Source organism: Eleutherodactylus coqui, unplaced genomic scaffold, assembly GCF_035609145.1.
Source record: "Eleutherodactylus coqui strain aEleCoq1 unplaced genomic scaffold, aEleCoq1.hap1 HAP1_SCAFFOLD_158, whole genome shotgun sequence".
Classification (NCBI taxonomy): domain Eukaryota; kingdom Metazoa; phylum Chordata; class Amphibia; order Anura; family Eleutherodactylidae; genus Eleutherodactylus; species Eleutherodactylus coqui.
The window spans coordinates 82-144,260 of record NW_027102022.1 but is presented as its reverse complement, the minus strand read 5'-3'; the positions used below and the strand labels follow the sequence as shown (position 1 = coordinate 144,260).

At 58.7% G+C, this 144,179-nt stretch overlaps 1 protein-coding gene across 1 annotated transcript; it reads right to left on the bottom strand.

Annotated features, from left to right (window-relative positions):
* Positions 1-54,446: 54,446 nt before the first annotated feature.
* On the bottom strand, positions 54,447-142,386 carry NEURL4 (neuralized E3 ubiquitin protein ligase 4). Its single transcript, XM_066588684.1, has 27 exons — positions 141,963-142,386; positions 141,598-141,872; positions 140,935-141,046; positions 140,695-140,783; positions 129,254-129,326; positions 126,873-127,128; positions 126,612-126,793; positions 126,453-126,538; positions 123,115-123,277; positions 79,469-79,664; positions 79,314-79,390; positions 79,003-79,081; positions 78,739-78,914; positions 77,752-77,880; positions 68,253-68,398; positions 65,397-65,612; positions 64,822-64,920; positions 58,666-58,806; positions 58,418-58,582; positions 56,496-56,654; positions 56,244-56,423; positions 56,079-56,172; positions 55,729-55,833; positions 55,517-55,661; positions 55,337-55,446; positions 55,101-55,260; positions 54,447-54,903 (listed from the first exon to the last, which is right to left on the bottom strand). The coding sequence occupies exons 2-27, from the start codon at positions 141,634-141,636 to the stop codon at positions 54,699-54,701; spliced, it is 3,582 nt and encodes a 1,193-aa protein (XP_066444781.1). The 5' UTR covers positions 141,637-141,872; positions 141,963-142,386; the 3' UTR covers positions 54,447-54,698.
* Positions 142,387-144,179: the final 1,793 nt, after the last annotated feature.

Here is a 144,179-nt window from a genome sequence, read left to right as displayed (position 1 = left end):
TGCCCGTGTTCTCTTACTAGCTCTCGCAGTATGGACACCCGTGTCACGGCGCCCGCGGACGTGGCATCGTGTGGGGATCAGAGCTGCCCGTGTTCTCTTACTAGCTCTCGCAGTATGTACGGCCGTGTCACGGCGCCCGCGGACGTGGCATCGTGTGGGGATCAGAGCTGCCCGTGTTCTCTTACTAGCTCTCGCAGTATGGACGGCCGTGTCATGGCGCCCGCGGACGTGTCACCGTGTGATGATAATAGCTGCCCGTGTTCTCTTACTAGCTCTCGCAGTATGGACGGCCGTGTCATGGCGCCCGCAGACGTGTCAACATGTGGTGATCAGAGCTGCCCGTCTTCTCTTACTAGCTCTCGCAGTATGGACGGCCGTGTCACGGCGCCCGCTGACGTGTTATCGTGCAGTGATGAGAGCTGCCCGTGTTCTCTTACTAGCTCTCGCAGTATGTACGGCCGTGCCACGGCGCCCGCGGACGTGTCATCATGTGGGGATCAGAGCTGCCCGTATCCTTTTACTAGCTCTCGCAGTATGTACGGCCGTGTCACGGCGCCCGCGGACGTGGCATCTTGTGGGGATCAGAGCTGCCCGTGTCCTCTTACTAGCTCTCGCAGTATGTACGGCCGTGTCACGGCGCCCGCGGACGTGTCATCGTGCGGGGATCAGAGCTGCCCGTGTTCTCTTACTAGCTCTTGCAGTATGGACGGCCGTGTCATGGCGCCCGCGGACGTGTCATCGTGTGGGGATCAGAGCTGCCCGTGTCACGGCGCCCGCGGACGTGGCATCGTGTGGTGATCAGAGCTGCCCGTGTTCTCTTACTAGCTCTCGCAGTATGGACGGCCATGTCATGGCGCCCGCGGACGTGGCATCGTGTGGGGATCAGAGCTGCCCGTATTCTCTTACTAGCTCTCGCTGTATGGACGGCCGTGTCACGGCGCCCGCGGACGTGTCATCGTGTGGGGATCAGAGCTGCCCGTGTTCTCTTACTAGCTCTCGCAGTATGGACGCCCCTGTCACGGCGCCTGCGGACGTGTCATCGTGTGGGGATCAGCGCTGCCCGTGTTCTCTTACTAGCTCTCACAGTATGTACGGCCGTGTCATGGCGCCCGCGGACTTGTCATCGTGTGGGGATCAGAGCTGCCCGTATTCTCTTACTAGCTCTCGCTGTATGGACGGCCGTGTCACGGCGCCCGCGGACGTGTCATCGTGTGGGGATCAGAGCTGCCCGTGTTCTCTTACTAGCTCTCGCAGTATGGACACCCGTGTCACGCCGCCCGCGGACGTGGCATCGTGCGGTGATCAGAGCTGCCCGTGTTCTCTTACTAGCTCTTGCAGTATGTACGGCCGTGTCATGGCGCCCGCGGACTTGTCATCGTGTGGGGATCAGAGCTGCCCGTATTCTCTTACTAGCTCTCGCTGTATGGACGGCCGTGTCACGGCGCCCGCGGACGTGTCATCGTGTGGGGATCAGAGCTGCCCGTGTTCTCTTACTAGCTCTCGCAGTATGGACACCCGTGTCACGCCGCCCGCGGACGTGGCATCGTGCGGTGATCAGAGCTGCCCGTGTTCTCTTACTAGCTCTCGCAGCATGGACAGCCATGTCAAGGCGCCCGCGGACATGTCATCGTGTGGGGATCAGAGCTGCCCGTGTTCTCTTACTAGCAATCGCAGTATGGACGCCCCTGTCACGGCGCCCGCGGACGTGTAATCGAGCAGGGATCAGAGCTGCCCGTGTTCTCTTACTAGCTCTTGCAGTATGTACGGCCGTGTCACGGCGCCTGCGGACGTGGCATCGTGCGGTGATCAGAGCTGCCCGTGTTCTCTTACTAGCTCTCGCAGTATGGACACCCGTGTCACGGCGCCTGCGGACGTGGCATCTTGCGGTGATCAGAGCTGCCCGTGTTCTCTTACTAGCTCTCGCAGTATGGACGCCCGTGTTACAGCGCCCGCGGACGTGGCATCTTGCGCTGATCAGAGCTGCCCGTGTTCTCTTACTAGCTCTCGCAGTATGGACGGCCGTGTCACGGCGCCCGCAGACGTGTCATCATGTGGGGATCAGAGCTGCCCGTGTCCTCTTACTAGCTCTCGCAGTATGGACGGCCGTGTCACGGCGCCTGCGGACGTGTCATCGTGCGGTGAACGGAGCTGCCCATGTTCTCTTACTAGCTCTCGCAGTATGGACGCCCATGTCATGCGGTCCGCGGACGTGGCATCGTGCGGTGATCAGAGCTGCCCGTGTTCTCTTACTAGCTCTCGCAGTATGGACGGCCGTATCACGGCCCCCCCAGACGTGGCATCGTGCGGGGATCAGAGCTGCCCGTGTTCTCTTACTAGCTCTCGCAGTATGGACGCCCGCGAATGTGGCATCGTGTGGGGATCAGAGCTGCCCGTGTTCTCTTACTAGCTCTCGCAGTATGGACGCCCGCGGACATGTCAACGTGTGGTGATCAGAGCTGCCCGTCTTCTCTTACTAGCTCTCGCAGTATGGACGGCCGTGCCACGGTGCCCGCGGACGTGTCATCGTGTGGGGATCAGAGCTGCCCATGTTCTCTTACTAGCTCTCGCAGTATGGACACCCGTGTCACGGCGCCCGCGGACGTGTCACCGTGTGATGATCATAGCTGCCCGTGTTCTCTTACTAGCTCTCGTAGTATGGACGCCCGCGGACGTGGCATCGTGTGGGGATCAGAGCTGCCCGTGTTCTCTTACTAGCTCTCGCAGTGTGGACGGCCGTGTCACGGCGCCCGCAGATGGGGCATCGTGTGGGGATCAGAGCTGCCCGTGTTCTCTTACTAGCTCTCGCAGTATGGACGCCCGTGTTACGGCGCCCGCGGACGTGTCATCGTGTGGGGATCAGAGCTGCCCGTGTTCTCTTACTAGCTCTCGCAGTATGGACGGCCGTGTCACGGCGCCCTCGGACGTCTCACCGTGTGAGGATCATAGCTGCCTGTGTTCTCTTACTAGCTCTCGCAGTATGGACGCCCGCGCACGTGTCAACGTGTGGTGATCAGAGCTGCCCGTCTTCCTCTTACTAGCTCTCGCAGAATGGACGGCTGTGTCACGGCGCCCGCGGACATGTCATCGTGCGGGGATCAGAGCTGCCCGTGTTAATAGCTCTCGCAGTATGGACGCCCGTGTCACGGCGCCCGCGGACGTGTCATCGCGTGGTGATCAGAGCTGCCCGTCTTCTCTTCCTAGCTCTCGCAGTATGGACGGCCGTGTCACGGTGCCCGCGGACGTGGCATCGTGTGGGGATCAGAGCTGCCCGTCTTCTCTTACTAGCTCTCGCAGTATGGACGGCCGTGTCACGGCGCCCGCGGACGTGTCATCGTGCGGGGATCAGAGCTGCCCGTGTTCTCTTACTAGCTCTCGCAGTATGGACGGCCGTGTCACGGCGCCTGCGGACGTGTGACCGTGTGAGGATCATAGCTGCCCGTGTTCTGTTACTAGCTCTCGCAATATGGACGCCCGTGTCACGGCACCTACGGACGTGGCATCGTGTGGGGATCAGAGCTGCCCGTGTTCTCTTACTAGCTCTCGCAGTATGGACACCCGTGTCACGGCGCCCGCGGACGTGGCATCGTGTGGGGATCAGAGCTGCCCGTGTTCTCTTACTAGCTCTCGCAGTATGTACGGCCGTGTCACGGCGCCCGCGGACGTGGCATCGTGTGGGGATCAGAGCTGCCCGTGTTCTCTTACTAGCTCTCGCAGTATGGACGGCCGTGTCATGGCGCCCGCGGACGTGTCACCGTGTGATGATAATAGCTGCCAGTCTTCTCTTACTAGCTCTCGCAGTATGGACGGCCGTGTCATGGCGCCCGCAGACGTGTCAACATGTGGTGATCAGAGCTGCCAGTCTTCTCTTACTAGCTCTCGCAGTATGGACGGCCGTGTCACGGCGCCCGCTGACGTGTTATCGTGCAGTGATGAGAGCTGCCCGTGTTCTCTTACTAGCTCTCGCAGTATGTACGGCCGTGCCACGGCGCCCGCGGACGTGTCATCATGTGGGGATCAGAGCTGCCCGTATCCTTTTACTAGCTCTCGCAGTATGTACGGCCGTGTCACGGCGCCCGCGGACGTGGCATCTTGTGGGGATCAGAGCTGCCCGTGTCCTTTTACTAGCTCTCGCAGTATGTACGGCCGTGTCACGGCGCCCGCGGACGTGTCATCGTGCGGGGATCAGAGCTGCCCGTGTTCTCTTACTAGCTCTTGCAGTATGGACGGCCGTGTCATGGCGCCCGCGGACGTGTCATCGTGTGGGGATCAGAGCTGCCCGTGTCACGGCGCCCGCGGACGTGGCATCGTGTGGTGATCAGAGCTGCCCGTGTTCTCTTACTAGCTCTCTCAGTATGGACGGCCATGTCACGGCGCCCGCGGACGTGGCATCGTGTGGGGATCAGAGCTGCCCGTGTTGTCTTACTAGCTCTCGCAGTATGGACGCCCCTGTCACGGCGCCTGCGGACGTGTCATCGTGTGGGGATCAGCGCTGCCCGTGTTCTCTTACTAGCTCTCACAGTATGTACGGCCGTGTCATGGCGCCCGCGGACTTGTCATCGTGTGGGGATCAGAGCTGCCCGTATTCTCTTACTAGCTCTCGCTGTATGGACGGCCGTGTCACGGCGCCCGCGGACGTGTCATCGTGTGGGGATCAGAGCTGCCCGTGTTCTCTTACTAGCTCTCGCAGTATGGACACCCGTGTCACGCCGCCCGCGGACGTGGCATCGTGCGGTGATCAGAGCTGCCCGTGTTCTCTTACTAGCTCTCGCAGCATGGACAGCCATGTCAAGGCGCCCGCGGACATGTCATCGTGTGGGGATCAGAGCTGCCCGTGTTCTCTTACTAGCTCTCGCAGTATGGACGCCCGTGTCACGGCGCCCGCGGACGTGTAATCGAGCAGGGATCAGAGCTGCCCGTGTTCTCTTACTAGCTCTCGCAGTATGTACGGCCGTGTCACGGCGCCTGCGGACGTGGCATCGTGCGGTGATCAGAGCTGCCCGTGTTCTCTTACTAGCTCTCGCAGTATGGACACCCGTGTCACGGCGCCTGCGGACGTGGCATCTTGCGGTGATCAGAGCTGCCCGTGTTCTCTTACTAGCTCTCGCAGTATGGACGCCCGTGTTACAGCGCCCGCGGACGTGGCATCTTGCGCTGATCAGAGCTGCCCGTGTTCTCTTACTAGCTCTCGCAGTATGGACGGCCGTGTCACGGCGCCCGCAGACGTGTCATCATGTGGGGATCAGAGCTGCCCGTGTCCTCTTTCTAGCTCTCGCAGTATGGACGGCCGTGTCACGGCGCCTGCGGACGTGTCATCGTGCGGTGAACGGAGCTGCCCATGTTCTCTTACTAGCTCTCGCAGTATGGACGCCCGCAGACGTGTCATCGTGCGGTGATCAGAGCTGCCCGTGTTCTCTTACTAGCTCTCGCAGTATGGACGCCCATGTCATGCGGTCCGCGGACGTGGCATCGTGCGGTGATCAGAGCTGCCCGTGTTCTCTTACTAGCTCTCGCAGTATGGACGGCCGTGTCACGGCCCCCCCAGACGTGGCATCGTGCGGGGATCAGAGCTGCCCGTGTTCTCTTACTAGCTCTCGCAGTATGGACGCCCGCGAATGTGGCATCGTGTGGGGATCAGAGCTGCCCGTGTTCTCTTACTAGCTCTCGCAGTATGGACGCCCGCGGACGTGTCAACGTGTGGTGATCAGAGCTGCCCGTCTTCTCTTACTAGCTCTCGCAGTATGGACGGCCGTGTTACGGCGCCCGCAGATGGGGCATCGTGTGGGGATCAGAGCTGCCCGTGTTCTCTTACTAGCTCTCGCAGTATGGACGCCCGTGTTACGGCGCCCGCGGACGTGTCATCGTGTGGGGATCAGAGCTGCCCGTGTTCTCTTACTAGCTCTCGCAGTATGGACGGCCGTGTCACGGCGCCCTCGGACGTCTCACCGTGTGAGGATCATAGCTGCCTGTGTTCTCTTACTAGCTCTCGCAGTATGGACGCCCGCGCACGTGTCAACGTGTGGTGATCAGAGCTGCCCGTCTTCCTCTTACTAGCTCTCGCAGAATGGACGGCTGTGTCACGGCGCCCGCGGACAAGTCATCGTGCGGGGATCAGAGCTGCCCGTGTTTTCTTAATAGCTCTCGCAGTATGGACGCCCGTGTCACGGCGCCCGCGGACGTGGCATCGTGTGGGGATCAGAGCTGCCCGTGTTCTTTTACTAGCTCTCGCAGTATGTACGGCCGTGTCACGGCGCCCGCGGACGTGTCACCGTGTGATGATCATAGCTGCCTGTGTTCACTTACTAGCTCTCGCAGTATGGACGCCAGTGTCACCGCGCCCGCGGACGTGTCATCGTGTGATGATCATAGCTGCCTGTGTTCACTTACTAGCTCTCGCAGTATGGACGGCCGTGTCACGGCGCCCGCGGACGTGGCATCGTGTGGGGATCAGAGCTGCCCGTGTTCTTTTACTAGCTCTCGCAGTATGTACGGCCGTGTCACGGCGCCCGCGGACGTGTCACCGTGTGATGATCATAGCTGCCCGTGTTTTCTTAATAGCTCTCGCAGTATGGACGGCCGTGTCACCGCGGACGTGTCATCGTGCGGGGATCAGAGCTGCCCGTGTTCTCTTACTAGCTCTCGCAGTATGGACGCCCGCGCACGTGTCAACGTGTGGTGATCAGAGCTGCCCGTCTTCCTCTTACTAGCTCTCGCAGTATGGACGGCTGTGTCACGGCGCCCGCGGACATGTCATCGTGCGGGGATCAGAGCTGCCCGTGTTTTCTTAATAGCTCTCGCAGTATGGACGCCCGTGTCACGGCGCCCGCGGACGTGGCATCGTGTGGGGATCAGAGCTGCCCGTGTTCTTTTACTAGCTCTCGCAGTATGTACGGCCGTGTCACGGCGCCCGCGGACGTGTCACCGTGTGATGATCATAGCTGCCTGTGTTCTCTTACTAGCTCTCGCAGTATGGACGGCTGTGTCACGGCGCCTCCGGACGTGGCATTGTGCGGGGGTCAGAGCTGCCCGTGTTCTCTTACTAGCTCTCGCAGTATGGACGCCCGCGGACGTGGCATCGTGCGGGGATCAGAGCTGCCCGTGTTCTCTTACTAGCTCTCACAGTATGTACGGCCGTGTCATGGCGCCCGCGGACGTATCACCGTGTGAGGATCATAGCTGCCCGTCTTCTCTTACTAGCTCTCGCAGTATGGACGGCCGTGTCACGGTGCCCGCGGACGTGGCATCGTGTGGGGATCAGAGCTGCCCGTCTTCTCTTACTAGCTCTCGCAGTATGGACGGCCGTGTCACGGCGCCCGCGGACGTGTCATCGTGCGGGGATCAGAGCTGCCCGTGTTCTCTTACTAGCTCTCACAGTATGTACGGCCGTGTCATGGCGCCCGCGGACGTATCACCGTGTGAGGATCATAGCTGCCCGTGTTCTCTTACTATCTCTCGCAGTATGGCTCCCGTGTCACGGCACCCGCGGACGTGTCATCGTGTGGTGATCAGAGCTGCCCGTCTTCTCTTACTAGCTCTCGCAGTATGGACGGCCGTGTCACGGTGCCCGCGGACGTGGCATCGTGTGGGGATCAGAGCTGCCCGTCTTCTCTTACTAGCTCTCGCAGTATGGACGGCCGTGTCACGGCGCCCGCGGACGTGTCATCGTGCGGGGATCAGAGCTGCCCGTGTTCTCTTACTAGCTCTCGCAGTATGGACGGCCGTGTCACGGCGCCCGCGGACGTGTGACCGTGTGAGGATCATAGCTGCCCGTGTTCTGTTACTAGCTTTCGCAATATGGACGCCCGTGTCACGGCACCTACGAACGTGGCATCGTGTGGGGATCAGAGCTGCCCGTGTTCTCTTACTAGCTCTCGCAGTATGGACCCCCGTGTCACGGCGCCCGCGGACGTGGCATCGTGTGGGGATCAGAGCTGCCCGTGTTCTCTTACTAGCTCTCGCAGTATGTACGGCCGTGTCACGGCGCCCGCGGACGTGGCATCGTGTGGGGATCAGAGCTGCCCGTGTTCTCTTACTAGCTCTCGCAGTATGGACGGCCGTGTCATGGCGCCCGCGGACGTGTCACCGTGTGATGATAATAGCTGCCCGTGTTCTCTTACTAGCTCTCGCAGTATGGACGGCCGTGTCATGGCGCCCGCAGACGTGTCAACATGTGGTGATCAGAGCTGCCCGTCTTCTCTTACTAGCTCTCGCAGTATGGACGGCCGTGTCACGGCGCCCGCTGACGTGTTATCGTGCAGTGATGAGAGCTGCCCGTGTTCTCTTACTAGCTCTCGCAGTATGTACGGCCGTGCCACGGCGCCCGCGGACGTGTCATCATGTGGGGATCAGAGCTGCCCGTATCCTTTTACTAGCTCTCGCAGTATGTACGGCCGTGTCACGGCGCCCGCGGACGTGGCATCTTGTGGGGATCAGAGCTGCCCGTGTCCTCTTACTAGCTCTCGCAGTATGTACGGCCGTGTCACGGCGCCCGCGGACGTGTCATCGTGCGGGGATCAGAGCTGCCCGTGTTCTCTTACTAGCTCTTGCAGTATGGACGGCCGTGTCATGGCGCCCGCGGACGTGTCATCGTGTGGGGATCAGAGCTGCCCGTGTCACGGCGCCCGCGGACGTGGCATCGTGTGGTGATCAGAGCTGCCCGTGTTCTCTTACTAGCTCTCGCAGTATGGACGGCCATGTCATGGCGCCCGCGGACGTGGCATCGTGTGGGGATCAGAGCTGCCCGTATTCTCTTACTAGCTCTCGCTGTATGGACGGCCGTGTCACGGCGCCCGCGGACGTGTCATCGTGTGGGGATCAGAGCTGCCCGTGTTCTCTTACTAGCTCTCGCAGTATGGACGCCCCTGTCACGGCGCCTGCGGACGTGTCATCGTGTGGGGATCAGCGCTGCCCGTGTTCTCTTACTAGCTCTCACAGTATGTACGGCCGTGTCATGGCGCCCGCGGACTTGTCATCGTGTGGGGATCAGAGCTGCCCGTATTCTCTTACTAGCTCTCGCTGTATGGACGGCCGTGTCACGGCGCCCGCGGACGTGTCATCGTGTGGGGATCAGAGCTGCCCGTGTTCTCTTACTAGCTCTCGCAGTATGGACACCCGTGTCACGCCGCCCGCGGACGTGGCATCGTGCGGTGATCAGAGCTGCCCGTGTTCTCTTACTAGCTCTCGCAGCATGGACAGCCATGTCAAGGCGCCCGCGGACATGTCATCGTGTGGGGATCAGAGCTGCCCGTGTTCTCTTACTAGCAATCGCAGTATGGACGCCCCTGTCACGGCGCCCGCGGACGTGGCATCGTGTGGGGATCAGAGCTGCCCGTGTTCTCTTACTAGCTCTCGCAGTATGTACGGCCGTGTCACGGCGCCTGCGGACGTGGCATCGTGCGGTGATCAGAGCTGCCCGTGTTCTCTTACTAGCTCTCGCAGTATGGACACCCGTGTCACGGCGCCTGCGGACGTGGCATCTTGCGGTGATCAGAGCTGCCCGTGTTCTCTTACTAGCTCTCGCAGTATGGACGCCCGTGTTACAGCGCCCGCGGACGTGGCATTTTCCGCTGATCAGAGCTGCCCGTGTTCTCTTACTAGCTCTCGCAGTATGGACGGCCGTGTCACGGCGCCCGCAGACGTGTCATCATGTGGGGATCAGAGCTGCCCGTGTCCTCTTACTAGCTCTCGCAGTATGGACGGCCGTGTCACGGCGCCTGCGGACGTGTCATCGTGCGGTGAACGGAGCTGCCCATGTTCTCTTACTAGCTCTCGCAGTATGGACGCCCATGTCATGCGGTCCGCGGACGTGGCATCGTGCGGTGATCAGAGCTGCCCGTGTTCTCTTGCTAGCTCTCGCAGTATGGACGGCCGTGTCACGGCCCCCCCAGACGTGGCATCGTGCGGGGATCAGAGCTGCCCGTGTTCTCTTACTAGCTCTCGCAGTATGGACGCCCGCGGACATGTCAACGTGTGGTGATCAGAGCTGCCCGTCTTCTCTTACTAGCTCTCGCAGTATGGACGGCCGTGCCACGGTGCCCGCGGACGTGTCATCGTGTGGGGATCAGAGCTGCCCATGTTCTCTTACTAGCTCTCGCAGTATGGACACCCGTGTCACGGCGCCCGCGGACGTGTCACCGTGTGATGATCATAGCTGCCCGTGTTCTCTTACTAGCTCTCGTAGTATGGACGCCCGCGGACGTGGCATCGTGTGGGGATCAGAGCTGCCCGTGTTCTCTTACTAGCTCTCGCAGTGTGGACGGCCGTGTCACGGCGCCCGCAGATGGGGCATCGTGTGGGGATCAGAGCTGCCCGTGTTCTCTTACTAGCTCTCGCAGTATGGACGGCCGTGTCACGGCGCCCTCGGACGTCTCACCGTGTGAGGATCATAGCTGCCTGTGTTCTCTTACTAGCTCTCGCAGTATGGACGCCCGCGCACGTGTCAACGTGTGGTGATCAGAGCTGCCCGTCTTCCTCTTACTAGCTCTCGCAGAATGGACGGCTGTGTCACGGCGCCCGCGGACATGTCATCGTGCGGGGATCAGAGCTGCCCGTGTTTTCTTAATAGCTCTCGCAGTATGGACGCCCGTGTCACGGCGCCCGCGGACGTGTCATCGCGTGGTGATCAGAGCTGCCCGTCTTCTCTTACTAGCTCTCGCAGTATGGACGGCCGTGTCACGGTGCCCGCGGACGTGGCATCGTGTGGAGATCAGAGCTGCCCGTCTTCTCTTACTAGCTCTCGCAGTATGGACGGCCGTGTCACGGCGCCCGCGGACGTGTCATCGTGCGGGGATCAGAGCTGCCCGTGTTCTCTTACTAGCTCTCGCAGTATGGACGGCCGTGTCACGGCGCCTGCGGACGTGTGACCGTGTGAGGATCATAGCTGCCCGTGTTCTGTTACTAGCTCTCGCAATATGGACGACCGTGTCACGGCACCTACGGACGTGGCATCGTGTGGGGATCAGAGCTGCCCGTGTTCTCTTACTAGCTCTCGCAGTATGGACACCCGTGTCACGGCGCCCGCGGACGTGGCATCGTGTGGGGATCAGAGCTGCCCGTGTTCTCTTACTAGCTCTCGCAGTATGTACGGCCGTGTCACGGCGCCCGCGGACGTGGCATCGTGTGGGGATCAGAGCTGCCCGTGTTCTCTTACTAGCTCTCGCAGTATGGACGGCCGTGTCATGGCGCCCGCGGACGTGTCACCGTGTGATGATAATAGCTGCCCGTGTTCTCTTACTAGCTCTCGCAGTATGGACGGCCGTGTCATGGCGCCCGCAGACGTGTCAACATGTGGTGATCAGAGCTGCCAGTCTTCTCTTACTAGCTCTCGCAGTATGGACGGCCGTGTCACGGCGCCCGCTGACGTGTTATCGTGCAGTGATGAGAGCTGCCCGTGTTCTCTTACTAGCTCTCGCAGTATGTACGGCCGTGCCACGGCGCCCGCGGACGTGTCATCATGTGGGGATCAGAGCTGCCCGTATCCTTTTACTAGCTCTCGCAGTATGTACGGCCGTGTCACGGCGCCCGCGGACGTGTCATCGTGCGGGGATCAGAGCTGCCCGTGTTCTCTTACTAGCTCTTGCAGTATGGACGGCCGTGTCATGGCGCCCGCGGACGTTTCATCGTGTGGGGATCAGAGCTGCCCGTGTCACGGCGCCCGCGGACGTGGCATCGTGTGGTGATCAGAGCTGCCCGTGTTCTCTTACTAGCTCTCTCAGTATGGACGGCCATGTCACGGCGCCCGCGGACGTGGCATCGTGTGGGGATCAGAGCTGCCCGTGTTCTCTTACTAGCTCTCACAGTATGTACGGCCGTGTCATGGCGCCCGCGGACTTGTCATCGTGTGGGGATCAGAGCTGCCCGTATTCTCTTACTAGCTCTCGCTGTATGGACGGCCGTGTCACGGCGCCCGCGGACGTGTCATCGTGTGGGGATCAGAGCTGCCCGTGTTCTCTTACTAGCTCTCGCAGTATGGACACCCGTGTCACGCCGCCCGCGGACGTGGCATCGTGCGGTGATCAGAGCTGCCCGTGTTCTCTTACTAGCTCTCGCAGCATGGACAGCCATGTCAAGGCGCCCGCGGACATGTCATCGTGTGGGGATCAGAGCTGCCCGTGTTCTCTTACTAGCTCTCGCAGTATGGACGCCCGTGTCACGGCGCCCGCGGACGTGTAATCGAGCAGGGATCAGAGCTGCCCGTGTTCTCTTACTAGCTCTCGCAGTATGTACGGCCGTGTCACGGCGCCTGCGGACGTGGCATCGTGCGGTGATCAGAGCTGTCTGTGTTCTCTTACTAGCTCTCGCAGTATGGACACCCGTGTCACGGCGCCTGCGGACGTGGCATCTTGCGGTGATCAGAGCTGCCCGTGTTCTCTTACTAGCTCTCGCAGTATGGACGCCCGTGTTACAGCGCCCGCGGACGTGGCATCTTGCGCTGATCAGAGCTGCCCGTGTTCTCTTACTAGCTCTCGCAGTATGGACGGCCGTGTCACGGCGCCCGCAGACGTGTCATCATGTGGGGATCAGAGCTGCCCGTGTCCTCTTACTAGCTCTCGCAGTATGGACGGCCGTGTCACGGCGCCTGCGGACGTGTCATCGTGCGGTGAACGGAGCTGCCCATGTTCTCTTACTAGCTCTCGCAGTATGGACGGCCGTGTCACGGCCCCCCCAGACGTGGCATCGTGCGGGGATCAGAGCTGCCCGTGTTCTCTTACTAGCTCTCGCAGTATGGACGCCCGCGAATGTGGCATCGTGTGGGGATCAGAGCTGCCCGTGTTCTCTTACTAGCTCTCGCAGTATGGACGCCCGCGGACGTGTCAACGTGTGGGGATCAGAGCTGCCCATGTTCTCTTACTAGCTCTCGCAGTATGGACACCCGTGTCACGGCGCCCGCGGACGTGTCACCGTGTGATGATCATAGCTGCCCGTGTTCTCTTACTAGCTCTCGTAGTATGGACGCCCGTGGACGTGGCATCGTGTGGGGATCAGAGCTGCCCGTGTTCTCTTACTAGCTCTCGCAGTATGGACGGCCGTGTCACGGCGCCCGCAGATGGGGCATCGTGTGGGGATCAGAGCTGCCCGTGTTCTCTTACTAGCTCTCGCAGTATGGACGCCCGTGTTACGGCGCCCGCGGACGTGTCATCGTGTGGGGATCAGAGCTGCCCGTGTTCTCTTACTAGCTCTCGCAGTATGGACGGCCGTGTCACGGCGCCCTCGGACGTCTCACCGTGTGAGAATCATAGCTGCCTGTGTTCTCTTACTAGCTCTCGCAGTATGGACGCCCGCGCACGTGTCAACGTGTGGTGATCAGAGCTGCCCGTCTTCCTCTTACTAGCTCTCGCAGAATGGACGGCTGTGTCACGGCGCCCGCGGACATGTCATCGTGCGGGGATCAGAGCTGCCCGTGTTTTCTTAATAGCTCTCGCAGTATGGACGCCCGTGTCACGGCGCCCGCGGACGTGGCATCGTGTGGGGATCAGAGCTGCCCGTGTTCTTTTACTAGCTCTCGCAGTATGTACGGCCGTGTCACGGCGCCCGCGAACGTGTCACCGTGTGATGATCATAGCTGTCTGTGTTCACTTACTAGCTCTCGCAGTATGGACGCCAGTGTCACCGCGCCCGCGGACGTGTCATCGTGTGATGATCATAGCTGCCTGTGTTCACTTACTAGCTCTCGCAGTATGGACGGTCGTGTCACGGCGCCCGCGGACGTGGCATCGTGTGGGGATCAGAGCTGCCCGTGTTCTTTTACTAGCTCTCGCAGTATGTACGGCCGTGTCACCGTGTGATGATCATAGCTGCCCGTGTTTTCTTAATAGCTCTCGCAGTATGGACGGCCGTGTCACCGCGGACGTGTCATCGTGCGGGGATCAGAGCTGCCCGTGTTCTCTTACTAGCTCTCGCAGTATGGACGCCCGCGCACGTGTCAACGTGTGGTGATCAGAGCTGCCCGTCTTCCTCTTACTAGCTCTCGCAGTATGGACGGCTGTGTCACGGCGCCCGCGGACATGTCATCGTGCGGGGATCAGAGCTGCCCGTGTTTTCTTAATAGCTCTCGCAGTATGGACGCCCGTGTCACGGCGCCCGCGGACGTGGCATCGTGTGGGGATCAGAGCTGCCCGTGTTCTTTTACTAGCTCTCGCAGTATGTACGGCCGTGTCACGGCGCCCGCGGACGTGTCACCGTGTGATGATCATAGCTGCCTGTGTTCTCTTACTAGCTCTCGCAGTATGGACGGCTGTGTCACGGCGCCTCCGGACGTGGCATTGTGCGGGGGTCAGAGCTGCCCGTGTTCTCTTACTAGCTCTCGCAGTATGGACGGCCGTGTCATGGCCCCCCCCGGACGTGGCATCGTGCGGGGATCAGAGCTGCCCGTGTTCTCTTACTAGCTCTCGCAGTATGGACGCCCGCGGACGTGGAATCGTGCGGGGATCAGAGCTGCCCGTGTTCTCTTACTAGCTCTCACAGTATGTACGGCCGTGTCATGGCGCCCGCGGACGTATCACCGTGTGAGGATCATAGCTGCCCGTGTTCTCTTACTATCTCTCGCAGTATGGCTCCCGTGTCACGGCACCCGCGGACGTGTCATCGTGTGGTGATCAGAGCTGCCCGTCTTCTCTTACTAGCTCTCGCAGTATGGACGGCCGTGTCACGGTGCCCGCGGACGTGGCATCGTGTGGGGATCAGAGCTGCCCGTCTTCTCTTACTAGCTCTCGCAGTATGGACGGCCGTGTCACGGCGCCCGCGGACGTGTCATCGTGCGGGGATCAGAGCTGCCCGTGTTCTCTTACTAGCTCTCGCAGTATGGACGGCCGTGTCACGGCGCCCGCGGACGTGTGACCGTGTGAGGATCATAGCTGCCCGTGTTCTGTTACTAGCTTTCGCAATATGGACGCCCGTGTCACGGCACCTACGAACGTGGCATCGTGTGGGGATCAGAGCTGCCCGTGTTCTCTTACTAGCTCTCGCAGTATGGACACCCGTGTCACGGCGCCCGCGGACGTGGCATCGTGTGGGGATCAGAGCTGCCCGTGTTCTCTTACTAGCTCTCGCAGTATGTACGGCCGTGTCACGGCGCCCGCGGACGTGGCATCGTGTGGGGATCAGAGCTGCCCGTGTTCTCTTACTAGCTCTCGCAGTATGGACGGCCGTGTCATGGCGCCCGCGGACGTGTCACCGTGTGATGATAATAGCTGCCCGTGTTCTCTTACTAGCTCTCGCAGTATGGACGGCCGTGTCATGGCGCCCGCGGACGTGTCATCATGTGGGGATCAGAGCTGCCCGTATCCTTTTACTAGCTCTCGCAGTATGTACGGCCGTGTCACGGCGCCCGCGGACGTGGCATCTTGTGGGGATCAGAGCTGCCCGTGTCCTCTTACTAGCTCTCGCAGTATGTACGGCCGTGTCACGGCGCCCGCGGACGTGTCATCGTGCGGGGATCAGAGCTGCCCGTGTTCTCTTACTAGCTCTTGCAGTATGGACGGCCGTGTCATGGCGCCCGCGGACGTGTCATCGTGTGGGGATCAGAGCTGCCCGTGTCACGGCGCCCGCGGACGTGGCATCGTGTGGTGATCAGAGCTGCCCGTGTTCTCTTACTAGCTCTCGCAGTATGGACGGCCATGTCATGGCGCCCGCGGACGTGGCATCGTGTGGGGATCAGAGCTGCCCGTATTCTCTTACTAGCTCTCGCTGTATGGACGGCCGTGTCACGGCGCCCGCGGACGTGTCATCGTGTGGGGATCAGAGCTGCCCGTGTTCTCTTACTAGCTCTCGCAGTATGGACGCCCCTGTCACGGCGCCTGCGGACGTGTCATCGTGTGGGGATCAGCGCTGCCCGTGTTCTCTTACTAGCTCTCACAGTATGTACGGCCGTGTCATGGCGCCCGCGGACTTGTCATCGTGTGGGGATCAGAGCTGCCCGTATTCTCTTACTAGCTCTCGCTGTATGGACGGCCGTGTCACGGCGCCCGCGGACGTGTCATCGTGTGGGGATCAGAGCTGCCCGTGTTCTCTTACTAGCTCTCGCAGTATGGACACCCGTGTCACGCCGCCCGCGGACGTGGCATCGTGCGGTGATCAGAGCTGCCCGTGTTCTCTTACTAGCTCTCGCAGCATGGACAGCCATGTCAAGGCGCCCGCGGACATGTCATCGTGTGGGGATCAGAGCTGCCCGTGTTCTCTTACTAGCAATCGCAGTATGGACGCCCCTGTCACGGCGCCCGCGGACGTGTAATCGAGCAGGGATCAGAGCTGCCCGTGTTCTCTTACTAGCTCTCGCAGTATGTACGGCCGTGTCACGGCGCCTGCGGACGTGGCATCGTGCGGTGATCAGAGCTGCCCGTGTTCTCTTACTAGCTCTCGCAGTATGGACACCCGTGTCACGGCGCCTGCGGACGTGGCATCTTGCGGTGATCAGAGCTGCCCGTGTTCTCTTACTAGCTCTCGCAGTATGGACGCCCGTGTTACAGCGCCCGCGGACGTGGCATCTTCCGCTGATCAGAGCTGCCCGTGTTCTCTTACTAGCTCTCGCAGTATGGACGGCCGTGTCACGGCGCCTGCGGACGTGTCATCGTGCGGTGAACGGAGCTGCCCATGTTCTCTTACTAGCTCTCGCAGTATGGACGCCCATGTCATGCGGTCCGCGGACGTGGCATCGTGCGGTGATCAGAGCTGCCCGTGTTCTCTTACTAGCTCTCGCAGTATGGACGCCCGCGAATGTGGCATCGTGTGGGGATCAGAGCTGCCCGTGTTCTCTTACTAGCTCTCGCAGTATGGACGCCCGCGGACATGTCAACGTGTGGTGATCAGAGCTGCCCGTCTTCTGTTACTAGCTCTCGCAGTATGGACGGCCGTGCCACGGTGCCCGCGGACGTGTCATCGTGTGGGGATCAGAGCTGCCCATGTTCTCTTACTAGCTCTCGCAGTATGGACACCCGTGTCACGGCGCCCGCGGACGTGTCACCGTGTGATGATCATAGCTGCCCGTGTTCTCTTACTAGCTCTCGTAGTATGGACGCCCGCGGACGTGGCATCGTGTGGGGATCAGAGCTGCCCGTGTTCTCTTACTAGCTCTCGCAGTGTGGACGGCCGTGTCACGGCGCCCGCAGATGGGGCATCGTGTGGGGATCAGAGCTGCCCGTGTTCTCTTACTAGCTCTCGCAGTATGGACGCCCGTGTTACGGCGCCCGCGGACGTGTCATCGTGTGGGGATCAGAGCTGCCCGTGTTCTCTTACTAGCTCTCGCAGTATGGACGGCCGTGTCACGGCGCCCTCGGACGTCTCACCGTGTGAGGATCATAGCTGCCTGTGTTCTCTTACTAGCTCTCGCAGTATGGACGCCCGCGCACGTGTCAACGTGTGGTGATCAGAGCTGCCCGTCTTCCTCTTACTAGCTCTCGCAGAATGGACGGCTGTGTCACGGCGCCCGCGGACATGTCATCGTGCGGGGATCAGAGCTGCCCGTGTTTTCTTAATAGCTCTCGCAGTATGGACGCCCGTGTCACGGCGCCCGCGGACGTGTCATCGCGTGGTGATCAGAGCTGCCCGTCTTCTCTTACTAGCTCTCGCAGTATGGACGGCCGTGTCACGGTGCCCGCGGACGTGGCATCGTGTGGAGATCAGAGCTGCCCGTCTTCTCTTACTAGCTCTCGCAGTATGGACGGCCGTGTCACGGCGCCCGCGGACGTGTCATCGTGCGGGGATCAGAGCTGCCCGTGTTCTCTTACTAGCTCTCGCAGTATGGACGGCCGTGTCACGGCGCCTGCGGACGTGTGACCGTGTGAGGATCATAGCTGCCCGTGTTCTGTTACTAGCTCTCGCAATATGGACGACCGTGTCACGGCACCTACGGACGTGGCATCGTGTGGGGATCAGAGCTGCCCGTGTTCTCTTACTAGCTCTCGCAGTATGGACACCCGTGTCACGGCGCCCGCGGACGTGGCATCGTGTGGGGATCAGAGCTGCCCGTGTTCTCTTACTAGCTCTCGCAGTATGTACGGCCGTGTCACGGCGCCCGCGGACGTGGCATCGTGTGGGGATCAGAGCTGCCCGTGTTCTCTTACTAGCTCTCGCAGTATGGACGGCCGTGTCATGGCGCCCGCGGACGTGTCACCGTGTGATAATAGCTGCCCGTGTTCTCTTACTAGCTCTCGCAGTATGGACGGCCGTGTCATGGCGCCCGCAGACGTGTCAACATGTGGTGATCAGAGCTGCCAGTCTTCTCTTACTAGCTCTCGCAGTATGGACGGCCGTGTCACGGCGCCCGCTGACGTGTTATCGTGCAGTGATGAGAGCTGCCCGTGTTCTCTTACTAGCTCTCGCAGTATGTACGGCCGTGCCACGGCGCCCGCGGACGTGTCATCATGTGGGGATCAGAGCTGCCCGTATCCTTTTACTAGCTCTCGCAGTATGTACGGCCGTGTCACGGCGCCCGCGGACGTGGCATCTTGTGGGGATCAGAGCTGCCCGTGTCCTCTTACTAGCTCTCGCAGTATGTACGGCCGTGTCACGGCGCCCGCGGACGTGTCATCGTGCGGGGATCAGAGCTGCCCGTGTTCTCTTACTAGCTCTTGCAGTATGGACGGCCGTGTCATGGCGCCCGCGGACGTTTCATCGTGTGGGGATCAGAGCTGCCCGTGTCACGGCGCCCGCGGACGTGGCATCGTGTGGTGATCAGAGCTGCCCGTGTTCTCTTACTAGCTCTCTCAGTATGGACGGCCATGTCACGGCGCCCGCGGACGTGGCATCGTGTGGGGATCAGAGCTGCCCGTGTTGTCTTACTAGCTCTCACAGTATGGACGCCCCTGTCACGGCGCCTGCGGACGTGTCATCGTGTGGGGATCAGCGCTGCCCGTGTTCTCTTACTAGCTCTCACAGTATGTACGGCCGTGTCATGGCGCCCGCGGACTTGTCATCGTGTGGGGATCAGAGCTGCCCGTATTCTCTTACTAGCTCTCGCTGTATGGACGGCCGTCTCACGGCGCCCGCGGACGTGTCATCGTGTGGGGATCAGAGCTGCCCGTGTTCTCTTACTAGCTCTCGCAGTATGGACACCCGTGTCACGCCGCCCGCGGACGTGGCATCGTGCGGTGATCAGAGCTGCCCGTGTTCTCTTACTAGCTCTCGCAGCATGGACAGCCATGTCAAGGCGCCCGCGGACATGTCATCGTGTGGGGATCAGAGCTGCCCGTGTTCTCTTACTAGCTCTCGCAGTATGGACGCCCGTGTCACGGCGCGCGCGGACGTGTCATCGTGTGGGGATCAGAGCTGCCCGTGTTCTCTTACTAGCTCTCGCAGTATGGACGCCCGTGTCATGGCGCCCGCGGACGTGTCATCGTGCGGGGATCAGACCTGCCCGTGTTCTCTTACTAGCTCTCGCAGTATGGACGCCCGTGTCACGGCGCCCACGGACGTGTCATCCTACGGTGATCAGAGCTGCCCGTGTTCTCTTACTAGCGCTCGCAGTATGGACAGCCGTGTCACGGCGCCCGCGGACGTGTCATCGTGCGGGGATCAGAGCTGCCTGTGTTCTCTTACTAGCTCTCGCAGTATGGACGGCCGTGTCACGGCGCCCGCGGACATGGCATCGTGTGGGGATCAGAGCTGCCCGTGTTCTCTTACTAGCTCTCGCAGTATGGACGGCCGTGTCACGGCGCCCGCGGACGTGTCATCGTGTGGGGATCCGAGCTGCCCGTGTTCTCTTACTAGCTCTCGCAGTATGGACGGCCGTGTCATGGCGCCCGCGGACGTGTCACCGTGTGATGATAATAGCTGCCCGTGTTCTCTTACTAGCTCTCGCAGTATGGACGGCCGTGTCATGGCGCCCGCAGACGTGTCAACATGTGGTGATCAGAGCTGCCCGTCTTCTCTTACTAGCTCTCGCAGTATGGACGGCCGTGTCACGGCGCCCGCTGACGTGTTATCGTGCAGTGATGAGAGCTGCCCGTGTTCTCTTACTAGCTCTCGCAGTATGTACGGCCGTGCCACGGCGCCCGCGGACTTGTCATCATGTGGGGATCAGAGCTGCCCGTATCCTTTTACTAGCTCTCGCAGTATGTACGGCCGTGTCACGGCGCCCGCGGACGTGGCATCTTGTGGGGATCAGAGCTGCCCGTGACCTCTTACTAGCTCTCACAGTATGTACGGCCGTGTCACGGCGCCCGCGGACGTGTCATCGTGCGGGGATCAGAGATGCCCGTGTTCTCTTACTACCTCTCGCAGTATGGACGGCCGTGTCACGGCGCCCGCGGACGTGGCATCGTGTGGGGATCAGAGCTGCCCGTGTTCTCTTACTAGCTCTCGCAGTATGTACGGCCGTGTCACGGCGCCCGCGGACGTGGTATCGTGTGGGGATCAGAGCTGCCCGTGTTCTCTTACTAGCTCTCGCAGTATGGACGGCCGTGTCATGGCGCCCGCGGACGTGTCACCGTGTGATGATAATAGCTGCCCGTGTTCTCTTACTAGCTCTCGCAGTATGGACGGCCGTGTCATGGCGCCCGCAGACGTGTCAACATGTGGTGATCAGAGCTGCCCGTCTTCTCTTACTAGCTCTCGCAGTATGGACGGCCGTGTCACGGCGCCCGCTGACGTGTTATCGTGCAGTGATGAGAGCTGCCCGTGTTCTCTTACTAGCTCTCGCAGTATGTACGGCCGTGCCACGGCGCCCGCGGACGTGTCATCATGTGGGGATCAGAGCTGCCCGTATCCTTTTACTAGCTCTCGCAGTATGTACGGCCGTGTCACGGCGCCCGTGGACATGGCATCTTGTGGGGATCAGAGCTGCCCGTGTCCTCTTACTAGCTCTCGCAGTATGTACGGCCGTGACACGGCGCCCGTGGACGTGTCATCGTGCGGGGATCAGAGCTGCCCGTGTTCTCTTACTAGCTCTTGCAGTATGGACGGCCGTGTCATGGCGCCCGCGGACGTGGCATCGTGTGGGGATCAGAGCTGCCCGTGTTCTCTTACTAGCTCTCGCAGTATGGACGGCCATGTCACGGCGCCCGCGGACGTGGCATCGTGTGGGGATCAGAGCTGCCCGTGTTCTCTTACTAGCTCTCGCAGTATGGACACCCGTGTCACGCCGCCCGCGGACGTGGCATCGTGCGGTGATCAGAGCTGCCCGTGTTCTCTTACTAGCTCTCGCAGCATGGACAGCCATGTCAAGGCGCCCGCGGACATGTCATCGTGTGGGGATCAGAGCTGCCCGTGTTCTCTTACTAGCTCTCGCAGTATGGACGCCCGTGTCACGGCGCCCGCGGACGTGTAATCGAGCAGGGATCAGAGCTGCCCGTGTTCTCTTACTAGCTCTCACAGTATGTACGGCCGTGTCATGGCGCCCGCGGACGTATCACCGTGTGAGGATCATAGCTGCCCGTGTTCTCTTACTATCTCTCGCAGTATGGCTCCCGTGTCACGGCACCCGCGGACGTGTCATCGTGTGGTGATCAGAGCTGCCCGTCTTCTCTTACTAGCTCTCGCAGTATGGACGGCCGTGTCACGGTGCCCGCGGACGTGGCATCGTGTGGGGATCAGAGCTGCCCGTCTTCTCTTACTAGCTCTCGCAGTATGGACGGCCGTGTCACGGCGCCCGCGGACGTGTCATCGTGCGGGGATCAGAGCTGCCCGTGTTCTCTTACTAGCTCTCGCAGTATGGACGGCCGTGTCACGGCGCCCGCGGACGTGTGACCGTGTGAGGATCATAGCTGCCCGTGTTCTGTTACTAGCTCTCGCAATATGGACGCCCGTGTCACGGCACCTACGGACGTGGCATCGTGTGGGGATCAGAGCTGCCCGTGTTCTCTTACTAGCTCTCGCAGTATGGACACCCGTGTCACGGCGCCCGCGGACGTGGCATCGTGTGGGGATCAGAGCTGCCCGTGTTCTCTTACTAGCTCTCGCAGTATGTACGGCCGTGTCACGGCGCCCGCGGACGTGGCATCGTGTGGGGATCAGAGCTGCCCGTGTTCTCTTACTAGCTCTCGCAGTATGGACGGCCGTGTCATGGCGCCCGCGGACGTGTCACCGTGTGATGATAATAGCTGCCCGTGTTCTCTTACTAGCTCTCGCAGTATGGACGGCCGTGTCATGGCGCCCGCAGACGTGTCAACATGTGGTGATCAGAGCTGCCCGTCTTCTCTTACTAGCTCTCGCAGTATGGACGGCCGTGTCACGGCGCCCGCTGACGTGTTATCGTGCAGTGATGAGAGCTGCCCGTGTTCTCCTACTAGCTCTCGCAGTATGTACGGCCGTGCCACGGCGCCCGCGGACGTGTCATCATGTGGGGATCAGAGCTGCCCGTATCCTTTTACTAGCTCTCGCAGTATGTACGGCCGTGTCACGGGGCCCGCGGACGTGGCATCTTGTGGGGATCAGAGCTGCCCGTGTCCTCTTACTAGCTCTTGCAGTAAGGACGGCCGTGTCATGGCGCCCGCGGACGTGTCATCGTGTGGGGATCAGAGCTGCCCGTGTCACGGCGCCCGCGGACGTGGCATCGTGTGGTGATCAGAGCTGCCCGTGTTCTCTTACTAGCTCTCGCAGTATGGACGGCCATGTCACGGCGCCCGCGGATGTGGCATCGTGTGGGGATCAGAGCTGCCCGTGTTCTCTTACTAGCTCTCGCAGTATGGACGGCCGTGTCATGGCGCCCGCGGACGTGGCATCGTGTGGTGATCAGAGCTGCCCGTGTTCTCTTACTAGCTCTCGCAGTATGGACGGCCATGTCACGGCGCCCGCGGACGTGGCATCGTGTGGGGATCAGAGCTGCCCGTGTTCTCTTACTAGCTCTCGCAGTATGGACGCCCCTGTCACGGCGCCTGCGGACGTGTCATCGTGTGGGGATCAGCGCTGCCCGTGTTCTCTTACTAGCTCTCACAGTATGTACGGCCGTGTCATGGCGCCCGCGGACTTGTCATCGTGTGGGGATCAGAGCTGCCCGTATTCTCTTACTAGCTCTCGCTGTATGGACGGCCGTGTCACGGCGCCCGCGGACGTGTCATCGTGTGGGGATCAGAGCTGCCCGTGTTCTCTTACTAGCTCTCGCAGTATGGACACCCGTGTCACGCCGCCCGCGGACGTGGCATCGTGCGGTGATCAGAGCTGCCCGTGTTCTCTTACTAGCTCTCGCAGCATGGACAGCCATGTCAAGGCGCCCGCGGACATGTCATCGTGTGGGGATCAGAGCTGCCCGTGTTCTCTTACTAGCTCTCGCAGTATGGACGCCCGTGTCACGGCGCCCGCGGACGTGTAATCGAGCAGGGATCAGAGCTGCCCGTGTTCTCTTACTAGCTCTCACAGTATGTACGGCCGTGTCATGGCGCCCGCGGACGTATCACCGTGTGAGGATCATAGCTGCCCGTGTTCTCTTACTATCTCTCGCAGTATGGCTCCCGTGTCACGGCACCCGCGGACGTGTCATCGTGTGGTGATCAGAGCTGCCCGTGTTCTCTTACTAGCTCTCGCAGCATGGACAGCCATGTCAAGGCGCCCGCGGACATGTCATCGTGTGGGGATCAAAGCTGCCCGTGTTCTCTTACTAGCTCTCGCAGTATGGACGGCCGTGTCACGGCGCCCGCTGACGTGTTATCGTGCAGTGATGAGAGCTGCCCGTGTTCTCTTACTAGCTCTCGCAGTATGTACGGCCGTGCCACGGCGCCCGCGGACGTGTCATCATGTGGGGATCAGAGCTGCCCGTATCCTTTTACTAGCTCTCGCAGTATGTACGGCCGTGTCACGGCGCCCGCGGACGTGGCATCTTGTGGGGATCAGAGCTGCCCGTGTCCTCTTACTAGCTCTCGCAGTATGGACGGCCGTGTCACGGCGCCCGCGGACGTGTCATCGTGCGGGGATCAGAGCTGCCCGTGTTCTCTTACTAGCTCTTGCAGTATGGACGGCCGTGTCATGGCGCCCGCGGACGTGTCATCGTGTGGGGATCAGAGCTGCCCGTGTCACGGCGCCCGCGGACGTGGCATCGTGTGGTGATCAGAGCTGCCCGTGTTCTCTTACTAGCTCTCTCAGTATGGACGGCCATGTCACGGCGCCCGCGGACGTGGCATCGTGTGGGGATCAGCGCTGCCCGTGTTCTCTTACTAGCTCTCACAGTATGTACGGCCGTGTCATGGCGCCCGCGGACTTGTCATCGTGTGGGGATCAGAGCTGCCCGTATTCTCTTACTAGCTCTCGCTATATGGACGGCCGTGTCACGGCGCCCGCGGACGTGTCATCGTGTGGGGATCAGAGCTGCCCGTGTTCTCTTACTAGCTCTCGCAGTATGGACACCCGTGTCACGCCGCCCGCGGACGTGGCATCGTGCGGTGATCAGAGCTGCCCGTGTTCTCTTACTAGCTCTCGCAGCATGGACAGCCATGTCAAGGCGCCCGCGGACATGTCATCGTGTGGGGATCAGAGCTGCCCGTGTTCTCTTACTAGCTCTCGCAGTATGGACGCCCGTGTCACGGCGCCCGCGGACGTGTAATCGAGCAGGGATCAGAGCTGCCCGTGTTCTCTTACTAGCTCTCGCAGTATGTACGGCCGTGTCACGGCGCCTGCGGACGTGGCATCGTGCGGTGATCAGAGCTGCCCGTGTTCTCTTACTAGCTCTCGCAGTATGGACGGCCGTGTCACGGCGCCCGCAGACGTGTCATCATGTGGGGATCAGAGCTGCCCGTGTTCTCTTACTAGCTCTCGCAGTATGGACGGCCGTGTCACGGCGCCTGCGGACGTGGCATCGTGCGGTGATCAGAGCTGCCCGTGTTCTCTTACTAGCTCTCGCAGTATGGACGCCCATGTCATGCGGTCCGCGGACGTGGCATCGTGCGGTGATCAGAGCTGCCCGTGTTCTCTTACTAGCTCTCGCAGTATGGACGGCCGTGTCACGGCCCCCCCAGACGTGGCATCGTGCGGGGATCAGAGCTGCCTGTGTTCTCTTACTAGCTCTCGCAGTATGGACGCCCGCGAATGTGGCATCGTGTGGGGATCAGAGCTGCCCGTGTTCTCTTACTAGCTCTCGCAGTATGGACGCCCGCGGACGTGTCAACGTGTGGTGATCAGAGCTGCCCGTCTTCTCTTACTAGCTCTCGCAGTATGGACGGCCGTGCCACGGTGCCCGCGGACGTGTCATCGTGTGGGGATCATAGCTGCCCGTGTTCTCTTACTAGCTCTCGCAGTATGGACACCCGTGTCACGGCGCCCGCGGACGTGTCACCGTGTGATGATCATAGCTGCCCGTGTTCTCTTACTAGCTCTCGTAGTATGGACGCCCGCGGACGTGGCATCGTGTGGGGATCAGAGCTGCCCGTGTTCTCTTACTAGCTCTCGCAGTATGGACGGCCGTGTCACGGCGCCCGCAGATGGGGCATCGTGTGGGGATCAGAGCTGCCCGTGTTCTCTTACTAGCTCTCGCAGTATGGACGCCCGTGTTACGGCGCCCGCGGACGTGTCATCGTGTGGGGATCAGAGCTGCCCGTGTTCTCTTACTAGCTCTCGCAGTATGGACGGCCGTGTCACGGCGCCCTCGGACGTGTCACCGTGTGATGATCATAGCTGCCTGTGTTCTCTTACTAGCTCTCGTAGTATGGACGCCCGTGGACGTGGCATCGTGTGGGGATCAGAGCTGCCCGTGTTCTCTTACTAGCTCTCGCAGTATGGACGGCCGTGTCACGGCGCCCGCAGATGGGGCATCGTGTGGTGATCAGAGCTGCCCGTGTTCTCTTACTAGCTCTCGCAGTATGGACGGCCGTGTCACGGCGCCCGCGGACGTGGCATCGTGTGGTGATCAGAGCGGCCCGTGTTCTCTTACTAGCTCTCGCAGTATGGACGCCCGTGTCACGGCGCCCGCGGACGTGGCATCGTGTGGGGATCAGAGCTGCCCGTGTTCTTTTACTAGCTCTCGCAGTATGTACGGCCGTGTCACGGCGCCCGCGGACGTGTCACCGTGTGATGATCATAGCTGCCTGTGTTCACTTACTAGCTCTCGCAGTATGGACGCCAGTGTCACCGCGCCCGCGGACGTGTCATCGTGTGATGATCATAGCTGCCTGTGTTCACTTACTAGCTCTCGCAGTATGGACGCCCGTGTCACGGCGCCCGCGGACGTGGCATCGTGTGGGGATCAGAGCTGCCCGTGTTCTTTTACTAGCTCTCGCAGTATGTACGGCCGTGTCACGGCCCCCGCGGACGTGTCACCGTGTGATGATCATAGCTGCCCGTGTTTTCTTAATAGCTCTCGCAGTATGGACGGCCGTGTCACGGCGACCGCGGACGTGTCATCGTGCGGGGATCAGAGCTGCCCGTGTTCTCTTACTAGCTCTCGCAGTATGGACGCCCGCGCACGTGTCAACGTGTGGTGATCAGAGCTGCCCGTCTTCCTCTTACTAGCTCTCGCAGTATGGACGGCTGTGTCACGGCGCCCGCGGACGTGGCATCGTGCGGGGATCAGAGCTGCCCGTGTTTTCTTAATAGCTCTCGCAGTATGGACGCCCGTGTCACGGCGCCCGCGGACGTGGCATCGTGTGGGGATCAGAGCTGCCCGTGTTCTTTTACTAGCTCTCGCAGTATGTACGGCCGTGTCACGGCGCCCGCGGACGTGTCACCGTGTGATGATCATAGCTGCCTGTGTTCACTTACTAGCTCTCGCAGTATGGACGCCCGCGGACGTGTCACCGTGTGATGATCATAGCTGCCCGTGTTTTCTTAATAGCTCTCGCAGTATGGACGGCCGTGTCACGGCGACCGCGGACGTGTCATCGTGCGGGGATCAGAGCTGCCCGTGTTCTCTTACTAGCTCTCGCAGTATGGACGCCCGTGTCACGGCACCCACGGACGTGTCATCCTACGGTGATCAGAGCTGCCCGTGTTCTCTTACTAGCGCTCGCAGTATGGACGGCCGTGTCACGGCGCCCGCGGACATGGCATCGTGTGGGGATCAGAGCTGCCCGTGTTCTCTTACTAGCTCTCGCAGTATGGACGGCCGTGTCACGGCGCCCGCGGACGTGGCATCGTGTGGGGATCAGAGCTGCCCGTGTTCTCTTACTAGCTCTCGCAGTATGTACGGCCGTGTCACGGCGCGCGCGGACGTGTCATCGTGTGGGGATCAGAGCTGCCCGTGTTCTCTTACTAGCTCTCGCAGTATGGACGCCCGTGTCATGGCGCCCGCGGACGTGTCATCGTGCGGGGATCAGAGCTGCCCGTGTTCTCTTACTAGCTCTCGCAGTATGGACGCCCGTGTCACGGCGTCTGCGGACGTGGCATCGTGCGGTGATCAGAGCTGCCCGTGTTCTCTTACTACCTCTCGCAGTATGGACGGCCGTGTCACGGCGCCCGCGGACGTGGCATCGTGTGGGGATCAGAGCTGCCCGTGTTCTCTTACTAGCTCTCGCAGTATGGACGCCCGTGTCACGGCGCCCGCGGACATCGCATCGTGTTGGGATCAGAGCTGCCCGTGTTCTCTTACTAGCTCTCGCAGTATGGACGGCCGTGTCACGGCGCCCGCGGACGTGTCATCGTTTGGTGATCAGAGCTGCCCGTGTTCTCTTACTAGCTCTCGCAGTATGGACGGCCGTGTCACGGCGCCCGCGGACGTGGCATCGTGTGGTGATCAGAGCTGCCCGTGTTCTCTTACTAGCTCTCGCAGTATGGACGCCCTTGTCACGGCGCCCGCGGACGTGTCATCATGTGGTGATCAGAGCTGCCCGTGTTCTCTTACTAGCGCTCGCAGTATGGACGGCCGTGTCACGGCGCCCGCGGACGTGTCATCGTGCGGTGATCAGAGCGGCCCGTGTTCTCTTACTAGCTCTCGCAGTATGGACGGCCGTGTCACGGCGCCCGTGGACGTGGCATCGTGTGGGGATCAGAGCTGCCCGTGTTCTCTTACTAGCTCTCGCAGTGTGGACGGCCATGTCACGGCGCCCGCGGACGTGGCATCGTGTGGGGATCACAGCTGCCCGTGTTCTCTTACTAGCTCTCGCAGTATGGACGCCCGCGGATGTGGCATCGTGTGGGGATCAGAGCTGCCCGTGTTCTCTTACTAGCTCTCGCAGTATGGACGCCCGCGGATGTGGCATCGTGTGGGGATCAGAGCTGCCCGTGTTCTCTTACTAGCTCTCGCAGTATGGACGGCCGTGTCATCGCCCCCCTGGACGTGGCATCGTGCGGTGATCCAAACTGCCTGTGTTCTCTTTCTAGCTGTCGCAGTATGGACGGCCGTGTCACGCCGCCCGCGGACGTGGCATCGTGTGGGGATCAGAGGTGCCCGTGTTCTCTTACTAGCTCTCGCAGTATGGACGGCCGTGTCATGGCCCCCCCGGACGTGGCATCGTGCGGGGATCAAAGCTGCCCGTGTTCTCTTACTAGCTCTCGCAGTATGGACGGCCATGTCACGGCGCCCGCGGACGTGGCATCGTGTGGGGATCAGAGCTGCCCGTGTTCTCTTACTAGCTCTCGCAGTATGGACGCCCGCGGATGTGGCATCATGTGGGGATCAGAGCTGCCCGTGTTCTCTTACTAGCTCTCGCAGTATGGACGCCCGCGGATGTGGCATCGTGTGGGGATCAGAGCTGCCCGTGTTCTCTTACTAGCTCTCGCAGTATGGACGGCCGTGTCATCGCCCCCCTGGACGTGGCATCGTGCGGTGATCCAAACTGCCTGTGTTCTCTTTCTAGCTGTCGCAGTATGGACGGCCGTATCACGCCGCCCGCGGACGTAGCATCGTGTGGGGATCAGAGCTGCCCGTGTTCTCTTACTAGCTCTCGCAGTATGGACGGCCGTGTCATGGCCCCCCCGGACGTGGCATCGTGCGGGGATCAGAGCTGCCCGTGTTCTCTTACTAGCTCTCGCAGTATGGACGGCCATGTCACGGCGCCCGCGGACGTGGCATCGTGCGGGGATCAGAGCTGCCCGTGTTCTCTTACTAGCTCTCGCAGTATGGACGGCCATGTCACGGCGCCCGCGGACGTGGCATCGTGTGGGGATCACAGCTGCCCGTGTTCTCTTACTAGCTCTCGCAGTATGGACGCCCGCGGATGTGGCATCGTGTGGGGATCAGAGCTGCCCGTGTTCTCTTACTAGCTCTCGCAGTATGGACGGCCGTGTCATCGCCCCCCTGGACGTGGCATCGTGCGGTGATCCAAGCTGCCTGTGTTCTCTTTCTAGCTCTCGCAGTATGGACGGCCGTGTCATGGCGCCCGCGGACGTGGCATCGTGTGGGGATCAGAGCTGCCCGTGTTCTCTTACTAGCTCTCGCAGTATGGACGGCCATGTCACGGCGCCCGCAGATGTGTCATCGTGTGGGGATCAGAGCTGCCCGTGTTCTCTTACTAGCTCTCGCAGTATGGACGGCCGTGTCACGGCGCCCGCAGACGTGTCATCGTGTGGGGATCAGAGCTGCCCCGTGTTCTCTTACTAGCTCTCGCAGTATGGACGCCAGTGTCACGCCGCCCACGAACGTGTCATCGTGCAGTGATGAGAGCTGTCCGTGTTCTCTTACTAGCTCTCGCAGTATGGACGGCCGTGTCACGGCGCCCGCGGACGTGGCATCGTGCGGTGATCAGAGCTGCCCGTGTTCTCTTACTAGCTCTCACAGTATGGACACCCGTGTCACGGCGCCCGCGGACGTGGCATCGTGCGGTGATCAGAGCTGCCCGTGTCCTCTTACTAGCTCTCGCAGTATTGACGGCCGTGTTACGGCGCCCGCGGACGTGGCATCTTGTGGGGATCAGAGCTGCCCGTGTTCTCTTACTAGCTCTCGCAGTATGGACGGCCGTGTCACGACGCCCGCGGACTAGGCATCGTGTGGGGATTAGAGCTGCCCGTGTTCTCTTTCTAGCTGTCGCAGTATGGACGGCCGTGTCACGCCGCCCGCGGACGTGGCATCGTGTGGGGATCAGAGCTGCCCGTGTTCACTTACTAGCTCTCGCAGTATGGACGGCCGTGTCATGGCCCCCCCGGACGTGGCATCGTGCGGTGATCAGGGCTGCCCATGTTCTCTTACTAGCTCTCGCAGTATGGACGGCCGTGTCATGGCGTCCGCGGGCGTGGCATCGTGTGGGGATCAGAGCTGCCCGTGTTCTCTTACTAGCTCTCGCAGTATGGACGGCCATGTCACGGCGGACGTGGCATCGTGCGGGGATCAGAGCTGCCCGTGTTCTCTTACTAGCTCTCGCAGTATGGACGCCCGTGTCATGGCGTACGTGGCATCGTGTGGGGATCAGAGCTGCCCGTGTTCTCTTACTAGCTCTCGCAGTATGGACAGCCGTGTTACGGCGCCCGTGGACGTGGCATCTTGTGGGGATCAGAGCTGCCCGTGTTCTCTTACTAGCTCTCGCAGTATGGACGGCCGTGTCACGGCGCCCGCGGACGTGGCATCGTGCGCGGATCAGAGCTGCCCGTGTTCTCTTACTAGCTCTTGCAGTATGGACGGCCGTGTCACGGCGCCCGCGGATAGTGGCATCGTGTGGGGATCAGAGCTGCCCGTGTTCTCTTACTAGCTCTCGCAGTATGGACGGCCGTGTCACGGCGCCCGCGGACGTGGCATCGTGCGGTGATCAGAGCTGCTCGTGTTCTCTTACTAGCTCTCGCAGTATGGACGCCCGTGTCACGGCGGACGTGGCATCGTGCGGTGATCAGAGCTGCCCGTGTTCTCTTACTACCTCTCGCCGTTTGTACGGCCGTGTCAGGGCGCCCGCGGACGTGGCATCGTGTGGGCAACAGAGCTGCCCGTGTTCTCTTACTAGCTCTCGCAGTATGGACGGCCGTGTCGCGGCGCCCGCTGACGTGGCATCGTGCGGTGATCAGAGCTGCCCGTGTTCTCTTACTAGCTCTTGCAGTATGTACGGCCGTGTCACGGCGCCCGCGGACGTGTCATCGTGTAGGGATCAGAGCTGCCCGTGTTCTCTTACTAGCTCTCGCAGTATGGACGGCCGTGTCACGGCGCCCGCGGACGTGTCATCGTGCGGGGATCAGAGCTGCCCGTGTTCTCTTACTAGTTCTCGCAGTATGGACGCCCGTGTTAGGGCGCCCGTGGACGTGTCATCGTGGGGGAATCCGAGCTGCCCGTGTTCTCTAACTAGTTCTCGCAGTATGGACGCCCGTATCACGGCGCCCGTGGACGTGTCATCGTGCGTGGATCAGAGCTGCCCGTGTTCTCTTACTAGCTCTCGCAGTATGGACGGCCATGTCACGGCGCCCGCGGACGTGTCATCGTGCGGTGATCAGAGCTGCCCGTGTTCTCTTACTAGCTCTCGCAGTATGGACGGCCGTGTCACGGCGCCCGCGGACGTGTCATCGTGCGGGGATCAGAGCTGCCCGTGTTCTCTTACTAGCTCTCGCAGTATGGACGCCCGTGTCACGGCGCCTGCGGACGTGGCATCGTGCGGTGATCAGAGCTGCCCGTGTCCTCTTACTAGCTATCGCAGTATGGACGGCCGTGTTACGGTGCCCGCGGACGTGGCATCTTGTGGGGATCAGAGCTGCCCGTGTTCTCTTACTAGCTCTTGCAGTATGGACGGCCGTGTCACGGCGCCCGCGGACGTGTCATCGTGCGGGGATCAGAGCTGCCCGTGTTCTCTTACTAGTTCTCGCAGTATGGACGCCCGTGTTAGGGCGACCGTGGACGTGTCATCGTGGGGGAATCCGAGCTGCCCGTGTTCTCTAACTAGTTCTCGCAGTATGGACGCCCGTATCACGGCGCCCGTGGACGTGTCATCGTGCGTGGATCAGAGCTGCCCGTGTTCTCTTACTAGCTCTCGCAGTATGGACGGCCGTGTCACGGCGCCCGCGGATGTGTCATCGTGCGGGGATCAGAGCTGCCCGTGTTTTCTTACTAGCTCTCGCAGTATGGACGCCCGTGTCACGGCACCTGCGGACGTGGCATCGTGCGGGGATCAGAGCTGCCCGTGTTCTCTTACTAGCTCTCGCAGTATGGACGGCCGTGTCACGGTGCCTGCGGACGTGGCATCGTGTGGGGATCAGAGCTGCCCGTGTTCTCTTACTAGCTCTCGCAGTATGGACGCCCGTGTCACGGTGCCCGCGGACGTGGCTTCGTGCAAGGATCAGAGCTGCCCGTGTTCTCTTACTAGCTCTCGCAGTATGGATGGTCGTGTCTCGGCGCCCGCGGACGTGGCTTCGTGCAAGGATCAGAGCTGCCCGTGTTCTCTTACTAGCTCTCGCAGTATGGACGGTCGTGTCACGGCGCCCGCGGACGTGGCATCATGTGGGGATTAGAGCTGCCCGTCTTCTCTTACTAGCTCTCGCAGTGTGGACGGCCGTATCACGGCGCCTGCGGACGTGTCATCGTGCGGGGATCAGAGCTGCCCATGTTCTCTTACTAGCTCTCGCAGTATGGACGGCCGTGTCACGGCGCCCGCGGACCTGGCATCGTGCGGTGATCAGAGCTGCCCGTGTTCTCTTACTAGCTCTCGCAGTATGGACGCCTGCGGATGTGGCATCGTGTGGGGATCAGAGCTGCCCGTGTTCTCTTACTAGCTGTCGCAGTATGGACGGCCGTGTTAGGGCGACCGTGGACGTGTCATCGTGGGGGAATCCGAGCTGCCCGTGTTCTCTAACTAGTTCTCGCAGTATGGACGCCCGTGTTAGGGCGACCGTGGACGTGTCATCGTGGGGGAATCCGAGCTGCCCGTGTTCTCTAACTAGTTCTCGCAGTATGGACGCCCGTATCACGGCGCCCGTGGACGTGTCATCGTGCGTGGATCAGAGCTGCCCGTGTTCTCTTACTAGCTCTCGCAGTATGGACGGCCGTGTCACGGCGCCCGCGGATGTGTCATCGTGCGGGGATCAGAGCTGCCCGTGTTTTCTTACTAGCTCTCGCAGTATGGACGCCCGTGTCACGGTGCCTGCGGACGTGGCATCGTGTGGGGATCAGAGCTGCCCGTGTTCTCTTACTAGCTCTCGCAGTATGGACGCCCGTGTCACGGTGCCCGCGGACGTGGCATCGTGTGGTGATCAGAGCTGCCCGTGTTCTCTTACTAGCTCTCGCAGTGTGGACGGCCGTATCACGGCGCCTGCGGACGTGTCATCGTGCGGGGATCAGAGCTGCCCATGTTCTCTTACTAGCTCTCGCAGTATGGACGGCCGTGTCACGGCGCCCGCGGAAGTGGCATCATGTGGGGATCAGAGCTGCCCGTGTTCTCATACTAGCTCTCGCAGTATGGACGGCCGTGTCACGGCGCCTGCGGACGTGTCATCGTGCGGGGTTCAGAGCTGCCCATGTTCTCATACTAGCTCTCGCAGTATGGACGGCCGTGTCACGGCGCCCGCGGACGTGCCATCGTGTGGGGATCAGCGCTGCCCGTGTTCTCTTACTAGCTCTCGCAGTATGGATGCCCGTATCACGGCGGACGTGGCATCGTGCGGTGATCAGAGCTGCCCGTGTTCTCTTACTAGCTCTCGCAGTATGGACGGCCGTGTTACAGCGCCCACGGACGTGTCATCGTGCGGGGATGAGAGCTGCCCGTGTTCTCTTACTTGCTCTTGCAGTATGGACGGCCGTGTCACGGCGCCCGCGGATGTGTCATCGTGCGGGGATCAGAGCTGCCCGTGTTCTCTTACTAGCTCTTGCAGTATGGACGGCCGTGTCACGGCGCCCGCGGACGTGTCATTGTTTGGGGATCAGAGCTGCCCGTGTTCTTTTACTAGCTCTCAGAGTATGGACGCCCGTGTCACGGCGCCTGCGGACGTGGCATCGTGCGGTGATCAGAGCTGCCCGTGTTCTCTTACTAGCTCTCGCAGTATGGACGGCCGTGTCACGGTGCCTGCGGACGTGGCATCGTGTGGGGATCAGAGCTGCCCGTGTTCTCTTACTAGCTCTCGCAGTATGGACGCCCGTGTCACAGTGCCCGCGGACGTGGCATCGTGTGGTGATCAGAGCTGCCCGTGTTCTCTTACTAGCTCTCGCAGTATGGATGGTCGTGTCACGGCGCCCGCGGACGTGGCTTCGTGCAAGGATCAGAGCTGCCCGTGTTCTCTTACTAGCTCTCGCAGTATGGACGGTCGTGTCACGGCGCCCGCGGACGTGGCATCATGTGGGGATTAGAGCTGCCCGTCTTCTCTTACTAGCTCTCGCAGTGTGGACGGCCGTATCACGGCGCCTGCGGACGTGTCATCGTGCGGGGATCAGAGCTGCCCATGTTCTCTTACTAGCTCTCGCAGTATGGACGGCCGTGTCACGCCGCCTGCGGACGTGGCATCGTGTGGGGATCAGAGCTGCCCATGTTCTCTTACTAGCTCTCGCAGTATGGACGGCCATGTCACGGCGGACGTGTCATCGTGTGGGGATTAGAGCTGCCCGTGTTCTCTTACTAGCTCTCGCCGTATGGACGGCCGTGTCACGGCGCCCGCGGACGTGGCATCGTGTGGGGATCAGAGCTGCCTGTGTTCTCTTACTAGCGCTCGCAGTATGGACGGCCGTGTCACGGCGCCCGCGGACGTGGCATCATGTGGGGATTAGAGCTGCCCGTCTTCTCTTACTAGCTCTCGCAGTATGGACGGCCGAGTCACGGCGCCTGCGGACGTGTCATCGTGCGGGGATCAGAGCTACCCATGTTCTCTTACTAGCTCTCGCAGTATGGACGGCCGTGTCACGGCGCCCGCGGACGTGGCATCGTGTGGGGATCAGAGCTGCCCGTGTTCTCTTACTAGCTCTCGCAGTATGGACGCCCGTGTCACGGCGGACGTGGCATCGTGCGGTGATTAGAGCTGCCCGTGTTCTCTTACTAGCTCTCGCAGTATGGACGGCCGTGTCACGGCGCCCGCGGACGTGGCATCGTGCGGTGATCAGAGCTGCCCATGTTCTCTTACTAGCTCTCGCAGTATGGACGCCTGTGTCACCGCGCCCGCGGACGTGATATCGTGTGGGGATCAGAGCTGCCCGTGTTCTCTTACTAGCTCTCGCAGTATGGACGGCCGTGTCACGGCGCCCGCGGACGTGACATCGTGCGGTGATCAGAGCTGCCCATGTTCTCTTACTAGCTCTCGCAGTATGGACGCCCGTGTCACGGCGGACGTGGCATCGTGTGGGGATTAGAGCTGCCCGTGTTCTCTTACTAGCTCTCGCAGTATGGACGGCCGTGTCACGGTGCCCGCGGACGTGGCATCGTGTGGGCATCAGAGCTGCCCGTGTTCTCTTACTAGCTCTCGCAGTATGGACGGCCGTGTCACGGCGCCCGCGGACGTGTCATCATGTGGGGATGAGAGCTGCCCATGTTCTCTTACTAGCTCTCCAGTATGGACGCCCGTGTCATGGTTCCCCCGGACGTGGCATCGTGTGGGGATCAGAGCTGCCCGTGTTCTCTTACTAGCTCTCGCAGTATGGACGGCCGTGTCACGGCGCCCGCGAACGTGTCATCGTGTGGGGATCAGAGCTGCCCGTGTTCTTTTACTAGTTCTCGCAGTATGGACGCCCGTGTTACGGCGCCCGCGGACTTATCATCGTGGGGGAATCCAAGCTGCCCGTGTTTTCTTACTAGTTCTCACAGTATGGACGGCCGTGTCACGGCGCCCGCGGACGTGTCATCGTGCGGGGATCAGAGCTGCCCGTGTTCTCTTACTAGCTCTCGCAGTATGTACGGCCGTGTCATGGCGCCGGCGGACGTGGCATCGTGTGGGGTTCAGAGCTGCCCGTGTTCTCTTACTAGCTCTCGCAGTATGGACGGCCGTGTTACAGCGCCCGCGGACGTGTCATCGTGCGGGGATCAGAGCTGTCCGTGTTCTCTTACTAGCTCTTGCAGTATGGACGGCCGTGTCACGGCGCCCGCGGACGTGTCATTGTGTGGGGATCAGAGCTGCCCGTGTTCTCTTACTAGCTCTCGCAGTATGGACGGCCGTGTCACGGCGCCCGCGGACGTGACATCGTGCGGTGATCAGAGCTGCCCGTGTTCTCTTACTAGCTCTCGCAGTATGGACGCCCGTGTCACGGCGCCGGCGGACGTGGCATCGTGTGGGGTTCAGAGCTGCCCGTGTTCTCTTACTAGCTCTCGCAGTATGGACGGCCGTGTTACAGCGCCCGCGGACGTGTCATCGTGCGGGGATCAGAGCTGCCCGTGTTCTCTAACTAGTTCTCGCAGTATGGACGCCCGTATCACGGCGCCCGTGGACGTGTCATCGTGCGGGGATCAGAGCTGCCCGTGTTCTCTTACTAGCTCTCGCAGTATGGACGGCCATGTCACGGCGCCCGCGGACGTGTCATCGTGCGGTGATCAGAGCTGCCCGTGTTCTCTTACTAGCTCTCGCCGTATGTACGGCCGTGTCAGGGCGCCCGCGGACGTTGCATCGTGTGGGCAACAGAGCTGCCCGTGTTCTCTTACTAGCTCTCGCAGTATGGACGCCCGTGTCACGGCGGACGTGGCATCGTGCGGTGATTAGAGCTGCCCGTGTTCTCTTACTAGCTCTCGCAGTATGGACGGCCGTGTCTCGGCGCCTGCGGACGTGTCATCGTGCGGGGATCAGAGCTTCCCATGTTCTCTTACTAGCTCTCGCAGTATGGACGGCCGTGTCACGGCGCCCGCGGACGTGGCATCGTGTGGGGATCAGAGCTGCCCGTGTTCTCTTACTAGCTCTCGCAGTATGGACGCCCGTGTCACGGCGGACGTGGCATCGTGCGGTGATTAGAGCTGCCCGTGTTCTCTTACTAGCTCTCGCAGTATGGACGGCCGTGTCACGGCGCCCGCGGACGTGGCATCGTGCGGTGATCAGAGCTGCCCATGTTCTCTTACTAGCTCTCGCAGTATGGACGCCTCTGTCACCGCGCCCGCGGACGTGATATCGTGTGGGGATCAGAGCTGCCCGTGTTCTCTTACTAGCTCTCGCAGTATGGACGGCCGTGTCACGGCGCCCGCGGACGTGACATCGTGCGGTGATCAGAGCTGCCCGTGTTCTCTTACTAGCTCTCGCAGTATGGACGCCCGTGTCACGGCGGACGTGGCATCGTGTGGGGATTAGAGCTGCCCGTGTTCTCTTACTAGCTCTCGCAGTATGGACGGCCGTGTCACGTTGCCCGCGGACGTGGCATCGTGTGGGCATCAGAGCTGCCCGTGTTCTCTTACTAGCTCTCGCAGTATGGACGGCCGTGTCACGGCGCCCGCGGACGTGTCATCATGTGGGGATGAGAGCTGCCCATGTTCTCTTACTAGCTCTCCAGTATGGACGCCCGTGTCATGGTTCCCCCGGACGTGGCATCGTGTGGGGATCAGAGCTGCCCGTGTTCTCTTACTAGCTCTCGCAGTATGGACGGCCGTGTCACGGCGCCCGCGAACGTGTCATCGTGTGGGGATCAGAGCTGCCCGTGTTCTTTTACTAGTTCTCGCAGTATGGACGCCCGTGTTACGGCGCCCGCGGACTTATCATCGTGGGGGAATCCAAGCTGCCCGTGTATTCTTACTAGTTCTCACAGTATGGACGGCCGTGTCACGGCGCCCGCGGACGTGTCATCGTGCGGGGATCAGAGCTGCCCGTGTTCTCTTACTAGCTCTCGCAGTATGTACGGCCGTGTCATGGCGCCGGCGGACGTGGCATCGTGTGGGGTTCAGAGCTGCCCGTGTTCTCTTACTAGCTCTCGCAGTATGGACGGCCGTGTTACAGCGCCCGCGGACGTGTCATCGTGCGGGGATCAGAGCTGTCCGTGTTCTCTTACTAGCTCTTGCAGTATGGACGGCCGTGTCACGGCGCCCGCGGACGTGTCATTGTGTGGGGATCAGAGCTGCCCGTGTTCTCTTACTAGCTCTCGCAGTATGGACGGCCGTGTCACGGCGCACGCGGACGTGACATCGTGCGGTGATCAGAGCTGCCCGTGTTCTCTTACTAGCTCTCGCAGTATGGACGCCCGTGTCACGGCGCCGGCGGACGTGGCATCGTGTGGGGTTCAGAGCTGCCCGTGTTCTCTTACTAGCTCTCGCAGTATGGACGGCCGTGTTACAGCGCCCGCGGACGTGTCATCGTGCGGGGATCAGAGCTGCCCGTGTTCTCTAACTAGTTCTCGCAGTATGGACGCCCGTATCACGGCGCCCGTGGACGTGTCATCGTGCGGGGATCAGAGCTGCCCGTGTTCTCTTACTAGCTCTCGCAGTATGGACGGCCATGTCACGGCGCCCGCGGACGTGTCATCGTGCGGTGATCAGAGCTGCCCGTGTTCTCTTACTAGCTCTCGCCGTATGTACGGCCGTGTCAGGGCGCCCGCGGACGTTGCATCGTGTGGGCAACAGAGCTGCCCGTGTTCTCTTACTAGCTCTCGCAGTATGGACGCCCGTGTCACGGCGGACGTGGCATCGTGCGGTGATTAGAGCTGCCCGTGTTCTCTTACTAGCTCTCGCAGTATGGACGGCCGTGTCACGGCGCCTGCGGACGTGTCATCGTGCGGGGATCAGAGCTTCCCATGTTCTCTTACTAGCTCTCGCAGTATGGACGGCCGTGTCACGGCGGACGTGGCATCGTGCGGTGATTAGAGCTGCCCGTGTTCTCTTACTAGCTCTCGCAGTATGGACGGCCGTGTCACGGCGGACGTGGCATCGTGCGGTGATTAGAGCTGCCCGTGTTCTCTTACTAGCTCTCGCAGTATGGACGGCCGTGTCACGGCGCCCGCGGACGTGGCATCGTGCGGTGATCAGAGCTGCCCATGTTCTCTTACTAGCTCTCGCAGTATGGACGCCTCTGTCACCGCGCCCGCGGACGTGATATCGTGTGGGGATCAGAGCTGCCCGTGTTCTCTTACTAGCTCTCGCAGTATGGACGGCCGTGTCACGGCGCCCGCGGACGTGACATCGTGCGGTGATCAGAGCTGCCCGTGTTCTCTTACTAGCTCTCGCAGTATGGACGCCCGTGTCACGGCGGACGTGGCATCGTGTGGGGATTAGAGCTGCCCGTGTTCTCTTACTAGCTCTCGCAGTATGGACGGCCGTGTCACGGCGCCCGCGGACGTGGCATCGTGTGGGCATCAGAGCTGCCCGTGTTCTCTTACTAGCTCTCGCAGTATGGACGGCCGTGTCACGGCGCCCGCGTCATCATGTGGGGATGAGAGCTGCCCATGTTCTCTTACTAGCTCTCCAGTATGGACGCCCGTGTCATGGTTCCCCCGGACGTGGCATCGTGTGGGGATCAGAGCTGCCCGTGTTCTCTTACTAGCTCTCGCAGTATGGACGGCCGTGTCACGGCGCCCGCGAACGTGTCATCGTGTGGGGATCAGAGCTGCCTGTGTTCTTTTACTAGTTCTCGCAGTATGGACGCCCGTGTTACGGCGCCCGCGAACTTATCATCGTGGGGGAATCCAAGCTGCCCGTGTTTTCTTACTAGTTCTCACAGTATGGACGGCCGTGTCACGGCGCCCGCGGACGTGTCATCGTGCGGGGATCAGAGCTGCCCGTGTTCTCTTACTAGCTCTCGCAGTATGTACGGCCGTGTCATGGCGCCGGCGGACGTGGCATCGTGTGGGGTTCAGAGCTGCCCGTGTTCTCTTACTAGCTCTCGCAGTATGGACGGCCGTGTTACAGCGCCCGCGGACGTGTCATCGTGCGGGGATCAGAGCTGCCCGTGTTCTCTTACTAGCTCTTGCAGTATGGACGGCCGTGTCACGGCGCCCGCGGATGTGTCATCGTGCGGGGATCAGAGCTGCCCGTGTTCTCTTACTAGCTCTTGCAGTATGGACGGCCGTGTCACGGCGCCCGCGGACGTGTCATTGTGTGGGGATCACAGCTGCCCGTGTTCTCTTACTAGCTCTCGCAGTATGGACGGCCGTGTCACGGCGCCCGCGGATGTGGCATCGTGCAGTGATCACAGCTGCCCGTGTTCTCTTACTAGCTCTCGCAGTATGGACGCCCGCGGATGTGGCATCGTGTGGGGATCAGAGCTGCCCGTGTTCTCTTACTAGCTCTCGCAGTATGGACGGACGTGTCACCGTGCAGTGATGAGAGCTGCCCGTGTTCTCTTACTAGCTCTCGCAGTATGGACGGCCGTGTCACGGCCCCCGCGGACGTGGCATCGTGTGGGGATTAGAGCTGCCCGTGTTCTCTTACTAGCTCTCGCAGTATGGACGGCCATGTCACGGCGCCTGCGGACGTGTCATCGTTCGGGGATCAGAGCTGCCCATGTTCTCTTACTAGCTCTCGCAGTATGGACGCCCGTGTCACGGCGCCCGCGGTTGTGGCATCGTGTGGGGATCAGAGCTGCCCGTGCTCTCTTTCTAGCTCTCGCAGTATGGACGCCCGTGTCACTGCGGACGTGGCATCGTGCGGTGATCAGAGCTGCCCGTCTTCTCTTACTAGCTCTCGCAGTATGGACGGCCGTGTCACGGCGCCCGCGGACGTGTCATCGTGCGGGGATCAGAGCTGCCCGTGCTCTCTTACTAGCTCTCGCAGTATGGATGCCCGTGTCACGGCGCCCGCGGACGTGGCATCTTGTGGGAATCAGAGCTGCCCGTGTTCTCTTACTAGCTCTCGCAGTATGGATGCCTGTGTCACGCCGCCCGCGGACGTGGCATCGTGTGGGGATCAGAGCTGCCCATGTTCTCTTACTAGCTCTCGCAGTATGGACGGCCGTGTCATGGCCTCCCCGGACGTGGCATCATGCGGTGATCAGAGCTGCCCGTGTTCTTTTACTAGCTCTCGCAGTATGGACGGCCGTGTCACGGCGCCCGCGGACGTGGCATCGTGTGGGGATCAGAGCTGCCCGTGTTCTCTTACTAGCTCTCGCAGTATGGACGGCCATGTCACGGCAGACGTGGCATCGTGCGGGGATCAGAGCTGCCCGTGTTCTCTTAATAGCTCTCGCAGTATGGACACCCGTGTTACAGCGCCCGCGGACGTGTCATCATGCGGGGATCTGAGCTGCCCGTGTTCTCTTACTAGCTCTCGCAGTATGGACGCCCGTGTCACGGCGCCTGCGGACGTGTCATCGTGCGGTGATCAGAGCTGCCCGTGTTCTCTTACTAGCTCTCGCAGTATGTACGGCCGTGTCACGGCGCCCGCGGACGTGGCATCGTGTGGTGATCAGAGCTGCCCGTGTTCTCTTACTAGCTCTCGCAGTATGGACGGCCATGTCACGGTGCCTGCGGACGTGGCATCGTGTGGGGATCAGAGCTGCCCGTGTTCTCTTACTAGCTCTCGCAGTATGGACGCCCGTGTCACGGTGCCCGCGGACGTGGCATCGTGTGGTGATCAGAGCTGCCCGTGTTCTCTTACTAGCTCTCGCAGTATGGATGGTCGTGTCACGGCGCCCGCGGACGTGGCTTCGTGCAAGGATCAGAGCTGCCCGTGTTCTCTTACTAGCTCTCGCAGTATGGACGGTCGTGTCACGGCGCCCGCGGACGTGGCATCATGTGGGGATTAGAGCTGCCCGTCTTCTCTTACTAGCTCTCGCAGTGTGGACGGCCGTATCACGGCGCCTGCGGACGTGTCATCGTGCGGGGATCAGAGCTGCCCATGTTCTCATACTAGCTCTCGCAGTATGGACGGCCGTGTCACGGCGCCCGCGGACGTGGCATCGTGTGGGGATCAGAGCTGCCCGTGTTCTCTTACTAGCTCTCGCAGTATGGACGCCAGTTTCACGGCGCCCGCGGACGTGGCATCGTGTGGGGATCAGAGCTGCCCGTGTTCTCTTACTAGTTCTCGCAGTATGGACGCCCGTGTTACGGCGCCCGTGGACGTGTCATCGTGGGGGAATCCGAGCTGCCCGTGTTCTCTAACTGGTTCTCGCAGTATGGACGCCCGTATCTCGGCGCCCGCGGACGTGTCATCGTGCGGTGATCAGAGCTGCCCGTGTTCTCTTAATAGCTCTCGCCGTATGTACGGCCGTGTCAGGGCGCCCGCGGACGTGGCATCGTGTGGGCAACAGAGCTGCCCGTGTTCTCTTACTAGCTCTCGCAGTATGGACGGCCGTGTCACGGCGCCCGCGGACGTGGCATCGTGCGGTGATCACAGCTGCCCGTGTTCTCTTACTAGCTCTCGCAGTATGGACGCCCGTGTCACGGCGCCCGCGGACGTGGCATCGTGCGGTGATCACAGCTGCCCGTGTTCTCTTACTAGCTCTCGCAGTATGGACGCCCGCGGATGTGGCATCGTGCGGTGATCAGAGCTGCCCGTGTTCTCTTACTAGCTCTCGCAGTACGGACGGCCGTGTCACGGCGCCCACGGACGTGTCATCGTGCAGTGATGAGAGCTGCCCGTGTCCTCTTACTAGCTATCGCAGTATGGACGGCCGTGTCACGGCGCCGGAGGACGTGGCATCGTGTGGGGATCAGAGCTGCCCGTGTTCTCTTACTAGCTCTCGCAGTATGGACAGCCGTGTCACGGCGCCCGCGGACGTGTCATCGTGCGGTGATCAGAGCTGCCCGTGTTCTCTTACTAGATCTCGCAGTATGGAGGCCCGTGTGACGGCGCCCGCGGACGTGTCATCGTGTGGGGATCAGAGCTGCCCGTGCTCTCTTACTAGCTCTCGCAGTATGGATGCCCGTGTCACGGTGCCCGCGGACGTGGCATCTTGTGGGGATCAGAGCTGCCCGTGTTCTCTTACTAGCTCTCGCAGTATGGACGGCCGTGTCACGGCGCCCGCGGACGTGGCATCGTGTGGGGATTAGAGCTGCCCGTGTTCTCTTACTAGCTCTCGCAGTATGGACGGCCGTGTCACGCCGCCCGCGGAAGTGGGATCGTGTGGGGATCAGAGCTGCCCGTGTTCTCTTACTGTCTCGCGCAGTATGGACGGCCGTGTCATGGCCCCCCTGGACGTGGCATCGTGCGGTGATCAGAGCTGCCCGTGTTCTCTTACTAGCTCTCGCAGTATGGACGGCCGTGTCATGGCGCCCGCGGACGTGACATCGTACGGTGATCAGAGCTGCCCGTGTTCTCTTACTAGCTCTCGCAGTATGGACGGCCATGTGACGGCGGACGTGGCATCGTGCGGGGATCTGAGCTGCCCGTGTTCTCTTACTAGCTCTCGCAGTATGGACGGCCGTGTCACGGCGCCCGCGGATGTGTCATCGTGCGGGGATCAGAGCTGCCCGTGTTCTCTTACTAGCTCTCGCAGTATGGACGGCCGTGTCACAGCGCCCGCGGACGTGTCATCGTGTGGGGATCAGAGCTGCCCGTGTTCTCTTACTAGCTCTCACAGTATGGATGCCCGTGTCACGCCGCCCGCGGACGTGGCATCGTGCGGTGATCAGAGCTGCCCGTGTTCTCTTACTAGCTCTCGCAGTATGGACGCCCGCGGATGTGGCATCGTGTGGGGATCAGAGCTGCCCGTGTTCTCTTACTAGCTCTCGCAGTATGGACAGCCGTGTCACGGCGCCCACGGACGTGGCATCGTGCGGTGATCAGAGCTGCCCGTGTTCTCTTACTAGCTCTCGCAGTATGGAGGCCCGTGTCACTGCGCCCGCGGACGTGTCATCGTGCGGGGATCAGAGCTGCCCGTGCTCTCTTACTAGCTCTCGCAGTATGGATGCCCGTGTCACGGTGCCCGCGGACGTGGCATCTTGTGGGGATCAGAGCTGCCCGTGTTCTCTTACTAGCTCTCGCAGTATGGATGGCCGTGTCACGGCGCCCGCGGACGTGGCATCATGTGGGGATTAGAGCTGCCCGTGTTCTCTTACTAGCTCTCGCAGTATGGACGGCCGTGTCACGCCGCCAGCGGACGTGGCATCGTGTGGGGATCAGAGCTGCCCATGTTCTCTTACTAGCTCTCGCAGTATGGACGGCCGTGTCATGGCCCCCTCGGACGTGGCATCGTGCGGTGATCAGAGCTGCTCGTGTTCTCTTACTAGCTCTCGCAGTATGGACGGCCATTTCACGGCGGACGTGTCATCGTGCGGTGATCAGAGCTGCCCGTGTTCTCTTACTAGCTCTCGCAGTATGGACTGCCGTGTCGCGGCGCCCGCGGACGTGGCATCGTGCGGTGATCAGAGCTGCCCGTGTTCTCTAACTGGTTCTCGCATTATGGACGCCCGTATCACGGCGCCCGCGGACGTGTCATCGTGCGGTGATCAGAGCTGCCCGTGTTCTCTTACTAGCTCTCGCCGTATGGACGGCCGTGTCACGGCGCCCGCGGACGTGGCATCGTGTGGGGATCAGAGCTGCCTGTGTTCTCTTACTAGCTCTCGCAGTATGGACGGCCGTGTCACGGCGCCCGCGGACGTGGCATCATGTGGGGATTAGAGCTGCCCGTCTTCTCTTACTAGCTCTCGCAGTATGGACTGCCGTGTCACGGCGCCTGCGGACGTGTCATCGTGCGGGGATCAGAGCTGCCCGCGTTCTCTTACTAGCTCTCGCAGTATGGACGCCCGTGTCACGGCGGACGTGGCATCGTGTGGGGATTAGAGCTGCCCGTGTTCTCTTACTAGCTCTCGCAGTATGGACGGCCGTGTCACGGCGCCCGCGGACGTGGCATCGTGTGGGCATCAGAGCTGCCCGTGTTCTCTTACTAGCTCTCGCAGTATGGACGGCCGTGTCACGGCGCCCGCGGACGTGTCATCATGTGGGGATGAGAGCTGCCCATGTTCTCTTACTTTCTCTCCAGTATGGACGCCCGTGTCATGGTTCCCCCGGACGTGGCATCGTGTGGGGATCAGAGCTGCCCGTGTTCTCTTACTAGCTCTCGCAGTATGGACGGCCGTGTCACGGCGCCCGCGAACGTGTCATCGTGTGGGGATCAGAGCTGCCTGTGTTCTTTCACTAGTTCTCGCAGTATGGACGCCCGTGTTACGGCGCCCGCGGACTTATCATCGTGGGGGAATCCAAGCTGCCCGTGTTTTCTTACTAGTTCTCACAGTATGGACGGCCGTGTCACGGCGCCCGCGGACGTGTCATCGTGCGGGGATCAGAGCTGCCCGTGTTCTCTTACTAGCTCTCGCAGTATGTACGGCCGTGTCATGGCGCCGGCGGACGTGGCATCGTGTGGGGTTCAGAGCTGCCCGTGTTCTCTTACTAGCTCTCGCAGTATGGACGGCCGTGTCACGGCGCCCGCGGATGTGTTATCGTGCGGGGATCAGAGCTGCCCGTGTTCTCTTACTAGCTCTTGCAGTATGGACGGCCGTGTCACGGCGCCCGCGGACGTGTCATTGTGTGGGGATCAGAGCTGCCCGTGTTCTTTTACTAGCTCTCAGAGTATGGACGGCCGTGTCACGGCGCCAGCGGACGTGGCATCGTGCGGTGATCAGAGCTGCCCGTGTTCTCTTACTAGCTCTCGCAGTATGGACGGCCGTGTCACGGCGCCTGCGGACGTGGCATCGTGTGGGGATCAGAGCTGCCCGTGTTCTCTTACTAGATCTCGCAGTATGTACGGCCGTGTCATGGCGCCGGCGGACGTGGCATCGTGTGGGGTTCAGAGCTGCCCATGTTCTCTTACTAGCTCTCGCAGTATGAACGCCCGTGTCACCGCGCCCGCGGACGTGATATCGTGTGGGGATCAGAGCTGCCCGTGTTCTCTTACTAGCTCTCGCAGTATGGACGCCCGTGTCACGGCGGACGTGGCATCGTGTGGGGATCAGATCTGCCCGTGTTCTCTTACTAGCTCTCGCAGTATGGACGGCCGTGTCACGGCGCCCGCGAACGTGTCATCGTGTGGGGATCAGAGCTGCCCATGTTCTCTTACTAGCTCTCCAGTATGGACGCCCGTGTCATGGCCCCCCCGGACGTGGCATCGTGTGGGGATCAGATCTGCCCGTGTTCTCTTACTAGCTCTCGCAGTATGGACGGCCATGTCACGGCGCCTGCGGACGTGGCATCGTGTGGGGATCAGAGCTGCCCGTGTTCTCTTACTAGTTCTCGCAGTATGGACGCCCGTGTTAGGGCGCCCGTGGACGTGTCATCGTGGGGGAATCCGAGCTGCCCGAGTTCTCTAACTAGTTCTCGCAGTATGGACGCCCGTATCACGGCGCCCGTGGAAGTGTCATCGTGCGGGGATCAGAGCTGCCCGTGTTCTCTTACTAGCTCTCGCAGTATGGACGGCCATGTCACGGCGCCCGCGGACGTGTCATCGTGCGGTGATCAGAGCTGCCCGTGTACTCTTACTAGCTCTCGCCGTATGTACGGCCGTGTCAGGGCGCCCGCGGACGTTGCATCGTGTGGGCAACAGAGCTGCCCGTGTTTTCTTACTAGCTCTCGCAGTATGTACGGCCGTGTCAGGGCGCCCGCGGACGTGGCATCGTGCGGTGATCAGAGCTGCCCGTGTTCTCTTACTAGCTCTCGCAGTATGGACGCCCGCGGACGTGGCATCGTGCGGTGATCAGAGCTGCCCGTGTCCTCTTACTAGCTCTCGCAGTATGGACGGCCGTGTCACGGCGCCCGCGGACGTGGCATCGTGTGGGGATTAGAGCTGCCCGTGTTCTCTTACTAGCTCTCACAGTATGGATGCCCGTGTCACGCCGCCCGCGGACGTGGCATCGTGCGGTGATCAGAGCTGCCCGTGTTCTCTTACTAGCTCTTGCAGTATGGAGGCCCGTGTCACTGCGCCCGCGGACTTGTCATCGTGCGGGGATCAGAGCTGCCCGTGCTCTCTTACTAGCTCTCGCAGTATGGATGCCCGTGTCACGGTGCCCGCGGACGTGGCATCTTGTGGGGATCAGAGCTGCCCGTGTTCTCTTACTAGCTCTCGCAGTATGGACGGCCGTGTCACGGCGCCCGCGGACGTGGCATCGTGTGGGGATTAGAGCTGCCCGTGTTCTCTTACTAGCTCTCACAGTATGGACGCCCGTGTCACGGCGCACGCCGACGTGGCATCGTGTGGGGATCAGAGCTGCCCGTGTTCTCTTACTAGCTCTCGCAGTATGGACGGCCGTGTCACGGCGCCCGCGGACGTGTCATCGTGTGGGGATCAGAGCTGCCCGTGTTCTCTTACTAGCTCTCGCAGTATGGACGGCCATGTCACGGCGGACGAGTCATCGTGCGGTGATCACAGCTGCCCGTGTTCTCTTACTAGCTCTCGCAGTATGGACGGCCGTGTCACGGCGCCCGCGGATGTGGCATCGTGCAGTGATCACAGCTGCCCGTGTTCTCTTACTAGCTCTCGCAGTATGGACGCCCGCGGATGTGGCATCGTGTGGGGTTCAGAGCTGCCCGTGTTCTCTTACTAGCTCTCGCAGTATGGACGGACGTGTCACCGTGCAGTGATGAGAGCTGCCCGTGTTCTCTTACTAGCTCTCGCAGTATGGACGGCCGTGTCACGGCCCCCGCGGACGTGGCATCGTGTGGGGATTAGAGCTGCCCGTGTTCTCTTACTAGCTCTCGCAGTATGGACGCCCGTGTCACGGCGCCCGCGGTTGTGGCATCGTGTGGGGATCAGAGCTGCCCGTGCTCTCTTTCTAGCTCTCGCAGTATGGACGCCCGTGTCACTGCGGACGTGGCATCGTGCGGTGATCAGAGCTGCCCGTCTTCTCTTACTAGCTCTCGCAGTATGGACGGCCATGTCACGGCGCCTGCGGACGTGGCATCGTGTGGGGATCAGAGCTGCCCGTCTTCTCTTACTAGCTCTCGCAGTATGTACGGCCGTGTCACGGCGCCCGCGGACGTGTCATCGTGCGGTGATCAGAGCTGCCCGTGTACTCTTACTAGCTCTCGCAGTATGGATGCCTGTGTCACGCCGCCCGCGGAAGTGGCATCGTGTGGGGATCAGAGCTGCCCGTGTTCTCTTACTAGCTCTCGCAGTATGGACGGCCGTGTCACGGCGCCCGCGGACGTGTCATCGTGTGGGGATCAGAGCTGCCCGTGTTCTCTTACTAGCTCTCGCAGTATGGATGCCCGTGTCACGGCGCCCGCGGACGTGGCATCTTGTGGGAATCAGAGCTGCCCGTGTTCTCTTACTAGCTCTCGCAGTATGGATGCCTGTGTCACGCCGCCCGCGGACGTGGCATCGTGTGGGGATCAGAGCTGCCCATGTTCTCTTACTAGCTCTCGCAGTATGGACGGCCGTGTCATGGCCTCCCCGGACGTGGCATCATGCGGTGATCAGAGCTGCCCGTGTTCTCTTACTAGCTCTCGCAGTATGGACGGCCATGTCACGGCGGACGTGGCATCGTGTGGGGATCAGAGCTGCCCGTGTTATCTTACTAGCTCTCGCAGTATGGACGGCCGTGTCACGGCGCCCGCGGACGTGGCATCGTGTGGGGATCAGAGCTGCCCGTGTTCTCTTACTAGCTCTCGCAGTATGGACGGCCATGTCACGGCAGACGTGGCATCGTGCGGGGATCAGAGCTGCCCGTGTTCTCTTACTAGCTCTCGCAGTATGGACGGCCATGTCACGGCAGACGTGGCATCGTGCGGGGATCAGAGCTGCCCGTGTTCTCTTACTAGCTCTCGCAGTATGGACGGCCGTGTCACGGCGCCCGCGGACGTGGCATCGTGCGGTGATCAAAGCTGCCTGTGTTCTCTTACTAGCTCTCGCAGTATGGATGGCCGTGTCACGGCCCCCGCGGACTTGGCATCTTGTGGGAATCAGAGCTGCCCGTGTTCTCTTACTAGCTCTCGCAGTATGGATGCCTGTGTCACGCCGCCCGCGGAAGTGGCATCGTGTGGGGATCAGAGCTGCCCGTGTTCTCTTACTAGCTCTCGCAGTATGGACGGCCGTGTCACGGCGCCCGCGGTTGTGGCATCGTGTGGGGATCAGAGCTGCCCGTGCTCTCTTACTAGCTCTCGCAGTATGGACGGCCGTGTCACAGTGCCTGCGGACGTGGCATCGTGCAGTGATGAGAGCTGCCCGTGTTCTCTTACTAGCTCTCGCAGTATGGACGCCCGTGTCACGGCGCCCGCGGACGTGGCATCGTGTGGGGATCAGAGCTGCCCGTGTTCTCTTACTAGCTGTCGCAGTATGGACGGCCGTGGCACGCCGCCCGCGGACGTGGCATCGTGTGGTGATCAGAGCTGTTCGTGTTCTCTTACTAGCTCTCGCAGTATGGACGGCCATGTCACGGCGGACGTGGCATCGTGTGGGGATCAGAGCTGCCCGTGTTCTCTTACTAGCTGTCGCAATATGGACGGCCGTGGCATCGTGTGGTGATCAGAGCTGCCTGTGTTCTCTTACTAGCTCTCGCAGTATGGACGGCCATGTCACGGCGGACGTGGCATCGTGTGGGGATCAGAGCTGCCCGTGTTCTCTTACTAGCTCTCGCAGTATGGACGCCCGTGTCACGGCGCCCGCGGACGTGGCATCGTGTGGGGATCAGAGCTGCCCGTGTTCTCTTACTAGCTCTCGCAGTATGGACGAGGAAAGTAAGTGACCCCCTATGTAACTAATAACACACAGCTGTACCGCCCATCATCCACAGTGCAGGAGGAAAGTAAGTGACCCCCTATGTAATATAACTAATAACACACAGCTATACCGCCCATCATCCACAGTGCAGGAGGAAAGTAAGTGACCCCCTATGTAATGTAACTAATAACACAGCTGTACCGCCCATCATCCACAGTACAGGAGGAAAGTAAGTGGCCCCCTATGTAATATAACTAATAACACACAGCTGTACCGCCCATCATCCACAGTGCAGGAGGAAAGTAAGTGACCCCCTATGTAATGTAACTGATAACACACAGCTGTACCGCCCATCATCCACAGTACAGGAGGAAAGTAAGTGACCCCCTATGTAATGTAACTAATAACACAGCTGTACCGCCCATCATCCACAGTACAGGAGGAAAGTAAGTGACCCCCTATGTAATGTAACTAATAACACACAGCTGTACCGCCCATCATCCACAGTACAGGGGGAAAGTAAGTGACCCCCTATGTAATGTAACTAATAACACAGCTGTACCGCCCATCATCCACAGTACAGGAGGAAAGTAAGTGACCCCCTATGTAATGTAACTAATAACACACAGCTGTACCACCCATCATCCACAGTACAGGAGGAAAGTAAGTGACCCCCTATGTAATGTAACTAAAAACACACAGCTGTACGGCCCATCCCCCACAGTACAGGGGGAAAGTAAGTGACCCCCCTATGTAATGTAACTAATAACACACAGCTGTACTGCCCATCATCCACAGTACAGGGGGAAAGTAAGTGACCCCCTATGTAATGTAACTAATAACACACAGCTATACCGCCCATCATCCACAGTGCAGGAGGAAAGTAAGTGACCCCCTATGTAATGTAACTAATAACACACAGCTGTACCGCCCATCATCCACAGTACAGGAGGAAAGTAAGTGACCCCCTATGTATTGTAACTAATAACATACAGCTGTACTGCCCATCATCCACAGTACAGGAGGAAAGTAAGTGACCCCCTATGTATTGTAACTAATAACACACAGCTGTACCACCCATCATCCACAGTGCAGGAGGAACACACAGCTGTACCACCCATCATCCACAGTGCAGGAGGAAAGTAAGTGACCCCCTATGTAATGTAACTAATAACACAGCTGTACCGCCCATCATCCACAGTACAGGAGGAAAGTAAGTGACCCCTAGGTAATGTAACTAATAACACACAGCTGTACCGCCCATCATCCACAGTACAGGAGGAAAGTAAGTGACCCCCTATGTAATGTAACTGATAACACACAGCTGTACCACCCATCATCCACAGTACAGGAGGAAAGTAAGTGACCCCCTATGTAATGTAACTAATAACACACAGCTGTACCGCCCATCATCCACAGTACAGGAGGAAAGTAAGTGACCCCCTATGTAATGTAACTAATAACACACAGCTGTACCACCCATCATCCACAGTGCAGGAGGAAAGTAAGTGACCCCCTATGTAATGTAACTAATAACACACAGCTGTACCGCCCATCATCCACAGTACAGGAGGAAAGTAAGTGACCCCCCATGTAATGTAACTAATAACACAGCTGTACAGCCCATCATCCACAGTACAGGAGGAAAGTAAGTGACCCCCTATGTAATGTAACTAGTAACACACAGCTGTACCACCCATCATCCACAGTGCAGGAGGAAAGTAAGTGACCCCCTATGTAATGTAACTAATAACACACAGCTGTACCGCCCATCATCCACAGTGCAGGAGGAAAGTAAGTGACCCCTTATGTAATGTAACTAATAACACACAGCTGTACCGCCCATCATCCACAGTACAGGGGGAAAGTAAGTGACCCCCTAGGTAATGTAACTAAGAACACACAGCTGTACTGCCCATCATCCACAGTACAGGAAGAAAGTAAGTGACCCCCTATGTAATGTAACTAATAACACACAGCTGTACCGCCCATCATCCACAGTACAGGAGGAAAGTAAGTGACCCCCTATGTAATGTAACTAATAACACACAGCTGTACCACCCATCATCCACAGTGCAGGAGGAAAGTAAGTGACCCCCTATGTAATGTAACTAATAACACACAGCTGTACCGCCCATCATCCACAGTACAGGAGGAAAGTAAGTGACCCCCTATGTAATGTAACTAATAACACACAGCTGTACCACCCATCATCCACAGTGCAGGAGGAACACACAGCTGTACCACCCATCATCCACAGTGCAGGAGGAAAGTAAGTGACCCCCTATGTAATGTAACTAATAACACAGCTGTACCGCCCATCATCCACAGTACAGGAGGAAAGTAAGTGACCCCTAGGTAATGTAACTAATAACACACAGCTGTACCGCCCATCATCCACAGTACAGGAGGAAAGTAAGTGACCCCCTATGTAATGTAACTGATAACACACAGCTGTACCACCCATCATCCACAGTACAGGAGGAAAGTAAGTGACCCCCTATGTAATGTAACTAATAACACACAGCTGTACCGCCCATCATCCACAGTACAGGAGGAAAGTAAGTGACCCCCTATGTAATGTAACTAATAACACACAGCTGTACCACCCATCATCCACAGTACAGGAGGAAAGTAAGTGACCCCCTATGTAATGTAACTAATAACACACAGCTGTACCACCCATCATCCACAGTGCAGGAGGAACACACAGCTGTACCACCCATCATCCACAGTGCAGGAGGAAAGTAAGTGACCCCCTATGTAATGTAACTAATAACACAGCTGTACCGCCCATCATCCACAGTACAGGAGGAAAGTAAGTGACCCCCTATGTAATGTAACTAATAACACACAGCTGTACCGCCCATCATCCACAGTACAGGAGGAAAGTAAGTGACCCCTAGGTAATGTAACTAATAACACACAGCTGTACCGCCCATCATCCACAGTACAGGAGGAAAGTAAGTGACCCCCTATGTAATGTAACTAATAACACACAGCTGTACCACCCATCATCCACAGTGCAGGAGGAACACACAGCTGTACCACCCATCATCCACAGTGCAGGAGGAAAGTAAGTGACCCCCTATGTAATGTAACTAATAACACAGCTGTACCGCCCATCATCCACAGTACAGGAGGAAAGTAAGTGACCCCTAGGTAATGTAACTAATAACACACAGCTGTACCGCCCATCATCCACAGTACAGGAGGAAAGTAAGTGACCCCCTATGTAATGTAACTGATAACACACAGCTGTACCACCCATCATCCACAGTACAGGAGGAAAGTAAGTGACCCCCTATGTAATGTAACTAATAACACACAGCTGTACCGCCCATCATCCACAGTACAGGAGGAAAGTAAGTGACCCCCTATGTAATGTAACTAATAACACACAGCTGTCCTCCTGCACTGTGGATGATGGGTGGTACAGCTGTGTGTTATTAGTTACATTACATAGGGGGTCACTTACTTTCCTCCTGTACTGTGGATGATGGGCGGTACAGCTGTGTGTTATTAGTTACATTACATAGGGGGTCACTTACTTTCCTCCTGTACTGTGGATGATGGGCGGTACAGCTGTGTGTTATCAGTGACATTACATAGGGGGTCACTTACTTTCCTCCTGTACTGTGGATGATGGGCGGTACAGCTGTGTGTTATTAGTTACATTACCTAGGGGTCACTTACTTTCCTCCTGTACTGTGGATGATGGGCGGTACAGCTGTGTTATTAGTTACATTACATAGGGGGTCACTTACTTTCCTCCTGCACTGTGGATGATGGGTGGTAAAGTAAGTGACCCCCTATGTAATGTAACTAATAACACAGCTGTACCGCCCATCATCCACAGTACAGGAGGAAAGTAAGTGACCCCTAGGTAATGTAACTAATAACACACAGCTGTACCGCCCATCATCCACAGTACAGGAGGAAAGTAAGTGACCCCCTATGTAATGTCACTGATAACACACAGCTGTACCGCCCATCATCCACAGTACAGGAGGAAAGTAAGTGACCCCCTATGTAATGTAACTAATAACACACAGCTGTACCACCCATCATCCAGAGTACAGGAGGAAAGTAAGTGACCCCCTATGTAATGTAACTAATAACACACAGCTGTACCGCCCATCATCCACAGTACAGGAGGAAAGTAATTGACCCCCTATGTAATGTAACTAATAACACACAGCTGTACCGCCCATCATCCACAGTACAGGGGGAAAGTAAGTGACCCCCTATGTAATGTAACTAATAACACACAGCTGTACGTCCCATCATCCACAGTACAGGAGGAAAGTAAGTGACCCCCCATGTAATGTAACTACTAACACACAGCTGTACAGCCCATCATCCACAGTACAGGGGGAAAGTAAGTGACCCCCCATGTAATGTAACTAGTAAGGTTGAGATATCTCTCGCCTGGGGTCTCCGCAGTATTTTCTGGGTGTAATCTCTTCTGGGGATGACTTGTGGTCGGGGAGGGCGTCGGCTTCTGATGGCCCCTCCCCTCAGGTTGGCGGCTGCAGTTATTAGGGGGCGGGGCATGCGGGACATACTCTCTCCTTGGAGGTTACTATGGGGAAATAGACTGCAAGTAATAACTGCCTTCAGAACTTTGTCATGTTGCATTTAATCGGCCCGCCCCTTCGATGGTCAGGTGGGTTAGTGGGTGTGGCTAGCAGCGTATATCATTGGCAGATCTGTCATTAGCTAAGCCAGACCCCCCACTGTACACTGATGAGGGGCGAACACCCCGGGACAGCTGTCTGTACATGGAGGCTGGCTTGTAGAGTCTGACTTTGGCTTGCAGGAATGCTGCCTTCCAGTAGGTGGCGCTGTGGAGGATTATTCCGTCTCCGTGACTCTTGGTTTCAGTCGGAGTGTTAGCAGGAAGCCATGACTTCTGTGACACTGCCCCCTATAGACCCGTCCTCCAGCTGTTCACACCTATCTACACAGATGGATACCGACCACCCCCTTTATAACAACCCCGCCTCTTTATCAGCCCCCTGGCCTCTCACGATTGGCGCCCCCTGTATGGTAATCCCCCCGTGACCCCGGAGGGCGGCATAAAGTCACGTGACAAGTTCTCCGTGGATCAGTCTCCGTGTGAGTCCACATTAGATGGAAGATCCGGCGATCGGAGCGACTACCAGCGAGGCCGGTCATCGGTGCTGGACTAGCCGGGGGCTCACCGCCAACCGTGAGGGGTTCCAAGCATAGGCAGCATGCCCATGCCCACGCCCAGATTCCTCCCCTCCCCCACACACACAATCCACCCGCTCTGTACAAGAAATTTATGTACTAAAAATAATAAAGTTAATGTACAAATAAAGAACAAAACAAAAGACCAGCAGCTTAAATAAAAGGCAAGGGGGCGGGGCCAGGAGCACAGGAGGCGTGGCACCCCGCCAGAATGCTTCATTGGTTCAATAAATTAATGGGGAGGGGGATGTAAACAAGCCGGGAGCAGAGGGAGGGGTCAGAGGGGCGTCCGCAGACTGTGGCACAGATAGTCCCCGCTCTTGTACAGTTCATTCCAGGCGCACCAGCAGAGCCCGCAGGATGGTGGCCCCCTTCTCCTTGGTCAGCCATTCCACTTCAGAGGTGGGAATCCGTGGATCCAGGAAGTCGGAGGTTCCTGCTGACGGAGGGCCCATCTTGTAGGATCCTGGCCGGACGCAGACCTGGAGGGCAACCTGGGCACCAAACGTGCGCTGAGACCGGGGGTCTCTGAACCTGCAACAAGAGGAAGGGTGAGCATAGAGGGAACGGCGTCCCACCACCACCGAGATGGCCTGCGACGGCTGGGGGCAGAGCTCTCCCCACTCCTGGCTGCGGCGAATGGGGATCTCCGTGAACCCCCCCACCCCCCCATGTCCGCCTGTACAAGCCAAGGCTCCAGCCTGACCATCCGGCAATTATACACCACTTACTGGACTTTGGGGCAGGAATCAGGCAGGCCGGCATAACGCAGGGTCGGCGACAAGACCACGCTCTGCACCTCCCGGCTCTGCAGGACGTTGGGCTCAGAGGCAGGGAAGCCGTTCTGCGGGTCGGACTTCATGGGCACAGATGCCAGGATACATGATGAACCTGCGGAGGAAGTGCAGAAGTATTCACACCCTGTAATGAAGAGTAAGTAGACCGCAGCCGCGCTGACATCACACACCTGGGAGGAGCTCTGCCCGGTCCAGCGTCCTGCGCACACTTCCTGCGCTGCTGCCCTGGTAGGCCATGTGCCACTTCTTGTACTGGGTACACGATAACCGCGGGCTCAGCCTGCAAGACATGGCAGCCATGAGCGCCAATCTCCACCTGTATCACCCACCCAATGCAAAGCGGCCAGTACCTGAGGGGGAAGCTGCACCATCCGGTGGGCTCGGCGTATTCACGAGGGGGGTCTCCCCTCTTGCTGTACAGCTCGTCTCCCCGCAGCTTGTGGCACGACTCGCAGTGGCAGACGCACAGCTTGGTATCCTCCATGAAATAGCCGTCTGCGAGACAAGAACTGGTAAGGAGGAGCGCAGCAGCGGGACGGGCGGCGAAGAGGCAGCCACTTACCGGGCAGAAGCAGCAGCTCCTTGAGGCGGAGGCAGAGCGCCAGGTACTCGCAGCTGAGTAGGGCCAGCGGGTCCGGGGGCAACCAGCACAAACTCTCCTTCACACCTAGAAGAAGAAACGTCTCAGCCCAGCGAGCCACAAGCCGCCCATCATCCTGCACCCCCCCGGCCCTCTTAGAGACTCGGCGGTTCACGGACGGCACTAACACTCGTCTCGCTGGCCAGATGCAAGGAGCGCGTGGGGGCCGCAGACCGAATCGTACTCCTTGGGCGCCGCAGAATGTAATATTCTTGGTGGACAGCCCAGTGCACAGGGTCACGTTATTGGAGCCCCCTCTTTCGGTCACTCACCATCCACCATATCCGCCTTCTCTCGCTCTCCAGGAATATGACCCTCGTGAGCATTAGACTCCGCCCCCTGCGCCTCTCCCGTCACTATGGACACCTAGAGAGAAGAGTCGTGCTGTAAGTGGCGGGTGTGACGCCATGACAGTAGCCACATGGTCAGACCCTCACCTGCTCACACTGCCCGTAGAGGTCAACCACAACATAACACAGCTCCGGCAGGTCCTGTGCACCCACCCCCTGGTCCAGACCATTAATGTACAAGTGGAGCCCCCCTGAGGAGTCCAACAGGAGGCCGACACACGTTCCCTCGGGACACAAGTCCAGATTAGGTCCGTAACCTTCACGGATCTACAAGACAGAAGTGGTCATGTGACTGCGGTACAGACAGGACGAGGGTCACACGTTACCCCCTATAGGTACCTTGGCTCCATTGTAAAGAACAGCACTGCGCTGGAAGATCCATGCGCTCCTCTTAATGGCGGCAGCAGTTGCGGGGAAGTTGAGCCTCTCGGGTGAGACGCCAATAACTCCAATGGAAAGCGAGGATGTCCAGCGTGGCGACAGCTGGTCTACTCGGACCTGGAGAAGAAGAAAGAGGATACAGTAGGGGGGCAGACCACACGGCACGCCATAGGAGGCACCGCACCGTACCGACAGTCCAGCAGGGAGATGACCACATAGCATGCCATAGGAGGCCCCGCACCGTACCGATGGACCAGCAGGGGGATGACCACACGGCACGCCATAGGAGGCCCCGCACCGTACCGATGGACCAGCAGGGGGGATGACCACACGGCACGCCATAGGAGGCCCCGCACCGTGCCGATGGACCAGCAGGGGGATGGCCACACGGCACGCCATAGGAGGCCCCGCACCGTACTGTACTGACAGTTCAGCAGGGAGATGACCACACAGCACGCCATAGATGGCCCCGTACCGTACCGATGGACCAGCAGGGGGATGACCACATGGCACGCCATAGGAGGCCCCGCACCGTACCAATGGGCCAGCAGGGAGACGACCACATGGCACGCCATAGGAGGCCCCGCACCGTACCGATGGACCAGCAGGGGGATGACCACACGGCACACCATAGGAGGCCCCACACCGTACTGTACTGACAGTCCAGCAGGGAGATGACCACACGGCACGCCATAGGAGGCCCCGCACTGTACAGACAGTCCAGCAGGGAGACAGCCACACAGCACGCCATAGGTGGCCCTGCACCGTACTGTACTGACAGTCCAGCAGGTAGATGACCAGACGGCACACCATAGGAGGCCCCGCACCGTACCGACAGTCCAGCAGGGAGATGAGCATACGGCACGCCATAGGAGGCCCCGCACCGTACTATACTGACAGTCCAGCAGGGAGATGACCAGACGGCACGCCATAGGAGGCCCCGCACCGTACTGATGGACCAGCAGGGAGATGACCACACGGCACGCCATAGGAGGCCACGTACCATACCGTCCCGATTGACCAGCAGGGAGATGACCACATGGCATTTCATAGGAGGCCCTGCATCGTGTACTGACAGTCCAGCAGGGAGATGACCACACGGCACACCATAGATGGCCCCGCACCGTACCGATGGACCAGCAGGGAGATGACCACACAGCATGTCATAGAAGGCCCCACACCGTACTGTACTGACAGTCCAGCAGGGAGATGACCACACGGCACACCATAGGAGGCCCCGCACCGTACCGACGGTCCAGCAGGGAGATGACCACACGGCACGCCATAGGTGGCCCCGTACCGTACCGATGGACCAGCAGGGAGATGACCACACGGCATGCCAAAGGAGGCCCCGCACTGTACCGATGGACCAGCAGGGAGATGACCCCACGGCACGCCATAGGAGGCCCCGCACCGTACAGAGAGTCCAGCAGGGGGATGACCACACGGCACACCATAGGAGGCCCCGCACCGTACTGTACTGACAGTCCAGCAGGGAGATGACCACACGGCACACCATAGGTGGCCCCGCACCGTACCGATGGGCCAGCAGGGAGATGACCACACGGCACACCATAGGTGGCCCCGCACTGTACTGACAGTCCAGCAGGGAGATGACCACACGGCACACCATAGGTGGCCCCGCACCGTACCGATGGACCAGCAGGGAGATGACCACACGGCACACCATAGGTGGCCCCGCACCGTACCGATGGACCAGCAGGGAGATGACCACACGGCACGCCATAGGAGGCCCCGCACCGTACAGCCAGTCCAGCAGAGAGATGACCACACGGCACACCATAGGTGGCCCCGCACCGTACCGATGGACCAGCAGGGAGATGACCACACAGCATGTCATAGAAGGCCCCACACCGTACCTGGAATAGGAAGAGCCGCGGTAACGGCTGAGCCAGCACCACGATGCCCTGGTTATAGCTGCACACGCGTGTTGCTGATCTGTTTCCGTGTGAAAGTTGTATGTTCTTCCCATGATTACCCATGAAGTGCAAAGAGTGCGGCTGGAGGGAAGGCAGAGGGTCGCCCTGAAACAGAGGAGGTCAGCACTAGTGTCACCCTGTAGTGGGAGGGGCAGGCTCGGAGGTGGGAGGGGCCAGGAGGTACTCACATTCTGCTCCGTATCATCTTCCTCTTCGCTCTCAGAATTTACAGATGGCGGTTTGGTGGCGTCAGATTCTTCTAGAACCGAGGAGCTTACAACGGACAGAGCAGCGACGGAGCCGTGAAGATCCACGATGGCATAAACTCCCTGAGGGGAAAGAAAAGCAAGAGTTAATGTGTGTCCCAGTCTTTGCTATGGCCGACATCACCGGACGGTAAACTACTCTCCGCTATGTCCTACATTTCATCACCACACAAGACGACCAAGTCTAATGTACCATCGAAGAGTCACCAAACTGTACCCCCGCCCCCCCATCCCCCGTTCCCACACATCCAACCAAAGCCAGTATGGATATACTCATCTTGCTCCACTATTCCATCAGACTTCTGGTGGACCCTCACTCACAGAGAGCAGTACTGGGGGCACCAAGGACACAACATGCGCCCGCACATCATTAGTGGTCAGCCTCTAACACACGATGAGAACGGCCAACTCCTGGTGTCCAGCGGATCTTCTCACGCATCAATGCTTTCTAGGACTATTTCCCTACCACTTGAGTATGCCTCCCTGCTCTTCATACCCTGCAGCTCAGAGGTTAGGGTGTGGGGATTAGAGAACTCTGCACCTCCTCACCAGAGGTCCACCTCCGCCTCATCCTCCGCCTCCTCACCAGAGGGCTGCCCCCCCAGCCTCCACCGCCTCACCAGAAGGCTCTCCCCCCCGCAGCCTCCGCCGCCTCACCAGAAGGCTCTCCCCCCCGCAGCCTCCGCCGCCTCACCAGAAGGCTCTCCCCCCCGCAGCCTCCGCCGCCTCACCAGAAGGCAACTCCCCCAGCCTCCGCCGCCTCACCAGAAGGCAACTCCCCCAGCCTCCGCCGCCTCACCAGAAGGCTCCCCCCCAGCCTCCGCCGCCTCACCAGAAGGCCCCCCCAACCTCCGCCGCCTCACCAGGAGGCCCCTCCCCCAGCCTCCGCCGCCTCACCAGGAGGCCCCTCCCCCAGCCTCCGCCGCCTCACCAGGAGGCCCCTCCCCCAGCCTCCGCCGCCTCACCAGGAGGCCCCTCCCCCAGCCTCCACCGCCTCACCAGAAGGCTCCCCCCCAGCCTCCGCCAACTCACCAGAAGGCTCCCCCCCAACCTCCGCCGCCTCACCAGAAGGCTCCCCCCCCCCAGCCTCCGCCGCCTCACAAGAAGTCTCACTCCCCCAGCCTCCGCGGCCTCACAAGAAGTCTCCCTCCCCCAGCCTCCGCCGCCTCACAAGAAGTCTCCCTCCCCCAGCCTCCGCCGCCTCACAAGAAGTCTCCCTCCCCCAGCCTCCGCCGCCTCACAAGAAGTCTCCCTCCCCCAGCCTCCGCCGCCTCACCAGAAGTCTCCCTCCCCCAGCCTCCTCCGCCTCACCAGAAGTCTCCCTCCCCCAGCCTCCTCCGCCTCACCAGAAGTCTCCCTCCCCCAGACTCTGCCGCCTCACCAGAAGTCTCCCTCCCCCAGCCTCCTCCGCCTCACCAGAAGTCTCCCTCCCCCAGACTCTGCCGCCTCACCAGAAGTCTCCCTCCCCCAGCCTCCGCCGCCTCACCAGAAGGCTCTCCCCCCCCCCCCAGCCTCCGCCGCCTCACCAGAAGGCTCCCCAGCAGCCGCCTTACCAGAAGGCTCTCCCCCCGCAGCCTCCACTGTCTCACCAGAAGGCTCCCCAGAAGCCACCTCACCTGAAGGCTCCCCCCCAGCCTCCGCCGCCTCACCAGAAGGCTCTCTCCCCACCCACCGCCTAGCATCTGCCGCCTCACCAGAAGGCTCCCCCCCAGCCTCCGCCGCCTCACCAGAAGGCTCCCCAGCAGCCGCCTTACCAGAAGGCTCTCCCCCCGCAGCCTCCACTGTCTCACCAGAAGGCTCCCCAGAAGCCACCTCACCAGAAGGCTCCCCCCCAGCCTCCGCCGCCTCACCATAAGGCTCTCTCCCCACCCACCGCCTAGCATCTGCCGCCTCACCAGAAGGCTCCCCCCCCAGCCTCCGCCGCCTCACCAGAAGGCTCCCCAGCAGCCGCCTTACCAGAAGGCTCTCCCCCCGCAGCCTCCACTGTCTCACCAGAAGGCTCCCCAGAAGCCACCTCACCAGAAGGCTCCCCCCAGCCTCCGCCACCTCACCAGAAGACTCTCCCCCCCAGCCTCTGCCACGTCACCAAAAGGCTCCCCCCCCTGCTCCGCCACCTCAACAAAAGGCTCTCCCCCCCCATCCTCCGCCCCCTCACCAGAAGGCTCCCCAGTCTCCGCCACCTCACAAAAAGGCTCTCCCCCCCAGCCTCCGCCACCTCACCAGAAGGCTCTCCCCCCCCCCCCCAGCCTCCACCGCCTCACCAGAAGGCTCCCCAGCAGCCGCCTTACCAGAAGGCTCTCCCCCCCAGCCTCTGCCGCCTCAAGGGAAGGCTCTCCCCCCCCCAGCCTCCGCCGCCTCAAGGGAAGGCTCTCCCCCCCCAGCCTCCGCCGCCTCAAGGGAAGGCTCTCCCCCCCCCCAGCCTCCGCCGCCTCAAGGGAAGGCTCTCCCCCCCCCAGCCTCCGCCGCCTCAAGGGTAGGCTCCCCCCCCCCCCCGCTCCGCAACCTCACCAGAAGGCTCTCCCCCAGCCTCCGCTGTCTCACCAGAAGTCCCCGCCACATCAACAGAAGGCTCCCCCCTCCCCACAGCCGCCTCACCAGAAGGCTCCCCCCCACAGCCGCCTCACCAGGAAGCTCCCCCCCCCACAGCCTCCGCCGCCTCACCAGAAGGCCCCAGCCCCCTCACCAGAATGCCCCCCAGCCTCCGCCGCCTCACCAGAAGGCTCTCGCTTCCCCAGCCTCCGCCGCCTCACCAGAAGGCTCTCCCTTCCCCAGCCTCCGCCGCCTCACCAGAAGGCTCCCCCCCCAAGCCTCCACCACCTCACCAGAAGGCTCTCCCCCCCCCAGCCTCCGCCACCTCACCAGAAGGCTCTCACCCCCCAGCCTCCGCCACCTCACCAGAAGGCTCTCCCCCCCAGCCTCCGCCACCTCACCAGAAGGCTCTCCCCCCCCCCAACCTCCGCCGCCTCACCAGAAGGCTCCCCCCCAGCCTACGCCACCTCACCAGAAGGCTCCCCCCCCAGCCTACGCCACCTCACCAGAAGGCTCCCCCCCCAGCCTACGCCACCTCACCAGAAGGCTCCCCCCCCCCAACCTCCCCCCCCCAACCTCCGCCGCCTCACCAGAAGGCTCCCCCCCCCAACCTCCGCCGCCTCACCAGAAGGCTCCCCCCCCCAGCCTACGCCACCTCACCAGAAGGCTCCCCCCCCCCCAACCTCCGCCGCCTCACCAGAAGGCTCCCCCCCCCAACCTCCGCCGCCTCACCAGAAGGCTCCCCCCCCCCAACCTCCGCCGCCTCACCAGAAGGCTCCCCCCCCCAACCTCCACCACCTCACCAGAAGGCCCCCCCCCCCCCAACCTCCGGCGCCTCACCAGGAGTCTCCCTCCCCCAGCCTCCGCCGCCTCACCAGGAGTCTCCCTCCCCCAGCCTCCGCCGCCTCACCAGACGTCTCCCCCCCCAGCCTCCGCCGCCTCACCAGAAGGCTCCCACCCCCAGCCGCGTCACCAGAAGGCTCCCCAGCCTCCGCAACCTCACCAGAAGGCTCCCCCCCAGCCTCCGCCACCAGAAGGCTCTCCCCCCAGCCTCCGCAAACCTCACCAGAAGGCTCCCTCCCCAGCCTCCGCCACCTCACCAGAAGTCTCCCCCTCCAGCCTCTGCCGCCTCACCAGACGTCTCCCCCCCCAGCCTCCGCCGCCTCACCAGAAGGCTCCCACCCCCAGCCGCGTCACCAGAAGGCTCCCCAGCCTCCGCAACCTCACCAGAAGGCTCCCCCCCAGCCTCCGCCACCAGAAGGCTCTCCCCCCAGCCTCCGCAAACCTCACCAGAAGGCTCCCTCCCCAGCCTCCGCCACCTCACCAGAAGTCTCCCCCTCCAGCCTCTGCCGCCTCACCAGAAGTCTCCCCCTCCAGCCTCTGCCGCCTCACCAGAAGTCTTGCCCTCCAGCCTCTGCCGCCTCACCAGAAGTCTCGCCCTCCAGCCTCTGCCGCCTCACCAGAAGTCTACCCCTCCAGCCTCTGCCGCCTCACCAGAAGTCTCCCCCCCAGCCTCCGCCGCCTCACCCTCCCCCCCAGCCTCCGCCGCCTCACCTTCCCCCCCAGCCTCACCAGAAAGCTCTCCCCCCCCAGCTTCAACAGAAGGCTTTCCCCCCCCAGCCTCAACAGAAGGCTCTCCCCCCCCAGCCTCAACAGAAGGCTCTCCCCCCCAGCCTCAACAGAAGGCTCTCCCCCCCAGCCTCAACAGAAGGCTCCGCCGCCTCACCAGAAGGCCCCAGCCCCCTCACCAGAATGCCCCCCAGCCTCCGCCGCCTCACCAGAAGGCTCTCGCTTCCCCAGCCTCCGCCGCCTCACCAGAAGGCTCTCCCTTCCCCAGCCTCCGCCGCCTCACCAGAAGGCTCCCCCCCCCAAGCCTCCACCACCTCACCAGAAGGCTCTCCCCCCCCCAGCCTCCGCCACCTCACCAGAAGGCTCTCACCCCCCAGCCTCCGCCACCTCACCAGAAGGCTCTCCCCCCCCAGCCTCCGCCACCTCACCAGAAGGCTCTCCCCCCCCCAACCTCCGCCGCCTCACCAGAAGGCTCTCCCCCCCCCCAGCCTCCGCCACCTCACCAGAAGACTCTCCCCCCCAGCCTCTGCCACGTCACCAAAAGGCTCCCCCCCCTGCTCCGCCACCTCAACAAAAGGCTCTCCCCCCCCCCATCCTCCGCCCCCTCACCAGAAGGCTCCCCAGTCTCCGCCACCTCACAAAAAGGCTCTCCCCCCCAGCCTCCGCCACCTCACCAGAAGGCTCTCCCCCCCCCCCAGCCTCCACCGCCTCACCAGAAGGCTCCCCAGCAGCCGCCTTACCAGAAGGCTCTCCCCCCCCAGCCTCCGCCGCCTCACCAGAAGGCTCCCCAGCAGCCGCCTTACCAGAAGGCTCTCCCCCCCAGCCTCCGCTGCCTCACCAGACGTCTCCCCCCCCAGCCTCCGCCGCCTCACCAAAAGGCTCTCCCCCGCCCCAGCCTCCGCCACCTCACCAGAAGGCTCTCCCCCGCCCCAGCCTCCGCCACCTCACCAGAAGTACCCCCCCAGCCTCCGCCACCTCACCAGAAGGCCCCCCCCAGCCTCCGCCACCTCACCAGAAGGCCCCCCCCCAGAAGGCTCTCCCCTCCCCCAGCCTCCGCCGCCTCACCAGGAGTCTCCCTCCCCCAGCCTCCGCCGCCTCACCAGAAGTCTCCCTCCCCCAGCCTCCGCCGCCTCACCAGAAGGCTCCCCCCCCCCCCCAACCTCCGCCGCCTCACCAGAAGTCTCCCCCCCCCCCCAACCTCCGCCGCCTCACCAGGAGTCTCCCTCCCCCAGCCTCCGCCGCCTTACCAGAAGTCTCCCTCCCCCAGCCTCCGCTGCCTCACCAGACGTCTCCCCCCCAGCCTCCGCCGCCTCACCAAAAGGCTCTCCCCCCCCCAACCTCCGCCGCCTCACCAGAAGGCTCTCCTCCCCCCCAACCTTCGCCGCCTCACCAGAAGGCTCTCCTCCCCCCCAACCTCCGCCGCCTCAACAGAAGGCTCCCCCCCCAACCTCCGCCTCCTCACCAGAAGGCTCCCCCCCCCCCCAACCTCCGCCTCCTCACCAGAAGGCTCCCCCCCCCCCAACCTCCGCCTCCTCACCAGAAGGCTCTCCCCCCCCAACCTCCGCCGCCTCACCAGAAGGCTCTCCCCCCCCAACCTTCGCCGCCTCACCAGAAGGCTCTCCCCCCCCAACCTTCGCCGCCTCACCAGAAGGCTCTCCCCCTCAACCTCCGCCGCCTCACCAGAAGGCTCTCCCCCCCCCAACCTCCGCCGCCTCACCAGAAGGCTCTCCCCCCCCAACCTCCGCCGCCTCACCAGAAGGCTTCCCCCTCCCCCAACCTCCGCCGCCTCACCAGAAGGCTCTCCCCCCCCACCCTCCGCCGCCTCACCCTAGGAAGGGCAGGAAATGGCTTAAAAACTAAACAAAACACCAGAATTCACCTTCCAATGGCCCCCCGGTCCAGGGCCGCCACCGCTGGTTTGGTCCTGGTAGCTGATGCGGCGGTCTACTGGATGGTACTGCTCTTTACAGTGTCTCTTACCTTAGGAATTCCGCTGGCCGCTGCTCCCATGTCCTCTCCATTGATCAAAAAGTGCAACGTATCATCACTATCGCGCCGCACGCCGAGTCTGCAGCCCACCTAGAGGTGACATATGGAGATGTTATACAGAGTGAAGCACTACACGGGGTCAGAGCACCTTATTCCAGGTCCATCTCCTCCTCGCAGGCATCCTCTAGAGGGACCACTTGAGGTTCTGACAACCTCATCACCTATGGAGGTAAAGCCTAGAGACCAGGATGCAACTAGCATGTACATGGCCCCCGCACACTCACACACCTCATCCGTGCCGACCACCATGTGTAGTCTCACGGGCCATAATGGGGCGTGTGCTGGAATGACTCGGCCCCAAATACGCTGGTGTGCAGGAGCCTAGCACTGAGGGAGGAGCTTCTGCTTTCAAAGCTCCGAAGGCAGAACCTACGGCAGCAACCGGTAAGACGGCGTCTCGCTACCCGTGTGCCCACATACCGTGCAGTCTCTGCGTAGAGCACATATGGAGGATAGGATAGCCCTCATGTGATAACCAATCGCCTCTATCCCAGGTCATGACTTACCCGGATGCGCTCCAGGTTACTGCAATAATTCTCCCGCAGGCGCTGGCCGTTTCTCAGAACCTCAGACCCAGAAACCAACCAGGTGACACGGGAGCGAAGATCAACTGCTGATGGTGGAAGGCCTCCACCCAGGAATGGCGCCTCATGAGGGGGAATGGAGGTGACTCCAATATGACTGGATCCTGACCAGTGCGGGTTCAGCCGCTCCACCTTCACCTGAGAGGAAGATGAAGTCAGACGATGAGGGGCCTAGTATCCCCGAACCGATGAAGTTGGAGGGGTGGGGGCGTCCCAGACCCGATGAAGTTGGAGGGGTGGGGGCGTCCCAGACCCGATGAAGTTGGGGGGGTGGGGGCGTCCCAGACCCGATGAAGTTGGGGGGGTGGGGGCGTCCCAGACCCAATATACTTGGACGGGTGGGGGCGTCCCAGACCCAATATACTTGGACGGGTGGGGGCGTCCCAGACCCAATATACTTGGACGGGTGGGGGCGTCCCAGACCCAATATACTTGGACGGGTGGGGGCGTCCCAGACCCAATATACTTGGACGGGTGGGGGCGTCCCAGACCCAATATACTTGGAAGGGTGGGGGCGTCCCAGACCCAATATACTTGGACGGGTGGGGGCGTCCCAGACCCAATATACTTGGACGGGTGGGGGCGTCCCAGACCCAATATACTTGGACGGGTGGGGGCGTCCCAGACCCAATATACTTGGACGGGTGGGGGCGTCCCAGACCCAATATACTTGGACGGGTGGGGGCGTCCCAGACCCAATATACTTGGACGGGTGGGGGCGTCCCAGACCCAATATACTTGGACGGGTGGGGGCGTCCCAGACCCAATATATTTGGACGGGTGGGGGCGTCCCAGACCCAATATACTTGGACGGGTGGGGGCGTCCCAGACCCAATATACTTGGACGGGTGGGGGCGTCCCAGACCCAATATACTTGGACGGGTGGGGGCGTCCCAGACCCAATATACTTGGACGGGTGGGGGCGTCCCAGACCCAATATACTTGGACGGGTGGGGGCGTCCCAGACCCAATATACTTGGACGGGTGGGGGCGTCCCAGACCCAATATACTTGGAGGGGTGGGGGCGTCCCAGACCCAATATACTTGGAGGGGTGGGGGCGTCCCAGACCCGATATAGTTGGAGGGGTGGGGGCGTCCCAGACCCGATGAAGTTGGAGGGGTGGGGGCGTCCCAGACCCAATATACTTGGAGGGGTGGGGGCGTCCCAGACCCAATATACTTGGAGGGGTGGGGGCGTCCCAGACCCAACATACTTGGACGGGTGGGGGCGTCCCAGACCCAATATACTTGGACGGGTGGGGGCGTCCCAGACCCAATATACTTGGACGGGTGGGGGCGTCCCAGACCCAATATACTTGGACGGGTGGGGGCGTCCCAGACCCAATATACTTGGACGGGTGGGGGCGTCCCAGACCCAATATACTTGGACGGGTGGGGGCGTCCCAGACCCAATATACTTGGACGGGTGGGGGCGTCCCAGACCCAATATACTTGGACGGGTGGGGGCGTCCCAGACCCAATATACTTGGACGGGTGGGGGCGTCCCAGACCCAATATACTTGGACGGGTGGGGGCGTCCCAGACCCAATATACTTGGACGGGTGGGGGCGTCCCAGACCCAATATACTTGGACGGGTGGGGGCGTCCCAGACCCAATATACTTGGACGGGTGGGGGCGTCCCAGACCCAATATACTTGGACGGGTGGGGGCGTCCCAGACCCAATATACTTGGACGGGTGGGGGCGTCCCAGACCCAATATACTTGGACGGGTGGGGGCGTCCCAGACCCAATATACTTGGACGGGTGGGGGCGTCCCAGACCCAATATACTTGGACGGGTGGGGGCGTCCCAGACCCAATATACTTGGACGGGTGGGGGCGTCCCAGACCCAATATACTTGGACGGGTGGGGGCGTCCCAGACCCAATATACTTGGACGGGTGGGGGCGTCCCAGACCCAATATACTTGGACGGGTGGGGGCGTCCCAGACCCAATATACTTGGACGGGTGGGGGCGTCCCAGACCCAATATACTTGGACGGGTGGGGGCGTCCCAGACCCAATATACTTGGACGGGTGGGGGCGTCCCAGACCCAATATACTTGGACGGGTGGGGGCGTCCCAGACCCAATATACTTGGACGGGTGGGGGCGTCCCAGACCCAATATACTTGGACGGGTGGGGGCGTCCCAGACCCAATATACTTGGACGGGTGGGGGCGTCCCAGACCCAATATACTTGGACGGGTGGGGGCGTCCCAGACCCAATATACTTGGACGGGTGGGGGCGTCCCAGACCCAATATACTTGGACGGGTGGGGGCGTCCCAGACCCAATATACTTGGACGGGTGGGGGCGTCCCAGACCCAATATACTTGGACGGGTGGGGGCGTCCCAGACCCAATATACTTGGACGGGTGGGGGCGTCCCAGACCCAATATACTTGGACGGGTGGGGGCGTCCCAGACCCAATATACTTGGACGGGTGGGGGCGTCCCAGACCCAATATACTTGGACGGGTGGGGGCGTCCCAGACCCAATATACTTGGACGGGTGGGGGCGTCCCAGACCCAATATACTTGGACGGGTGGGGGCGTCCCAGACCCAATATACTTGGAGGGGTGGGGGCGTCCCAGACCCAATATACTTGGAGGGGTGGGGGCGTCCCAGACCCAATATACTTGGACGGGTGGGGGCGTCCCTGACCTGATGACGTATACATTAAGCACATGTACAAAAGCTGTCCTGACGCCCTGTGAGAAGGCTGACCACCCTTTGTGTCCCACACAGCCCCCCAAGGAGCCGCCAGCTACTCACCTCAAATACCTCATTGACAAGCAGTTCACCACTGCTGAACACGATACCGTCCGCATAGCCAGCGTTACGTTCCGCTCGCGTCCCATCGCACATGACCGACACGTTCTTCCCACAGACGGAGTGGAACCGATGAGAAACACTGGGGACTGGAGCAGAGAGAGATCAGGGAAAGTGCAATGAGGCTCCAACCAGAGAGGTCAGCCCGGAGGACGTGGAGGGCGACGAGACATCCAGAAGGGGGACCGCACACGTCAGCCCCGGAGGAGAGGGAGGGCGACCGCACACGTCAGCCCCGGAGGAGAGGGAGGGCGACCGCACACGTCAGCCCCGGAGGAGAGGGAGGGCGACCGCACACGTCAGCCCCGGAGGAGAGGGAGGGCGACCGCACACGTCAGCCCCGGAGGAGAGGGAGGGCGACCGCACACGTCAGCCCCGGAGGAGAGGGAGGGCGACCGCACACGTCAGCCCCGGAGGAGAGGGAGGGCGACCGCACACGTCAGCCCCGGAGGAGAGGGAGGGCGACCGCACACGTCAGCCCCGGAAGAGAGGGAGGGCGACCGCACACGTCAGCCCCGGAGGAGAGGGAGGGCGACGGGACATTGAGGAGGGGGACCGTACACATCACCCCCGTAGGACAGGGAGGGCGAAGGGACATACCGGAGAGGGACCGCACAGGTCACCACCGGAGGACCGGGAGGGCGAAGGGACATACCGGAGAGGGACCGCACAGGTCACCACCGGAGGACCGGGAGGGCGACGGGCCATACAGGAGAGGGACCGCACACGTCACTCCCGGAGGACAGGGAGGGCGACGGGACATACAGGAGGGGGACCGCACACGTCACCCCCAGAGGACAGGGAGGGCGACGGGACATACAGGAGGGGGACCGCACACGTCAGACCCGGAGGACAGGGAGGGCGACGGGACATACAGGAGAGGGACCGCACACGTCACTCCTGGAGGACAGGGAGGGTGACGGGACATACAGAAGGGGGACCGCACAGGTCACCCCCAGAGGACAGGGAGGGCGATGGGACATACAGGAGGGGGACCGCACACGTCAGACCCAGAGGACAGGGATGGCGACCGGACATACAGGAGGGGGACCGCACACGTCAGACCCGGAGGACAGGGAGGGCAACCGGACATACAGGAGGGGGACCGCACACGTCACCGCCGGAGGACAGGGATGGCGACCGGACATACAGGAGGGGGACCGCACACGTCAGACCCGGAGGACAGGGAGGGCGACCGGACATACAGGAGGGGGACCGCACACGTCAGACCCGGAGGACAGGGAGGGCAACCGGACATACAGGAGAGGGACCGCATACGTCACCGCCGGAGGACAGGGATGGCGACCGGACAAACTGGAGGGGGACCGCACACGTCAGACCCGGAGGACAGGGAGGGCGACCGGACATACAGGAGGGGGACCGCACACGTCAGACCCGGAGGATAGGGAGGGCGACGGGACATTGAGGAGGGGGACCGCACACATCACCCCCGGAGGACAGGGATGGCGACCGGACATACAGGAGGGGGACCGCACACGTCAGACCCGGAGGACAGGGAGGGCAACCGGACATACAGGAGGGGGACCGCACACGTCACCGCCGGAGGACAGGGAGGACGACGGGACATACAGGAGGGGGACCGCACACGTCAGACCCGGAGGACAGGGATGGCGACCGGACATACAGGAGGGGGACCGCACACGTCAGACCCGGAGGACAGGGAGGGCGACCGGACATACAGGAGGGGGACCGCACACGTCAGACCCGGAGGACAGGGAGGGCGACCGGACATACAGGAGGGGGACCGAACACGTCAGACCCGGAGGACAGGGAGGGCGACCGGACATACAGGAGGGGGACCGCACACGTCAGACCCAGAGGACAGGGAGGGCGACCGGACATACAGGAGGGGGACCGCACACGTCAGACCCGGAGGACAGGGAGGGCGACCGGACATACAGGAGGGGGACCGCACACGTCAGACCCGGAGGACAGGGAGGGCGACCGGACATACAGGAGGGGGACCGCACACATTAGACCAGGAGGACAGGGAGGGCGACCGGACAAACAGGAGGGGGACTGCACAGGTCAGCCCCGGAGGACAGGGAGGGCAACGGGACATACAGGAGGGGGACCGCACACGTCAGACCCGGAGGACAGGGAGGGCGACGGGACATACAGGAGGGGGACCGCACACGTCAGATCCGGAGGACAGGGAGGGCGACGGGACATACAGGAGGGGGACCGCACACGTCAGACCCGGAGGACAGGGAGGGCAACGGGACATACAGGAGGGGGACCGCGCACGTCAGCCCCAGAGGACAGGGAGGGCGACCGGACATACAGGAGGGGGACCGCACACGTCAGACCCAGAGGACAGGGAGGGCGACCGGACATACAGGAGGGGGACCGCACACGTCAGACCCGGAGGACAGGGAGGGCGACCGGACATACAGGAGGGGGACCGCACACGTCAGACCCGGAGGACAGGGAGGGCGACCGGACATACAGGAGGGGGACCGCACACATTAGACCCGGAGGACAGGGAGGGCGACCGGACAAACAGGAGGGGGACTGCACAGGTCAGCCCCGGAGGACAGGGAGGGCAACGGGACATACAGGAGGGGGACCGCACACGTCAGACCCGGAGGACAGGGAGGGCGACGGGACATACAGGAGGGGGACCGCACACGTCAGACCCGGAGGACAGGGAGGGCGACGGGACATACAGGAGGGGGACCGCGCACGTCAGACCCGGAGGACAGGGAGGGCAACGGGACATACAGGAGGGGGACCGCACACGTCAGACCCGGAGGACAGGGAGGGCGACCGGACATACAGGAGGGGGACCGCACACGTCAGACCCGGAGGACAGGGAGGGCAACGGGACATACAGGAGGGGGACCGCGCAGGTCAGCCCCAGAGGACAGGGAGGGCGACCGGACATACAGGAGGGGGACCGCACACGTCAGACCCGGAGGACAGGGAGGGCGACCGGACAAACAGGAGGGGGACCGCACAGGTCAGCCCCGGAGGACAGGGAGGGCGACGGGACATACAGGAGGGGGACCGCACACGTCACACCCGGAGGACAGGGAGGGCGACGGGACATACAGGAAGGGGACCGCACACGTCAGACCCGGAGGACAGGGAGGGCAACGGGACATACAGGAGGGGGACCGCGCACGTCAGCCCCAGAGGACAGGGAGGGCGACCGGACATACAGGAGGGGGACCGCACACGTCAGACCCGGAGGACAGGGAGGGCGATGGGACATACAGGAGGGGGACCGCACACGTCACCGCCGGAGGACAGGGAGGACGACGGAACATACAGGAGGGGGACCGCACACGTCAGACCCGGAGGACAGGGAGGGCGACCGGACATACAGGAGGGGGACCGCACACATTAGACCCGGAGGACAGGGAGGGCGACCGGACAAACAGGAGGGGGACTGCACAGGTCAGCCCCGGAGGACAGGGAGGGCGACGGGACATACAGGAGGGGGACCGCACACGTCACCGCCGGAGGACAGGGAGGACGACGGGACATACAGGAGGGGGACCGCACACGTCAGACCCGGAGGACAGGGAGGGCGACCGGACATACAGGAGGGGGACCGCACACGTCAACCCCAGAGGACAGGGAGGGCGACGGGACATACAGGAGGGGGAGCGCACACGTCAGACCCGGAGGACAGGGAGGGCGACGGGACATACAGGAGGGGGACCGCACACGTCAACCCCAGAGGACAGGGAGGGCGACCGGACATACAGGAGGGGGACCGCGCACGTCAGCCCCAGAGGACAGGGAGGGCGACCGGACATACAGGAGGGGGACCGCACACGTCACCGCCGGAGGACAGGGAGGACGACGGGACATACAGGAGGGGGACCGCACACATCAGACCCGGAGGACAGGGAGGGCGATGGGACATACAGGAGGGGGACCGCACACGTCAGACCCGGAGGACAGGGAGGGCGACGGGACATACAGGAGGGGGACCGCACACGTCAACCCCAGAGGACAGGGAGGGCGACCGGACATACAGGAGGGGGACCGCGCACGTCAGACCCGGAGGACAGGGAGGGCGATGGGACATACAGGAGGGGGACCGCACACGTCAGACCCGGAGGACAGGGAGGACGACGGGACATACAGGAGGGGGACCGCACACGTCAGACCCGGAGGACAGGGAGGGCGATGGGACATACAGGAGGGGGACCGCACACGTCAGACCCGGAGGACAGGGAGGGCGACCGGACATACAGGAGGGGGACCGCACACGTCAGACCCGGAGGACAGGGAGGGCGACCGGACATACAGGAGGGGGACCGCACACGTCAGACCCGGAGGACAGGGAGGGCGACCGGACATACAGGAGAGGGACCGCACACGTCAGCCCCAAAGGACAGGGAGGGCGACCGGACATACAGGAGGGGGACCGCGCACGTCAGACCCGGAGGACAGGGAGGGCGACCGGACATACAGGAGGGGGACCGCACACGTCAGACCCGGAGGACAGGGAGGGCGACCGGACATACAGGAGGGGGACCGCACACATTAGACCCGGAGGACAGGGAGGGCGATGGGACATACAGGAGGGGGACCGCACACGTCAGACCCGGAGGACAGGGAGGGCGACCGGACATACAGGAGGGGGACCGCACACGTCAGACCCGGAGGACAGGGAGGGCGACCGGACAAACAGGAGGGGGACTGCACAGGTCAGCCACGGAGGACAGGGAGGGCGACGGGACATACAGGAGGGGGACCGCACACGTCAGACCCGGAGGACAGGGAGGGCGACCGGACATACAGAAGGGGGACCGCGCACGTCAGACCCGGAGGACAGGGAGGGCGACCGGACATACAGGAGGGGGACCGCACACGTCAGACCCGGAGGACAGGGAGGACGACGGGACATACAGGAGGGGGACCGCACACGTCAGACCCGGAGGACAGGGAGGGCGACCGGACATACAGGAGGGGGACCGCACACGTCAGACCCGGAGGACAGGGAGGGCGATGGGACATACAGGAGGGGGACCGCACACGTCACCGCCGGAGGACAGGGAGGACGACGGGACATACAGGAGGGGGACCGCACACGTCAGACCCGGAGGACAGGGAGGGCAACGGGACATACAGGAGGGGGACCGCACACGTCAGACCCGGAGGACAGGGAGGGCGATGGGACATACAGGAGGGGGACCGCACACGTCAGACCCGGAGGACAGGGAGGGCGACCGGACATACAGGAGGGGGACCGCACACGTCAGACCCGGAGGACAGGGAGGGCGACCGGACATACAGGAGGGGGACCGCACACGTCAGACCCGGAGGACAGGGAGGGCGACCGGACATACAGGAGGGGGACCGCACACGTCAGACCCGGAGGACAGGGAGGGCGACCGGACAAACAGGAGGGGGACTGCACAGGTCAGCCACGGAGGACAGGGAGGACGACGGGACATACAGGAGGGGGACCGCACACGTCAGACCCGGAGGACAGGGAGGACGACGGGACATACAGGAGGGGGACCGCACACGTCAGACCCGGAGGACAGGGAGGGCGACCGGACATACAGGAGGGGGACCGCACACGTCAGACCCGGAGGACAGGGAGGGCGACCGGACATACAGGAGGGGGACCGCACACGTCAGACCCGGAGGACAGGGAGGGCGACCGGACATACAGGAGGGGGACCGCACACGTCAGACCCGGAGGACAGGGAGGGCGATGGGACATACAGGAGGGGGACCGCACACGTCAGACCCGGAGGACAGGGAGGGCGACCGGACATACCGGAGGGGGACCGCACACATCAGACCCGGAGGACAGGGAGGGCGACCGGACATACCGGAGAGGGACCGCACACGTCAGCCCCAGAGGACAGGGAGGGCGATGGGACATACAGGAGGGGGACCGCACATGTCAACCCCAGAGGACAGGGAGGGCGACCGGACATACAGGAGGGGGACCGCACACGTCAGACCCGGAGGACAGGGAGGGCGACGGGACATACAGGAGGGGGACCGCACACGTCAGACCCGGAGGACAGGGAGGGCGACGGGACATACAGGAGGGGGACCGCACACGTCAACCCCAGAGGACAGGGAGGGCGACCGGACATACAGGAGAGGGACCGCGCACGTCAGACCCGGAGGACAGGGAGGGCGACCGGACATACAGGAGGGGGACCGCACACGTCAGACCCGGAGGACAGGGAGGGCGACCGGACATACAGGAGGGGGACCGCACACGTCAGACCCGGAGGACAGGGAGGGCGACCGGACATACCGGAGAGGGACTGCACAGGTCAGCCCCAGAGGACAGGGAGGGCGACCGGACATACCGGAGGGGGACCGCACACGTCAGACCCGGAGGACAGGGAGGGCAACGGGACATACAGGAGGGGGACCGCACACGTCAGACCCGGAGGACAGGGAGGGCGACCGGACATACAGGAGGGGGACCGCACACGTCAGACCCGGAGGACAGGGAGGGCGACGGGACATACAGGAGGGGGACCGCACACGTCACCGCCGGAGGACAGGGAGGACGACGGGACATACAGGAGGGGGACCGCACACGTCAGACCCGGAGGACAGGGAGGGCGACCGGACATACAGGAGGGGGACCGCACACGTCAGACCCAGAGGACAGGGAGGGCAACGGGACATACAGGAGGGGGACCGCACACGTCAGACCCGGAGGACAGGGACGGCGACCGGACATACAGGAGGGGGACCGCACACGTCAGACCCGGAGGACAGGGAGGGCGATGGGACATACAGGAGGGGGACCGCACACGTCAGACCCGGAGGACAGGGAGGGCGACCGGACAAACAGGAGGGGGACTGCACAGGTCAGCCCCGGAGGACAGGGAGGGCGATGGGACATACAGGAGGGGGACCGCACACGTCAGACCCGGAGGACAGGGAGGGCGATGGGACATACAGGAGGGGGACCGCACACGTCAGACCCGGAGGACAGGGAGGGCGACCGGACAAACAGGAGGGGGACTGCACAGGTCAGCCCCGGAGGACAGGGAGGGCGACGGGACATACAGGAGGGGGACCGCACACGTCAGACCCGGAGGACAGGGAGGGCAACGGGACATACAGGAGGGGGACCGCGCACGTCAGCCCCAGAGGACAGGGAGGGCGACCGGACATACAGGAGGGGGACCGCACACATTAGACCCGGAGGACAGGGAGGGCGACCGGACAAACAGGAGGGGGACCGCACACGTCAGACCCGGAGGACAGGGAGGGCGACCGGACATACAGGAGGGGGACCGCACACGTCAGACCCGGAGGACAGGGAGGGCGATGGGACATACAGGAGGGGGACCGCACACGTCAGACCCGGAGGACAGGGAGGGCGACCGGACATACCGGAGGGGGACCGCACACATCAGACCCGGAGGACAGGGAGGGCGACCGGACAAACAGGAGGGGGACCGCACACGTCAGACCCGGAGGACAGGGAGGGCGATGGGACATACAGGAGGGGGACCGCACACGTCAGACCCGGAGGACAGGGAGGGCGACCGGACATACCGGAGGGGGACCGCACACATCAGACCCGGAGGACAGGGAGGGCGACCGGACATACCGGAGAGGGACCGCACACGTCAGCCCCAGAGGACAGGGAGGGCGATGGGACATACAGGAGGGGGACCGCACATGTCAGACCCGGAGGACAGGGAGGGCGACCGGACATACAGGAGGGGGACCGCACACGTCAGACCCGGAGGACGACCGGACATACAGGAGGGGGACCGCACACGTCACCGCCGGAGGACAGGGAGGACGACGGGACATACAGGAGGGGGACCGCACACGTCAGACCCGGAGGACAGGGAGGGCAACGGGACATACAGGAGGGGGACCGCACACGTCAGACCCGGAGGACAGGGAGGGCGACCGGACATACAGGAGGGGGACCGCACACGTCAGACCCGGAGGACAGGGAGGGCGACCGGACATACAGGAGGGGGACCGCACACGTCAGACCCGGAGGACAGGGAGGGCGACGGGACATACAGGAGGGGGACCGCAAACGTCAGACCCGGAGGACAGGGAGGGCGACCGGACATACCGGAGGGGGACCGCACACATCAGACCCGGAGGACAGGGAGGGCGACCGGACATACCGGAGAGGGACCGCACACGTCAGCCCCAGAGGACAGGGAGGGCGATGGGACATACAGGAGGGGGACCGCACACGTCAGACCCGGAGGACAGGGAGGACGACGGGACATACAGGAGGGGGACCGCACACGTCAGACCCGGAGGACAGGGAGGGCGATGGGACATACAGGAGGGGGACCGCACACGTCAGACCCGGAGGACAGGGAGGGCGACCGGACATACCGGAGGGGGACCGCACACATCAGACCCGGAGGACAGGGAGGGCGACCGGACATACCGGAGAGGGACCGCACACGTCAGACCCGGAGGACAGGGAGGGCGATGGGACATACAGGAGGGGGACCGCACACGTCAGACCCGGAGGACAGGGAGGGCGACCGGACATACCGGAGAGGGACCGCACAAGTCAGCCCCAGAGGACAGGGAGGGCGATGGGACATACAGGAGGGGGACCGCACACGTCAGACCCGGAGGACAGGGAGGGCGACCGGACATACAGGAGGGGGACCGCACACGTCAGACCCGGAGGACAGGGAGGGCGACCGGACATACAGGAGGGGGACCGCACACGTCAGACCCGGAGGACAGGGAGGGCGATGGGACATACAGGAGGGGGACCGCACACGTCAGACCCGGAGGACAGGGAGGGCGACCGGACAAACAGGAGGGGGATCGCACAGGTCAGCCCCGGAGGACAGGGAGGGCGACGGGACATACAGGAGGGGGACCGCACACGTCAGACCCGGAGGACAGGGAGGGCGACGGGACATACAGGAGGGGGACCGCACACGTCAGACCCGGAGGACAGGGAGGGCGACCGGACATACAGGAGGGGGACCGCACACGTCAGCCCCGGAGGACAGGGAGGGCGATGGGACATACAGGAGGGGGACCGCACACGTCAGACCCGGAGGACAGGGAGGGCGACCGGACATACAGGAGGGGGACCGCACACGTCAGACCCGGAGGACAGGGAGGACGACCGGACATACAGGAGGGGGACCGCACACGTCAGCCCCGGAGGACAGGGAGGGCGATGGGACATACAGGAGGGGGACCGCACACGTCAGACCCGGAGGACAGGGAGGGCGACCGGACATACAGGAGGGGGACCGCACACGTCAGACCCGGAGGACAGGGAGGGCGACCGGACATACAGGAGGGGGACCGCACACGCGGATACTGGGCAGTATGACATGAACGTGAGGCGGCCAGATGTGAGGAATCACAGACCATGACAAGCACCATACTATAGCAGCTTAGTAGAGCCATATATGCAACTACACACCTGATGGCAGATGAAAGATGGCGGACTCACCTGGAGACGGGCTGGGAAGGGACTTGTCAGTCACATGACTCGCTGATAAGCTGTTGTCAATGAGTCCACTACCGCCGGTCAGCGACACCTGGACACACTGTCCGTACAAGTCTATCACTGCATAGATGTCTGGTGGACACAAAACAAGTGTAAATGACCGCTCCGCAGACCGCACACCAACAGCCCCCCTCGCCCGCTGGACGGCCCCCTGGACAGAGGGCCCGCGGACGGCCCCAGCCGCCCGCTGGACAGAGGGCCCGCGGACGGCCCCAGCCGCCCGCTGGACAGAGGGCCCGCGGACGGCCCCAGCCGCCCGCTGGACAGAGGGCCCGCGGACGGCCCCAGCCGCCCGCTGGACAGAGGGCCCGCGGACGGCCCCAGCCGCCCGCTGGACAGAGGGCCCGCGGACGGCCCCAGCCGCCCGCTGGACAGAGGGCCCGCGGACGGCCCCAGCCGCCCGCTGGACAGAGGGCCCGCGGACAGCCCCAGCCGCCCGCTGGACAGAGGGCCCGCGGACAGCCTCGGCCCCCGTCGCCTACTGGACAGAGGGCCCGCGGACGGCCCCAGTCGCCCGCTGGACAGAGGGCCCGCGGACAGCCCCGGCCCCCGTTGCCCACTGGACAGAGGGCCCGCGGACGGCCCCAGTCGCCCGCTGGACAGAGGGCCCGCGGACAGCCCCGGCCCCAGCCGCCCGCTGGACAGAGGGCCCGCGGACGGCCCTAGTCGCCCGCTGGACAGAGGGCCCGCGGACGGCCCCAGTCGCCCGCTGGACAGAGGGCCCGCGGACAGCCCCGGCCCCCGTCGCCCACTGGACAGAGGCCCACAGATGTCCCCGGTCACCTCGCCCACTGGAAGGAAACCCGCAAACAGCACATCTCCTCTGATAAATCGCCTTATCCATGGAACAGACAAGGTAGCACGTGCAGGAGAAATGGACACACAACTTCCCTCTCCAAGGACCCAAGCACCGGGCTACCTCTGGCTCACCTCTTCCTGCCGGCAGTCCCGTGCATGCCACACCTTGGTCGTCACCATTAATGTAATAGTGTAAATCTCCTCTGGCGGTCTTCATCATTCCAATCCTTGAACCGGCTCCCAAGGAGTCTAGATCGCAGCCGTAGTTATTCCTCAAGGTATTACCATCCTGCATGATGGCCGTGCCGCTAAGACGAGAGAGGAGCGGGTGTCACGCCTGAGACAAGCCCTAATGAGAGGAAACGCTGCTGCCCAGAGCGGCTCTGCACGGCTCACCTCAACATCCACGTATCGTAGTCAATGTCCGTCATCGTGTTGGGAAACTCCAGCTCCTCCGGGCGGATGGCTGTGACCCCTGGAGAGACACACAATGCCAACCGTGACCGCAATACAATCTACATTTGTATAGCGCCAACATATTTGGCAGGAGACCAACTGATGCCCAGCTTCAGCGGTGGTGGTCCCGCTCACCAGACCCTGAGGGCCACTTACATGGGACGACGCTAATAAGGGTTCGGGTGGTGGCGGGAGGGGACGATTATGTAGTACCCAACACTCTGGTTACAGGAAGGGGTCTCCATCCTCACCTGCCTCTATGGACCCCGACCAGCGATCCACCATCTTCTGAATAGCAATCTCAAACAGCTCGCCGTCCCTCAGTGGCCTGGTGGGAAAGTGGACAAAAGTTATGGGGAGGCAACATGGCCGCCATGACAGGCCCATCGTGGAGAAGATTGCTCACCGGTTAGACATAACAATGGCATCGTTGAACTCGCTGCGCGAGTTGTTCCGTAGGGCGGTGCGTCCACCATTAGTAATGAGGGCGTTGCTGCCGTGCAGGTGATGGAAGCGCAGATCAGACAGGGACTGTTGGGTGCAGGGTGTCCCGGGGGTGAGGGCCAGAACCTCATCGTCTTCTCCAGGCAGAGGAACCGTGTCTGAAGGAGGAAAGCCATGAATGCATGTAGAGACCACCAGCCCATGCTGTAGTAGAGGGGTACGTGGACCCTGAGCAGGCGAGGAGCAATGATCCCCACTCCATCAGAATATGCATAGCGGGGATAAAGGGCGACACCTCCAACCCCATCATCACTGCGTCAGAAGAGAGCAGTTGGGGGCCCCGGGGACCGAGCACCGGACTGAATCTAAGGACTCGCTGTCTCATCAAGCGTGTGGTGGCTCGCTGCTCCCAGATCCCATAGAAGGTATCGGTCGCTGCACTGACCTGCACGGACCTGCAGGTGGCGCCTCCTGCGCTGGATGGGATTTCTACCGGAGCCGCCTATCTGATCGCTCCAACAATTCTAGGCTGACCAGTTGTGATCATAATAATCTTGTGCAGGGCTCCAAGGAGCTTACAGACTACAGATAATGGGGGGGATACAGAAGGTAGAGGGGCGGGGGATGTGCGCGGCGGGGGACGTGCGCAGCATGGCGGGGCGGGAGACGTGCGCGGCATGGCGGGGCGGGAGACGTGCGCGGCATGGCGGGGCGGGAGACGTGCGCGGCATGGCGGGGCGGGAGACGTGCGCGGCATGGCGGGGCGGGGGACGTGCGCGGCGGGGCGGGGGACGTGCGCGGCGGGAGACGTGCGCGGCTTGGCGGGGCAGGAGACGTGAGCGGCTTGGCGGGGCGGGAGACGTGAGCGGCTTGGCGGGGCGGGAGACGTGAGCGGCTTGGCGGGGCGGGAGACGTGAGCGGCTTGGCGGGGCGGGAGACGTGCGCGGCTTGGCGGGGCGGGAGACGTGCGCGGCTTGGCGGGGCGGGAGACGTGCGCGGCTTGGCGGGGCGGGAGACGTGCGCGACTTGGCGGGGCGGGAGACGTGCGCGACTTGGCGGGGCGGGAGACGTGCGCGGCATGGCAGGGCGGGAGACGTGCGCGGCATGGCGGGGCGGGAGACGTGCGCGGCATGGCGGGGCGGAGAGCTTTATTGATGAAGGTAGCATAGTATGTGAGGCTGAATGTAGACCATCTCCATCTAGTTCAGCCTGTTTCCACCCCCCTTGTTGATCCAGAGAAAGGCAAAAAAACACCCCCAATTTAGCCCGTTTAGGGAAAAACAATCCTTCCTGATTCCATAATGGCAGTCAGACTAATCCCTGGACCAACCTCTGATAGTACCTACCTGTCTGTAAGACCCAGATCGCCAACCCGCTGGTCACCTACTGTCTATATCCTGTAATATCATAGAAAGCCATCCAGTCCCCTTAACCTCCTCTATGGATTCTGCCATCACCACGTCCTCAGGCAAAGAGTTCCACAGTCTCACTGCTCTTACAGTAAAGAACCCCCTTCTGTGTTGGTGATGAAACCTGCTTTCCTCTAGACGTAGCGGATGCCCTCTTGTTACCGTCGCAGTCCTGGGTATAAACAGATCCTGGCAGAGATCCTTGTATCGTCCCCTCATGTATTTATACAGAGTTATTTGGTCGCCCCTTAGCCGTCTGTTTTCCGGGGTGAATAATCCCAGTTTTGGTGCCTCTCTGGGTATTCCAGTCCCGTCATTCCATGTATTAGTTTAGTTGCCCTTCTTTGAACCCCCTCCAGCACTGTGACATCTTTCCTGAGCCCCGGTGACCAGATCTGTACACAGTATTCCATGTGGGGCCTGACAAGTGCCTTATATAGTGGGGGGATAATGTTCTCGTCCCTCGCCCCTATACCTCTTTTACTGCACCCCAAGACCTTATTAGCTTTTGCAGCAGCTGCCTGGCATTGGTTGCTCCAGTTTAGTCTACAGCCCACTAGTACCCCCGGTCTTTTCCCCAGCAGTACCCCATTTAGTGTATATTGGTGACACCCGTTCCTCCTGCCCATGTGCAGAGCCTCACATTTATCCACATTGACCTCCATTCCCCCCCCCCCCCCGCCCCCCCCAGCCCCCCCATGAGCCCGTGCTGGTGAGGAGTTATTCCGTTGTTCTCCTTGAGGTATTCCAGATCCATAGACTCCCCCCGGTCCAGCCTTACTTCTATGTGTAAATGGCTGCACATCCAAGTGGGAGAATGTATCTAGTGGGGACCACAAGGCTCTGTCCTGGGCCCAGTGGTGGCCAACATTGTTATACATGACCTGGAGGAGGGAATTGTGGGAAACTGCTCTTCCGCCTGCATTAGGCAGGTGATATTTAGCAGGTGGTTCATTTTATCCCCTTCTGTTATTTCTCCCTCCCTGTATTTCTACCCACAGAGATTCCACCTGTTCATCTCCTGCCCCTATATCCTCCCGTAGCCTCGGCACTAAGTACGATTTATTATACATACCCCTCCCCCTTTCTGTTCCCCATGGTATCTTCTGAAGAGATTGTACCCCTGTAAATTCGCCACCCAATCGCACTTATCATCCAGCCATGTTTCCGTTATTCCCACTATATCATAGTTGGTCATTCTCGCTTCCAGCTCACCCACTTTACCGATCAGACTTCTTACATTCGTGGCCATACAATTTATATGGTTGTTGTTGTCTTTATATTCATTTTGCTACTAACGGTACTATTGGCTGATCTGTCGTTCTAACTGTACTAACCCCACCCCCTGCTCGACCCCCATTCCCATTACTTGGACCCAGGTCGCCATCTACGCTGTCTACCCCCCCCAGTAGTGAGTTGGACTTGTATTCTGTATTTGACGGGCAGCCTGGCAGTGAGCGGCACAGGGCAGAGGCGTCCGAGTAGCGGCTGGACAGGAAGGTGAGCCTGGCTGCCGCATTCAGGATGGAGTGGAGGGGGTAGAGATCAGCAGTGGGTTGTAATCATCGAGCTGAGGGTGATGGTAAGCGTTTTTAGTGTGCGACAGTGAGAAAAGGGCGGGTTCCTGTGATGTTCTTGAGGTGCAGCTGACATGTTCGGGCCCAGAGATTGGATGTAGGGGGTGAAGGAGAGAATGGAGTCAACCCCAACAGTGAAGGAAAGAGAAGAGGAGGGGGCCTAAGACCAAGCCCTGGGGGAGTCCAACAGTGAGGGGAAGAGGAGAAGAGGGGGCTGAGGACTGAGTCATGGAGGACCCCAACAGCAAAGGGAAGAGGAGGGGAGGTAGAGCCAGCGAAGGAGACGCTGAAGGAGCGGTCAGAGAGGTAGGAGGAGAACCAGGAGACAGCAGTGTCCTTTAGGCCAATGGAGCGTAGCATACTGAGGAGGAGTTTGTGGTCAACAGTGTGAAATGCTGCGGAGAGGTCGAGGAGGATCAGTAGGGAGTAATCGCCAGTCAGAAGGTTGTTTGACACTTTATTCAGGGCGGTTTCTGTTGATTGTAGGGGGAAGCCGGACTGTAGAGGGTCAAGAAGAGAGATAACCACCGGGCAGAAAGGTCGGGAGGAGAGGGGAGGACGGGGCGACCTCTCATCACACAGTGTGGGCGTCAGCTGTTTATTACTGCTGACACCTGCGGGCAATAGCTGCAATCAGCGGCCGTCAACCCTTTAAATGCCGTCGTCAAAAAAAAGTAATAAACGTTTAAGTCAGCCCCCTTTTGCCATATGTATAACAAAAAAATCTAAATCATAGAAGAAAAATACATATTAGGTATCGCGGCGTGCGTGAAAGTATCATCCATCGAAGTGGCGCATGGTTTACCGGCACGGCGGGGCTCATCTGGGAAAAAACTCCAGGAATGCCCTCAGTCACCCGGCCCCCAGAAAAAGCGATCACAAAGCCGTGTGTATGCGAACTGATAGCATCGGAAACCACAGGACGTCCGCAAAAAAAGAGCCGTGCAGTAAAAAAACAGACGAGTCCGGGATCGTAAGAATCGGACCGACCCGCAGAACAAAGCCAGCGACGGAGAAACACAACGAGCCTCATACAGCGACGGAGAAACACAACGAGCCTCATACAGCGACGGAGAAACGCAACGAGCCTCATACAGCGACGGAGAAACGCAACGAGCCTCATACAGCGACGGAGAAACACAACGAGCCTCATACAGCGACGGAGAAACACAACGAGCCTCATACAGCGACGGAGAAACACAACGAGCCTCATACAGCGACGGAGAAACACAACGAGCCTCATACAGCGACGGAGAAAGACAACGAGCCGCATACAGCGACGGAGAAACACAACGAGCCTCATACAGCGACGGAGAAACACAACGAGCCTCATACAGCGACGGAGAAACACAACGAGCCTCATACAGCGACGGAGAAACACAACGAGCCGCATACAGCGACGGAGAAAGACAACGAGCCGCATACAGCGACGGAGAAAGACAACGAGCCGCATACAGCGACGGAGAAACACAACGAGCCTCATACAGCGACGGAGAAACACAACGAGCCTCATACAGCGACGGAGAAACACAACGAGCCTCATACAGCGACGGAGAAATACAACGAGCCGCATACAGCGACGGAGAAAGACAACGAGCCTCATACAGCGACGGAGAAACACAACGAGCCTCATACAGCGACGGAGAAACACAACGAGCCTCATACAGCGACGGAGAAACACAACGAGCCTCATACAGCGACGGAGAAATACAACGAGCCGCATACAGCGACGGAGAAAGACAACGAGCCTCATACAGCGACGGAGAAACACAACGAGCCTCATACAGCGACGGAGAAACACAACGAGCCTCATACAGCGACGGAGAAACACAACGAGCCTCATACAGCGACGGAGAAATACAACGAGCCGCATACAGCGACGGAGAAAGACAACGAGCCGCATACAGCGACGGAGAAACACAACGAGCCTCATACAGCGACGGAGAAACACAACGAGCCGCATACAGCGACGGAGAAACACAACGAGCCTCATACAGCGACGGAGAAACACAACGAGCCTCATACAGCGACGGAGAAACACAACGAGCCTCATACAGCGACGGAGAAATACAACGAGCCGCATACAGCGACGGAGAAACACAACGAGCCTCATACAGCGACGGAGAAAGACAACGAGCCTCATACAGCGACGGAGAAAGACAACGAGCCTCATACAGCGACGGAGAAACACAACGAGCCTCATACAGCGACGGAGAAAGACAACGAGCCGCATACAGCGACGGAGAAACACAACGAGCCTCATACAGCGACGGAGAAACACAACGAGCCTCATACAGCGACGGAGAAAGACAACGAGCCGCATACAGCGACGGAGAAAGACAACGAGCCGCATACAGCGACGGAGAAACACAACGAGCCGCATACAGCGACGGAGAAACACAACGAGCCTCATACAGCGACGGAGAAATACAACGAGCCGCATACAGCGACGGAGAAACACAACGAGCCTCATACAGCGACGGAGAAACACAACGAGCCTCATACAGCGACGGAGAAAGACAACGAGCCTCATACAGCGACGGAGAAAGACAACGAGCCTCATACAGCGACGGAGAAAGACAACGAGCCTCATACAGCGACGGAGAAAGACAACGAGCCTCATACAGCGACGGAGAAAGACAACGAGCCTCATACAGCGACGGAGAAACACAACGAGCCTCATACAGCGACGGAGAAACACAACGAGCCGCATACAGCGACGGAGAAATACAACGAGCCTCATACAGCGACGGAGAAACACAACGAGCCTCATACAGCGACGGAGAAACACAACGAGCCTCATACAGCGATGGAGAAATACAACGAGCCTCATACAGCGATGGAGAAACACAACGAGCCTCATACAGCGACGGAGAAACACAACGAGCCGCATACAGCGACGGAGAAACACAACGAGCCGCATACAGCGACGGAGAAACACAACGAGCCTCATACAGCGACGGAGAAACACAACGAGCCTCATACAGCGACGGAGAAACACAACGAGCCTCATACAGCGACGGAGAAATACAACGAGCCTCATATAGCGATGGAGAAACACAACGAGCCTCATACAGCGACGGAGAAATACAACGAGCCTCATACAGCGATGGAGAAATACAACGAGCCTCATACAGCGACGGAGAAACACAACGAGCCTCATACAGCGACGGAGAAACACAACGAGCCTCATACAGCGACGGAGAAACACAACGAGCCTCATACAGCGACAGAGAAATAAGGGAGCCACGAGAGAGGAAAGAACGAAAATGCAAAAAAAAAAAAGTCCGCGTCATTAAGGGGTTAAACGATTAAATGATCCATTGGATAACAGTGATCATGTGCCCAGTGACATCTCTGCTCCTGACTACACATGGTAGCCAGGAGCAGAGGAATTCTGAATTTCCCGGGGCCTGAGCCCCTCTGTGCACTGACGTCAGGTGTGCATGCGCAGAAGGGGACTTCAGAACCCGGAACACTGGGGACATCGCGGAGGACCCGAGGTGAAACTTTTAAAAAACTTTTTAAAACTTTTTCGTGATTGCTGCTATCCATTGGATTCAGGAGCCGGGAGATTTTAAATTTGCCGGGGCTCCCGGGGCTTCTGCGCGTGACTTCATCCGTCTGGTGCGCGCATGAGCAGAAGAGCGGCGGCAAGTCCGGGAGGACCAGATCTTCGGGGGACAACGCGGAGGATGTGGGTGAGTAATTTCAGCTGCCCCTATGGATGCAATCCATCAGGGCAGCTGAATCTTTAACTTTTTTTTAAAGTTTTTTGCACTTTATTGTGATCGGCGCTATCCAATCGCATTGCCTGCAGGACTCATGTTTTTCCGTCCTCAGGGAATAAAGCCCACTTGGGCAGGACATAAAAACACTATGGGCTGGTCACTAAGGGGTTAAAGTAAAGAGCGTGTAAAAAAAGTATAAAAAAGGTTAAAAAGCTGACGTTTCATCTCCCCCCATGGATCATATCCGGTGGGAGGATGAAAGGACGTACATAAGGCCCGCGGATTTATCCGCAGACCTTACCCCAGCTTCTGCGCACGCACCTGTCGCCACAATGGCGGACGCATGCGCAAAAGCTGTGGATTGCCAGGATAATTAAAATTTTCCCAGCTCCTGGCTACAAAACTGAGCCGAGAGCCCGGAGATTTCACGGGGGGAGAGGCGGTGCACAGTGAGCGGTTCGTGGTCACGTGTTCGCCGTTATGCAATGGATAATGGCCATAACGTAAAAGTAAAAAAATGCCATCGGTGAGAGGAGATGAAACTTTTTACCGGAGGCCTCCGTATTTGAACCCCGACGCGATCCTCCTCCGTGAACCTTCCCGGCAAAACAGCGGACACATGCCATCGCCGGCAAAACACCGGACACATGCGCAGGAGCCGGGGAGCCCGGGAAACTTAAAATCTCCTTACAGCGACCAACGGTCTCTTCACAGGACCAGATAGGAATTACGGATCGCGCATGCGTCTGGTCCGCGGTAATACGCAGATCAATGCACTGGATGACACAAGTCCGCTCACATCAGCGGGTGGGAATTACGGATCGCGCATGCGTCTGGTCCGCGGTAATACGCAGATCAATGCACTGGATGACACAAGTCCGCTCACATCAGCGGGTGGAATTACGGATCGCGCATGCGTCTGGTCCGCGGTAATACGCAGATCAATGCACTGGATGACACAAGTCCGCTCACATCAGCGGGTGGGAATTACGGATCGCGCATGCGTCTGGTCCGCGGTAATACGCAGATCAATGCACTGGATGACACAAGTCCGCTCACATCAGCGGGTGGGAATTACGGATCCGCATGCGTCTGGTCCGCGGTAATACGCAGATCAATGAACTGGATGACACAAGTCCGCTCACATCAGCGGGTGGGAATTACGGATCGCGCATGCGTCTGGTCCGCGGTAATACGCAGATCAATGCACTGGATGACACAAGTCCGCTCACATCAGCAGGTGGGAATTACAGATCGCGCATGCGTCTGGTCCGCGGTAATACGCAGATCAATGCACTGGATGACACAAGTCCGCTCACATCAGCGGGTGGGAATTACGGATCGCGAATGCGTCTGGTCCGCGGTAATACGCAGATCAATGCACTGGATGACACAAGTCCGCTCACATCAGCGGGTGGGAATTACGGATCGCGCATGCGTCTGGTCCGCGGTAATACGCAGATCAATGCACTGGATGACACAAGTCCGCTCACATCAGCGGGTGGGAATTACGGATCGCGCATGCGTCTGGTCCGCGGTAATACGCAGATCAATGCACTGGATGACACAAGTCCGCTCACATCAGCGGGTGGGAATTACGGATCACGCATGCGTCTGGTCCGCGGTAATACGCAGATCAATGCACTGGATGACACAAGTCCGCTCACATCAGCGGGTGGGAATTACAGATCGCGCATGCGTCTGGTCCGCGGTAATACGCAGATCAATGCACTGGATGACACAAGTCCGCTCACATCAGCGGGTGGGAATTACGGATCGCGCATGCGTCTGGTCCGCGGTAATACGCAGATCAATGCACTGGATGACACAAGTCCGCTCACATCAGCGGGTGGGAATTACGGATCGCGCATGCATCTGGTCCGCGGTAATACGCAGATCAATGCACTGGATGACACAAGTCCGCTCACATCAGCGGGTGGGAATTACAGATCGCGCATGCGTCTGGTCCGCGGTAATACGCAGATCAATGCACTGGATGACACAAGTCCGCTCAAATCAGCGGGTGGGAATTACGGATCGCGCATGCGTCTGGTCCGCGGTAATACGCAGATCAATGCACTGGATGACACAAGTCCGCTCACATCAGCGGGTGGGAATTACGGATCGCGCATGCGTCTGGTCCGCGGTAATACGCAGATCAATGCACTGGATGACACAAGTCCGCTCACATCAGCGGGTGGGAATTACGGATCCGCATGCGTCTGGTCCGCGGTAATACGCAGATCAATGCACTGGATAACACACCTCCGCTCACATCAGCGGGTGGGAATTACGGATCGCGCATGCGTCTGGTCCGCGGTAATACGCAGATCAATGCACTGGATGACACAAGTCCGCTCACATCAGCGGGTGGAATTACGGATCGCGCATGCGTCTGGTCCGCGGTAATACGCAGATCAATGCACTGGATGACACAAGTCCGCTCACATCAGCGGGTGGGAATTACGGATCGCGCATGCGTCTGGTCCGCGGTAATACGCAGATCAATGCACTGGATGACACACGTCCGCTCACATCAGCGGGTGGGAATTACGGATCGCGCATGCGTCTGGTCCGCGGTAATACGCAGATCAATGCACTGGATGACACAAGTCCGCTCACATCAGCGGGTGGGAATTACGGATCGCGCATGCGTCTGGTCCGCGGTAATACGCAGATCAATGCACTGGATGACACAAGTCCGCTCACATCAGCGGGTGGGAATTACGGATCGCGCATGCGTCTGGTCCGCGGTAATACGCAGATCAATGCACTGGATGACACAAGTCCGCTCACATCAGCGGGTGGGAATTACAGATCGCGCATGCGTCTGGTCCGCGGTAATACGCAGATCAATGCACTGGATGACACAAGTCCGCTCACATCAGCGGGTGGGAATTACGGATCGCGCATGCGTCTGGTCCGCGGTAATACGCAGATCAATGCACTGGATGACACAAGTCCGCTCACATCAGCGGGTGGGAATTACGGATCGCGCATGCGTCTGGTCCGCGGTAATACGCAGATCAATGCACTGGATGACACAAGTCCGCTCACATCAGCGGGTGGGAATTACAGATCGCGCATGCGTCTGGTCCGCGGTAATACGCAGATCAATGCACTGGATGACACAAGTCCGCTCAAATCAGCGGGTGGGAATTACGGATCGCGCATGCGTCTGGTCCGCGGTAATACGCAGATCAATGCACTGGATGACACAAGTCCGCTCACATCAGCGGGTGGGAATTACGGATCGCGCATGCGTCTGGTCCGCGGTAATACGCAGATCAATGCACTGGATGACACAAGTCCGCTCACATCAGCGGGTGGGAATTACGGATCCGCATGCGTCTGGTCCGCGGTAATACGCAGATCAATGCACTGGATGACACACCTCCGCTCACATCAGCGGGTGGGAATTACGGATCGCGCATGCGTCTGGTCCGCGGTAATACGCAGATCAATGCACTGGATGACACAAGTCCGCTCACATCAGCGGGTGGAATTACGGATCGCGCATGCGTCTGGTCCGCGGTAATACGCAGATCAATGCACTGGATGACACAAGTCCGCTCACATCAGCGGGTGGGAATTACGGATCGCGCATGCGTCTGGTCCGCGGTAATACGCAGATCAATGCACTGGATGACACACGTCCGCTCACATCAGCGGGTGGGAATTACGGATCGCGCATGCGTCTGGTCCGCGGTAATACGCAGATCAATGCACTGGATGACACAAGTCCGCTCACATCAGCGGGTGGGAATTACGGATCGCGCATGCGTCTGGTCCGCGGTAATACGCAGATCAATGCACTGGATGACACAAGTCCGCTCACATCAGCGGGTGGGAATTACGGATCGCGCATGCGTCTGGTCCGCGGTAATACGCAGATCAATGCACTGGATGACACAAGTCCGCTCACATCAGCGGGTGGGAATTACAGATCGCGCATGCGTCTGGTCCGCGGTAATACGCAGATCAATGCACTGGATGACACAAGTCCGCTCACATCAGCGGGTGGGAATTACGGATCGCGCATGCGTCTGGTCCGCGGTAATACGCAGATCAATGCACTGGATGACACAAGTCCGCTCACATCAGCGGGTGGGAATTACGGATCGCGCATGCGTCTGGTCCGCGGTAATACGCAGATCAATGCACTGGATGACACAAGTCCGCTCACATCAGCGGGTGGGAATTACAGATCGCGCATGCGTCTGGTCCGCGGTAATACGCAGATCAATGCACTGGATGACACAAGTCCGCTCACATCAGCGGGTGGAATTACGGATCGCGCATTCGTCTGGTCCGCGGTAATACGCAGATCAATGCACTGGATGACACAAGTCCGCTCACATCAGCGGGTGGGAATTACGGATCGCGCATGCGTCTGGTCCGCGGTAATACGCAGATCAATGCACTGGATTACACAAGTCCGCTCACATCAGCGGGTGGGAATTACGGATCGCGCATGCGTCTGGTCCGCGGTAATACGCAGATCAATGCACTGGATGACACAAGTCCGCTCACATCAGCGGGTGGGAATTACGGATCGCGCATGCGTCTGGTCCGCGGTAATACGCAGATCAATGCACTGGATGACACAAGTCCGCTCACATCAGCGGGTGGGAATTACGGATCGCGCATGCGTCTGCTCAGCGGTAATACGCAGATCAATGCACTGGATGACACACGTCCGCTCACATCAGCGGGTGGGAATTACGGATCGCGCATGCGTCTGGCCAGCGGTAATACGCAGATCAATGCACTGGATGACACAAGTCCGCTCACATCAGCGGGTGGGAATTACGGATCGCGCATGCGTCTGGTCCGCGGTAATACGCAGATCAATGCACTGGATGACACAAGTCCGCTCACATCAGCGGGTGGGAATTACGGATCCGCATGCGTCTGGTCCGCGGTGATACGCAGATCAATGCACTGGATGACACAAGTCCGCTCACATCAGCGGGTGGGAATTACGGATCGCGCATGCGTCTGGTCCGCGGTAATACGCAGATCAATGCACTGGATGACACACGTCCGCTCACATCAGCGGGTGGAATTACGGATCGCGCATGCGTCTGGTCCGCGGTAATACGCAGATCAATGCACTGGATGACACAAGTCCGCTCACATCAGCTGGTGGGAATTACGGATCGCGCATGCGTCTGGTCCGCGGTAATACGCAGATCAATGCACTGGATGACACAAGTCCGCTCACATCAGCGGGTGGGAATTACGGATAGCGCATGCGTCTGGTCTGCGGTAATACGCAGATCAATGCACTGGATTACACAAGTCCGCTCACATCAGCGGGTGGAATTACGGATCGCGCATGCGTCTGGTCCGAGGTAATACGCAGATCAATGCACTGGATGACACAAGTCCGCTCACATTAGCGGGTGGGAATTACGGATCGCGCATGCGTCTGGTCCGCGGTAATACGCAGATCAATGCACTGGATGACACAAGTCCGCTCACATCAGCGGGTGGAATTACGGATCGCGCATGCGTCTGGTCCGCGGTAATACGCAGATCAATGCACTGGATGGCACACCTTCGCTCACATCAGCGGGTGGGAATTACGGATCGCGCATGCGTCTGGTCCGCGGTAATACGCAGATCAATGTACTGGATGACACAAGTCCGCTCACATCAGCGGGTGGGAATTACGGATCGCGCATGCGTCTGCTCAGCGGTAATACGCAGATCAATGCACTGGATGACACAAGTCCGCTCACATCAGCGGGTGGAATTACGGATCGCGCATGCGTCTGGTCCACGGTAATACGCAGATCAATGCACTGGATGACACAAGTCCGCTCACATCAGCGGGTGGAATTACGGATCGCGCATGCGTCTGGTCCGCGGTAATACGCAGATCAATGCACTGGATGGCACACCTCCGCTCACATCAGCGGGTGGGAATTACGGATCGCGCATGCGTCTGCTCAGCGGTAATACGCAGATCAATGCACTGGATGACACAAGTCCGCTCACATCAGCGGGTGGAATTACGGATCGCGCATGCGTCTGGTCCACGGTAATACGCAGATCAATGCACTGGATGACACAAGTCCGCTCACATCAGCGGGTGGGAATTACGGATCGCGCATGCGTCTGCTCAGCGGTAATACGCAGATCAATGCACTGGATTATACAAGTCCGCTCACATCAGCGGGTGGGAATTACGGATCGCGCATGCGTCTGGTCCGCGGTAATACGCAGATCAATGCACTGGATGACACAAGTCCGCTCACATCAGCGGGTGGGAATTACGGATCGCGCATGCGTCTGGTCCGCGGTAATACGCAGATCAATGCACTGGATGACACAAGTCCGCTCACATTAGCGGGTGGGAATTACAGATCGCGCATGCGTCTGGTCCGCGGTAATACGCAGATCAATGCACTGGATGACACAAGTCCGCTCACATCAGCGGGTGGGAATTACGGATCGCGCATGCGTCTGCTCAGCGGTAATATGCAGATCAATGCACTGGATGACACAAGTCCGCTCACATCAGCGGGTGGGAATTACGGATCGCGCATGCGTCTGGTCCGCGGTAATACGCAGATCAATGCACTGGATGACACAAGTCCGCTCACATCAGCGGGTGGGAATTACGGATCGAGCATGCGTCTGGTCCGCGGTAATACGCAGATCAATGCACTGGATGACACAAGTCCGCTCACATCAGCGGGTGGGAATTACGGATCGCGCATGCGTCTGGTCCGCGGTAATACGCAGATCAATGCACTGGATGACACAAGTCCGCTCACATCAGCGGGTGGGAATTACGGATCGCGCATGCGTCTGGTCCGCGGTAATACGCAGATCAATGCACTGGATGACACAAGTCCGCTCACATCAGCGGGTGGGAATTACGGATCCGCATGCGTCTGGTCCGCGGTAATACGCAGATCAATGCACTGGATGACACAAGTCCGCTCACATCAGCTGGTGGGAATTACGGATCGCGCATGCGTCTGGTCCGTGGTAATACGCAGATCAATGCACTGGATGACACAAGTCCGCTCACATCAGCGGGTGGGAATTACGGATAGCGCATGCGTCTGGTCTGCGGTAATACGCAGATCAATGCACTGGATTACACAAGTCCGCTCACATCAGCGGGTGGAATTACGGATCGCGCATGCGTCTGGTCCGCGGTAATACGCAGATCAATGCACTGGATGACACAAGTCCGCTCACATTAGCGGGTGGGAATTACGGATCGCGCATGCGTCTGGTCCGCGGTAATACGCAGATCAATGCACTGGATGACACAAGTCCGCTCACATCAGCGGGTGGAATTACGGATCGCGCATGCGTCTGGTCCGCGGTAATACGCAGATCAATGCACTGGATGGCACACCTCCGCTCACATCAGCGGGTGGGAATTACGGATCGCGCATGCGTCTGGTCCGCGGTAATACGCAGATCAATGTACTGGATGACACAAGTCCGCTCACATCAGCGGGTGGGAATTACGGATCGCGCATGCGTCTGCTCAGCGGTAATACGCAGATCAATGCACTGGATGACACAAGTCCGCTCACATCAGCGGGTGGGAATTACGGATCGCGCATGCGTCTGGTCCGCGGTAATACGCAGATCAATGCACTGGATGACACAAGTCCGCTCACATCAGCGGGTGGGAATTACGGATCGCGCATGCGTCTGGTCCGCGGTAATACGCAGGTCAATGCACTGGATGACACAAGTCCGCTCACATCAGCGGGTGGGAATTACGGATCGCGCATGCGTCTGGTCCGCGGTAATACGCAGATCAATGCATTGGATGACACAAGTCCGCTCACATCAGCGGGTGGGAATTACAGATCGCGCATGCGTCTGGTCCGCGGTAATACGCAGATCAATGCACTGGATGACACAAGTCCGCTCACATCAGCGGGTGGGAATTACGGATCGCGCATGCGTCTGGTCCGCGGTAATACGCAGATCAATGCACTGGATGACACAAGTCCGCTCACATCAGCGGGTGGAATTACGGATCGCGCATGCGTCTGGTCCACGGTAATACGCAGATCAATGCACTGGATGACACAAGTCCGCTCACATCAGCGGGTGGGAATTACGGATCGCGCATGCGTCTGGTCCGCGGTAATACGCAGATCAATGCACTGGATGACACAAGTCCGCTCACATCAGCGGGTGGGAATTACAGATCGCGCATGCGTCTGGTCCGCGGTAATACGCAGATCAATGCACTGGATGACACAAGTCCGCTCACATCAGCGGGTGGAATTACGGATCGCGCATGCGTCTGGTCCGCGGTAATACGCAGATCAATGCACTGGATGACACAAGTCCGCTCACATCAGCGGGTGGGAATTACGGATCGCGCATGTGTCTGGTCCGCGGTAATACGCAGATCAATGCACTGGATGACACACGTCCGCTCACATCAGCGGGTGGGAATTACGGATCGCGCATGCGTCTGGTCCGCGGTAATACGCAGATCAATGCACTGGATGACACAAGTCCGCTCACATCAGCGGGTGGGAATTACGGATCGCGCATGCGTCTGGTCCGCGGTAATACGCAGATCAATGCACTGGATGACACAAGTCCGCTCACATCAGCGGGTGGGAATTACGGATCGCGCATGCGTCTGGTCCGCGGTAATACGCAGATCAATGCACTGGATGACACAAGTCCGCTCACATCAGCGGGTGGGAATTACAGATCGCGCATGCGTCTGGTCCGCGGTAATACGCAGATCAATGCACTGGATGACACAAGTCCGCTCACATCAGCGGGTGGGAATTACGGATCGCGCATGCGTCTGGTCCGCGGTAATACGCAGATCAATGCACTGGATGACACAAGTCCGCTCACATCAGCGGGTGGGAATTACGGATCGCGCATGCGTCTGGTCCGCGGTAATACGCAGATCAATGCACTGGATGACACAAGTCCGCTCACATCAGCGGGTGGGAATTACAGATCGCGCATGCGTCTGGTCCGCGGTAATACGCAGATCAATGCACTGGATGACACAAGTCCGCTCAAATCAGCGGGTGGGAATTACGGATCGCGCATGCGTCTGGTCCGCGGTAATACGCAGATCAATGCACTGGATGACACAAGTCCGCTCACATCAGCGGGTGGGAATTACGGATCGCGCATGCGTCTGGTCCGCGGTAATACGCAGATCAATGCACTGGATGACACAAGTCCGCTCACATCAGCGGGTGGGAATTACGGATCCGCATGCGTCTGGTCCGCGGTAATACGCAGATCAATGCACTGGATGACACACCTCCGCTCACATCAGCGGGTGGGAATTACGGATCGCGCATGCGTCTGGTCCGCGGTAATACGCAGATCAATGCACTGGATGACACAAGTCCGCTCACATCAGCGGGTGGAATTACGGATCGCGCATGCGTCTGGTCCGCGGTAATACGCAGATCAATGCACTGGATGACACAAGTCCGCTCACATCAGCGGGTGGGAATTACGGATCGCGCATGCGTCTGGTCCGCGGTAATACGCAGATCAATGCACTGGATGACACACGTCCGCTCACATCAGCGGGTGGGAATTACGGATCGCGCATGCGTCTGGTCCGCGGTAATACGCAGATCAATGCACTGGATGACACAAGTCCGCTCACATCAGCGGGTGGGAATTACGGATCGCGCATGCGTCTGGTCCGCGGTAATACGCAGATCAATGCACTGGATGACACAAGTCCGCTCACATCAGCGGGTGGGAATTACGGATCGCGCATGCGTCTGGTCCGCGGTAATACGCAGATCAATGCACTGGATGACACAAGTCCGCTCACATCAGCGGGTGGGAATTACAGATCGCGCATGCGTCTGGTCCGCGGTAATACGCAGATCAATGCACTGGATGACACAAGTCCGCTCACATCAGCGGGTGGGAATTACGGATCGCGCATGCGTCTGGTCCGCGGTAATACGCAGATCAATGCACTGGATGACACAAGTCCGCTCACATCAGCGGGTGGGAATTACGGATCGCGCATGCGTCTGGTCCGCGGTAATACGCAGATCAATGCACTGGATGACACAAGTCCGCTCACATCAGCGGGTGGGAATTACAGATCGCGCATGCGTCTGGTCCGCGGTAATACGCAGATCAATGCACTGGATGACACAAGTCCGCTCACATCAGCGGGTGGAATTACGGATCGCGCATTCGTCTGGTCCGCGGTAATACGCAGATCAATGCACTGGATGACACAAGTCCGCTCACATCAGCGGGTGGGAATTACGGATCGCGCATGCGTCTGGTCCGCGGTAATACGCAGATCAATGCACTGGATTACACAAGTCCGCTCACATCAGCGGGTGGGAATTACGGATCGCGCATGCGTCTGGTCCGCGGTAATACGCAGATCAATGCACTGGATGACACAAGTCCGCTCACATCAGCGGGTGGGAATTACGGATCGCGCATGCGTCTGGTCCGCGGTAATACGCAGATCAATGCACTGGATGACACAAGTCCGCTCACATCAGCGGGTGGGAATTACGGATCGCGCATGCGTCTGCTCAGCGGTAATACGCAGATCAATGCACTGGATGACACACGTCCGCTCACATCAGCGGGTGGGAATTACGGATCGCGCATGCGTCTGGCCAGCGGTAATACGCAGATCAATGCACTGGATGACACAAGTCCGCTCACATCAGCGGGTGGGAATTACGGATCGCGCATGCGTCTGGTCCGCGGTAATACGCAGATCAATGCACTGGATGACACAAGTCCGCTCACATCAGCGGGTGGGAATTACGGATCGCGCATGCGTCTGGTCCGCGGTAATACGCAGATCAATGCACTGGATGACACAAGTCCGCTCACATCAGCGGGTGGGAATTACGGATCCGCATGCGTCTGGTCCGCGGTGATACGCAGATCAATGCACTGGATGACACAAGTCCGCTCACATCAGCGGGTGGGAATTACGGATCGCGCATGCGTCTGGTCCGCGGTAATACGCAGATCAATGCACTGGATGACACACGTCCGCTCACATCAGCGGGTGGAATTACGGATCGCGCATGCGTCTGGTCCGCGGTAATACGCAGATCAATGCACTGGATGACACAAGTCCGCTCACATCAGCTGGTGGGAATTACGGATCGCGCATGCGTCTGGTCCGCGGTAATACGCAGATCAATGCACTGGATGACACAAGTCCGCTCACATCAGCGGGTGGGAATTACGGATAGCGCATGCGTCTGGTCTGCGGTAATACGCAGATCAATGCACTGGATTACACAAGTCCGCTCACATCAGCGGGTGGAATTACGGATCGCGCATGCGTCTGGTCCGAGGTAATACGCAGATCAATGCACTGGATGACACAAGTCCGCTCACATTAGCGGGTGGGAATTACGGATCGCGCATGCGTCTGGTCCGCGGTAATACGCAGATCAATGCACTGGATGACACAAGTCCGCTCACATCAGCGGGTGGAATTACGGATCGCGCATGCGTCTGGTCCGCGGTAATACGCAGATCAATGCACTGGATGGCACACCTTCGCTCACATCAGCGGGTGGGAATTACGGATCGCGCATGCGTCTGGTCCGCGGTAATACGCAGATCAATGTACTGGATGACACAAGTCCGCTCACATCAGCGGGTGGGAATTACGGATCGCGCATGCGTCTGCTCAGCGGTAATACGCAGATCAATGCACTGGATGACACAAGTCCGCTCACATCAGCGGGTGGAATTACGGATCGCGCATGCGTCTGGTCCACGGTAATACGCAGATCAATGCACTGGATGACACAAGTCCGCTCACATCAGCGGGTGGAATTACGGATCGCGCATGCGTCTGGTCCGCGGTAATACGCAGATCAATGCACTGGATGGCACACCTCCGCTCACATCAGCGGGTGGGAATTACGGATCGCGCATGCGTCTGCTCAGCGGTAATACGCAGATCAATGCACTGGATGACACAAGTCCGCTCACATCAGCGGGTGGAATTACGGATCGCGCATGCGTCTGGTCCACGGTAATACGCAGATCAATGCACTGGATGACACAAGTCCGCTCACATCAGCGGGTGGGAATTACGGATCGCGCATGCGTCTGCTCAGCGGTAATACGCAGATCAATGCACTGGATTATACAAGTCCGCTCACATCAGCGGGTGGGAATTACGGATCGCGCATGCGTCTGGTCCGCGGTAATACGCAGATCAATGCACTGGATGACACAAGTCCGCTCACATCAGCGGGTGGGAATTACGGATCGCGCATGCGTCTGGTCCGCGGTAATACGCAGATCAATGCACTGGATGACACAAGTCCGCTCACATTAGCGGGTGGGAATTACAGATCGCGCATGCGTCTGGTCCGCGGTAATACGCAGATCAATGCACTGGATGACACAAGTCCGCTCACATCAGCGGGTGGGAATTACGGATCGCGCATGCGTCTGCTCAGCGGTAATATGCAGATCAATGCACTGGATGACACAAGTCCGCTCACATCAGCGGGTGGGAATTACGGATCGCGCATGCGTCTGGTCCGCGGTAATACGCAGATCAATGCACTGGATGACACAAGTCCGCTCACATCAGCGGGTGGGAATTACGGATCGAGCATGCGTCTGGTCCGCGGTAATACGCAGATCAATGCACTGGATGACACAAGTCCGCTCACATCAGCGGGTGGGAATTACGGATCGCGCATGCGTCTGGTCCGCGGTAATACGCAGATCAATGCACTGGATGACACAAGTCCGCTCACATCAGCGGGTGGGAATTACGGATCGCGCATGCGTCTGGTCCGCGGTAATACGCAGATCAATGCACTGGATGACACAAGTCCGCTCACATCAGCGGGTGGGAATTACGGATCCGCATGCGTCTGGTCCGCGGTAATACGCAGATCAATGCACTGGATGACACAAGTCCGCTCACATCAGCTGGTGGGAATTACGGATCGCGCATGCGTCTGGTCCGTGGTAATACGCAGATCAATGCACTGGATGACACAAGTCCGCTCACATCAGCGGGTGGGAATTACGGATAGCGCATGCGTCTGGTCTGCGGTAATACGCAGATCAATGCACTGGATTACACAAGTCCGCTCACATCAGCGGGTGGAATTACGGATCGCGCATGCGTCTGGTCCGCGGTAATACGCAGATCAATGCACTGGATGACACAAGTCCGCTCACATTAGCGGGTGGGAATTACGGATCGCGCATGCGTCTGGTCCGCGGTAATACGCAGATCAATGCACTGGATGACACAAGTCCGCTCACATCAGCGGGTGGAATTACGGATCGCGCATGCGTCTGGTCCGCGGTAATACGCAGATCAATGCACTGGATGGCACACCTCCGCTCACATCAGCGGGTGGGAATTACGGATCGCGCATGCGTCTGGTCCGCGGTAATACGCAGATCAATGTACTGGATGACACAAGTCCGCTCACATCAGCGGGTGGGAATTACGGATCGCGCATGCGTCTGCTCAGCGGTAATACGCAGATCAATGCACTGGATGACACAAGTCCGCTCACATCAGCGGGTGGAATTACGGATCGCGCATGCGTCTGGTCCACGGTAATACGCAGATCAATGCACTGGATGACACAAGTCCGCTCACATCAGCGGGTGGAATTACGGATCGCGCATGCGTCTGGTCCGCGGTAATACGCAGATCAATGAACTGGATGGCACACCTCCGCTCACATCAGCGGGTGGGAATTACGGATCGCGCATGCGTCTGGTCCGCGGTAATACGCAGATCAATGCACTGGATGGCACACCTCCGCTCACATCAGCGGGTGGGAATTACGGATCGCGCATGCGTCTGCTCAGCGGTAATACGCAGATCAATGCACTGGATGACACAAGTCCGCTCACATCAGCGGGTGGAATTACGGATCGCGCATGCGTCTGGTCCACGGTAATACGCAGATCAATGCACTGGATGACACAAGTCCGCTCACATCAGCGGGTGGGAATTACGGATCGCGCATGCGTCTGCTCAGCGGTAATACGCAGATCAATGCACTGGATTATACAAGTCCGCTCACATCAGCGGGTGGGAATTACGGATCGCGCATGCGTCTGGTCCGCGGTAATACGCAGATCAATGCACTGGATGACACAAGTCCGCTCACATCAGCGGGTGGGAATTACGGATCGCGCATGCGTCTGGTCCGCGGTAATACGCAGATCAATGCACTGGATGACACAAGTCCGCTCACATTAGCGGGTGGGAATTACAGATCGCGCATGCGTCTGGTCCGCGGTAATACGCAGATCAATGCACTGGATGACACAAGTCCGCTCACATCAGCGGGTGGGAATTACGGATCGCGCATGCGTCTGCTCAGCGGTAATATGCAGATCAATGCACTGGATGACACAAGTCCGCTCACATCAGCGGGTGGGAATTACGGATCGCGCATGCGTCTGGTCCGCGGTAATACGCAGATCAATGCACTGGATGACACAAGTCCGCTCACATCAGCGGGTGGGAATTACGGATCGAGCATGCGTCTGGTCCGCGGTAATACGCAGATCAATGCACTGGATGACACAAGTCCGCTCACATCAGCGGGTGGGAATTACGGATCGCGCATGCGTCTGGTCCGCGGTAATACGCAGATCAATGCACTGGATGACACAAGTCCGCTCACATCAGCGGGTGGGAATTACGGATCGCGCATGCGTCTGGTCCGCGGTAATACGCAGATCAATGCACTGGATGACACAAGTCCGCTCACATCAGCGGGTGGGAATTACGGATCCGCATGCGTCTGGTCCGCGGTAATACGCAGATCAATGCACTGGATGACACAAGTCCGCTCACATCAGCTGGTGGGAATTACGGATCGCGCATGCGTCTGGTCCGTGGTAATACGCAGATCAATGCACTGGATGACACAAGTCCGCTCACATCAGCGGGTGGGAATTACGGATAGCGCATGCGTCTGGTCTGCGGTAATACGCAGATCAATGCACTGGATTACACAAGTCCGCTCACATCAGCGGGTGGAATTACGGATCGCGCATGCGTCTGGTCCGCGGTAATACGCAGATCAATGCACTGGATGACACAAGTCCGCTCACATTAGCGGGTGGGAATTACGGATCGCGCATGCGTCTGGTCCGCGGTAATACGCAGATCAATGCACTGGATGACACAAGTCCGCTCACATCAGCGGGTGGAATTACGGATCGCGCATGCGTCTGGTCCGCGGTAATACGCAGATCAATGCACTGGATGGCACACCTCCGCTCACATCAGCGGGTGGGAATTACGGATCGCGCATGCGTCTGGTCCGCGGTAATACGCAGATCAATGTACTGGATGACACAAGTCCGCTCACATCAGCGGGTGGGAATTACGGATCGCGCATGCGTCTGCTCAGCGGTAATACGCAGATCAATGCACTGGATGACACAAGTCCGCTCACATCAGCGGGTGGAATTACGGATCGCGCATGCGTCTGGTCCACGGTAATACGCAGATCAATGCACTGGATGACACAAGTCCGCTCACATCAGCGGGTGGAATTACGGATCGCGCATGCGTCTGGTCCGCGGTAATACGCAGATCAATGAACTGGATGGCACACCTCCGCTCACATCAGCGGGTGGGAATTACGGATCGCGCATGCGTCTGCTCAGCGGTAATACGCAGATCAATGCACTGGATGACACAAGTCCGCTCACATCAGCGGGTGGAATTACGGATCGCGCATGCGTCTGGTCCACGGTAATACGCAGATCAATGCACTGGATGACACAAGTCCGCTCACATCAGCGGGTGGGAATTACGGATCGCGCATGCGTCTGGTCCGCGGTAATACGCAGATCAATGCACTGGATGACACAAGTCCGCTCACATCAGCGGGTGGGAATTACGGATCGCGCATGCGTCTGCTCAGCGGTAATATGCAGATCAATGCACTGGATGACACAAGTCCGCTCACATCAGCGGGTGGGAATTACGGATCGCGCATGCGTCTGGTCCGCGGTAATACGCAGATCAATGCACTGGATGACACAAGTCCGCTCACATCAGCGGGTGGAATTACGGATCCGCATGCGTCTGGTCCGCGGTAATACGCAGATCAATGCACTGGATGACACAAGTCCGCTCACATCAGCGGGTGGAATTACGGATCGCGCATGCGTCTGGTCCGCGGTAATACGCAGATCAATGCACTGGATGGCACACCTCCGCTCACATCAGCGGGTGGGAATTACGGATCGCGCATGCGTCTGGTCCGCGGTAATACGCAGATCAATGTACTGGATGACACAAGTCCGCTCACATCAGCGGGTGGGAATTACGGATCGCGCATGCGTCTGCTCAGCGGTAATACGCAGATCAATGCACTGGATGACACAAGTCCGCTCACATCAGCGGGTGGAATTACGGATCGCGCATGCGTCTGGTCCACGGTAATACGCAGATCAATGCACTGGATGACACAAGTCCGCTCACATCAGCGGGTGGAATTACGGATCGCGCATGCGTCTGGTCCGCGGTAATACGCAGATCAATGAACTGGATGGCACACCTCCGCTCACATCAGCGGGTGGGAATTACGGATCGCGCATGCATCTGCTCAGCGGTAATACGCAGATCAATGCACTGGATGACACAAGTCCGCTCACATCAGCGGGTGGAATTACGGATCGCGCATGCGTCTGGTCCACGGTAATACGCAGATCAATGCACTGGATGACACAAGTCCGCTCACATCAGCGGGTGGGAATTACGGATCGCGCATGCGTCTGGTCCGCGGTAATACGCAGATCAATGCACTGGATGACACAAGTCCGCTCACATCAGCGGGTGGGAATTACGGATCGCGCATGCGTCTGCTCAGCGGTAATATGCAGATCAATGCACTGGATGACACAAGTCCGCTCACATCAGCGGGTGGGAATTACGGATCGCGCATGCGTCTGGTCCGCGGTAATACGCAGATCAATGCACTGGATGACACAAGTCCGCTCACATCAGCGGGTGGGAATTACGGATCGCGCATGCGTCTGGTCCGCGGTAATACGCAGATCAATGCACTGGATGACACAAGTCCGCTCACATCAGCGGGTGGGAATTACGGATCGCGCATGCGTCTGGTCCGCGGTAATACGCAGATCAATGCACTGGATGACACAAGTCCGCTCACATCAGCGGGTGGGAATTACAGATCGCGCATGCGTCTGGTCCGCGGTAATACGCAGATCAATGCACTGGATGACACAAGTCCGCTCACATCAGCGGGTGGGAATTACGGATCGCGCATGCGTCTGGTCCGCGGTAATACACAGATCAATGCACTGGATGACACAAGTCCGCTCACATCAGCGGGTGGGAATTACGGATCGCGCATGCGTCTGGTCCGCGGTAATACGCAGATCAATGCACTGGATGACACAAGTCCGCTCACATCAGCGGGTGGGAATTACGGATCGCGCATGCGTCTGGTCAGCGGTAATACGCAGATCAATGCACTGGATTACACAAGTCCGCTCACATCAGCGGGTGGGAATTACGGATCGCGCATGCGTCTGGTCCGCGGTAATACGCAGATCAATGCACTGGATGACACAAGTCCGCTCACATCAGCGGGTGGGAATTACGGATCGCGCATGCGTCTGGTCCGCGGTAATACGCAGATCAATGCACTGGATGACACAAGTCCGCTCACATCAGCGGGTGGGAATTACGGATCGCGCATGCGTCTGGTCCGCAGTAATACGCAGATCAATGCACTGGATGACACAAGTCCGCTCACATCAGCGGGTGGGAATTACAGATCGCGCATGCGTCTGGTCCGCGGTAATACGCAGATCAATGCACTGGATGACACAAGTCCGCTCACATCAGCGGGTGGGAATTACGGATCGCGCATGCGTCTGGTCCGCGGTAATACGCAGATCAATGCACTGGATGACACAAGTCCGCTCACATCAGCGGGTGGGAATTACGGATCGCGCATGCGTCTGGTCAGCGGTAATACGCAGATCAATGCACTGGATTACACAAGTCCGCTCACATCAGCGGGTGGAATTACGGATCGCGCATGCGTCTGGTCCGCGGTAATACGCAGATCAATGCACTGGATGACACAAGTCCGCTCACATCAGCGGGTGGGAATTACGGATCGCGCATGCGTCTGGTCCGCGGTAATACGCAGATCAATGCACTGGATTACACAAGTCCGCTCACATCAGCGGGTGGGAATTACGGATCGCGCATGCGTCTGGTCCGCGGTAATACGCAGATCAATGCACTGGATGACACAAGTCCGCTCACATCAGCGGGTGGGAATTACGGATCGCGCATGCGTCTGGTCCGCGGTAATACGCAGATCAATGCACTGGATGACACACCTCCGCTCACATCAGCGGGTGGGAATTACGGATCGCGCATGCGTCTGGTCCGCGGTAATACGCAGATCAATGCACTGGATGACACAAGTCCGCTCACATCAGCGGGTGGGAATTACGGATCGCGCATGCGTCTGGTCCGCGGTAATACGCAGATCAATGCACTGGATGACACAAGTCCGCTCACATCAGCGGGTAGGAATTACGGATCGCGCATGCGTCTGGTCAGCGGTAATACACAGATCAATGCACTGGATGACACAAGTCCGCTCACATCAGCGGGTGGAATTACGGATCGCGCATGCGTCTGCTCAGCGGTAATACGCAGATCAATGCACTGGATGACACAAGTCCGCTCACATTAGCGGGTGGGAATTACGTAATGCACTCACAGTAAACAGAACGCAGCGGGTTGTATCCGTGACATAGAGCCCATTGTGGATATACCCGCTGCCCATATGTAACTACGCTGTATACGGGATGCGGGTACCAGGGTCATCGCTAAGCAACGGTGCGGGAAATACAAACAAGTAGGTGTACTGCGCATGAGCGCCTGTGAGCAGGCAGTTATGGACAGTACATTACGTGGCCGTCCGCAGGGCCGGGCTCACAGATGGGCCGTCTTCGGAAATACTACACAGCTCACGTTATTACTGTTATCTAAGATTTAGGGAGCGCCAATAAGGGGGGGGGGGGGGGGGGGGAGGGCACAAGTGGGCAGCGGGGCCGGGATGTATTCAGTTGTGCCCTGCAATGGTGTTCCTCCATCAGAGGCCGGGCCGTGGGTCCAGTAAGTAGATTAAGGTCACAATGGGGATGTGTCTGAACAGGGGACACACAGGGGGGTCCATTTCGGGGTGACGGTCTTCATTCCGATGTACACTGTACGAAAGCAACTGTTTTTAAATTGACACAATTGCCAAAAAAATGAAAATTGTAATTTTTTCCTTCTGCGTTGCTTAGATTCATTTAAATACTGAGGGGTCAGAATCCGCAGCACAGCCCTGGATGAGTGCGTTAAGGGGTCAATATCCGCAGCACAGCCCTAGATGAGTGCGTTAAGGGGTCAGAATCCGCAGCACAGCCCTGGATGAGTGCGTTAAGGGGTCAATATCCGCAGCACAGCCCTAGATGAGTGCGTTAAGGGGTCAGAATCCGCAGCACAGCCCTAGATGAGTGCGTTAAGGGGTCAGAATCCGCAGCACAGCCCTAGATGAGTGCGTTAAGGGGTCAGAATCCGCAGCGCAGCCCTAGATGAGTGCGTTAAGGGGTCAGAATCCGCAGCACAGCCCTAGATGAGTGCGTTAAGGGGTCAATATCCGCAGCACAGCCCTAGATGAGTGCGTTAAGGGGTCAGAATCCGCAGCACGGCCCTAGATGAGTGCGTTAAGGGGTCAGAATCCGCAGCACGGCCCTAGATGAGTGCGTTAAGGGGTCAGAATCCGCAGCACAGCCCTAGATGAGTGCGTTAAGGGGTCAGAATCCGCAGCACAGCCCTAGATGAGTGCGTTAAGGGGTCAGAATCCGCAGCACAGCCCTAGATGAGTGCGTTAAGGGGTCAGAATCCGCAGCACAGCCCTAGATGAGAGCGTTAAGGGGTCAGAATCCGCAGCACAGCCCTAGATGAGTGCGTTAAGGGGTCAGAATCCGCAGCACGGCCCTAGATGAGTGCGTTAAGGGGTCAGAATCCGCAGCACGTCCCTAGATGAGTGCGATAAGGGGGCAGAATCCGCAGCACGGCCCTAGATGAGTGCGTTAAGGGGTCAGAATCCGCAGCACGGCCCTAGATGAGTGCGTTAAGGGGTCAGAATCCGCAGCACAGCCCTAGATGAGAGCGTTAAGGGGTCAGAATCCGCAGCACAGCCCTAGATGAGTGCGTTAAGGGGTCAGAATCCGCAGCGCGGCCCTAGATGAGTGCGTTAAGGGGTCAGAATCCGCAGCACAGCCCTAGATGAGTGCGTTAAGGGGTCAGAATCCGCAGCACAGCCCTAGATGAGTGCGTTAAGGGGTCAGAATCCGCAGCACAGCCCTAGATGAGTGCGTTAAGGGGTCAGAATCCGCAGCACGGCCCTAGATGAGTGCGTTAAGGGGTCAGAATCCGCAGCGCGGCCGTAGATGAGTGCGTTAAGGGGTCAGAATCCGCAGCGCAGCCCTAGATGAGTGCGTTAAGGGGTCAGAATCCGCAGCACAGCCCTAGATGAGTGCGTTAAGGGGTCAGAATCCGCAGCACAGCCCTAGATGAGTGCGTTAAGGGGTCAGAATCCGCAGCACAGCCCTAGATGAGTGCGTTAAGGGGTCAGAATCCGCAGCACAGCCCTAGATGAGTGCGTTAAGGGGTCAGAATCCGCAGCACAGCCCTAGATGAGTGCGTTAAGGGGTCAGAATCCGCAGCACAGCCCTAGATGAGTGCGTTAAGGGGTCAGAATCCGCAGCACAGCCCTAGATGAGTGCGTTAAGGGGTCAGAATCCGCAGCACAGCCCTAGATGAGTGCGTTAAGGGGTCAGAATCCGCAGCACAGCCCTAGATGAGTGCGTTAAGGGGTCAGAATCCGCAGCACAGCCCTAGATGAGTGCGTTAAGGGGTCAGAATCCGCAGCACAGCCCTAGATGAGTGCGTTAAGGGGTCAGAATCCGCAGCACAGCCCTAGATGAGTGCGTTAAGGGGTCAGAATCCGCAGCACAGCCCTAGATGAGTGCGTTAAGGGGTCAGAATCCGCAGCACAGCCCTAGATGAGTGCGTTAAGGGGTCAGAATCCGCAGCACAGCCCTAGATGAGTGCGTTAAGGGGTCAGAATCCGCAGCACAGCCCTAGATGAGTGCGTTAAGGGGTCAGAATCCGCAGCACAGCCCTAGATGAGTGCGTTAAGGGGTCAGAATCCGCAGCACAGCCCTAGATGAGTGCGTTAAGGGGTCAGAATCCGCAGCACAGCCCTAGATGAGTGCGTTAAGGGGTCAGAATCCGCAGCACAGCCCTAGATGAGTGCGTTAAGGGGTCAGAATCCGCAGCACGGCCCTAGATGAGTGCGTTAAGGGGTCAGAATCCGCAGCACGGCCCTAGATGAGTGCGTTAAGGGGTCAGAATCCGCAGCACGGCCCTAGATGAGTGCGTTAAGGGGTCAGAATCCGCAGCACAGCCCTAGATGAGTGCGTTAAGGGGTCAGAATCCGCAGCGCAGCCCTAGATGAGTGCGTTAAGGGGTCAGAATCCGCAGCACAGCCCTAGATGAGTGCGTTAAGGGGTCAGAATCCGCAGCACAGCTTTAGATGAGTGCGTTAAGGGGTCAGAATCCGCAGCACAGCCCTGGATGAGTGCGTTAAGGGGTCAGAATCCGCAGCACAGCCCTAGATGAGTGCGTTAAGGGGTCAGAATCCGCAGCACAGCCCTAGATGAGTGCGTTAAGGGGTCAGAATCCGCAGCACAGCCCTAGATGAGTGCGTTAAGGGGTCAGAATCCGCAGCACAGCCCTAGATGAGTGCGTTAAGGGGTCAGAATCCGCAGCACACCCCTAGATGAGTGCGTTAAGGGGTCAGAATCCGCAGCACAGCCCTAGATGAGTGCGTTAAGGGGTCAGAATCCGCAGCACAGCCCTAGATGAGTGCGTTAAGGGGTCAGAATCCGCAGCACAGCCCTAGATGAGTGCGTTAAGGGGTCAGAATCCGCAGCACAGCCCTAGATGAGTGCGTTAAGGGGTCAGAATCCGCAGCACACCCCTAGATGAGTGCGTTAAGGGGTCAGAATCCGCAGCACACCCCTAGATGAGTGCGTTAAGGGGTCAGAATCCGCAGCACAGCCCTAGATGAGTGCGTTAAGGGGTCAGAATCCGCAGCACAGCCCTAGATGAGTGCGTTAAGGGGTCAATATCCGCAGCACAGCCCTAGATGAGTGCGTTAAGGGGTCAGAATCCGCAGCACAGCCCTAGATGAGTGCGTTAAGGGGTCAGAATCCGCAGCACAGCCCTAGATGAGTGCGTTAAGGGGTCAGAATCCGCAGCACAGCCCTAGATGAGTGCGTTAAGGGGTCAGAATCCGCAGCACGGCCCTAGATGAGTGCGTTAAGGGGTCAGAATCCGCAGCGCGGCCCTAGATGAGTGCGTTAAGGGGTCAGAATCCGCAGCACAGCCCTAGATGAGTGCGTTAAGGGGTCAGAATCCGCAGCACAGCCCTAGATGAGTGCGTTAAGGGGTCAGAATCCGCAGCACAGCCCTAGATGAGTGCGTTAAGGGGTCAGAATCCGCAGCGCGGCCCTAGATGAGTGCGTTAAGGGGTCAGAATCCGCAGCGCGGCCCTAGATGAGTGCGTTAAGGGGTCAGAATCCGCAGCGCGGCCCTAGATGAGTGCGTTAAGGGGTCAGAATCCGCAGCACAGCCCTAGATGAGTGCGTTAAGGGGTCAGAATCCGCAGCACAGCCCTAGATGAGTGCGTTAAGGGGTCAGAATCCGCAGCACAGCCCTAGATGAGTGCGTTAAGGGGTCAGAAGCCGCAGCACAGCCCTAGATGAGTGCGTTAAGGGGTCAGAATCCGCAGCACAGCCCTAGATGAGTGCGCTAAGGGGTCAGAATCCGCAGCACAGCCCTAGATGAGTGCGTTAAGGGGTCAGAATCCGCAGCACAGCCCTAGATGAGTGCGTTAAGGGGTCAGAATCCGCAGCACAGCCCTAGATGAGTGCGTTAAGGGGTCAGAATCCGCAGCACAGCCCTAGATGAGTGCGTTAAGGGGTCAGAATCCGCAGCACAGCCCTAGATGAGTGCGTTAAGGGGTCAGAATCCGCAGCACAGCCCTAGATGAGTGCGTTAAGGGGTCAGAATCCGCAGCACAGCCCTAGATGAGTGCGTTAAGGGGTCAGAATCCGCAGCACGGCCCTAGATGAGTGCGTTAAGGGGTCAGAATCCGCAGCACGGCCCTAGATGAGTGCGTTAAGGGGTCAGAATCCGCAGCACAGCCCTAGATGAGTGCGTTACGGGGTCAGAATCCGCAGCACAGCCCTAGATGAGTGCGTTAAGGGGTCAGAATCCGCAGCACAGCCCTAGATGAGTGCGTTAAGGGGTCAGAATCCGCAGCACAGCTTTGGATGAGTGCGTTAAGGGGTCAGAATCCGCAGCACAGCCCTGGATGAGTGCGTTAAGGGGTCAGAATCCGCAGCACAGCCCTAGATGAGTGCGTTAAGGGGTCAGAATCCGCAGCACAGCCCTAGATGAGTGCGTTAAGGGGTCAGAATCCGCAGCACGGCCCTAGATGAGTGCGTTAAGGGGTCAGAATCCGCAGCACACCCCTAGATGAGTGCGTTAAGGGGTCAGAATCCGCAGCACAGCCCTAGATGAGTGCGTTAAGGGGTCAGAATCCGCAGCACAGCCCTAGATGAGTGCGTTAAGGGGTCAGAATCCGCAGCACAGCCCTAGATGAGTGCGTTAAGGGGTCAGAATCCGCAGCACACCCCTAGATGAGTGCGTTAAGGGGTCAGAATCCGCAGCACACCCCTAGATGAGTGCGTTAAGGGGTCAGAATCCGCAGCACAGCCCTAGATGAGTGCGTTAAGGGGTCAGAATCCGCAGCACAGCCCTAGATGAGTGCGTTAAGGGGTCAGAATCCGCAGCACAGCCCTAGATGAGTGCGTTAAGGGGTCAGAATCCGCAGCACACCCCTAGATGAGTGCGTTAAGGGGTCAGAATCCGCAGCACAGCCCTAGATGAGTGCGTTAAGGGGTCAGAATCCGCAGCACAGCCCTAGATGAGTGCGTTAAGGGGTCAGAATCCGCAGCACGGCCCTAGATGAGTGCGTTAAGGGGTCAGAATCCGCAGCACGGCCCTAGATGAGTGCGTTAAGGGGTCAGAATCCGCAGCACGGCCCTAGATGAGTGCGTTAAGGGGTCAGAATCCGCAGCGCGGCCCTAGATGAGTGCGTTAAGGGGTCAGAATCCGCAGCACAGCCCTAGATGAGTGCGTTAAGGGGTCAGAATCCGCAGCACAGCCCTAGATGAGTGCGTTAAGGGGTCAGAATCCGCAGCACAGCCCTAGATGAGTGCGTTAAGGGGTCAGAATCCGCAGCGCAGCCCTAGATGAGTGCGTTAAGGGGTCAGAATCCGCAGCACGGCCCTAGATGAGTGCGTTAAGGGGTCAGAATCCGCAGCACGGCCCTAGATGAGTGCGTTAAGGGGTCAGAATCCGCAGCGCAGCCCTAGATGAGTGCGTTAAGGGGTCAGAATCCGCAGCACAGCCCTAGATGAGTGCGTTAAGGGGTCAGAATCCGCAGCACGGCCCTAGATGAGTGCGTTAAGGGGTCAGAATCCGCAGCACGGCCCTAGATGAGTGCGTTAAGGGGTCAGAATCCGCAGCACGGCCCTAGATGAGTGCGTTAAGGGGTCAGAATCCGCAGCACAGCCCTAGATGAGTGCGTTAAGGGGTCAGAATCCGCAGCACAGCCCTAGATGAGTGCGTTAAGGGGTCAGAATCCGCAGCACAGCCCTAGATGAGTGCGTTAAGGGGTCAGAATCCGCAGCACGGCCCTAGATGAGTGCGTTAAGGGGTCAGAATCCGCAGCACAGCCCTAGATGAGTGCGTTAAGGGGTCAGAATCCGCAGCACAATTCTAGATGAGTGCGTTAAGGGGTCAGAATCCGCAGCACACCCCTAGATGAGTGCGTTAAGGGGCCAGAATCCGCAGCACAGCCCTAGATGAGTGCGTTAAGGGGTCAGAATCCGCAGCACAGCCCTAGATGAGTGCGTTAAGGGGTCAGAATCCGCAGCACAGCCCTAGATGAGTGCGTTAAGGGGTCAGAATCCGCAGCGCAGCCCTAGATGAGTGCGTTAAGGGGTCAGAATCCGCAGCACAGCCCTAGATGAGTGCGTTAAGGGGTCAGAATCCGCAGCACAGCCCTAGATGAGTGCGTTAAGGGGTCAGAATCCGCAGCACAGCCCTAGATGAGTGCGTTAAGGGGTCAGAATCCGCAGCACAGCCCTAGATGAGTGCGTTAAGGGGTCAGAATCCGCAGCACAGCCCTAGATGAGTGCGTTAAGGGGTCAGAATCCGCAGCGCGGCCCTAGATGAGTGCGTTAAGGGGTCAGAATCCGCAGCACAATTCTAGATGAGTGCGTTAAGGGGTCAGAATCCGCAGCACAGCCCTAGATGAGTGCGTTAAGGGGTCAGAATCCGCAGCACAGCCCTAGATGAGTGCGTTAAGGGGTCAGAATCCGCAGCACAGCCCTAGATGAGTGCGTTAAGGGGTCAGAATCCGCAGCACAGCCCTAGATGAGTGCGTTAAGGGGTCAGAATCCGCAGCACAGCCCTAGATGAGTGCGTTAAGGGGTCAGAATCCGCAGCACAGCCCTAGATGAGTGCGTTAAGGGGTCAGAATCCGCAGCACAGCCCTAGATGAGTGCGTTAAGGGGTCAGAATCCGCAGCACAGCCCTAGATGAGTGCGTTAAGGGGTCAGAATCCGCAGCACAGCCCTAGATGAGTGCGTTAAGGGGTCAGAATCCGCAGCACAATTCTAGATGAGTGCGTTAAGGGGTCAGAATCCGCAGCACAGCCCTAGATGAGTGCGTTAAGGGGTCAGAATCCGCAGCACGGCCCTAGATGAGTGCGTTAGGGGTCAGAATCCGCAGCACGGCCCTAGATGAGTGCGTTAAGGGGTCAGAATCCGCAGCACGGCCCTAGATGAGTGCGTTAAGGGGTCAGAATCCGCAGCACAGCCCTAGATGAGTGCGTTAAGGGGTCAGAATCCGCAGCACAGCCCTAGATGAGTGCGTTAAGGGGTCAGAATCCGCAGCACAGCCCTAGATGAGTGCGTTAAGGGGTCAGAATCCGCAGCACGGCCCTAGATGAGTGCGTTAAGGGGTCAGAATCCGCAGCGCGGCCCTAGATGAGTGCGTTAAGGGGTCAGAATCCGCAGCGCGGCCCTAGATGAGTGCGTTAAGGGGTCAGAATCCGCAGCACAGCCCTAGATGAGTGCGTTAAGGGGTCAGAATCCGCAGCACGGCCCTAGATGAGTGCGTTAAGGGGTCAGAATCCGCAGCACAGCCCTAGATGAGTGCGTTAAGGGGTCAGAATCCGCAGCACACCCCTAGATGAGTGCGTTAAGGGGTCAGAATCCGCAGCACGGCCCTAGATGAGTGCGTTAAGGGGGCTAGTTTTCACAATGGGGTCATTTGTGGGGGTCCTCTATGGTTTTGGCCGCTCAATGGCTCTACAACTGGGCGATGGGGTCTAAAGGCCTTCAAGCTGAATCTCTGCTCTGAGAGCCCCCGGCTGCTGCTTCCTTTATTTTGGGCCCCGTTGTGCACCCAGACAGAAGATTAGGGCCACAATGGGGATGTCTCTGAACACGGGACACACAGGGGGATCCATTATCGGGGGAAATCCTCATTTTCATGTAAACTATAGGAAAAAATAGGTCTTTAAAATGACAGATTTGCAAATAAATGAAATTTTATTGTTTCTCCTCTAAATTGCATTAATTCCTGAAAAAAAACAGTGGGGTCAAAATCCTCCGGACCCCCCAGTGAGTGCAGTAAGGGGGGCCGTGTTCACAATGGGGTCATTTGTGGGGGATCTACCATTCTGACACCTAGGAGCTGCTGCAAACTTGGTGCAGGAAAACAAAGCGTTCCTCAAAATGCTGATAATTAATGTGACATTTGTACGTCTCCTAAAGGGTTAAACAATTGTGGGGGTGATGCCTCCAGGACGTGTTCCCGATACACATGTGGGGGTGATGCCTCCTAGGGCGTGTTCCCGGTACACATGTGGGGGTGATGCCTCCAGGACGTGTTCCCGATACACATGTGGGGGTGATGCCTCCTAGGGCGTGTTCCCGGTACACATGTGGGGGTGATGCCTACTAGGACGTACACATGTGGGGGTAATGCCTCCTAGGACGTGTTCCCGGTACACATGTGCGGGTGATGCCTTCTAGGGCGTGTTCCCGGTACACATGTGGGGGTGATGCTTCCTAGGGCGTGTTCCCTGTACACATGTGGGGGTGATGCCTGCTAGGACGTGTTCCCTGTACACATGTGGGGGTGATGCCTCCAGGACGTGTTCCCGGTACACATGTGGGGGTGATGCCTACTAGGACGTACACATGTGGGGGTAATGCCTCCTAGGACGTGTTCCCGGTACACATGTGGGGGTGATGCCTTCTAGGGCGTGTTCCCGGTACACATGTGGGGGTGATGCCTCCTAGGGCGTGTTCCCTGTACACATGTGGGGGTGATGCCTGCTAGGGCGTGTTCCCTGTACACATGTGGGTGTGATGCCTCCAGGACGTGTTCCCGGTACACATGTGGGGGTGATGCCTCCTAGGGCGTGTTCCCTGTACACATGTGGGGGTGATGCCTGCTAGGACGTGTTCCCAGTACACATGTGGGGGTGATGCCTCTAGGACGTGTTCCCAGTACACATGTGGGGGTGATGCCTCCTAGGACGTGTTCCCAGTACACATGTGGGGGTAATGCCTCCTAGGACATGTTCCCTGTACACATGTGGGGGTAATGCCTCCTAGGACGTGTTCCCGGTACACATGTGGGGGTGATGCCTCCTAGGACGTGTTCCCGGTACACATGTGGGGGTGATGCCTTCTAGGGCGTGTTCCCGGTACACATGTGGGGGTGATGCCTCCTAGGGCGTGTTCCCTGTACACATGTGGGGGTGATGCCTGCTAGGACGTGTTCCCTGTACACATGTGGGTGTGATGCCTCCAGGACGTGTTCCCGGTACACATGTGGGGGTGATGCCTCCTAGGGCGTGTTCCCTGTACACATGTGGGGGTGATGCCTGCTAGGACGTGTTCCCAGTACACATGTGGGGGTGATGCCTCTAGGACGTGTTCCCAGTACACATGTGGGGGTGATGCCTCCTAGGACGTGTTCCCGGTACACATGTGGGGGTGATGCCTCCTAGGACGTGTTCCCGGTACACGTGGGGGTGATGCCTCCTAGGACGTGTTCCCGGTACACATGTGGGGGTGATGCCTCCTAGGACGTGTTCCCGGTACACATGTGGGGGTGATGCCTCCTAGGACGTGTTCCCGGTACACATGTGGGGGTGATGCCTCCTAGGACGTGTTCCCGTTACACATGTGGGGGTGATGCCTCCTAGGACGTGTTCCCTGTACACATGTGGGGGTAATGCCTCCTAGGACGTGTTCCCTGTACACATGTGGGGGTAATGCCTCCTAGGACGTGTTCCCGGTACACATGTGGGGGTAATGCCTCCTCGGACATGTTCCCTGTACACATGTGGGGGTAATGCCTCCTCGGACATGTTCCCTGTACACATGTGGGGGTAATGCCTCCTAGGACGTGTTCCCGGTACACATGTGGGGGTAATGCCTCCTAGGACGTGTTCCCGGTACACATGTGGGGGTGATGCCTCCTAGGACGTGTTCCCGGTACACATGTGGGGGTAATGCCTCCTAGGACGTGTTCCCTGTACACATGTGGGGGTAATGCCTCCTAGGACGTGTTCCCGGTACACATGTGGGGGTAATGCCTCCTAGGACGTGTTCCCGGTACACGAGGGGGTAATGCCTCCTAGGACGTGTTCCCGGTACACATGAGGGGGTAATGCCTCCTAGGACGTGTTCCCGGTACACATGTAGGGGTAATGCCTCCTAGGACGTGTTCCCTGTACACATGTGGGGGTAATGCCTGCTAGGACGTGTTCCGGTACACATGTGGGGGTAATGCCTGCTAGGACGTGTTCCCGGTACACATGTGGGGGTAATGCCTCCTAGGACGTGTTCCCGGTACACATGTGGGGGTAATGCCTGCTAGGACGTGTTCCCGGTACACATGTGGGGGTGATGCCTCCTAGGACATGTTCCCGGTACACATGTGGGGGTGATTCCTTCTAGGACGTGTTCCCGGTACAGATGTGGTGGTAATACCTCCTAGGACGTGTACCTGTACACATGTGGGGGTGACGCCTGCTAGGGCGTGTTCCCTGTACACATGTGGGGGTAATGCCTCCTAGGACGTGTTCCCGGTACACATGTGGGGGTGATGCCTACTAGGACGTGTTCCCGGTACACATGTGGGGGTGATGCCTACTAGGACGTGTTCCCGGTACACATGTGGGGGTGATGCCTACTAGGACGTACACATGTGGGGGTAATGCCTCCTAGGACGTGTTCCCTGTACACATGTGGGGGTGATGCTTTCTAGGACGTATTTCCGGTACACATGTGGGGGTAATGCCTTCTAGGACGTGTTCCCGGTACACATGTGGGGGTAATGCCTTCTAGGGCGTGTTCCCGGTACACATGTGGGGGTAATGCCTTCTAGGGCGTGTTCCCGGTACACATGTGGGAGTAATGCCTTTTAGGACGTGTTCCCGGTACACATGTGGGGGTGATGCCTTCTAGGTCGTGTTCCCGGTACAGATGTGGGGGTGATGCCTTGTAGGACGTGTTCCCGGTACACATGTGGGGGTGATGCCTTGTAGGACGTGTTCCCGGTACACATGTGGGGGTGATGCCTCCTAGGACGTGTTCCCTGTACACATGTGGGGGTAATGCCTCCTAGGACGTGTTCCCTGTACACATGTGGGGGTAATGCCTCCCTAGGACGTGTTCCCGGTACACATGTGGGGGTGATGCCTCCTAGGACGTACACATGTGGGGGTAATGCCTCCTAGGGCGCGTTCCCGGTACACATGTGGGGGTAATGCCTGCTAGGACGTGTTCCCGGTACACGTGGGGGTAATGCCTCCTAGGACGTGTTCCCTGTACACATGTGGGGGTAATGCCTTCTAGGACGTGTTCCCTGTACACATGTGGGGGTGATGCCTCAAGGACGTGTTCCCTGTACACATGTGGGGGTGATGCCTCAAGGACGTGTTCCCGGTACACATGTGGGGGTGATGCCTCCTACGACGTGTTCCCGGTACACATGTGGGGGTAATGCCTCCAGGACGTGTTCCCGGTACACATGTGGGGGTGATGCCTCCTAGGACGTGTTCCCGGTACACATGTGCGGGTAATGCCTCCTAGGACATGTTCCCTGTACACATGTGGGGCTGATGCCTCCTAGGACGTGTTCCCTGTACACATGTGGGGCTGATGCCTCCTAGGACGTGTTCCCTGTACACATGTGGGGCTGATGCCTCCTAGGACGTGTTCCCTGTACACATGTGGGGCTTATGCCTCCTAAGACGTGTTCCCGGTACACATGTGCGGGTAATGCCTCCTAGGACGTGTTCCCTGTACACATGTGGGGGTAATGCCTCCTAGGCAGGTTCCCTGTACACATGTGGGGCTGATGCCTCCTAGGACGTGTTCCCTGTACACATGTGGGGCTGATGCCTCCTAGGACGTGTTCCCGGTACACATGTGGGGGTAATGCCTCCTAGGACGTGTTCCCGGTACACATGTGGGGGTGATGCCTCCTAGGACGTGTTCCCGGTACACATGTGGGGGTGATGCCTCCTAGGACGTGTTCCCGGTACACATGTGGGGGTGATGCCCCCTAGGACGTGTTCCCTGTACACATGTGGGGGTAATGCCTCCTAGGACGTGTTCCCTGTACACATGTGGGGGTAATGCCTCCTAGGACATGTTCCCTGTACACATGTGGGGGTAATGCCTCCTAGGACGTGTTCCCGGTACACATGTGGGGGTAATGCCTTCTAGGGCGTGTTCCTGGTACACATGTGCGGGTAATGCCTGCTAGGACGTGTTCCCGGTACACATGTGGGGGTAATGCCTCCTAGGACGTGTTCCCGGTACACATGTGGGGGTAATGCCTGCTAGGACGTGTTCCCGGTACACATGTGGGGGTGATGCCTCCTAGGACATGTTCCCGGTACACATGTGGGGCTGATTCCTTCTAGGACGTGTTCCCGGTACAGATGTGGTGGTAATACCTCCTAGGACGTGTACCTGTACACATGTGGGGGTGACGCCTGCTAGGGCGTGTTCCCTGTACACATGTGGGGGTAATGCCTCCTAGGACGTGTTCCCGGTACACATGTGGGGGTGATGCCTACTAGGACGTGTTCCCGGTACACATGTGGGGGTGATGCCTACTAGGACGTGTTCCCGGTACACATGTGGGGGTGATGCCTACTAGAACGTACACATGTGGGGGTAATGCCTCCTAGGACGTGTTCCCTGTACACATGTGGGGGTGATGCTTTCTAGGACGTATTTCCGGTACACATGTGGGGGTAATGCCTTCTAGGACGTGTTCCCGGTACACATGTGGGGGTAATGCCTTCTAGGACGTGTTCCCGGTACACATGTGGGGGTAATGCCTTCTAGGGCGTGTTCCCGGTACACATGTGGGGGTAATGCCTTCTAGGGCGTGTTCCCGGTACACATGTGGGAGTAATGCCTTTTAGGACGTGTTCCCGGTACACATGTGGGGGTGATGCCTTCTAGGTCGTGTTCCCGGTACAGATGTGGGGGTGATGCCTTGTAGGACGTGTTCCCGGTACACATGTGGGGGTGATGCCTCGTAGGACGTGTTCCCGGTACACATGTGGGGGTAATGCCTCCTAGGACGTGTTCCCTGTACACATGTGGGGGTAATGCCTCCCTAGGACGTGTTCCCGGTACACATGTGGGGGTGATGCCTCCTAGGACGTACACATGTGGGGGTAATGCCTCCTAGGGCGCGTTCCCGGTACACATGTGGGGGTAATGCCTGCTAGGACGTGTTCCCGGTACACGTGGGGGTAATGCCTCCTAGGACGTGTTCCCTGTACACATGTGGGGGTAATGCCTTCTAGGACGTGTTCCCTGTACACATGTGGGGGTGATGCCTCAAGGACGTGTTCCCTGTACACATGTGGGGGTGATGCCTCAAGGACGTGTTCCCGGTACACATGTGGGGGTGATGCCTCCTACGACGTGTTCCCGGTACACATGTGGGGGTAATGCCTCCAGGACGTGTTCCCGGTACACATGTGGGGGTGATGCCTCCTAGGACGTGTTCCCGGTACACATGTGCGGGTAATGCCTCCTAGGACGTGTTCCCTGTACACATGTGTGGGTAATGCCTCCTAGGACATGTTCCCTGTACACATGTGGGGCTGATGCCTCCTAGGACGTGTTCCCTGTACACATGTGGGGCTGATGCCTCCTAGGACGTGTTCCCTGTACACATGTGGGGCTGATGCCTCCTAGGACGTGTTCCCTGTACACATGTGGGGCTGATGCCTCCTAAGACGTGTTCCCGGTACACATGTGCGGGTAATGCCTCCTAGGACGTGTTCCCTGTACACATGTGGGGGTAATGCCTCCTAGGACGTGTTCCCTGTACACATGTGGGGGTAATGCCTCCTAGGACGTGTTCCCGGTACACATGTGGGGGTAATGCCTCCTAGGACGTGTTCCCTGTACACATGTGGGGGTAATGCCTCCTAGGACGTGTTCCCTGTACACATGTGGGGGTAATGCCTCCTAGGACGTGTTCCCGGTACACATGTGGGGGTGATGCCTCCTAGGACGTGTTCCCTGTACACATGTGGGGGTAATGCCTCCTAGGACGTGTTCCCTGTACACATGTGGGGGTAATGCCTCCTAGGACGTGTTCCCGGTACACATGTGGGGGTAATGCCTCCTAGGACGTGTTCCCTGTACACATGTGGGGGTAATGCCTCCTAGGACGTGTTCCCGGTACACATGTGGGGGTAATGCCTTCTAGGGCGTGTTCCCGGTACACATGTGGGGGTGATGCCTCCTAGGACGTGTTCCCGGTACACATGTGGGGGTGATGCCTCCTAGGACGTGTTCCCGGTACACATGTGGGGGTGATGCCTCCTAGGACGTGTTCCCGGTACACATGTGGGGGTGATGCCTCCTAGGACGTGTTCCCTGTACACATGTGGCGGTAATGCCTCCTAGGACGTGTTCCCTGTACACATGTGGGGGTAATGCCTCCTAGGACGCGTTCCCGGTACACATGTGGGGGTAATGCCTGCTAGGACGTGTTCCCGGTACACGTGGGGGTAATGCCTCCTAGGACGTGTTCCCGGTACACATGTGGGGGTAATGCCTTCTAGGACGTGTTCCCTGTACACATGTGGGGCTTATGCCTCCTAGGACGTGTTCTCGGTACACATGTGGGGGTAATGCCTTCTAGGACGCGTTCCCGGTACACATGTGGGGGTAATGCCTCCTAGGACGTGTTCCCGGTACACATGTGGGGGTAATGCCTCCTAGGACATGTTCCCTGTACACATGTGGGGGTAATGCCTCCTAGGGCGCGTTCCCGGTACACATGTGGGGGTAATGCCTGCTAGGACGTGTTCCCGGTACACGTGGGGGTAATGCCTCCTAGGACGTGTTCCCGGTACACGTGGGGGTAATGCCTCCTAGGACGTGTTCCCGGTACACATGTGGGGGTAATGCCTTCTAGGACGTGTTCCCTGTACACATGTGGGGGTGATGCCTCCTAGGACGTGTTCTCGGTACACATGTGGGGGTAATGCCTTCTAGGACGTGTTCCCTGTACACATGTGGGGGTGATGCCTTCTAGGACGTATTCCCTGTACACATGTGGGGGTGATGCCTCCAGGACGTGTTCCCGGTACACATGTGGGGGTAATGCCTCCTAGGACGTGTTCCCGGTACACATGTGGGGGTAATGCCTCCTAGGACGTGTTCCCGGTACACATGTGGGGGTAATGCCTCCTAGGACGTGTTCCCGGTACACGTGGGGGTGATGCCTCCTAGGACGTGTTCCCGGTACACATGTGGGGGTAATGCCTTCTAGGAGGTGTTCCCTGTACACATGTGGGGGTAATGCCTCCTAGGGCGTGTTCCCGGTACACATGTGGGGGTAATGCCTGCTAGGACGTGTTCCCGGTACACATGTGGGGGTAATGCCTGCTAGGACGTGTTCCCGGTACACATGTGGGGGTAATGCCTGCTAGGACGTGTTCCCTGTACACATGTGGGGGTAATGCCTGCTAGGACGTGTTCCCTGTACACATGTGGGGGTGATGCCTCCAGGACGTGTTCCCGGTACACATGTGGGGGTGATGCCTCCTAGGACGTCTTCCCGGTACACATGTGGGGGTGATGCCTCCTAGGACGTCTTCCCGGTACACATGTGGGGGTAATGCCTGCTAGGACGTGTTCCCAGTACACATGTGGGGGTGATGCCTCCAGGACGTGTTCCCGGTACACATGTGGGGGTAATGCCTCCTAGGACGTGTTCCCGGTACACATGTGGGGGTAATGCCTCCAGGACGTGTTCCCTGTACACATGTGGGGGTAATGCCTCCTAGGACGTGTTCCCGGTACACATGTGGGGGTAATGCCTGCTAGGACGTGTTCCCGGTACACATGTGGGGGTAATGCCTCCTGGGACGTGTTCCCTGTACACATGTGGGGGTGATGCCTCCAGGACGTGTTCCCGGTACACATGTGGGGGTGATGCCTCCTAGGACGTACACATGTGGGGGTAATGCCTTCTAGGACGTGTTCCCGGTACACATGTGGGGGTAATGCCTCCTAGGGCGTGTTCCCGGTACACATGTGGGGGTAATGCCTGCTAGGACGTGTTCCCGGTACACATGTGGGGGTAATGCCTGCTAGGACGTGTTCCCGGTACACATGTGGGGGTAATGCCTGCTAGGACGTGTTCCCGGTACACATGTGGGGGTAATGCCTGCTAGGACGTGTTCCCGGTACACATGTGGGGGTAATGCCTGCTAGGACGTGTTCCCGGTACACATGTGGGGGTAATGCCTGCTAGGACGTGTTCCCAGTACACATGTGGGGGTGATGCCTCCAGGACGTGTTCCCAGTACACATGTGGGGGTAATGCCTCCTAGGACGTACACCTGTGGGGGTAATGCCTCCTAGGACGTACACATGTGGGGGTGATGCCTCCTAGGACTTGTTCCCGGTACACATGTGGGGGTAATGCCTCCTGGGACGTGTTCCCGGTACACATGTGGGGGTAATGCCTTCTAGGGCGTGTTCCCGGTACACATGTGGGGGTGATGCCTTCTAGAACGTGTTCCCTGCACACATGTGGGGGTAATGCCTTCTAGGGCGTGTTCCTGGTACACATGTGGGGGTGATGCCTCCTAGGACGTGTTCCCGGTACACATGTGGGGGTGATGCCTCCTAGGACGTGTTCCCGGTACACATGTGGGGGTGATGCCTCCTAGGACGTGTTCCCGGTACACATGTGGGGGTAATGCCTCCAGGACGTGTTCCCTGTACACATGTGGGGGTAATGCCTCCTAGGACGTGTTCCCGGTACACATGTGGGGGTAATGCCTCCTGGGACGTGTTCCCGGTACACATGTGGGGGTGATGCCCCCTAGGACGTACACATGTGGGGGTAATGCCTTCTAGGACGTGTTCCCGGTACACATGTGGGGGTAATGCCTCCTAGGGCGTGTTCCCGGTACACATGTGGGGGTAATGCCTGCTAGGACGTGTTCCCGGTACACATGTGGGGGTAATGCCTGCTAGGACGTGTTCCCGGTACACATGTGGGGGTAATGCCTGCTAGGACGTGTTCCCGGTACACATGTGGGGGTAATGCCTGCTAGGACGTGTTCCCGGTACACATGTGGGGGTAATGCCTGCTAGGACGTGTTCCCAGTACACATGTGGGGGTAATGCCTCCTAGGACGTGTTCCTGGTACACATGTGGGGGTGATGCCTTCTAGAACGTGTTCCCTGCACACATGTGGGGGTAATGCCTTCTAGGGCGTGTTTCTGGTACACATGTGGGGGTGATGCCTCCTAGGACGTGTTCCCGGTACACATGTGGGGGTGATGCCTCCTAGGACGTGTTCCCGGTACACATGTGGGGGTAATGCCTCCTAGGACGTGTTCCCGGTACACATGTGGGGGTGATGCCTCCTAGGACGTGTTCCCGGTACACATGTGGGGGTAATGCCTCCTAGGACGTACACTTGTGGGGGTAATGCCTCCTAGGACGTGTTCCTGGTACACATGTGGGGGTGATGCCTTCTAGAACGTGTTCCCTGCACACATGTGGGGGTAATGCCTTCTAGGGCGTGTTCCTGGTACACATGTGGGGGTGATGCCTCCTAGGACGTGTTCCCGGTACACATGTGGGGGTAATGCCTCCTAGGACGTGTTCCCGGTACACATGTGGGGGTGATGCCTCCTAGGACGTACACATGTGGGGGTGATGCCTTCTAGAACGTGTTCCCTGCACACATGTGGGGGTAATGCCTCCTAGGACGTGTTCCCGGTACACATGTGACACTGCGGATCACAACGTTGGAAATGGAACGTGTGATCCGTCTGGCATGTATTATCACGCGTCACTCCAAATCCAAGAGTTCCCGCAATGTTCAGCCTCATGCCCCCGAGGTAACAGCCCTCCATCAGTTTACACACCGCTGTCCCGGGTGATTACGCCGACCTGTTGGGCCGCACACATTGTAGTTTCTGTACAAAATACACTTTATCCAAGGCCCATTTTTTGCCCCCTTTTCCTTCCAGCAGGAGGAGCACCCCTGACGGAGCTACCCGCCTACGCCCATAGGGATCACTTACCGGCTTCATCAACGATGGTGGCTTGTGCTGCTTGACCATACAGATCCACCACGGCAAACACATTGGGGGGAACGTTCCATGCGGCCACACCCTGAGCTACTCCATTAACAAAGAAGTTGAGCGTGCCATCCTCCCGCCGCACCACCCCCACAGTGTCCCCGGCCTAAAAGAGAAGATGAAGCATTCAGTGCCTCCTCACCAACATAATGTGGATACTGACGGGCATGGGGAGGGTTTCTGGAAGGGAGAAGCTCTTACAGTCCGTCCACTGAGGATTCCATTTGTATCGCTTTGGTTTACTAATAAACCTGCCCGAGTGTCGGATGAACCCCGCTCCCCGGCTTTGTGTCGGATGAACCCCGCTCCATGGCTTTGTGTCGGATGAACCCCGCTCCCCGGCTTTGTGTCAGATGAACCCCGCTCCATGGCTTTGTGTCGGATGAACCCCGCTCCATGGCTTTGTGTCGGATGAACCCCGCTCCCCGGCTTTGTGTCGGATGAACCCCGCTCCATGGCTTAGTGTCGGATGAACCCCGCTCCATGGCTTAGTGTCGGATGAACCCCGCTCCCCGGCTTAGTGTCGGATGAACCCCGCTCCATGGCTTTGTGTCGGATGAACCCCGCTCCCCGGCTTTGTGTCAGATGAACCCCGCTCCATGGCTTTGTGTCGGATGAACCCCGCTCCATGGCTTTGTGTCGGATGAACCCCGCTCCCCGGCTTTGTGTCGGATGAACCCCGCTCCCCGGCTTTGTGTCGGATGAACCCCGCTCCATGGCTTTGTGTCGGATGAACCCCGCTCCATGGCTTTGTGTCGGATGAACCCCGCTCCATGGCTTTGTGTCGGATGAACCCCGCTCCATGGCTTTGTGTCGGATGAACCCCGCTCCATGGCTTAGTGTCGGATGAACCCCGCTCCCCGGCTTTGTGTCGGATGAACCCCGCTCCATGGCTGTGTGTCGGATGAACCCCGCTCCATGGCTTTGTGTCGGATGAACCCCGCTCCATGGCTTTGTGTCGGATGAACCCCGCTCCCCGGCTTTGTGTCGGATGAACCCCGCTCCCCGGCTTTGTGTCGGATGAACCCCGCTCCCCGGCTTTGTGTCGGATGAACCCCGCTCCATGGCTTTGTGTCGGATGAACCCCGCTCCCCGGCTTAGTGTCGGATGAACCCCGCTCCATGGCTTTGTGTCGGATGAACCCCGCTCCATGGCTTTGTGTCGGATGAATCCCGCTCCATGGCTTTGTGTCGGATGAACCCCGCTCCATGGCTTTGTGTCGGATGAACCCCGCTCCATGGCTTTGTGTCGGATGAACCCCGCTCCATGGCTTTGTGTCGGATGAACCCCGCTCCATGGCTTTGTGTCGGATGAACCCCGCTCCCCGGCTTAGTGTCGGATGAACCCCGCTCCATGGCTTTGTGTCGGATGAACCCCGCTCCATGGCTTTGTGTCGGATGAATCCCGCTCCATGGCTTTGTGTCGGATGAACCCCGCTCCATGGCTTTGTGTCGGATGAATCCCGCTCCATGGCTTTGTGTCGGATGAACCCCGCTCCATGGCTTTGTGTCGGATGAACCCCGCTCCATGGCTTTGTGTCGGATGAACCCCGCTCCCCGGCTTTGTGTCGGATGAACCCCGCTCCCCGGCTTTGTGTCGGATGAACCCCGCTCCCCGGCTTTGTGTCGGATGAACCCCGCTCCATGGCTTTGTGTCGGATGAACCCCGCTCCCCGGCTTAGTGTCGGATGAACCCCGCTCCATGGCTTTGTGTCGGATGAACCCCGCTCCATGGCTTTGTGTCGGATGAATCCCGCTCCATGGCTTTGTGTCGGATGAACCCCGCTCCATGGCTTAGTGTCGGATGAACCCCGCTCCATGGCTTAGTGTCGGATGAACCCCGCTCCCCGGCTTTGTGTCGGATGAACCCCGCTCCATGGCTTTGTGTCGGATGAACCCCGCTCCATGGCTTTGTGTCGGATGAACCCCGCTCCCCGGCTTTGTGTCGGATGAACCCCGCTCCATGGCTTAGTGTCGGATGAACCCCGCTCCATGGCTTTGTGTCGGATGAACCCCGCTCCATGGCTTTGTGTCGGATGAACCCCGCTCCATGGCTTTGTGTCGGATGAATCCCGCTCCATGGCTTTGTGTCGGATGAACCCCGCTCCATGGCTTAGTGTCGGATGAACCCCGCTCCATGGCTTTGTGTCGGATAAACCCCGCTCCATGGCTTTGTGTCGGATGAACCCCGCTCCATGGCTTTGTGTCGGATGAACCCCGCTCCATGGCTTAGTGTCGGATGAACCCCGCTCCATGGCTTTGTGTCGGATGAACCCCGCTCCATGGCTTTGTGTCGGATGAACCCCGCTCCCCGGCTTTGTGTCGGATGAACCCCGCTCCATGGCTTTGTGTCGGATGAACCCCGCTCCATGGCTTTGTGTCGGATGAACCCCGCTCCCCGGCTTTGTGTCGGATGAACCCCGCTCCCCGGCTTTGTGTCGGATGAACCCCGCTCCATGGCTTAGTGTCGGATGAATCCTGCTCCATGGCTTTGTGTCGGATGAACCCCGCTCCATGGCTTTGTGTCGGATGAACCCCGCTCCATGGCTTTGTGTCGGATGAACCCCGCTCCATGGCTTTGTGTCGGATGAACCCCGCTCCATGGCTTTGTGTCGGATGAACCCCGCTCCCCGGCTTAGTGTCGGATGAACCCCGCTCCATGGCTTAGTGTCGGATGAACCCCGCTCCATGGCTTAGTGTCGGATGAACCCCGCTCCATGGCTTAGTGTCGGATGAACCCCGCTCCATGGCTTAGTGTCGGATGAACCCCGCTCCATGGCTTTGTGTCGGATGAACCCCGCTCCATGGCTTTGTGTCGGATGAACCCCGCTCCATGGCTTTGTGTCGGATGAACCCCGCTCCATGGCTTTGTGTCGGATGAACCCCGCTCCATGGCTTAGTGTCGGATGAACCCCGCTCCATGGCTTTGTGTCGGATGAACCCCGCTCCATGGCTTAGTGTCGGATGAACCCCGCTCCATGGCTTTGTGTTGGATGAACCCCGCTCCATGGCTTTGTGTTGGATGAACCCCGCTCCCCGGCTTTGTGTCGGATGAACCCCGCTCCATGGCTTTGTGTCGGATGAACCCCGCTCCATGGCTTTGTGTCGGATGAACCCCGCTCCCTGGCTTTTTGTTGGATGAACCCCGCTCCCCGGCTTTGTGTGGGATGAACCCCGCTCCCCGGCTTTGTGTGGGATGAACCCCGCTCCATGGCTTAGTGTTGGATGAAGGCCATACATGTCCGTTTACCTGAGCAAAGCTCACACTATTCTCGATCTTACCTTCAGCCTGTCCAGGTTGTGCCCGTACTCGTCCAGGATGGTGGTGCCATTGTGCATGACTCCATTGCCAGTCATCATCCAGGTTCCTGTAGGAGAAGTAGAGACATAAACACAGCACAGGCGGGTCCGGGCCACCAGATGGCATGCAGAAGGACCTACCTGAGCGCAGATTGGTCATGGTAGACGGCAGTTGTAAATAGGCGGGGTTATGTGTGGTGACACCAATCTCAATAGATCCTGCCCACTTATCCACCATTTTATCTATCCGCACCTGGAAAACCTCGTTATTGTGAAGTGGCCGGTTGCTGAGAACCACTCCATGGTTGAAGTCATCGGTGGCGCTGGATAGATGAGGAAAACAATACATGAAGGAACACCGTAGCAAAGTGATGAGGGCGTTGGTATAAAGCATGTACGTACTGCGGCCGGAGGGCGCTGCGACCCCCACTGATGATTGATGCCTTCTGACCACAGTTTGCATGAAACAGAAGCTGCCCGGGGTCGGGTGTTTGCGCGTTCTGGCGTCCTGCATCGGGGGACCGGGCCCTCAGAATGGCGTTATTCCTCCGCAGCCGATCGGCATGATTGTGGTTGTGAACGATCGTCACCTTAACAGCCATCCCGTAGAGGTCAACGACTCCGTAAACCACTGGCGGTGTCTGACACGAGGCCACGCCTGGAGGAGAAGCACAGACCATCATCCAGAGCGACCCTTAGGCTGGGTCCACACCATTGGTAGCCAGCCACGTGGATGGGATTGGTCTAAAATCCCGTCCGCGCGGGACAACCAATCCGGATTCCCCGGCTGCAGCGGGTCTTATTTTTTCCCCATTGCAGCCGCGCTTCTCTCTATGGGAGCGCCGGCCGCAACGGAAAAGCAAGCGGCCAAGCCACTCCAAAACCTGTAGCGAAGTGCCGCGGGTTGTGAAGCTGCGCTTTCCCGGCAGAAATCTTGCGTTTTGTTCGCTGCGGCAAAGCCGTGAGTTTTCCGCCCCGTGTGAACCCAGTCTTAGGGCTCATTCACAGGCGGATGAAGTTTTTGGTCTCATTGTGTGAATGGGCCCTCAAAGGAAGATTACAGTGTGCACACCACAGTCCGAACCCCATTACTGCCCTGCGTCCAGATGGTGGGCAGTCACTGAGATGTGCTGCCCCCCAGAGGGCTTGTATTCCTGCACACACTTCCCACATCCATGAAGGCACAGCTCTGCTGTAAAGTGAGATGAAAGGGGCGGGGCCAGGGTGAAAACTGCAGCACGTCCATGTAAGTATTATGGGGGCCCCTGGGCTCTTGGTCACCTCTCTTACAAGACCCTTCTCCCCTTAGTTTGGGGGTCAGCGGCTCTAGGAAGAGTCCTGGCTGTTCTTCCATGTAAGTATTATGGGGGCCGCTGGGCTCTTGGTCACCTCTCTTACAAGACCCTTCTCCCCTTAGTTTGGGGGTCAGCGGCTCTAGGAAGAGTCCTGGTTGTTCTTCCATGTAAGTATTATGGGGGCCGCTGGGCTCTTGGTCTCCTCTCTTACAAGACCCTTCTCCCCCTTAGTTTGGGGGTCGGTGGCTTTAGGAAGAGTCCTGGTGGTTCTTCCATGTAGGTATTATGGGGGCCCCTGGGCTCTTGGTCTCCTCTCTTACAAGACCCTTCTCCCCCTTAGTTTGGGGGTCGGTGGCTTTAGGAAGAGTCCTGGTGGTTCTTCCATGTAAGTATTATGGGGGCCGCTGGGCTCTTGGTCACATCTGTTACAAGACCCTTCTCCCCCTTAGTTTGGGGGTCAGCGGCTCTAGGAAGAGTCCTGGTGGTTCTTCCATGTAAGTATTATGGGGGCCGCTGGGCTCTTGGTCACATCTGTTACAAGACCCTTCTCCCCCTTAGTTTGGGGGTCGGCGGCTCTAGGAAGAGTCCTGGTGGTTCTTCCATGTAAGTATTATGGGGGCCGCTGGGTTCATAGTCACATCTCTTACAAGACCCTTCTCCCCCTTAGTTTGGGGGTCGGTGGCTTTAGGAAGAGTCCTGGTGGTTCTTCCATGTAAGTATTATGGGGGCCGCTGGGCTCTTGGTCTCCTCTCTTACAAGACCCTTCTCCCCTTAGTTTGGGGGTCGGTGGCTTTAGGAAGAGTCCTGGTGGTTCTTCCATGTAAGTATTATGGGGCCGCTGGGCTCTTGGTCTCCTCTCTTACAAGACCCTTCTCCCCCTTAGTTTGGGGGTCGGTGGCTTTAGGAAGAGTCCTGGTGGTTCTTCCATGTAAGTATTATGGGGGCCGCTGGGCTCTTGGTCTCCTCTCTTACAAGACCCTTCTCCCCCTTAGTTTGGGGGTCGGTGGCTTTAGGAAGAGTCCTGGTGGTTCTTCCATGTAAGTATTATGGGGGCCGCTGGGCTCTTGGAAACTTTCAGGCAGCAGAGATGTTTTTGTAGCTTCTCCAGACCAGAGCCACCACACAATCCTGCCTGAGTTCTACGGGCAGTTGTGTCCTCATGGTTTGGTTTTGGATCCGATATGCAATCTGAGCGGTGAGACCCTATATAGATGGGGGCCTTATGTCCAATCAGCTGAATTTACCCCTGCTGACTCCAATCATCATGGAGAAACATCTCAGAGGATCCAGAGAAGTAGGAGGCCCAGAGCTACAAGTGCCATACCAGAGGGGCGTGAATACTTAGGTCAATGCTAAATGGAGGTTTTCATTCTTAAATAATGTGTTGTCACTTTGTCATTATGGGAAACACGAGGCCACTACAGGGGTGAGGGGCTGAAGACTTTCCAGGCTCCAATCTGGAGCGGACCTTGCAGAATCAGGTCTAACCTTGGTCCATGCCATTGATGTAGAAGTGGAGGGCGCCATTCGACTTCCTTGTCAGCCCGATGTGGTCTCCCTCCTGGGTAAAAGAACAAGACAGCTTACCCTAGACAGAGCACACCTGACGTCTTCTACCAGCAATACCACCGTCACTTATACCCAAGACCCCAGATAGAACTCCCCCCACATACACATCACACCGGGTACAACCATGAATGCCATCGTCACCTATACACAAAACTACCCCCCCCCCCCACCATACACGTCACGCCAGCCACAACCATCAATGGCATTGTCATTTATACACGAGACCACATATTGGACTCCCCCGCATACACATCACACCGGGCACAACCATCAATACCACTGTCACCTATACACAAGTACCCCTATACACATCACACCGGGCACAACCATCAATACCACCGTCACCTATACACAAGTACCCCTATACACATCACACCGGGCACAACCATCAATACCACCGTCACCTATACACAAGTACCCCCATACACATCACACCGGGCACAACCATCAATACCACCGTCACCTATACACAAAACCCCCCATACACATCACACTGGGCACAACCATCAATACCACCGTCACCTATACACAAGTACCCCTATACACATCACAACGGGCACAACCATCAATACCACCGTCACCTATACACAAGACACCCGTATACACATCACACCGGGCACAACCATCAATACCACCGTCACCTATACACAAGACCCCCCCATACACATCACACTGGGCACAACCATCAATACCACCGTCACCTATACACAAGACCCCCCCATACACATCACACTGGGCACAACCATCAATACCACCGTCACCTATACACAAGACATCCCCCATACACATCACAACGAGGACAACCATCAATACCACAGTCACCTATACACAAGACCACATATAGGACTCCCCCGCATACACATCACACCGGGCACAACCATCAATACCACCGTCACCTATACACAAGTACCCCTATACACATCACACTGGGCACAACCATCAATACCACCGTCACCTATACACAAGATCCCTGTATACACATCACACCGGGCACAACCATCAATACCACCGTCACCTATACACAAGTACCCCCATACACATCACACTGGGCACAACCATCAATACCACCGTCACCTATACACAAGTACCCCTATACACATCACACTGGGCACAACCATCAATACCACCGTCACCTATACACAAGACCCCTGTATACACATCACACCGGGCACAACCATCAATACCACCGTCACCTATACACAAGTACCCCCATACACATCACACCGGGCACAACCATCAATACCACCGTCACCTATACACAAGTACCCCCATACACATCACACTGGGCACAACCATCAATACCACCGTCACCTATACACAAGTACCCCTATACACATCACACTGGGCACAACCATCAATACCACCGTCACCTATACACAAGTACCCCTATACACATCACACTGGGCACAACCATCAATACCACCGTCACCTATACACATCACACCGGGCACAACCATCAATACCACAGTCACCTATACACAAGTACCCCTATACACATCACACCGGGCACAACCATCAATACCACAGTCACCTATACACAAGACCCCCCCATACACATCACACCAGGCACAACCATCAATACTACCGTCACCTATACACAAGACCCCCCCATACACATCACACCGGGCACAACCATCAATACCACCGTCACCTATACACAAGACCCCCCCATACACATCACACTGGGCACAACCATCAATACCACCGTCACCTATACACAAGACCCCCCCCATACACATCACACTGGGCACAACCATCAGTACCACCGTCACCTATACACAAGACCCCCATACACATCACACTGGGCACAACCATCAATACCACCGTCACCTATACACAAGACCCCTCCATACACGTCACACCAGCCACAACCATCAATACCACCGTCACCTATACACAAGACCCCTGTATACACATCACACCGGGCACAACCATCAATACCACCGTCACCTATACACAAGACCCCTGTATACACATCACACCGGGCACAACCATCAATACCACCGTCACCTATACACAAGACCCCTGTATACACATCACACCGGGCACAACCATCAATACCACCGTCACCTATACACAAGTACCCCCATACACATCACACCGGGCACAACCATCAATACCACCGTCACCTATACACAAGACCCCTGTATACACATCACACTGGGCACAACCATCAATACCACCGTCACCTATACACAAGACCCCTGTATACACATCACACTGGGCACAACCATCAATACCACCGTCACCTATACACAAGACCCCCCCATACACATCACACTGGGCACAGCCATCAATACCACCGTCACCTATACACAAGACCCCTGTATACACATCACACTGGGCACAACCATCAATACCACCGTCACCTATACACAAGACCCCCATACACATCACACTGGGCACAACCATCAATACCACCGTCACCTATACACAAGACCCCCATACACATCACACTGGGCACAACCATCAATACCACAGTCACCTATACACAAGTACCCCTATACACATCACACTGGGCACAACCATCAATACCACCGTCACCTATACACATCACACCGGGCACAACCATCAATACCACAGTCACCTATACACAAGTACCCCTATACACATCACACTGGGCACAACCATCAATACCACCGTCACCTATACACATCACACCGGGCACAACCATCAATACCACAGTCACCTATACACAAGTACCCCTATACACATCACACCGGGCACAACCATCAATACCACAGTCACCTATACACAAGACCCCCCCATACACATCACACCAGGCACAACCATCAATACTACCGTCACCTATACACAAGACCCCCCCATACACATCACACCGGGCACAACCATCAATACCACCGTCACCTATACACAAGACCCCCCCATACACATCACACTGGGCACAACCATCAATACCACCGTCACCTATACACAAGACCCCCCCCATACACATCACACCGGGCACAACCATCAATACTACCGTCACCTATACACAAGACCCCTGTATACACATCACACTGGGCACAACCATCAGTACCACCGTCACCTATACACAAGACCCCCATACACATCACACTGGGCACAACCATCAATACCACCGTCACCTATACACAAGACCCCTCCATACACGTCACACCAGCCACAACCATCAATACCACCGTCACCTATACACAAGACCCCTGTATACACATCACACCGGGCACAACCATCAATACCACCGTCACCTATACACAAGACCCCTGTATACACATCACACCGGGCACAACCATCAATACCACCGTCACCTATACACAAGACCCCTGTATACACATCACACCGGGCACAACCATCAATACCACCGTCACCTATACACAAGTACCCCCATACACATCACACCGGGCACAACCATCAATACCACCGTCACCTATACACAAGACCCCTGTATACACATCACACTGGGCACAACCATCAATACCACCGTCACCTATACACAAGACCCCTGTATACACATCACACTGGGCACAACCATCAATACCACCGTCACCTATACACAAGACCCCCCCATACACATCACACTGGGCACAGCCATCAATACCACCGTCACCTATACACAAGACCCCTGTATACACATCACACTGGGCACAACCATCAATACCACCGTCACCTATACACAAGACCCCCATACACATCACACTGGGCACAACCATCAATACCACCGTCACCTATACACAAGTACCCCTATACACGTCACACCGGGCACAACCATCAATACCACCGTCACCTATACACAAGTACCCCTATACACGTCACACCGGGCACAACCATCAATACCACCGTCACCTATACACAAGACCCCTGTATACACATCACACTGGGCACAACCATCAATACCACCGTCACCTATACACAAGACCCCTGTATACACATCACACTGGGCACAACCATCAATACCACCGTCACCTATACACAAGACCCCTGTATACACATCACACTAGGCACAACCATCAATACCACCGTCACCTATACACAAGACCCCCCCATACACATCACACTGGGCACAGCCATCAATACCACCGTCACCTATACACAAGACCCCCGTATACACATCACACCGGGCACAACCATCAATACCACCGTCACCTATACACAAGACCCCTGTATACACATCACACTGGGCACAACCATCAATACCACCGTCACCTATACACAAGACCCCTGTATACACATCACACTAGGCACAACCATCAATACCACCGTCACCTATACACAAGACCCCCCCATACACATCACACTGGGCACAGCCATCAATACCACCGTCACCTATACACAAGACCCCCGTATACACATCACACCGGGCACAACCAGCAATACCACCGTCACCTATACACAAGACCCCCCCATACACATCACATCAGCCACAACCATCAATACCACCGTCACCTATACACAAGACCCCCGTATACACATCACACCGGGCACAACCAGCAATACCACCGTCACCTATACACAAGTACCCCCATACACATCACACTGGGCACAACCACCAATACCAGCGTCACCTATACACAAGACCCCCATACACATCACACCGGGCACAACCATCAATACCACAGTCACCTATACACAAGGCCCACATACACATCACACCAGCCACAACCATCAATACCACCGTCACCTATACACAAGACCCCCGTATACACATCACACCGGGCACAACCATCAATACCACCGTCACCTATACACAAGTACCCCTATACACATCACACTGGGCACAGCCATCAATACCACCGTCACCTATACACAAGACCCCTGTATACACATCACACTAGGCACAACCATCAATACCACCGTCACCTATACACAAGACCCCCCCATACACATCACACCGGGCACAACCATCAATACCACCGTCACCTATACACAAGACCCCTGTATACACATCACACTGGGCACAACCATCAATACCACCGTCACCTATACACATCACACCGGGCACAACCATCAATACCACCGTCACCTACACAAGACCCCTGTATACACATCACACCGGGCACAACCATCAATACCACCGTCATCTATACACAAGACCCCCGTATACACATCACACCGGGCACAACCATCAATACCACCGTCACCTATACACAAGTACCCCTATACACATCACACCGGGCACTACCATCAATACCACCGTCACCTACACAAGACCCCTGTATACACATCACACCGGGCACAACCATCAATACCACCGTCACCTACACAAGACCCCTGTATACACATCACACCGGGCACAACCATCAATACCACCGTCATCTATACACAAGTACCCCCATACACATCACACCGGGCACAACCATCAATACCACCGTCACCTATACACAAGACCCCTGTATACACATCACACCGGGCACAACCATCAATACCAGCGTCACCTATACACAAGACCACCCCATACAGATCACACCGGGCACAACCATCAATACCACCGTCACCTATACACAAGTACCTCCATACACATCACACTGGGCACAACCATCAATACCACCGTCACCTATACACAAGACCCCTGTATACACATCACACCGGGCACAACCATCAATACCACCGTCACCTATACACAAGACCCCTGTATACACATCACACCGGGCACAACCATCAATACCACCGTCACCTATACACAAGACACCCATACACATCACACCGGGCACAACCATCAATACCACCGTCACCTATACATAAGTACCCCCATACACATCACACTAGGCACAACTATCAATACCACCGTCATCTATACACAAGTACCTCCATACACATCACACTGGGCACAACCATCAATACCACCGTCACCTATACACAAGTACCCCCATACACATCACACCGGGCACAACCATCAATACCACCGTCACCTATACACAAGTACCCCTATACACATCACACCGGGCACAACCATCAATACCACCGTCACCTATACACAAGGCCCACACCCACATCACACCGGGCACAACCATCAATACCACCGTCACCTATACACAAGTACCCCTATACACATCACACTGGGCACAACCATCAATACCACAGTCACCTATACACAAGACCCCCCCATACACATCACACCGGGCACAACCACCAATACCACCGTCACCTATACACAAAGCCCACCATATAGGACTCCCCCGCGTAAAGATCACACCGGGCACAACCATCAATACCACCGTCACCTATACACAAGTACCCCCATATACACATCACACCGGGCACAACCATCAATACCACCGTCACCTATACACAAGTACCCCGTATACACATCACACCGGGCACAACCATCAATACCACCGTCACCTATACACAAGTACCTCCATACACATCACACTGGGCACAACCATCAATACCACCGTCACCTATACACAAGTACCCCCATACACATCACACTGGGCACAACCATCAATACCACCATCACCTATACACAAGTACCCCCATACACATCACACCGGGCACAACCATCAATACCACCATCACCTATACACAAGTACCCCCATACACATCACACCGGGCACAACCAGCAATACCACCGTCACCTATACACAAGACCCCTGTATACACCTCACACCGGGCACAACCAGCAATACCACCGTCACCTATACACAAGACCCCTGTATACACCTCACACCGGGCACAACCAGCAATACCACCGTCACCTATACACAAGTACCCCCATACACATCACACCGGGCATAACCAGCAATACCACCGTCACCTATACACAAGACCCCTGTATACACATCACACCGGGCACAACCATCAATACCACCGTCACCTACACACAAGGCCCACCATAATGGACTTCCCCGCATACACATCACACCGGGCACAACCATCAATACCACCGTCACCTATACACAAGGCCCACATACACATCACACCGGGCACAACCATCAATACCACCGTCACCTATACACAAGTACCCCGTATACACATCACACCGGGCACAACCATCAATACCACCGTCACCTATACACAAGTACCCCTATACACATCACACCGGGCACAACCATTAATACCACCGTCACCTATACACAAGTACCCCGTATACACATCACACCGGGCACAACCATCAATACCACCGTCACCTATACACAAGTACCCCTATACACATCACACTGGGCACAACCATCAATACCACCGTCACCTATACACAAGACCCCCCCATACACATCACACCGGGCACAACCATCAATACCACCGTCACCTATACACAAGTACCCCTATACACATCACACCAGCCACAACCATCAATACCACCGTCACCTATACACAAGTACCCCTATACACATCACACCGGGCACTACCATCAATACCACCGTCACCTATACACAAGTACCCCCATACACATCACACCAGCCACAACCATCAATACCACCGTCACCTATACACAAGTACCCCTATACACATCACACCGGGCACAACCATCAATACCACCGTCACCTATACACAAGACCCCCGTATACACATCAAACCGGGCACAACCATCAATACCACCGTCACCTATACACAGGGCCCACCATATTGGACTCCCTCGTATACACATCACACCGGGCACAACCATCAATACCACCCTCACCTATACACAAAACCCCCGTATACACATCACACTGGGCACAACCATCAATACCACCGTCACCTATACACAAGACCCCCCCATACACATCACACCGGGCACAACCATCAATACCACCGTCACCTATACACAAGACCCCCGTATACACATCACACCGGGCACAACCAGCAATACCACCGTCACCTACACAAGACCCCTGTATACACATCACACCGGGCACAACCATCAATACCACCGTCACCTATACACAAGTGCCCCTATACACATCACACCGGGCACAACCATCAATACCACCGTCACCTATACACAAGACCCCTGTATACACATCACACCGGGCACAACCAGCAATACCACCGTCACCTACACAAGACCCCTGTATACACATCACACCGGGCACAACCATCAATACCACCGTCACCTATACACAAGTGCCCCTATACACATCACACCGGACACAACCATCAATACCACCGTCACCTATACACAAGACCCCTGTATACACATCACACTGGGCACAACCATCAATACCACCGTCACCTATACACAAGACCCCTGTATACACATCACACTGGGCACAACCATCAATACCACCGTCACCTATACACAAGTACCCCCATACACATCACACCGGGCACAACCATCAATACCACCGTCACCTATACACAAGTACCCCCATACACATCACACTGGGCACAACCATCAATACCAGCGTCACCTATACACAAGTACCCCTATACACATCACACCGGGCACAACAATCAATACCAGCGTCACCTATACACAAGACCCCTGTATACACATCACACCGGGCACAACCATCAATACCACCGTCACCTATACACAAGACCCCCCCATACACATCACACCGGGCACAACCATCAATACCACCGTCACCTATACACAAGTACCCCTATACACATCACACCGGGCACAACAATCAATACCACCGTCACCTATACACAAGACCCCTGTATACACATCACACCGGACACAACCATCAATACCACCGTCACCTATTCACAAGTACCCCCATACACATCACACCGGGCACAACCATCAATACCACCGTCACCTATACACAAGTACCCCCATACACATCACACTGGGCACAACCATCAATACCACCGTCACCTATACACAAGTACCCCTATACACATCACACCGGGCACAACCATCAATACCAGCGTCACCTATACACAAGACCCCTGTATACACATCACACTGGGCACAACCATCAATACCACCGTCACCTATACACAAGACCCCCCCATACACATCACACCGGGCACAACCATCAATACCACCGTCACCTATACACAAGACCCCTGTATACACATCACACTGGGCACAACCATCAATACCACCGTCACCTATACACAAGTACCCCCATACACATCACACCGGGCACAACCATCAATACCACCGTCACCTATACACAAGTACCCCCATACACATCACACTAGGCACAACCATCAATACCACCGTCACCTATACACAAGACCCCTGTATACACATCACACTGGGCACAACCATCAATACCACAGTCACCTATACACAAGACCCCTATACATATCACACCGGGCACAACCATCAATACCACCGTCACCTATACACAAGACCCCCATATACACATCACACCGGGCACAACCATCAATACCACCGTCACCTATACACAAGTACCCCCATACACATCACACTAGGCACAACCATCAATACCACCGTCACCTATACACAAGACCCCTGTATACACATCACACTGGGCACAACCATCAATACCACAGTCACCTATACACAAGACCCCTATACATATCACACCGGGCACAACCATCAATACCACCGTCACCTATACACAAGACCCCCATATACACATCACACCAGGCACAACCATCAATACCACCGTCACCTATACACAAGACCCCTGTATACACATCACACCGGGCACAACCATCAATACCACCGTCACCTATACACAAGTACCCCCATACACATCACACCGGGCACAACCATCAATACCACCGTCACCTATACACAAGTACCCCTATACACATCACACTGGGCACAACCATCAATACCACCGTCACCTATACACAAGACCCCTGTATACACATCACACTGGGCACAACCACCGTCACCTATACACAAGACCCCTGTATACACATCACACCGGGCACAACCATCAATACCACCGTCACCTATACACAAGTACCCCTATACAGATCACACCGGGCACAACCATCAATACCACCGTCACCTATACACAAGTACCCCCATACACATCACACCGGGCACAACCATCAATACCACCGTCACGTATACACAAGACCCCTGTATACACATCACACTGGGCACAACCATCAATACCACCGTCACCTATACACAAGTACCCCCATATACACATCACACCGGGCATAACCATCAATACCACCGTCACCTATACACAAGTACCCCTATACACATCACACCGGGCACAACCATCAATACCACCGTCACATACACAAGACCCCCCCATACACATCACACCAGCCACAACCATCAATACCACCGTCACCTATACACAAGTACCCCTATACACATCACACTGGGCACAACAATCAATACCACCGTCACCTATACACAAGACCCCTGTATACACATCACACCAGCCACAACCATCAATACCACCGTCACCTATACACAAGTACCCCTATACACATCACACTGGGCACAACCATCAATACCACCGTCACCTATACACAAGACCCCCGTATACACATCACACCGGGCACAACCAGCAATACCACCGTCACCTATACACAAGTACCCCCATACACATCACACCGGGCACAACCATCAATACCACCGTCACCTATACACAAGACCCCTGTATACACATCACACTGGGCACAACCATCAATACCACCGTCACCTATACACAAGACCCCCATACACATCACACTGGGCACAACCATCAATACCACCGTCACCTACACACAAGACCCCTGTATACACATCACACCGGGCACAACCATCAATACCACCGTCACCTATACACAAGACCCCCATACACATCACACCGGGCACAACCATCAATACCACCGTCACCTATACACAAGACCCCTGTATACACATCACACTGGGCACAACCAGCAATACCACCGTCACCTATACACAAGACCCCCGTATACACATCACACCGGGCACAACCAGCAATACCACCGTCACCTATACACAAGACCCCCCCATACACATCACATCAGCCACAACCATCAATACCACCGTCACCTATACACAAGACCCCCGTATACACATCACACCGGGCACAACCAGCAATACCACCGTCACCTATACACAAGTACCCCCATACACATCACACTGGGCACAACCACCAATACCAGCGTCACCTATACACAAGACCCCCATACACATCACACCGGGCACAACCATCAATACCACAGTCACCTATACACAAGGCCCACATACACATCACACCAGCCACAACCATCAATACCACCGTCACCTATACACAAGGCCCACATACACATCACACCGGGCACAACCATCAATACCGCCGTCACCTATACACAAGGCCCACATACACATCACACTGGGCACAACCATCAATACCACCGTCACCTATACACAAGACCCCCATATACACATCACACCAGGCACAACCATCAATACCACCGTCACCTATACACAAGGCCCACATACACATCACACTGGGCACAACCATCAATACCACCATCACCTATACACAAGGCCCACATACAGGGCTCTCACTGACCTGTAACTCGTCCAGGCTGAACTCGCAGTACTCCCTCCGTGTCCCCTTCCCATTGGTAAGAATCCCGCAGCCGCTCATCATGATGGTACCTGGAGACGACCATTAGAGGAGAAGTGATGAATGGTTCATTGTTATAGGGGTAAGGATGGGCTACGGGCGACTGATGTGGTGGCCAGCGAAGATCACCAACACCGGTGACTGTGGGGAGGATGGGGTACAGCAGTGTGGGAGCTCACCTACCTGAGCGCAGGTTAGTCATGGTGGCCGGATACTCCAGGCTGTTGGGGTTGTGAGTTGTAACGCCAATCTCAATGGAGCCGGACCATTTATCTACCAGCTTATCGATGCGGATCTGCCCAGAGAAAAGCAGAGTGTTAGGCGAAACAAAAAAAGCCACCCGCCCGGACGCCAGCTGCCCACCCCCACTAGCCGCCCAGACGCCCTCCCCCGCCAGCTGCCCACCCCCACTAGCCGCCCAGACGCCAGCTGCCCTCCCCCGCCACCCGCCCGGACGCCAGCTGCCCACCCCCACTAGCCGCCCAGACAACCTCCCCTGCCAGACGCCCTGACACCAGCTACCCACCCCCACCAGCCGCCCCGACACCCTCCCCCAAGAGCCGCCTTCCCCCGCCAGCCGCCCCGACGCGCCCCCCCCCCCCCCCAGCCGCCCCGACGCCTTCCCCCAAGAGCCGCCTTCCCCCGCCAGCCGCCCCGACGCCTTCCCCCAAGAGCTGTCCTCCTCCGCCAGCCACCCCGACACCAGCTGCCCCCCCCCCCGCCAGCCGCCCCGACGCCCTCCCCCGCCAGCCGCCCTCCTCCGCCAGCCGCCCTCCCCCGCCAGCCGCCCTCCCCCCGCCAGCCGCCCTCCCCCGCCAGCCGCCCTCCCCCGCCAGCTGCCCTCACCTCAAACATCTCGCAGTCCTTCAAGGGTCGGTTGGTCATCACCACGCCATTATTGAACTCATCGAGCGGTCGCCGCCTCTCGGCCGTCTTGTTTCCATTGCTGAGCTTTATAAGTGTGCCGCACTTCTCGTGGAACAGCAGAGCGTCGTTGGAGGTGGGAGGGGAGTGCTCGGCCGCCGGTGGGGGAGACCCCAAACTCACGCTCAGGAGATTGCCGTGATACGCAGACAGGATGGCGTTACTGACTACTGCCGAGAGCTCTGTGCTGGGGAAGCCTGAGGGAGAGCGGATAGTCAGACATCATCCCCACCTTTATGTATTACGGGGGATCCCCAGCACACGCTCACCACTACCTGCCCACTCACCGGAGTCCGAGTCCAGGCTGCTGGGGAACTTGTCTGGCCGGGGATGTCCTGCGGAGAGCAGAGGACCTGGGGGGAGAGAACAGGCGCACACTATACATGGCCATCACCCATGCTCACTACTTCCCATCATGCTCAGCTGACTACTGGATGTCGGGGCGCAGCGTCCTCACCTGTATCCCGGATCCTCCACATCTTCCTCCTCCTCCTCAGGCGGCTGGCAGGATAGAACGGTGATCTGTGTGCACTTCCCATACAGGTCCACCACGGCCCACACTCCGGGGGAATCCCTGTGGCGGCGGATCCACAGTCCCGGCCATTGACCCACAGATGGAGCTCCCCAGAGTGGGTGCGCTGAATGCCCACAAGGTCGGCCTCTCCGAGCTGGTCTAGATCTTGTCCATACTCCTCCAAGATGGAGCGGCCGTCCTCCAGCACCGAGCAGCCAGACACAATCCACGAGCCGCCCTTCAGCCCCGTGGCACTGCTGGGGAAGTCGAGCAGCGAGGGGTCCTGTGTGGTCAGGCCGATCTCCATGGAGCCGCTCCATGAGTTCATCTATGGGGGGAGACACAGAGGAGGTCTGTGACAGTAGGAGGGGCGCCCATCCCAGAACTAGTGGCTACAGTCTGCAGAGCATGCTGGGAATATACGGCAGACAGCACCAAGTCTTCACGGCCCGTGGAATACCAAGATAAGGGCTGGCAGACCCCCGTGTGGCCCCTTATACGGACAATTCTATCTGCTAGTCTTTTTGGGTTGGGGTCTATCGGCAATCTCAGACTGCATGGTGTGTAGCGCCCTATCCAGGTCACCCGGGGCTCAGGTCGGGCCCTGGGGGGCCGTAATTCATCGTCGGCTTCTCAGCAGTCTGAAGGTTTTGGGCCAACATGGACTGATATTTGGGACTGCTCATAATGCCCTCTCCCTTGCCTAAAGCCCCCGGTTCCAGCAGCAGAACAGCCCCCAACATGGTCAGTGCGGGTCTGGGGGTCTTCTGGTGATGGCAGAGCACATGCAAGGCATTATGGGATATATAGGGACTGCCTACGTGTGCAGGACATCACAACACGTCAGCCCGGGACCACGACTACAGTCCCCCAAGGAACTCGACGAAGCTTAACGGCAACACAGGGACAGAAAACCGGCCAAATACCCATAAACCCCAACCAAACTGGTACGGCGGACCCTGCGCCATCACCCCAAGAAGGGAGGCCCACAGCAGGAACCGGGGGCGCCTACAGACGGACCAAAGGGAACCGACATTACACTGACGGAAGAGAGCAGAGTAACCGGCGGCCATGGAGAGGAGGGGAACACTTACACGGCAGGTACAAGGAGATGAAGGGGGGGTGAATACTTATGCAGCAGGTACAAGGAGATGAAGGGGGGTGAATACTTATGCAGCAGGTACAAAGGAGATGAAGGGGGGGTGAATACTTATGCAGCAGGTACAAGGAGATGAAGGGGGGGGTGAATACTTATGCAGCAGGTACAAGGAGAATGAAGGGGGGGGGGGGTGAATACTTATGCAGCAGGGTACAAGGAGATGAAGGGGGGGGTGAATACTTATGCAGCAGGTACAAGGAGATGAAGGGGGGGGTGAATACTTATGCAGCAGGTACAAGGAGATGAAGGGGGGGGGTGAATACTTATGCAGCAGGTACAAGGAGATGAAGGGGGGGGGGGTGAATACTTATGCAGCAGGTACAAGGAGATGAAGGGGGGGGGTGAATCTTATGCAGCAGGTACAAGGAGATGAAGGGGGGGGTGAATACTTATGCAGCAGGTACAAGGAGATGAAGGGGGGGGTGAATACTTATGCAGCAGGTACAAGGAGATGAAGGGGGGGGGGTGAATACTTATGCAGCAGGTACAAGGAGATGAAGGGGGGGGGTGAATACTTATGCAGCAGGTACAAGGAGATGAAGGGGGGGTGAATACTTATGCAGCAGGTACAAGGAGATGAAGGGGGGGGGTGAATACTTATGCAGCAGGTACAAGGAGATGAAGGGGGGGGTGAATACTTATGCAGCAGGTACAAGGAGATGAAGGGGGGGGTGAATACTTATGCAGCAGGTACAAGGAGAATGAAGGGGGGGTGAATACTTATGCAGCAGGTACAAGGAGATGAAGGGGGGGTGAATACTTATGCAGCAGGTACAAGGAAATGAAGGGGGGGGTGAATACTTATGCAGCAGGTACAAGGAGATGAAGGGG

What these genes read in the sequence shown, in the direction of transcription:
- NEURL4 (XM_066588684.1), bottom strand. Translation starts at nt 141,636, where the DNA reads ATGACCAACCGACCCTTGAAGGACTGCGAGATGTTTGAG. An exon ending in TCAGCCTGGACGAGTTACAG is followed by an intron (nt 129,327 to 140,694) that starts GTCAGTGAGAGC and finishes TCTTTTACCCAG; the next exon opens with GAGGGAGACCACATCGGGCT. An exon ending in TCTACGGGCAGTGTGAGCAG is followed by an intron (nt 56,173 to 56,243) that starts GTGAGGGTCTGA and finishes TCTTCTCTCTAG; the next exon opens with GTGTCCATAGTGACGGGAGA.